This window comes from Talpa occidentalis, unplaced genomic scaffold (genome assembly GCF_014898055.3).
Source record: "Talpa occidentalis isolate TD23 unplaced genomic scaffold, MPIMG_talOcc4v2.1 talOcc4.5, whole genome shotgun sequence".
Lineage (NCBI taxonomy): Eukaryota > Metazoa > Chordata > Mammalia > Eulipotyphla > Talpidae > Talpa > Talpa occidentalis.
In genome coordinates this window covers 98,412,713-98,542,855 of record NW_023604861.1, presented here as the reverse complement: position 1 = coordinate 98,542,855, position 130,143 = coordinate 98,412,713, and the positions used below count along the sequence as shown (strand labels likewise).

General features: G+C 50.1%; 2 protein-coding genes across 5 annotated transcripts; both read right to left on the bottom strand.

The window, feature by feature from the left end:
* Positions 1–13,979: 13,979 nt before the first annotated feature.
* Positions 13,980–88,434, bottom strand: KCNIP3 (potassium voltage-gated channel interacting protein 3). Of its 4 annotated transcripts, none has more exons than XM_037527853.2 (9): positions 88,310–88,434; positions 74,199–74,364; positions 24,301–24,425; positions 23,789–23,858; positions 23,453–23,523; positions 18,719–18,826; positions 17,691–17,795; positions 16,959–17,021; positions 13,980–16,437 (listed from the first exon to the last, which is right to left on the bottom strand). In XM_037527853.2, the coding sequence occupies exons 1-9, from the start codon at positions 88,322–88,324 to the stop codon at positions 16,390–16,392; spliced, it is 771 nt and encodes a 256-aa protein (XP_037383750.1). In that variant the 5' UTR covers positions 88,325–88,434; the 3' UTR covers positions 13,980–16,389. The 4 variants fall into 4 exon arrangements, with proteins under 4 accessions (XP_037383750.1, XP_037383751.1, XP_037383753.1 ...); XM_037527854.2 differs by lacking the exon at positions 88,310–88,434 and adding an exon at positions 76,771–77,124; XM_037527856.2 differs by lacking the exons at positions 74,199–74,364; positions 88,310–88,434 and adding an exon at positions 68,458–68,611.
* A 6,929-nt stretch (positions 88,435–95,363) lies between these two features.
* PROM2 (prominin 2) lies at positions 95,364–110,726 on the bottom strand. Its single transcript, XM_037527852.2, has 24 exons — positions 110,483–110,726; positions 109,812–109,861; positions 109,177–109,379; positions 108,961–109,081; positions 108,617–108,680; positions 108,239–108,328; positions 107,628–107,827; positions 107,185–107,259; positions 106,337–106,400; positions 105,959–106,118; positions 105,469–105,621; positions 104,496–104,619; positions 103,883–103,971; positions 103,678–103,762; positions 101,440–101,586; positions 100,863–100,934; positions 100,078–100,170; positions 99,904–99,957; positions 99,514–99,594; positions 99,223–99,291; positions 98,822–98,911; positions 98,482–98,588; positions 98,060–98,134; positions 95,364–97,923 (listed from the first exon to the last, which is right to left on the bottom strand). Exons 1-23 carry the CDS (start codon positions 110,724–110,726, stop codon positions 98,071–98,073), a joined length of 2,499 nt encoding a protein of 832 aa, XP_037383749.2. The 3' UTR covers positions 95,364–97,923; positions 98,060–98,070.
* Positions 110,727–130,143: the final 19,417 nt, after the last annotated feature.

Sequence of the window (130,143 nt, the reverse complement as noted above, 5' to 3'; positions counted from 1 at the left end):
ACCACACAACTTGGGTACCTGTGGCACCATAGGAAGCTTGAACACTTGATGCTCATTGGAGGTGACATTTTGGTGCCCTATTGCCCTGGGTCCTTCCTACTTATTATCCCTTTCTGGCACCAGTGCCCCAGTCTTCTGAACAGTTGAAAAGTCAGCAATCTGAAGTAACAAACACCTAAAATCCTGGGTAAAAAATGTAAGATTATATCCAGCTCTTTATGGGAGGGAATAAAGTCAATTTATTTAGATAAGACAAGGACCCTCCCCCCTTATTACTACACATAAAAGGTAAAAATGAAGAGACAGAAGATCATACCACAAATGACAGAGCAGAAAAGCCCTAAGAGATCTCAATCCAGCAGAACTGAAGAGGAGTTAAGGGGAGAGTTATAATCATGCTTGTTGAATTAAGAAAAACAATGGCTGATGTATTAGGAACATGATAAAGATTGAGAAAATATGAGACTGCCACCAACTAGAACTAATGCATATAAAAATACTATATCTGAATTAAAAAATACAGTAGAGGACCTCAACAGTAGACAAACACACACCATGGAGAGAAAATAATGAACATGAAAGCACATATATCCCAGACATGGGGCTGAAGAAGTTGGTGGCCTGGAATGCAGACCAGGGGAAAAAATGAAACAGTCCCCCCAAAACTAGAAGGACAGCCTAGTAAACAGAACATGTCAATGATAACTGCTGTTCTCTAGTCAAACAACATAAAAAAAACTGTGGGGCTTTGCCCACAAGCAAAGGCCACATGGGGAGCCCAAATTTTCACCCTTGTCAGTCTATAAAACACCCCTGTCCATGGCCAGAGTGATGAGTGGGGGTGGGTCAGAGAAGGGAAAATGGGGAGCCTGAGGTGGCCTTCCTTCTGGGTAGTACAAAGTCACCCTTCACAGCACAGGCTATGTGAAGAGCATTAACAAGACACCCTAGACCTTCCCAGCCAGGGCAATATCCATGGAGGCCCAGTGGGGAGCTGGAGTGCCCATCCTTCCCAGCAGTCACTAGGAGCCTCTTCTCCCCAGATATCCATCCATAGAAGCTGAGAAAAGAATCTGAACTTCCACTAAATAACAAGGAAGCACGCCCCCTCCCCTGCTGTGTCAGAGGTGGCTTGCTAAAGAGGAGATCTGAATAAGATCGAGAGTCCTATGATATTCACAACATTCATATTTCAAATGAAAATCACTCATCATAACAAAAACTGGGACAATCTCAACTTGAGAAAAGATAGTCAACAGATGCCAACACAAAGATGACAGAAGTGTTAGAGTTGTCTGACAGGGTGTTAAAAATCAACCATCATAGATGATGTAATGACTGCTTATGAGCATGGTTGAAACAAACGAAAAATAAAGTCTCAGAGGAACTAAAGGGACCTCTTAGAACTGAAAAATACAATTGAAATAAAATCCAATGAATAGACTCAACAGCAGAATGGAGGAGACAGAAAAACATGAGGATAGAACAACAGAAATTGGTCAATATGAACAGTGAGAGAATGAAATAAATGAAGAGAGACAAGGGGACTTGTGGGACAATAACAAAAGATTAAACAGTCATGCCATCAGAATCCAGGAGGAACAGAAAAGGGGCAGTACTAATAAAGTTTCAAGAAATAATGATTGAGGGCCTCCCTGGTGGCACAGGTGGTTGAGCACAGCCCTGTGAAGCTGTCCACAGCCTCTGCAGTGCTGGTTTAATCCCGCCAGCTGTGGAGCAACCCACATTGCGTGGCAGACCTCTCCTGTCTCGCCTGCTGCTCCCCTCAGCAGTGTATTTCGTCAGTCTGCCTGTTCTGTTCCACTCTCTGTCTCTGGTGAATCCTCTCACCCTCCTGCACATCTGGCCTGTACCCCGGTTATTGTATAAATAAATAAATCTTTTTAAAAAAAGAATGACTGAAATTTTCCCACATTTGGCAAAAGACAAACCTTCAGACTCAAGAAGCTAAGTGAACTTCAAACAGATTAAACCAAAGAGATACATGCTAAGACACATCATAGTCAAGTACCAAAAAACGAAACAACAAAATTGAAGCCACTCACATCAGAGGATACAGTGGATTTCTTATAAAAAAAAATTGGTTCCAGCAGGCTTCCCAGTCATGCAGGGGTTAATGTCTCAGTGCTATCAAGCTATCACCTATTTCAGCCTAAGTTCAATCCCCGGCCAGGGAGATAACCCACATGGCACAGCAGACCTCTCCTGTCTTGCCCACTGCTCCCCTCAGCAGTGTTTCAGTAGATCTGCCTGTTCTGCTCCCCACTCTGTCTCTGGTGAATCCTCTCACCCCTCCACACTTCTGGCCTAGACCCCAGTTCTTGTATGCATAAATAAATCTTTAAAAATTCTGTATCTAACAAACATAACCTTCATAAATGAAGGGAAATGAAGTCCCTCTCAGATGAAGAAAAACTAAGGGAATTTGTTGCCAGCAAACCTACTCTAAAAGAAAGGCAACAGGAAATTCTCCAGCCAGGGATGGAACTCATGCTGCAGAGGCTGCACATTGCTTTGTATTGCAGTGCTTAACCCCTTGCGCCACCCGGGAGGTCCCTAAAGCAAACACTTAAGACAATCATATAATAAAAAGGGGAGTGTACACTGCTGGTGGGAGTGCAAACTGGTCCAACCACTATGGAAAGCTTTGTGGAGATTCCTCAACCTACTAAAGATAGAGCTTCCATATGATCCAGCAATTTCACTCCTCAGTATTTACCCAAAGGACACAGAAACATTAATTCCAAAGAGCACCTGCACCCCTATGTTTATAGCAGCACAGTTTACAAAGCTAAGCTTTGGAAACAACCCAAATGCCCAAAAATAGATGACTGGATCAAGAAGATGTGGTACATATACACCATGGAATATTACTCAGCATTCAAAAAAGATAAACACATGCAATTTGCAGCAACATGGATGGCGCTGGAAGGGATCATGCTCAGCGAAATAAGCCAGAAAGAAAAAGAAAAATACCGGATGGTCTCACTCATAGCAGGAATCTAGAAAATCTAAATAAGAGACCAGGAAAAAGAATATAACAAAGCAAAAATCAAAATCAACAACTATGAACCAGAGACACACTTGGGGGGAGGGCGGGGAGGGGAGGGATTGGGGTCAAAATCAGGGGGTTGCAATTGTATGGGGAATATAAAAATAATTTAAAAAATAAATAAATTCAGTATTTAAAAAAGCGGAGTGTAAAGGGAGGTAGAGTGAGGTGAGGTTTCTAAGCTATACTTGAATTGGTAAGAGGTCCCCACTAGTAAGTGTGGTGTTAAGTTGTATCTATATAATGGAATAGCTGAAGAAACCACTATAAAAAGCAATGCCAATAGATAATGCAATAAATAAGTCAAAATGAATTCTAAAAATATTCACATAGCCCACAGGAAGGCAGGAAACAAAAATAGAGATTAAAAAAAAGCAGAAAATAAACAGAAAACAAAGAAAGAAAATAGAGTTAAGCCCTAATATAGCAATATTTATATTCACTAGTTAAGTGTAAATAATTATTAAATATAACTGTATTTTGCATTAAGTGTAATAATTAAAGTAAATGTGAATTTAATTTACATTTATTTCAGTATATTTTATTACTAATATGCATGCGTATTGCACATTATGTCTATTAAATAATTAAATATTTAAATATACCAATTAAAAGACAGAGACTGTCAGTGTAGATAAAAAAGAAAACATTGTTTCTATGGTATTTACAAAAAAACTTATGACAAATATCAAAGTGTAGGCTGAAAGTAAAGGGGGAAGATATACCACAAAAGCTTTAACCAAAAGAAAGCAATAGTGGCTATAACAATGTCAAGTAACATAGACTCTAGAGCAAAGCAAGTTACCAAGGACAGAGCAGGCTATTCAACAGGATGAAGTCAGTCCATTAAGAAGATAGAGTGATCCTAGATTTGTGTGTGTGTGCACCAAACAACAGAAGTGCAAAATAGTGAAGCAAAGACTGACAGAACTGGGAGGAGGAACAGACAAATCTACAGTTGCAGCTGAAAACGTCAACATTCCTTTCTTAACTGATTAAACACCTAGACAGAAAATCAGAAAGGATGTTGAAACAGCAAAATCAACGAAGAGGATCTGATCAACATTCACAGAACACTTCATCCAACAGTAGTGATGTGCCCATGGAACATCTGGCAAGATGGAACATATTCTGAGGCATAAAGTGAGCTTCAATAAATGTAAAAGAACTGAAACCATACAGAGTGTGTTCTTTGAGCAAATAGAATCAAACTAGAAAACAGTAACAGAAATACAAATAGGAAAATTTTCAAGCCATCTTTTTTGGAAGCTTCTTCTAAATAATCCCTAAGTCTAAGATGAAGTCTCAAGAGAAACGAAACACACAAAAAACCCTTGAACTTAATGAAAATGAAAAATAACATTGCAAAACATGTTGTGGGACAGTTAAGACAGTGCTCAGAAGGAAATTTATAGAACTAAATTCTTATTTTAGAAAAGAAGAAAAGCCTTTAAAAAAGTCTAAAAAAAGAAGTGCCAAGTTAACCCAAAGCAAATGGAAGGAAATAATAAATTTAAGAACAAGAACAAATATCCATAAAATTGAAATAAAAATATAAAGTCATTGAAATAAAAAGCAGAATATTTGGCAATATCAATGAAATGACAAACTTCTATTAGAATGCAAAGGAAAAGAAGAAAATACGAATTACTAATGTCAGAAATGAACTGGTGGTATCACTACTAAACCTAAAGGCATCAAAAATACTATAAGAGATAGAATGAACAAACCCACACGCACAGATTTGACAACCTCAATAAAATGGATTGATTCCATGAAAGACAGGCTATGATAATCACCCAATATAAAACAGATAATTTGAAGAGCATGAAATCTATTCAGGAAATTGAACTTCTAACTTAAAAACTACTAAAAAGGAAATCCAGTCTCAGAATCACTGAATCCTATCAAATGTTTAAAGAAGAATGAACAACAGTTTTACATAATCTATTTCAAAGAATAGAGGGAAGAACCTGTCTCAATTCATGTTATGAAGCTAGTATTAGCATGATGCTAAAAATAAAACAATGCAAAACAAAAACAAAGACAATACAAAAAAAAAAAAAACCTAGAGCAATATGTCTCATGAACATATGTGCAAAATCCTTAGTAAAATATCAGCAAATACAATCCAGCTATGTATAAAAATAATTCTCCACCATGACCAAATGGGGTTTATTCAATGAATGCAAGGCCAGTCTGATATCCAAATATTAGCCAATGTAATTCACCTGATTAATAGGATAAGGGGAGAAAATCACAATGCCATATCAACTAATGTAGTAAAACATTTGACAAAATTCAGTGCTCATTCATGACAAAACCCAGAAAGCTAAGAATAGACAATTTCATACAGAACATCTATCAAAAAGCCTATAGTTAATGATGGAAAACTTTCCTGCTAAGGCTGAGAACAGGAATGAATATTCCCACCATTCTATGGAATTCCATGCTATTGGAATTTCTAGCTAGTAAAATAGGCAATGAAAGGAAATAAAAAGCATATAGATTGGAAAGGAAGAACTAAAACATCCACATTGGCAGATGACATGATTATCTTTATAGAAAACTCCAAGGAATCTACAAAAACAAAATAAAACTCCCAGGGATAATAAGTAGGTTCACCTGTGTCACAGAATATTAAACATCAAGATATAAAAATCAACAAGATGTCTATATACAATAAAAGAAAATGTGTATCCTGAAATTCAAAATACAATAGCAATTACTAAAATATAAATACTTGGGTGCAAATGCAACAAAACATTTACAGGACTTGCGTTCTGAAAAGTACAAGATACCAATGAAAGAAATCAAGGGCCTCCTGGGCTACAGTGAGGACTAGGTTGTGTCCTGTAATTTTAGCAATGACACCCACTCCGCCACCTTCGATGCTGGGGCTGGCACTGCCCTCAGCGACCACTTTGTCAAGCTCACTTCCTGGTAGGACAATGAATTTGGCTAGAGCAACAGGGTGGTGGACCTCAGGGTGCACATGGCCTCCTAGGAGTAAAAGCCCCCTGGACCACCAGCCCAGTGAGAGCCCAAGAGGAAAGGAGAGGCCCTCAGCTGTTGGGGAGTCCTTCCCTCACTGATACAACACACCGAGAATCTCCTGACCCGTCACAGTTCCATCCCAGACCCCCTGGAGAAGGGGGGCATTAGGGAACCCTGCCCTGCCATGTACCATGAGTAAAGTACATGGTACCTCCCCCCATTTTACACTCTTTGTGCACAAGATCCCAGGCTCCAGTCCTGTTAACCCAGCTCATGATTCTGGGTGCTGTGGTCCCTCACACCCCACAGCCCTGGAGCTGGCTTATTCCTACTCATCATTCAAGTTCTGCCCAAATGCTGCTTCCCTCAGGGAAGCTCCTGAGGCCAACGTGTCCCAGCACTCAGAACCACAGGCCTTACCTTCATGGTCGTGGTGCTCACTGTAAATTTATATTTTTTGGACAATTTACTTTATTCAAAAGTGAAGTTTGCAAAGGTTCCGCCATTTTATTCCCAGACTCTGGCACAGTGCTGGGTGCACAAGGCTTTTTGTTTTTGTTTTTGACGAGTGAATGCATGAATGAGTGAATGGTGAAGCATTGTTTCGCGGTCTCGAATGAATGGGACGTGGGGTGAAGATGCCTCCAAAACAAGCCTCTGGATGCCTGTTCCACATGCGCAGGGAACATGGCCTGGGGGTAAAAGTTCAAGGACAGGGTCTCCTCCCTTCTGGGCCCCATTGGCTCTGCCCAAGATAAAGTTCTCCTTGGGGCTGGGAAAGTTTGTCAACAAAACATGGAACTTGATTTCATAATCCTGTTTGGCTGGCAGTTGGCTGTTAGGGGCTGACCGATGGCCTGCTCCTTGGGGCCTTATTTTTAGTTTCTAGATATTTTACTGTATTTGGTGATTTTTCAAAACTGGGAAAAAACACTGCCTGGCGTCATTTGCTACGCTCCTGGGATTGGGGCACAGCCAGAATTGTTCAGGAAAGGAAAGTGGGTGGAAGCGGGGCTGGCTGTGCTGGGGGTGGTGAATGCTCAGGCCGAGGCTCTCAATGGGGCAGAACAAAGATGTTTCAAGGTGACGCTGATGCCCCTCAAGAGCTGGCCCCATGACACAGAAGGTGGGGTCCAAGGTCCCGTCTCCCCTTCCCTAAAACCTTTGGCGCAGCAGCATTACCAAGCGCTCTCCTCCACGTGCCGGCCAGGGCGCTGGCCCCGGCACACCAGCGGGGGAGCATCAGCTTCGGTGGAGCATCAGCTTCCGCTTGCAGACTCGAGAGTCCCACAGAAGAGACAGCAACGGGCAAGTCAGCCCTGGCCTCCCTTCCCTCGGGGCCCACTGGCGTCTGGAGAGCACCTGTATCTCCGCACACCCGACCTTGACAATGAGGGGTTGCAGTAGCTTAGACTTTTTCAGCTGAAACTGCCGGGCAGCCCAGTTTCATGTGGCTTAAGAGAAGGTTAGTGAGGATCCGATGAGTATCTCATAAGTTTACGACCTGCCGGCTGGGAAGGGCTGGCTTAAGACGCAATTTGATTTTGAGCTCAAGGGCCGAAGTCCCCTTCGACCTGGTTTTTCTATGCTTCGGTCACGCCTTCTTACGCACTGACTTCTTTTCCTGAGGCTCCCCGCAGTGGCAAAATGGCAGCAACAGCTCAGGGCTCCAATTTAGTGGGAGCGAGGGGGTCTTCCCAGCATTACCAGCACAGTTCTTGGGCTTCATTGGCTGTTATGGAGTCAGGGGCCCTCCTCAACCAATAAAGGCAACACACCAATTGAGTTAGGCTGGTTTTGTGTGGAGGAAGCCTGGACTTCCCCAGGAGCCAGTGGAGAAGGGGCCCTGGAGGGTAAATGAAATGGTCAGGCTTTTACGCTGCTAGTCTCTGTGGCTCTCACCTGTGGCCTTGGTTGTGCTAAGGCAGGAGACGCTTGGGAGCGTGGGCCCAGGGTAAGCGTGCCTAATTGAGGATACCTGGAGCATGGCGTGGGCTTGCATAAGTGTGCACACCTGAGCCTGGAGGCCGAGGCTGAAGGGCGGCCCTTACACTTAGAGACAGGAACGGCTATGGCAGAATGGCTACGAGAGGGCCAGTGATTACAGAGAGGCAGGACCAGGAGTCGACCAGACCCCAGAGAGAGCCCAGCAAGAGAAGATTTGCCTGGGGCTGCCAGCCTCCTGCCTCCTCCCTCTCACCTCCCTGCCTTGCTAGCCTTCAGGCTGGCCCCACAGCAATTGGTGGAGTAAAGATCTCCTTTACTTGCCTGCTGAATGGATAGAGAACCTGCCCTGGGTCCCCAGTGAGAAAGAGCCATCCTGAGGCATAGCTCCTGTCTGAATGTGTCCATCATAGAAGGGGGGACAGGTGGGGAAAAAAGGTCCCCAAGTGCTCTAAAAGGACATTATGGATACTTCATATGCTCAGGAAGGCTCCCCAATCCCTTGCTTGGAGCCTGTTTCTTCTTGTTTTATTCACAGCTCTTCAGGAAACCTATGTCCTCCTTCTATCCTTCTAGGTGAGATTGGTCTCATCCAACCTGTGCCCATGGTAACTGCCTGCCCCAGTCACTGCCTTGGACTTTGGTCTTAGGACAGGCAGGCCATTGGGGCCATCAGTTGACACTGCTCACTGTCCCATGATACCCAGGGAGGTCAGGGAGAAGTTCCGAAAGGCCTTTTACTGCCAGAGGAATGGAGGGGTCGTCTCAGGCAGAGGGGTGGGTAGACATAGGTCCTGCATCCACACGAAGGTTTGAATATCTCGAAAGCCAGATGAGGGAGCAGAAGAGAGGGAATCCTGTGCGGGGTTTCAGGTGTGACAGCAAAGACATTAGGGCTGAAACAAGTGAGTTAGAGGGAAGCTGGCAGCTCCTGCTGCAGGAGCAGGCAGGACAGAAAGGTACACAGCAGTTGAAAATTCACAGGGAACCCAGTATTAAGACTGATGGCCCCAGTAGTCTAATAGCTGTCAGGGCAGTTTGTGGGTACCACCGCCACCCGAGAGGGCTGCACTCAGGTGCCTACTTAGAAGGAGCTAGAATCCCTTCCAGGACCATTCAGCTCTGGTCAAGGGCTAACAGACCTCATATCTTCCCCTTCAAGATGTATGCAGTTCCCCCACCAGCAGGCAGAGGGGTGGGTGTGGTGGGTGGAGGCTTCTAGATTCCCTCATCTCAGCCCTACTCAGGCACAGGGCTACTCCTGGCCATGCTGGTTCTGCTGTCCTTGTGCAGACTGGGTCCCGCTGATAGTTCAGCCTCTAATCTCTGAACTCACAGAGTCACTCTGCAGGCAGCTAGTCTGCACACCCCTTCCAACCAGTTAATTCAAACTCTATGTGATTATCCATGGCTGCGGGTACTCCTGCAACGCAGCGGGTCAGGGCATGTGGGAGGAGTGAGAGGGCTAGGAGGGGCCCAGACTGGAGATGGCTTATGGGGGTAATGAAAAGAACAAGGAACCACGTCCAGACAACAGCACCTGGCTGAGGGAGGGCCTCACCTGGGTCTCAAAGCCTCACTGACTCCACAGCAGAGCTCCTGTCTGGATGTGTCCATGAGGGAAGGCAGGGCAGACAGGAGCCTGTTCCCTCGTTTTATCCACAGTTCTGTGAGAAGTCCAAGTCCTCTGACCATCCTTCCTGCCCGGCTTGGTCCCCGCACAGCCTGTACCCCATGGTCACTTCCCTCATGGCCTGAATCGCTGCCTAGGGCTTTTGTCTTTGCTTTCTGGTGTCCCCACAAGTTTCCGAAGGCGGAGACTGTAGCTTATTTGCTATTGTCTCCTCATCACGCAGTCTATGTCTGTGCAAGGTATGCAGTAAATGCAGAATGACGGCTTCTTTGGTGTAGACCTGGAACTTGGAAGAAGTGCGGGAAGACTGCAGCGCTCACCTGGTGGGAGGCGGGGCCCGGAGAGGAGGCGGAGCCCAGCCAGGAGGAGGTGGCAGGACAGGCCCCCCAGGCAGATGTGCTCACATCAGTCACACAGCGCTGTGGCCTCCGGCATGTCTGAGGCAGCAGTGAAGGAGAAGACAACGTGGATGTCCTTGAGGGCTGTAGGCCACCGAGCAGGGACAGGAGACCCCCGAGAGATTGCAAAAGCATCTCAGTCCCAAAGGTGTGTATTGGGACGTGATGTGTTAAAGTTGGTTGCGTGAGAATTACTGGCAGCTATTTGAAATCCTCTGAACACACACCTGCTTCTCACCGGGTCTCCTGAGAGCCCAGCTGTTCCTGTGGCAGACCATTGTCTCCTTTCTGACCTTCCAGACGCTAATGGAAGAGGAGTTCTCGAAGGCTAGACCGGGGAAAGCAAACATTAATTTGATTCGCTTTGCACTGGAATTCAGTCATGTCAGTGTGGGGGCAGTTTTGCATGAGTAGATATGGATGTCTAGGTGATAAAACGGGAGGACACTTTGTCATGGAATCCCCTGTCCCCCTGATACCGGAATTGTCAGGCCTAGTCTCCCAGCCAGGAACGGATCGCAGGCTGCAGGGGCAGCGCTGAGTCCCAGCCACCAGACCACCAGGAGTTGGTGCCTCACAAAGCCGCAGCAGGAACTTAGACTCTTAGGCAAGCAAGCGAGGAGAGGCAGGTTTGTTTAGAAAAAGAAAAAGTTTATTGAGGAGAAAAGGAACAGAAATAAAGCGGGACTCCCAGGCCATGAAACCAGGTTAGGAAGGGGCAAGGAAGCCAAAGTGGAGTCGTGTCTCAGGGAATACAGACCTTCTTTCCCTCATTATTCTAAAGCTCCACCAGTCTCTGTGATTGGTTAGTTCTCGGCTGTCTCACTTAATCTGCTACTGAGCGGGAGATCTTCACATTCCTTATCTAACAGGCTTGTCTTTCCCCATTTGTTGCACCTTCCCCCTTGTTTGATAGATTTATCTTTATGGCCCAGTCTCCCAGATGAGCACCCCTGCATTTTAGGGAGAGAAAGTTAAACATCAGCTATTGAAGAAAAACAGGCTGGCGCCCACTGGTGCTGACCCCTTCTCATCTCCCCCCTGCATAAATATCCTGCACTCTGACAAAGGGGAGGACGGTGATCTACCAGACACGAGTCTGCTGCCCTCCCAATTTGTCCATAAATTAAACCACTCTCCTTTTCCCCAAACTCCACCTCCCTTTATCACCTGAGGGAAACCAAGGCCAGCGTTAACAATGTTGTCCTTGGTCCTGGGATATTTGTTTTTCCCAGTGGAATTAGTTACATTCCTCTTGTTGTCCTTATCTCTGAAGCCTTCCTAAACTCTTCAGAGGTCCCTTCCTGCACTGTCCCTAAAACTGCCTAATTACCCTAACTTGCCCTATGTCTCACCCTGTACCCAGGCTAGTATTCTGTGGGCGCACTTGTGGAATGGTTACTTGATTGCTTCAGTTTTCTAGTGGAAAAACCACGTGGAGAACGAGGAAAGAATATGAAAGTGATTTGGGATCTATAAAAGGCAATAGCTTCCCTGGGACCTGAGGGCAGGAAATCTGCTCGGAGCCGATGTGTGGAGCGGTCGCCCCCTGGCGGCCAGAGGGAAGCACAGCTCTTGGAACCGCAGGCAAACAGCATTTGCGGCAAAACATCACGTGGAGGAAGAAAAGAGGAGCTGTGGAGCTTCTAGATCACACCTGGCAAAGTGCCTGGAAAGACGCACCTAGGAGTACCAGTAAAGTGTCTGGAAAGATGTGCAGTAGAGCACAATATTCTGGGCCTTACGTTTCCCAGTTGGTGCTATTAAGGTAACCAGGGCCTCTCCACAGGTGGTTCTGAATGAATGACACACACTGGGCACACAGATAGGTCTGGGTTCCCTCTCCTGCCAGGGGCAGGTCGGAGCAGCCTCGCAGCAGTCAGTGGTGGCAGGAGGGCTGGATGTGTAGATGACAGGCAGCCTGCTGTGGCCTGGCCAGCACAGACTGCTCCTCTTTAATCAGTGACCCCCAAATGGGCCTTGGGGTTTCCCTGAGAAACGGGGCACCACCCAAGATTTATTTCCAATACTGGAAACTCTTTTCTCTGGTGGCTTGTTGGTCTAAGTCACTCTTCTATAGAAAGGGAAAAAACTCTTAAGTGGAATAGGAAGGATGATCCTATTTATTAAGAGGCCAGTAAATATTCATAATTAGTCATTGTAACAATCCTGTCAAAAGATTGTTTTTCTGCTTATTTCACAGATAAGGAAACAGGTTCAGCCAGGCAAATTAACATCCTTAATATGAAACAAAGTTCCAGAACAGAACTATGTCCTAGATATCACAGACCCTTGGAGGCAGAGCACTGGGAACTTAGGGGCCTGTATAAGGACACAGCATCTCTCTGCTCTCAGGGCAGGGAAGAGGGGGGAGGTGATTTAGATGAGAAGCTTCTCTCAACTCCCACTTCACCCCCCAGGATGGACAGCCCCTACTCCCTTCTACCCCACATTTCTGCGTTCATGGCTCTAAACACATTAAATATAGTCATGTTATAACTGTATCTTTTAGTTTCATTATTGGAAGTCCTGTGAATCTGGTTTTGTAGTGTTCCTGCTAAATCTCACTTATGGTGTGTTATTTGGTCATTTTCTTATTGAAATCTGCTAATTTTCTTATGACTTTACAGTGGGTCACTACCAATTAAATTTCCAAGTATGTTTTCCATGTGATTTGGGGTTTTGAACTCACATAAGGTCCAGCTTATTGTTCTGGTGAATTTTTCCACTGTTTTAGGCCAGGACTTCAGAAGGTCAACTTTGCTTGCAGTTTGCTGGGTGAGGAGAAACTGGAGGGGTGGGTGGGCTTGCTTGTACTCTGTGTAACTCTTTGAGGTCCCAGTTTTCTGGAGGAAGGATTTTCTAACAGACTCCTCTCCAGGGTGGGTTCTGGGCTCTATGACATATACTTTGGGCTTGGAAGGATTTGAAACAAAAGTCAGTCAGTCAGAAACTCACCTGTTCCAGGAAATCCTTTTAGGGCTCTGCTTACCTCTGAAACCTCCAGTCAGTTTCTGGTCCAAGAATGCTTTACCTTTTTGCCACTTCAAAGATGTTTCTAAGAAAATATTTTCTGTGTTTTATTTCAGATTTTTAATTGTTTTAATTGTTAAAATAAGTTTATTAACCTTCTGATTCTTACATCTTTGTTTATAATTTTTCTTACTCCTCCTATCCATGACTGAGTTTTAAAAGCTTACTTTTTTTTTAAATTGAGGTAATGTTGGTTTACATCATCGTTAGTATTTTGGTAGTGGAGGATCCCCCTTTCCATGTGTTGTCATACCCGTCGTGCACCCTCCACCAAAGCACCCATAGTCTACCACCTTATTCCACTGTAATTCCTCCTTGCTTTGTTCTCACTCCTTCCTCTCCCCTCCTTTTCTAGATCCCCAAGTTCTAGAATCAGCTTTCAAGGGTTAGTTTTTAAGTTTGGTTTTATCTGACCCTTTGTTTAGTTTCTCTACATTTTACTTATAAGTGACACCATCCATAATTTGTCTCTCTTCTTCTGACTTACTTCAATTATAATTCTTTCCAGCTCCATCCATGTTGCCTTGAATGGTGTGAGTTTGTCTTTTTGATTGCAGAGTAGTATTCCATTGTGTAAAAATACCACATCTTCATCTTCTTCTCCATTTTTGGTCATTTAGGATGTTTCCATATCTTAACTATGGTAAATAGCACTGTTATGAACATGACAATGTCTTTGTATTCTTTGGATAGATACCTAGGGATGGAATTGCTGGGTCACACAAAAGATCCATTTTTTAATATTTTGAGAAACCTCCATACTGTTTTCCATAGGGGTTGAAACAGTCTACATTCCCACCAGCAGTGCAATAGAGTTCCTTTTTTCTGGTCTCTCCCCTAACATAACCCTCACAAAATTTATACTTTTGAAAACAAAACTAGAAAAGGAAGATGTCTTTAAGTAAATTCTGCTGCTTCCCTGTGACCTGCACCTTTCAACGGAGGGGACATACAGAAATGTCTTCCTGGAACTGGCAAGAAATATGACCTGGAAATGAAATACAAATGGCACCTCAAGGAGTTACCCTGCTCCCCAACTCTGCATACAGCCTACGGGACTAGAGCTTCTTGGAAAGGCTGCCCAATTGTGGGATCTATTCCCCACTCTCCCTTTGGTGACATCGCATTGGAAGCATGAAATCCAGCGTGGAAATTGGCAAATGCTGCAATGAGGGGAATGCTTACTAGTTACCAGGACAGTGCTGGGCAGGAGCCATGACTACAGTAGCAGGGGTGGGAGGGCCTGGACCAAAATTCAGTGGGGACAAAGCACCAAGAATCCCTCTTCTTTGTCAACTTTATTTTATTAAAATATATAGGACTGAATACCAGTAGGTGCTGAGAACAGGAACTACCCTCCCAGGCCAGCCCCAAGGGGGACGCTTCTGCCATGCAGACATGCGGCCAGTCCGTCCCAGGGTGAGAGATGGGGCCTTCCTGGTTGGGTGAACAGTCGTTCTGGCCTGCGGACAAGGCGGGCAGGGACATGGTGGTGAATCTCCCTATTAGGGCCTTGGCCCTTGGCCCCTTAGAAGCAGAGCTACACCAGCTGGGAGGGCTGGCCTGGGAAGTGGGGGAGAAGATCCCTGAGCCAGGGAAAGCTGATGCCCTCCTGAAAGAGGGGAGAGGGACCCCAAGTCAGACTGGAGATGGGGTGTCAGTGCAACTCCAATGGGGAGGACCACCTGTGTGAGTGCAAAATGTGCCCATGACTTAGTCAGGCCAATCTCCACGGCCTCCACAATCCTGCCTTTCCACGAGGGCCCTGCTCACCCTGGGCTGGGCCTGGGCAGAGACAGGTGGCAGCCGATGGAATGTATCATGTGAGAATGTTCCTCAGAAGGGCCTGTGCTGCCTGGGACTGAGTTCCCTCTTGGGGAGGCCTGGGCAGAGGGAGCAGCATTTCTGACTCTCCCAGAGGCCTATGTTGACCCTGGGCCCCTCAGCCCTCACTGTTGGCTCCTGGCTGCAGGCTGACATGGGCCTCTATCCCCAGAGCAGAACCCATCCAAGCCCCGGGGTTTGTGCTTTTGAATGTTGGTGAGCTGGGCTGGACTGGGGCTGGGCTTCAAGCCCCGAATGCTCTGAGGCACAGAACTGACCCCCCCCCCAATTCTTTCTAGGGGCTGACCATACAGGGGCTCCTGAGACCCAGGCCTCAAGCTACCAAGATGGTCTTGTCTCAAAACAGCAGTGTTCCTTGGCTCCCCTCATGAGTTGCATTCTGACCTTGTGCTTTTAGTCTGGAGTTGGGGTGAGCCCATGTCGGGGGGCCCACACTGTTTTGGAAAGGGAGGCTCAGTGAAACTGCTGGGCCAAGGGAAGCAAGGGCAGAGGGAAAGAGGGATGGGAAAGTCCCTTCCCAGGTCTACACCACCTGTCCTCCATGGCAGCCAGTCCCTGAACCAGCCTTGACCTTTCCTTAGGATGGCCTTGGTTGGGGGGAGGAGCAGTCTAACGCTTGAGGGGTATACCCCCACCCACTGCATCCCCGCTGAACCAGAGACTGGGGCAAGCCACAGCTTCTCCCATCCAGTGGAGTGGGTACATAGATAGCATCCCTCCCCCCAAGAAACCCAATCCCTAAACTTGAGAGGCCCCTTTCCTGGGCTGGAGGGGAATGGAGCCCAGAGGCCCCAAACCACTGGCATGGCAGGCGTCCTGGGCCCCAGGAAAACAATTCCAGGAAGCAGCACCTCTTTCCTAGTCCAAACTCCCTTGACCCCCAGCTGCCCCTCCAGCATCATTCTGGGAGTGTAGTCGGCGGGTAGGGAGTGACGGAGTGGGGAGGAGCAAGGTGGCCAGAGAGGCCCCTAGAACCTGGTTCAGATGTGATGGGAAAGGGGTGGCAGAAGGGAGGGGCAGGTGGGCTCTCAAGCGGAGCCTTTGCTTTGGAGACTGGACTCTCCTTGAAGGGGGAGCTTGACACTTTGTTGCTAACACCCCAGCCATGGGCCTGCAGACACCCCACTCTCAGCTCCCCACCCTAGAGGCAGCCTTGCCCTGCTGGCCTGGGAGGGCGACTGGCTGAGGGTACGTGGTTCTTCTCCCCCGGACTCAGCTCCCAGCCACACTCAGTCCCTCCCGGACCTCTGCTCCTCCTCTGCCAGCCCAGAGGAATGGTGTGTGTGTGTGTGTGTGTGCGTGTGTGTGTGTATACACGCGTACATGTGCACACGCGTGTCTGGAGCAAACTGTTCACTTTTTGCAAATATATTAGAAAAAAGTCTCTCATGGAGGCTACTCCCGGCAGGACTGAGGTTTCTTTGGGGGCAGAGGCCGCAATGCCACTTAGAGATGCCCCACATGTCCTAGATGACATTCTCGAACAGCTGCATGGAGCTCATGATGTTCTCATCCTGCATGGAGAGAAGGACCAGAGGCTTGGTCAGGCCCTGGGTGGGCCAGTGGGGCAGTGTCCAATCCAACCCCCCCTTGAGCAGATTCTCAGTGGGGACATGGAACCCTGCAGTGGCAACTCTGTCTCGCGGGTGGATGGGGCACAGCCTTCTCAGCCCACAGTTTGACTATATGCCTGTCTGGGGCCTGCCAACTCACTGACGGATGAACCTCCCAGTGGAGGCTGGGGCAACAAGAGGCAGCTCTGGAAGAGATGGGGTGCTGAGGCTGGTCGAGGCCTGGTGTCTTGTCCCCTGCTCTGTGGAGGAGGGTCAGCACCAGTGCTGAGGAATGACTTGTCTTGAGGGCACAGGTCCTAATCAGCCACCCCTGGCCCCACGTCCCCCTGCGATGCAAGGCATTGCAAAGGCAAGGCTGAGGGATGAGGTCCCATGTGGGCTGTGGGTTGGAGCAGTTGGGGAGGGGCCGGGGACTGCCAGGTGCGGGACACTGGGTGTTTTCGACTCCCAATGTCGCCTACCTTCTGACAGGTCTCCAGGAACTCGTCAATGGTCACCACCCCGTCCTGATTTCGGTCCATTTTCTGTAATCCAAGCAACATCCTCAGTGAGTCTCTCAGCAGGGAATGCCCCTATCCAGGCCTGAGATGATGGCAGTGGGTGGGTGGGTTTCCTTCACCCTGACCTGTCCCCTCTGTCTCCTACTTGGATCAGGCCACATAAAGTACCTCCCCAGCCACCTCTTACCCACAGCTGACCTTTCGGGCCTCTTCCTAGTCTGCCCCTACCCCCAGCGGCTTCCCTGATGACCTCCTGGGCTTACATCTCCAGGACGCACACCCATGCTCAGTGACCCCCTTAACTCCTTGACACACAGCCAGGGCAGATGGAGCAACCTAGGCAGATGGAGCAAGCTGGCCACAAAGCAGTCACCCAACCCCATTTCTCTCACACAGTGTCCCTGTAGGAGACAGAGGAGCTCTTAGAAGGCACCAGAACACTGGCCCGGGGTGTCAGCGGTCTTGGAATCCATGATCCTGCTTGCCTAAGATTAGCTTCGTGGATCAGAGAATAGGGATGCTCTTTTAATTTGGTGCTCGGTACCCTGACAAGCAGCCAGGTGGAGGATGCAAGATTAACCTCCTCATGAAGGGAACTCAGAGGGGGCTGTGGCTTGCCCTGGGTTGCCCTAAGAGCAGAAGCCCCTCCCTCTTCCAGCTGCCCGTCCTCCCCTGTCTGGCCAGAGTGCTCACCTGGAAGAACCTCTCCACATGCTCCAGAGGTGCGTCCTCCCGCAGGATGGGGTAGGTGTGGCGGCCCATCATGTCGTAGATAGACTTCATGATGGCCAGCATCTCCTGGAGGGGCAGAGGGGCTGGCATGAGCTGCAAGGATGTGTGGGGGTGCCAGGGCCTGAGGGGAGGGAGCTGAGTCAATGGAAAGAGGGCAGCCCCACCTCCAGGGTCGTGGTGAGTCAGTGGGAGGGGCCAGCAAGCTAGAGAGTAGACTTGCCCCCTCAGGTAAGCCCTACAAGAGCTTGACCCCAAGAGAAGTTGGAGATAGATTTTAATGTGTGATCTCCAAAGGCTGAAACCATAACAATTACTTCATATATAAAAAAAATGTTTAGGTCAAACAAAACCTGATTGTAGGGCCTCCCCGGTGGCACAGTGGATTGAGTGCAGCACCGGTTCGATTCCCAGCTGACCAGGGAGATTCCCATATGGCGCGGTAGACCTCTCTTATCTCACCCACTGCTCCCCTCAGCAGTGCTTTCGGTCTGTCTGCCTGTTCTGTTCCCTGCTCTGTCTCTGGTGAATCCTCTCACCCTCCCACACATCTGGCCTGTACCCCAGCTCTAGTATAAATAAAAATAAATAAATAAATCTTAAAAAACACACACACACACCTGACTGTGGGTCAGGACCCCACCTTGTGCCCTGTCCTAAAGGACCTTACTACCCCCTCCACTTGTGGGAGCTGAGACCAGCCCCAGTCCTGGGCTTTTCCACTTGTGCCTCCTGAAGCCCTCCTGTTAGATAGGATGACCCCAGGACACTTAAACAAGATGGAGGCGTGTGGTGAGGGCACAAGTCCCATGATTCCCACACCCAGGTGTCTAGGACCGAGTCCCAGAGAGGAGGTTGGCTGCTCCCCCAGGGCCAGGCTGACTGCCACATCCCTGAATGTGAGGAGAGGAGGAGAGGAAGAGAAGTTAGGGGTGTGAAGCAGCAGGATGAGGGCAGACAGGCCACCCCACCTTGCCCCCAGCCAACCCTACCTCTTTGGTGATGTAACCATCCTTGTTAATGTCGTAGAGGTTAAAGGCCCACTTAAGCTTCTCGTGGACTGTTCCCCGCAGGAGGATAGAGAGGCCAACCACAAAGTCCTATGAGGAAGAAGGATAAGGAGTGGCAATTCAATGCCCAGCTTCTATTTCCAGTTTGCAGTGTGGCTTCCACTGAAACTCAGCTCTCCTGATGAGGGGCCTCCATTACAGAGCGGGCAGGTAGTGTCCATTAGGTGGACTTGGTGTGAGCGTGTGTGTGCATGTGTGTGTGCGTGCATGTGTGTGTGTGTGTGTGTGCTCGTGCTGGGGACGGGGATGGCATGGTTACTGGTAGTGATCCTCTCAAATAATGACATTCAAATCTGTGGTGTCTTAGACCTGTTGCAATTAGTAGAGAAGACCTGGGGTGCTCTGTAAGAAGGGGGTGGTGCTCTACATTCAGGTTACCAGGTAGCTGCATGTCAAGGTGTTTGAAAACTTCTATCTAAAAAGCTAAGCTACAAATGCTCAGCTCTGGGTCCATGACATTCGTATGTGTTGCAATCACCGCTGAGGTGTGATGGGTAACTTCTTACTAATGTGGTAAGTTAGTAATGATCACCTGGCCTGCGTGTGGGAACTTCACCTGTTTTGTCATAACCACTGGTGGCAAGCAGGTGTTGCCCCACTTCCCAGAAGGTTGGCAGGACAAGCCCCTCCTGCCTCATGGCCACCGCCACCCCCTACCCTGGAGGAGTCGGGGTGGAGGGCAGCAGACTGCAGTGTCTGTACCAAGGGGCTCAGCCCCTGCTCAAATTTTAGATTTTATGGATCTGAGAGATGTCTAAAAGGAACAGAGAAAAACAATTTGGAAGAAACACAAATCATTCCAGAAAAAAAAAAACAAACAACCCTTAAAGTGTTAGATCAGAGATTAGAAATCCTGCATTCCTAAAATAAGAATAAGATGGTATAAAAAAGGAACAATTGAGAACAAGAAAGCACTGTGGGGAATTAACAATAAGAAAGCAAAATGACAGACCCAGAAGTAGGGTTGGAAGAGCAAGTAGAATCTTCTGGAAAGAAGCAGAAAGGCAAAGAGCCGGAAAATAGAGACAAGAAGACAATGAGAGACCTACTCCAGAGGGACCAACACACGAACAGCAGATGTTTCAGGAAGAATCAAAGGAGATGGAGAAAAGCATGTCAAAGAAGCAATGAAAGAATTTCCAGAATGGAAGGCTGGCGTTCAGGTCTGCTGAGCCTAGCACAATATGAGGGCACAGCCTCAAGTGTTTGTAGCTAGCTGGTAGATATTATGATGACATTTCCAAAAATGGGATGCAAAGAGAGGAATCTACAAGCTTCCTGACAGAAGAACAAAACCAAACAGAACAAACCAAATCGGGTGCCACACAGGGTCAGGAATCATCAGACTTTCCCTTTTGCCAGCAACACTGAAGACAAGAGGTCAGTGGGGCAATTGCCACCATTTGGAAGGAGAACAACTTCCTAGCATAGCTCTGTTCATTTGCAGTATGTCCAGCAAGAGTGAGGGCAGAATAAAGACACCCGCAGGCTCGAATGTTACCTCCCATGTACTCTTTGGTAGGAAGCTACTAGAAGATGTGCGTCTGAAAAGAGAGAGTAAAGCAAGAGAGAGGAAGAGGAGGAATCCTAGAGCCAGGAGAGCCAACCCAGGAGGGAGGGGATGAGGTCCCCAGTGGACAGTCCGTCCTGATGGGCGATGGAGTCAGTGGAAGGGAAACGTCCATTCAATGACTGGGGTGAAGGTCTGTGGTTGAACTGATGATGAAATCACAGATATCTGGCAAATGAAAACTCAAACAACTGTTAGCTGTAGGCAAAATACAAACAAATGCAGGAATGGAAAGCACAGTCAGAGTTTACTGCAAGGCTCGGCAGAGAATCAAATTTGCATGATGGGTAAACTGAGAGTCCCTGCCCATCCGAATCCTATAGGTCTGTCAGAAGCAGAGACATGGGCAAGGTGTGTATGCATAGGAGACCCAGCATCCCCCAGCAGGGAGTCTCTAAAACTGGACATTCAGAAAGGGGCAAAAGAAGCTTGGCATTGGGAGACACAGGAACAAATCATGCCAAGCGGCTGAACGAAAAGAAGGTGGTGACCTCCACAAGTGTGGGGTGGCTAACTGCTGTTTTTCCAAAGCACACCCTGTAAATCTACTGCACTCCTTCAATTCCATGTGTGCATAGTGAAGAAAACGAAAATACACGAAAGGAGAAATGCCTGAGCTTGTGAACTGATAATCACTGAAGTGTGTGCCTGAGTCATGAAAGCGGCGAAGTGTCAAAGCATCCCTGATTCATGTCACTCCCTCTCCCCTGGGGGCCGACTGGCTTGCACAGTGTGGGGCAAAGGGAAACAGTTCTGCTCTGGGCAACAGGAACTGGAAGTCCTGCACATGCTGCCTGCCGGCGTGCGCCAGGGGAGGGCACAGCACCAATGTCCCCCCATCTAGTATAGAAGCTGTCATGCTCAGCCATAGCTGAGGGATGTCCCCTTCCCGTGTCCCCCAGGGGCATGCACTGTAGTTCTGGTGTTACTAGGTGAAAGGTGGGTGGGAATGTCCACTTCAAGGCCACTGTGTTCTCAAGAGCACACAGATGTCCAACCAGCCCGGGTGTGACCCCAGAGAGCAGAGTTCCAGGAGAGCATGGGTAGTTGTTGTAACTGCTTGCTCTTAACTCCTCCTGCATGGACAAAGCCCATCACATCCACAGCCCCTGCTCTTTGGCTACCCCTGAGGCGGGGCCCAGGGAGGGAGGGGGCTCCTCAGTGATACAGCAACACAGGGAAGCCTTGGTTTCCAGGCTGAGACATCCCAGAGTGCACATGGGGAAGCCCAGTAGAGCAGAGCCTGAGCTGAATCAGCAGGGGAGAGTGGAGGGTGTGATGGGAGAGGCAGCCTCACCCTCCTCCAGATAAACCCCTGGCAAGCTGGGCCAACACCACCTGCAACTCGACTGGGCCGTCTGACTTCATCCTGGTTGCTTGAGTCTTGTATCTCAAGAACATACAAAAAGGACTGGGATCATTGTAACCAATCTGACTCTTGTTTTAAGGTACATTGAAAGGTGCAGTCTGAAGAAGTGAGCAGGGCCGAGTGTCCCTTCCTGACTGCAGGGATCCCAACCCAGGATCAGGCCCTGCTGGATGGAAGGCCCTGGGGAGAGATGTACCTGCCCCTTCCTGATAAAGCCTTCCTAGAGAGAGCACAGAATCCAGAAGATCCTCAAAGTAAACAAACACCCTGTACAGAAGCAAAAGAATGAATTCCGCATTCTGAGAGCACCCAGATAACCCCAGAAGAACACAGGTCCTAAGAAGGTGCCTAGCAGAGGGGCTCAGTACCAGCACCCCAACTCAGCCCTGATGCACCTCCACTAGGACTGCCATCTTACTGGGACCACAAGAGCCCTCCCTTATAGGAGAGAGATGACCACAGGCAGTGACCTTCTGGACACTTGCCACAAGCAAGGGTCCTGCTAAGAAATCACCTGATTTCTGATCAAGAAAAACCAGCTGGCAAAGCCCTGGCTGGCTCCATCACACTAGTTCCTCCTCACACCTGATTCCCAGAAGCCTCAGGTGCCGCTTAAAGGACACACAAGAAAATGGTCACAAGGGGGAGGCCAGGGACAAGGAATTTTCCGTGGTCACTCCCTGTACTGACTGAACTTTTGATGTCTGCAGGGATCACTGACAATAAAGGTGAAAACACCGCAGTTCACACGCGCGCTGGCTCTCGGATGTGGGCTGGAGAGGGGGGGCCTGATGGTCGCCAGCAAAGCGGGGTCCCCCGCCCCCCCCGGTCTGTGTGTCAGTGGGCCAGGCTGGGCGGCAGCATAAAAATAAACGGAGCAACATTACGATGAATTATTATTACACCCGGCCGGTCTGGGGGCTCTCTGAGGGGCTGGCTAGTGCTGCCGCTTTCCTGTCAGTGCCCTTGGCCCTGGAAGCCGCACGGGGGTGGTTATCGATCAAGCCCGGCTCTCAGCAAGGTTTTCCTCTACGAAGAGGTTTCAGCTTTTCGCCTGCAGCTATTTTTAGGGGCCTGGGCTCCACAGATGGGGCCTCTATCAAATGATCCCCTGTGGCCAGGCCGGGGTGGAGCCCACAGCACAGCCTGCACAGAGGCCAGGCAAGGAAGAGGCGGGCAGGCATCTGGGGAGGGGAGCAGCTTCTCTTTCCTGACAGGGGCCAACAACCAGGCTGCACTGACAACGTCCAGCTAGGGCACCCCTGGAACCCACTCAGGCTGGGGCACTGCCCCTGTGTTCTGGCAGGGCAGGACATTCTGGGCCTGGGTGCCTGGACCCCGCCAGCAATACAGACCTCTGTGCTAGACCTTGCCTCCTTCTCAAAGATAAATTCACACTGGGTCCCTACCACCTTGGTGGGCTTGAGTAGCTTCCCTGACTTGGTGGGGTTGGAACAGAAGAAAAGGCCGAGAATAGGGCAGCCAGACAGCGAAATTAAATTTCCCTGACTTCACAGTCAGGCCCAGGGCCAGCCAAGCACAGTCCATTCACTCCCCCAGGGACATGCTGGGCCGTTTACAATCAGAATCATGTCTGAGTCTCTGGATAGCACCACGATGACGACGAAGGTGCACCAGGGCAGGAAAACCCCCAAATCCCTCCACCCTACCATGCAAGCTGCAGGGCAGAGGACAGAACAGGTCACCAGGGACCTACCTCAAAGTGGATGGCCCCATTCCCATCAGCGTCGAAGGCATTGAAGAGGAAGTGGGCGTAGGTGGTGGCATCTGGGGATAGCAAGGGTGAGGGTGGTGGTTTTTGGGGTTCTTGGAATCCCCAAGCAGCCCCACCCAGGTATCAGCTGCATTCTGGCTGGACTTTCTCTTTCCAACAGGACAGAGGCAGTAACAGGTCTCCAGAAGGCAAGGAGTGGTTGGGAGGGTAGGGGTGCAGGTGAGGGGACCCTCCCAGTTAAAGGGACACCCACCCTCTGCAGAGCTGCCACAGGAATGAATGGGGGCTTTAGAAGGAGTCAGGGGGCCGTGGACTCACCTCCCTGAGGGAAGAACTGTGAGTAAATGAGTTTGAAGGTGTCTTCATCCACCAGGCCTGTGGGACACTCCTGAAGCAGAAGTCACCCCTCTCAGCACACACTGGTGTGTTCTGCCACCTGGCCCACACCCCGACTCTGTAGGGCTTGGTCTCTTCCCTCCCTCTAGGCCCACCCCATCTCTCTCACTCCTCTGCTGGGCAAAGCCTGGAGGTGGGCAGGGAAGCGGGGATGGGGTAGGTGGGAGAAAAGAGGCCAGTCCCTTTATGGCAAGTTGGAGCCTTCGCACACACTTCCCTGTACCAGCATCAAGACACAGACAGGGACATGGGGGCTTCAGAATACTGATTCTGGGATGTGGCCCTCAGCACCCCCCACCCCAGCTGTCCCACAAAATATGAGCCCCATCAAGGCCCCCTGATGCCATGGAGAAGTTTCCAGGTCTCCCTCTTCCCTGGAGCCCTGGATGGGAGGGGCAGTCAGGGTCCCTCCCAAGAGAACAGGGAGCACTCACGTTCTTGAAGCCCCTGTAGAGGGACTGCAGCTCCTTTTTGGTGAATTTGGTCTGTGCCTGCAGTTGGTCCAGCCCCTCCGGTTGGTGACGTACTGTGGACAGCTCCAGCTCACTGTCGCTGCTGTCTGGAGGGGGACACAGACCCGAGAGGGTGGGACACGTGCCCCGCCAATCCATCTAGCTCCAGTGTGGACACCAGGGCATGAGGGGTTGGAGGGACCATGTGTGGCCACTCAGGCTGCATACCGCACAGCGGTGGAGACAGCACACTTCTGAGCCATGCCTCATGGCCTCCCTGCTCCTCAAACAGAGCAGACCCTCCCCATGCACCTCACCTTGAGCGTGTTGAGGGTGCCCAGCCAGCCACACGGTGGGAGAGGGGTAGAGGCTGGGCTTGTTCTAGAGAAACACTGAACAAGGAAAGGCTGGCAGAAGGGGAAAAGACAGCAAGGCAGGCTAAACGGACCCCGGACCTTTAAGACTGATTTCTGGCCACCTCCTCCATGAAGCCTTTCATGACTTACAGGAAGGGCACTCTTTTGGCCCAGTACTGCTTTGTGCTTCTGCTTGGTGGTATTTGGTGTGGGGTGTTACTCACATTTGGATAGGAGGTCAGACCTCAGGGACCCTAGGGCAGGACCTTTTAAAAACACATCAAAATGTTAACTAACCATGGCTACTTTGGGAGCTGAGAGAGGAAGAGGGATTCCAGGTGACCTGGACTTTTTTTATGATTTTTCCTTTTATGTCCTCCTAATTTCTTTTGGTGGCAAGCATCACTTTTATAATATGGTAAGTCCCATTTAATGTCGTGGATAGGTTCTTGCAAGTTGAGACTTTAGGAATATAGAGAAACCTGGTCCATGAATAACACAGGTTCATTCATTGTCATGGGATTTTTTTTCTCATCAATGTTATAATAAAACAATGTTATTCAAAGGACTTGCTATATAAAATAAAGCCATGGATGAACTGTCACTGAATACCTCCTCCTTGCTGAACAGCATGCTCACATAATTATAGAACTTCCCACTGAAATGGGAAGCACAATGCCTGTTGCACTGTTGCCTCCCTAAACTCCCCGTGCACCTGTGAAAGGTGAGTCCATGGTGATCTGCACAGCCGTTTGCTGGCACCCACTGTAGGGTGAGCTGTGAGGCACCCCTCTGCCCTGCCCACCCTGTGCCCTCAGAGCCTAGCATGGTGTTGGGCTCTGTCAGAGCACTGCTAACCCGAGTCTGCTGAACCCAGGGCTAGGGCTGCTTCGTGCCTGGATCTCTCCCGTAGGCACTGCCCACTCACTGACCTTGAGTGCCCTGAGAACCAGCCAGCAGTCAGGCTCTGTTACCTGGTCCACACACATGCCCAGTCTCCAGCAGCTATTTCACACCTTCCTTTTCTTTAAACTTCCAGCCCCTCCTCCCTCATCCTTACCATCAGGTTGCTTCCCACTTCACTGAGAAAAAAGAACCCACAGAAGAATTTCCCCAAGTTCCGATCACCACACCTGCCATCTACCTGCATCGCCTCCTCTCCTCTTCTGGGAATGAGCCATCTGGTCCCTGGTGAGGCAGATCCATCCATTTAGGCAGGGCCCCTCTCCCCTACTCATGCGTGTGGCTGCGGCAATTCTCCTCTTCCCTCAACTTTCTTCCCTCCTTCCTGGACGAGTCCCATATGGACAATACTGGCAATCCTTAGTCAGGTTAAGTATATGCAAACCTTGCATGCCAACAATTCCGCTCCAGGTAAACATTACAAATAGAATCTCACCCAGCTAAGGGGAACTGTACACAGATGTGGCAAATGGAGTTAAGGGGGGAATTGGAGGCATCCTAGGGACCCATCACAAGCAGGATGGGTGGGCACAATATGTGGGATGCACATCAAAGAGAATTGTGCAGTGGATTACAGGTACCCACAGCAGCGTGGATCGATGTTAAAAATAAGATGCTCGATTAAGAGGCACACATTTTAGACTAAACAAAAAAGCAAGACTCAAATAAATGCTACTTATAGAAAGGATACCTTTAATATAAAGACACAGACAGATTTGGACAAAGGGTAAAGAGACCTAGTGTGGCGATATTAATAATAAAAAATATAGACTTCAAGACAAAGAAAACTATTAGGGATAAGGATCATTTTAGTGATATAAAGGATTAGTGATTTAGTGATGTTAGGATTAATTCATCAAGCAAACAGAATAATCTGTTAAACAACATGGTAACAGCTTTAAAATAATTGAAGCAGAAAAAAAACTCAAAACTAAGGAAAAAGGAGAGAAATCATAGTAACAGTTGAAGATTTAAACATCATCTTCCAATAAATGATAGAAATAAAGATATGAAAAAGATTGAAAAACACTATCAATTTATTTGACCTAATTAATAGTTGTAGAACATTATACCCAACAACTATATAATATATATTCCTTTCAAGAGTAAAGCCTGTGGTTACCAAGATATACCAGATACTGGAACATAAAACTGACTAGAACATGACTCTGACCCTAATGAAATTAAATTAAAATCCAAAGCAATATGAAATTCAAGAAAATACCAAATATGTGGAAATAAAGCAACACACTTCTACTTAAGCTATAACTCAGAAGAAAAACTACTGGAGAGTTTTGAAATGTTTTGTATGAAATGAAAATGAAAACACAGCATATCAAAATTTTCTGAGTGCAGGTTAAGCTCTGTTTAGAGGGAAATTTACAGTTTTAAATTCTTTTGTTAAAAAAGAGGTAGACAGGCAATAGTATGAATTTCTAGATCTAAGCTTTTCACAATCTAGTAAAAGGGGAAATTAAACTCAAAGTTATTAGAAGAAAAATAATAAAAATAAGAGTAGAAATCAATGAGGGCCTCCCCGGTGGCGCAGCGGTTGAGCGCTGGGTAGCAAAGCTGCCTGCAGCCTCTGCGGCACCGGTTCGATCCCCGGCTGCTCCCCGGCCACCAGAGGAGGGTCCCGCATGGCGCGCAGACCTCTCCTGCCGCCCGCTGCTCCCCTCAGCAGTGTACTTCGGTCCTTCTGCCTGCTCTGCTCCCTGCTCTGGCTCTGGTGAATTCTCTCACCCTCCCGCACTTCTGACTGTACCCAGTACTTGTATGTATAAATAAGTAAATAAATAAATCTTAAAAAAAAGAGTAGAAATCAATGAAAAAGTTAAAGCTAACAGAGAAAAACCAACAAAGTCATTAAAAAACTCAATAGACAAGTCATAGGCCAGAAAAATCTTTCTGGAGTATGTGTATCTAAAAAAAGATTCCTTTTTAGATATAAAAAGAACTCCTACAAATCAACCAGAATAAAAACTCAGTTTTTTAAATAGGAAAAAACTAAAACAAGGTCCATACACACAGGAGAAGATGCTTGGAGGCATTAATCATCAAAGAAATGCAAGTATTCTGATGCGAAATACCCAGTGATCTATCATTTCAAAAATACTGATAACACCAAATGTTGGTGAAGTTGTGACACCCCTGGGACTTGATGTGACATAACTTCAAGTGACCTGAAAACTGAAAGAAATACATGAGGCAAATGTTTTCAGGTTTTGGACTACAGCACAGCGCCACAACATTTGAGAGAAGAAAAACACTTGAAGGGATGTATACATTCACCCTGGTTGCTGCCTGCAAACATTTTCTGGACAGTGGCACATAGAAGCGGAGCAGGAGCCAGGGAGCGGCAGTCTGGCTGGATCGCTGAGGTAGACGTCGGGGCCTGGGGCTCCTGGGACAGGTGGGTTTTCATAATACAGCCCCGGGAGAAAAGAGTTGCACAGAGAATAGCCCCAGAAATCTGTGTGTGGTTTCCCCTTGCAGCCTTGACCAGGGACTGGGTTACACTCAAAATGAGACTGTGAGGCTCAGCCAAGAGCAGCTGTTATGGAGTAGAAGACAGAGACAGAGACCAAGAAGGACATACTCAACTTCATGAAGTGACAGGAAAAAATGGGAGTTCTGGCCCCGCAGAATGGAGATATTTCCCGAAGCACCTCAGACATTCAGCTGAAACCCCAGCAAGGTCATGGGAATAGGGGCCAGGCCCCAGGGCGAGGACAGTCCTCTAGAACAAAGGACAAAGTCAAAGCAAAACTATTCTAGCAAAGTTGTGGGGTTTTTTTTAAGATTTATTTATTTATTTATACAAGCACTGGGTATAGTCAGGAGTGCAGGAGGGTGAGAGAATTCACCAGAGCCAGAGCAGGCAGCAGAAGAGGCAGACTGATGAAGTACACTGCTGAGGGGAGCAGCGGGCGGCAGGTCCCACTGCGCACCATGTGGGACCCTCGCCGGTAGCCGGGGATCGAACTGGCACTGCAGAGGCTGGGGGCAGCTTCTCAACCCAGCGCTCAACCGCTGCGCCACCGGGGAGGCCCTGTTCTAAGAAAGTTTAAAATGAAATTTCAAGATCAAGGGGACCTGTAAATGCCAATAAATTAACTGTATTCCAAACTAAAATTCAACAGGAATTATAAGAATATTATCCAGATTCCCTACAATATGCCATCCACCACATCCAACATAAAATAAAAAGTCAGAAGACATGAGAAGCAGGAAAATGTGACCCATAAACAAGAGATAAAGGAGTTGACAAATTATGATGTTTTTATTACTAGAATTATTATAAAAGAATTTTAAAACTACTGTTATCAACATGTTGAAAACATCAAAGGGAAGAAAAGAGTAAACGGATGGACATCTTAGCAGAGAAATAAAAACTATAAAAGAGAACCGGATGGAACTTCTAAGCCTGAAAAAAACACACAATATCTAAAATTTAAATTTCACCTGATGAACTTACAAGAAGTTTGGACAATACAAAAGAATAGATCAGTGAACTCAAGGACATGTCAATAGGAACTATTCAAACTGAAAACAAAGAGGAAAACATTAATAAAGCCATGTGTAGAGTCTTACTGACAATATTAAGCAAACTAATTGTATTTAATTAAAATACCAGAAGTAGAAGAAAAAGAAACTGGGACACAAAATATATCTGAAGAACTAATGCCCAAGATTTCCCAAATTTGTTGAGAAATATCAGTACACAAATCAATAAACTCAGCAAACCTCAGGAAGGATAAATTAAAATAACAAAACAAAACATACAGACAGAAGAAGAGCAATAGGACAGTTGGCTTCTCATGAGAAGAGAAGGAGACCAAAAAATAATGAGTAGAACACTACTTTAAATTGTTGAAGGAAAATATCTGTTAACCTAGAATTCTAGAATCCAGTGCTAATATCTTTCAAAAAGAAGGATCAAATAAAGTCATTTTCAAATAAATGGATGCTAGAGAACTTGTCACCAGGAAAGCCCCACTAGAAGAAATGTTGTGGGAAATACTTCAGGATGAAGGAAATGATATCAAATAGAAACCAGGATCTGCGAGAAAATAACAAGATGCTAGCAGAAGAAGTAATCTGAACTAAATGCATATGAAAATGTAACATCAAAAGTAATGAATGCAGCTAGTTCTTAGAGGGATACTTAAAGTACTAAGTGCCTATTTTAGAAGCGACAAAATTTTTAAAATAAATATAAGATTCTACCTCAAGGAACTAGAAATCATAAAGTAAGGCTATGGCTAGCTGAAGAAAGGAAAAAGAAAAAGATAAAAGCAGAAATCAATGAAACCAAAAAAACCAATAGAGAACATTAATGAAATGGAGAGATAGTTCCTTGGAAACATCAATAAAATTGATAAAACTCCAGTAGATATGTAAAAAAAAGTGAAAGTGAAGACAAATTATCTATATCAAGAATGAAACGGTAAACTCTGCAGACCTTAAATGGATAAGAAGGAAGTATCATGAAGTTGCACACAAATTCAATAACTTTGTTAAAGGGGACCAATTACTCAAAAATCACAAACTAACCAAGTTCACTGATGAAAAGTATAAACTGAACAGGCCTAACCTTATTTCTCATGAACACAGATACAAAGAAATTCTCAACAAAACATTGGTAAATACAATGTATTAATGCTTAAAAAGAATAACATACCATGCCAGGTGGGCTTTTTTAAGAATGCTAGGTGATTCACTATTTAAAAACAAATCAACATAATCTGCCATATTAATAGCCTAATGAAGACAAAAATACATGATCATATCAACTTATGTAGAAAAAGTGATTGACAAAGTTCAACATCCATTATAATAAAAAACTCAGTAAATTAGGAATTCAAGGGAATTCTTCAACTTGGTAAAAACATTTACCAAAAGAAAAAAACACAAAAAACAAAACCATATAGTTAATTAGTTAACAGCACACTTAATGGTGAGAGATGGAATGTCCTCCTCTGAGACTGAAAACAACTACCTGCTCTTTCCTCTTCTATTCAACATCATAGTAAAAGCCCTAGTGAGTGTAATAAGAGGGAGAAAAGTAAAAATACAGGAATAAGGCAAGAAAAGCATATAGATTAGATTAGAAAGAAAAAAAACCAACTATCCATAGTCTCAGATGACATGATTACCTATGCAGATAATCTCAAGGGATATACAAAAGCCCTCTTCACAGGATACAAGGTCAACACACAAAAATCAAAATCTATAGATCAGCAATTGGAAACCAAAATTTAAGGAACAATACTATTTAGGCTCATGTGTCCTACAAATGAAGTACTTGGGTATAAATCTAATCAAAGTATAAGTAGGTATTAATTGAATAAAATAATTAAATCTAGTAATCTATATGCTAAAAATGACAAAATCTTGACAAAAAGAGATCACAGATTAAGTAAGTGAAGAAGACATACCATGTTCATGCGTTGTAAGATTCACCACAAAAATGTCAATTATCTCCAAAATGAACTACAGATTTAACATATTTCCAATAAAAATCCCAGAAGGATTTTTAGTAGACACAGACACACTGATTCTAAGAATATTGAAAAGGAAATAGAATAGCTGAAACAATTTTGAAAAAAATCAAAGTGGGAGAAATCAGTTTCTTTGATTTTCAAAACATTCTATAACTACTCTAATCAAGATTGTGTGATGTTGGAGGAGAGACAGACACATAGATCAACGGGAATAAAACAGAGAACACAGAAGTACAGCCACACAAATATGATTGCCTGATTTTTGACAAATGTGCAAGAGCAAATCAATGGGAAAAAGAATAATATTTTTTTTCAACAAATGGCGCTGGATAATTGGATCTAAAAATTAACTTTGTCTTAAAGCTCACATCTTGTACAAATATTAACTCAAAACGGAGCACAGAATTACATTTAAGACATAAAACTTGTTGGAAAAAAACTCAGGAGAAAATCTTAGTGACCTGAGTTGAGGCAGAGTTCTTAGAGATGACATCAATAGCCTAATCCATCAAAGAAAAAAATTGATATATTATACATTTAATTGAAAATTAAAATTTTTGCTCTATAAGAATACTGTTAAATAAAAAGGCAAACTACAGATTGGGAGAAAATATTCGCAAATTACATGTCCAACAAAGGATATCCACAATATTGAAAGAATTCTCAAAACTCAGTGGTAAGAAAACAACCCAGATTTATAAATGGACAAAACATGATCCAATACTTTACCACAGAAGATATACAGATGAATACACAAAAAGATGTTTAACAATATTTAAATGGCGAAATACAAATTGAAGCCACAACAAATACTACTACACAACTATTAGAGTAACTTAAATAACAAGAATGAGGGGCTGGGGAGGACCCAGAGTAACTGGAACCATCAGATGTTACTGGTGAGAGTCAAAATAGTACTGCAGCTCTGGAAATCAGCTTGGCAGTTTCTTATAAACATGCACTTGTCATGTGACCCAGAAATCTCACTCCTAGTTATTTATCCAAATGATATTATATCCACACAATAACTTTAACTTTAATGTTTGGAGCAATTTTATTTACAATCACCAAACCCAGAAATAACTCAAATGTCCTTCAGCCAGTAAATGGATAAACAGACTGTGGTCCATCCGCACAGTGGAACTACATTCCCCACATCAAGCTACAGCCTTTTTCTCTCTTTTAACCCACTTTCCTCCCCTCCTATCCCACTCTGCGTTGAAATGACTCCAGTGAAACAATGCCCCAGCGCTCCCTACCAACTGCTTTCAAAACACTCACGGCTCTCTGGACGCTGACCTAGTTTGCTGGACGTGGCCAAACGCACCAAAGAAGTTGGGGACCATCAGCAAATAGGGGAACGTTATGGTGCCCCCCTCAGGAAAATGAAGAAAATTGAAATGAGCCAACCCGCCAAGTACATTTGCTCCTGCTGTGGCAAAACCAAGATAAGGAGCGAGCTGTGGGGACCTGACACCGTGGTTCTTGCATGAAAACGGTAGCTGGCGGTGCCTGGACCCACATCACCACTTCTGCCCACAACATCTGCCCTCAAAGGCTAGAGGCCTGAAGGCCAGTGGAAGCGCCTCCATTTGAAACACTGCCAGCCAATAATAAGTGGGTTATGTAACAGAATTACTTTGATTTGTTAATTTTGTTAATGTCCTGACATGCATAGCATTAATTTTGCTTCTCAAAGACTTGGGAATTAAAATCCTTTCATTGGGCCTCCCTGGTGTTAAGCACCGCGCTATGAAGCAATCCAGAGCCTCTGCAGAAACAAGTTCGATTCCTGGCCGGCCAGGGAGCAACCCACATGGCACGGCAGACCTCTCCTGCCTCACCCACTGCTCCCCTCAGCAGTGTATTTCAGTCAGTCTGCCTGTTCTGTTCTCCGCTCTGGCTCTGGTGAATCCTCTCACCCCCTGCATCTCTGGCCTGTTCCCCAGCTCTTGTGTGAATAATTAAATCTTTAAAAAAAATCCTTTCATTTTTACTGGAAACAACAACAACAACAAATACAGAACTAAAGAATCAATGGTTAAGCTCCATATTGCTAATATAGTGATTCACTCAGTAATCTTGATGATTAAATCATATAGGTGTAATATGGGAATGAAAATTACAGTGTTAACATGGGTAAACATTAAGGACATGATGCTAAGTGAAACAAGCTAGACAGAAAGACAAATGCTGTATGATTTCACTTATGGAATCTAAAAAATGCCCCGCTTGTAGGGGGGTAGTGGAGGAGGGGCAAATGGGAAGATATTGGTCAAAGGACACTCCCAGTTATAAGATGAACATGTTCTGGGGAGCTATTGTAGGGCATGGTCACTAGAGTTAACAAGACTGTATTATATACTTGAAAGTTGTTAAGGACTAGATCTTAAATGTTCTCACCACGACAAAAAAATAGTAATTCGATGTGGTGATGGATGTGTTAACTAATCTCTATTGTGGTAATCATTTCACAGCATTTATATGCATCAATTCATCACCTTCTATGCTTTAAATTTACACAATGTCATATGTCAATTATATCTCAATAAAGCTGGAGAAACAAACAAATAAGAAAAATTATATCCTCCCTTCACTTTTGAATATATATGCAAACCCTTTGACCAAATGTTGTTAAACTAACCCAGCTTTATTTTTTTTAAACATTTTTTTAAAAAGATTTATTTATTTATTTATTTATACAAGCACTGGGTACGGTCAGAAGCGCCGGAGGGTGAGAGAATTCACCAGAGCCAGTGCAGGGAGCAGAACAGGCAGACTGACGAAGTACATTGCTGAGGGGAGCAGCGGGCATGGCAGGAGAGGTCTGTGCGCCATGTGGGACCCTCGCCAGGGGCCGGGGATCAAACCGGCGCTGCAGAGGATGCAGGCAGCTTTGCAGCCCAGTGTTCAACAGCTGCGCCACTGGGGAGGCCCTAACCCAGCTTATTTTAAAAAAGAAAAAAACACACCACAGTCAAGAAGTTTTTTTTTATCTGTAAGAATTTAAGGAGGGAAAATTATATGAGAATTTAATGCTGAAAAGGTGTTTGATAAATGTCTACATGTATTTATAAGTAACTAAACAAAAACTCTTAGCAAAGTGGGAATCAAAGGGAATTTCCTTAACTAGATGCAGCTTAAATTTGCAAATCCTATATTTATTTACAGAAAATATTAGATCTAATGGTAAAGGCTAAGACATATTCTCTTTAAGATTTTGGGCAAGCCAGGTTGGCCACAATTACCACTAATTGATGTTCTGCCAATGCTCTAAGGAAATTTCAAAAAAGAAATAAATGGCATAAGAGCTGGAAAGTAAGGGATAAAACTAACATTATCTATAGATGATGTGATCCCGACAGACCAAGAGAATCAATACATATGAGAGTTTAGAAAGGTTGCCAGATACAAGATTAATATAAGAAAATCAATAGTAATTTTCTGCAGCAGTAATAACCACCTAGAAAATATAATTAAAAGACAACATTCATAATAGCCATAAAATCTAAAAAGTGTCTAAGTATTAACTAAAATTCAAAAGGCTTCTTTATAGATGGATATTCTGAATACATTTTAGCATTTTAAACAGATCCACATAATATGAAGATGTCACTTCTTCCCAAAGTAATCTATAAATTCCACACAATTGCAATCAAAAATCTAGTTGGAGATTTTTGAGGACCTTGATAAACTTACTCTGAAATACATAAAAAGGAATGCAAAAGTTCATAAAAATTGAGAAAGGAAGAGCAAAGAGTTAGCTTCCTTTAATAGATACTTATACATATTGCATAGTATACTTATACATATTGCACAGTCACTATAATAAAAGGTGTGTGATAAGCACACGAATAGACAAACACACCAACAAAGAGACCAGAAAGCTCAAAGAGAGATGAAGAGAATTTCACAGAAAGTTTGAGGAGAGGTCAGATTTGGGGAGAAGTTTAGTAGATGGTGTTAGGAAAACTGGCTTACCACATAAACTAAATCTGGATCCTTTTCTTATGCCATGTACAAAAGTGGGCTCTGGATAAACTAAGGACCCAAATCCCAAAGGTAAGTTATAAGATAAATAAAATGTAAAAATCTCTTGCTAACCTAAGGATGGGAAAATATTTCTTAAAACTTCAAAAGTTCACACCATAAAGAAAAAAAAATATGATGAGTTTGATTACATCAAAATTAAGGCTTTCTGTTCAACAAATGGCTAGCTGGCCAGTCAGAGACGCTTGAGAGATGGGAGAAGACAATGTGAAATGTTTACAAATGTAAAAAGAAGAATGTCTAGAACAGATAATCAGAAAAGGAAACCAGAAAGATGAATAAAATTACAATAAAGATGGCTCAGCATCATTAATATTGGGAGAATGCAAATCATGATGGGCACCCAACATTTTTAGATCGGCAGGAAATAATAACGAAATACGGAGCCTGACAACCCTGAGTGCTGCAGAGGATGCAGGTCAATCGTCCTTTTCCAACATGCTGTGGAAACTGGCACAACTACGGGGCGAACTCTGCATTTTCATACTAATGGCGTCTATTCATGCAAAATTACATTTGCATGTCCTCGAGTGCAGTATTCCTTCTTTAGGCAAACACACCAGAGAAGCTCATATGCTCAACAGACACACACAAGAGTTGTCATTGGGTGTTGGGATTGTTTTGTGTTGAAATAAAAGTCACCAGGGCACTCTTTGCAATAACAATAATTTGAATCAACCAAATGTCCACTGACAACCAAGCAGATAAAAAGGATTGCGGGGCACTCCCTGGATGAAATCTTCTAGATCAGTAAAAATATGAACGACTGTAATAGCACAGAGCTATTAGGATGGAAGGATGAGGCTTAGGAACATCTAGAACCATCCTAGAACCAGTCCTAGGAGACCAATGTGATCCAAAATCAAACAATATATTTGCAGGGATATAAAAAAGCTAAAATTATAAATAAAAAAATCAAGGACTGGCAAGCACAGCCTGACGGTGGTAACCTCAATGGGGTGGGATAGGAGAGGAGCTCACAGAGAGGCAGCCTGGTGATGTTCTGGCTCTTGGGGTAAGGATGGGTTCCCTGGCGTTCATTATATTACTCTTTGTTAATCACATATGCAAATAATTGTTTGCATTTATTAGAGGCTAATTAAAATGTTTAAAAGTAATTGGAGTCCATAGGCATGGGGCATGGGGTGGGGTTGGGAGGGGGAGAGAGAGAGAGAGACCGAGAGAGACACTTCTGGACCTCATGTAACATCAGGCACTTGGAAAATAAGAAAAGGACAGTATCCTGAGAGTAACGGTTAAAGGATATACAAAAGCAATTTATAGATGAGGAAACTGAAAAAGCTAAGAAGTACACAGAGGTCTTCAAAGCATTGGTATGAAAAATGTGTACGAGCAATGAGGAAACTGAAAGTCACATTCATTAAACCTGCAAAATCTGAAGCCTCCTTACAAAGTCAAGCCTCAGTGGGGGACGTGGACTGACTGCTTGCTGAGCTCCAGACTCACCTGCCTGTGATTAGCACTTGGATGTCTCGGAGGTTCTCAGATGGAACATGTCCAAACTAAGCTCCTGATTTTCAATCTTCCCCCCAAAACCTGCTCCACGCAGTTTCTCCAGCTCAGTTGGTGGCCATATCGCTCTGCTGGGTGCTTAATCCCTGGGTATCATCCTTCCTCCTCACCCTCAACCCACAGGCAAATCCTAACAGCTCTCTTTTCTACACATTTGACTTCTGACTCCTTCCCCCACCTCCACTGACCTACTCCCACCCAGGCTTGTCTCCTGGCCTGCCTCCCTCGTCTGTCCTGGGTCTCACAGGTCTGTATTTCAAACAGTGCTGGGTAGGATTGCTGAAAATGTGTCCTCCTGTACTCCATGCCCAACTTCCCCAAGTCTCTGTGTATGAAAATCCTTACAAGGTCAATAAATGAGGCCCCTGTCCCCCTAGATCTGGCCTCATCCCCTAGGTCTCTTCCTTCTTGCCCTTCAGCCATGCTGACACCCTCGTGCCCCTCAAACCTGGCAGGCACGCTCCCTTCATAGGGCCCCCACTTGCTATTTTCTCTGACACGGATGTTCCTCAGAACCCACATTTCCTTCAGAACTCTGTTCAAATACTATCTCCTCAAAACCCCTCCACCATCATTATCCCTCATCTCTGTTTTATTTTTTTTTCATTTGGCGGACTCCCTGGCACATGCATATTTCTCTATTTAATGGTGTATGGACTGAATCCTGTTTCCTCTTCTCCCCACAAGTTCACATGGTTAAGCCCTAACCCTTAATGTGACTGTACTGGAGGCAGGGTCTTTAGAAGGTAATAAAGGTTAAATGAGGTGATGACTGTGGGACCCTGGCCCAATAGGACTGATAAGGATATCAGAGAGACCTTCCTCTTGTTCTCTCCCTGCTCTCTCCACACACAAGCAATAAGGAGAGACTATGCCAGGACACAGCAAGAAGGTGGCTGCTGAGCCTCCCTGGTGGCTCAGGGATTAAAGACACAGCACTATCAAGCAATCACCAGCCACCGCAGCACAAGTTCGATCTCCAGCGGGCCAGGGAGCTAATCCACATGGTGCAGCAAACCTCTACTGTCTCGCCCGCTGCTCCCCTCAGCAGTGTATTTCAGTCAGTCTGCCTGTTCTGCTCCCTACTCTGTCTCTGGTGAATCCTCTCACCCCCTGCACCTCTGGCCTCAGTTTCGAAGACCCCAGTTCTTGTATGCATAAATACATCTTAAAAAAAAAAAAAAGAAGATGGCTGCTGTCTGCAAGCCAAGAAGAGAAGCCTCACCAGAAATCAAGCCTACTGGCACCTTGATCTCAGATTTCCAGCCTCTGAAATTGTGAGAAAATACATTTCTGTGGTTTAAGCAGGCCAGGCTCTGATACTTTGTTATGGCAGCCCAGGAGAACAATACAACTCAGCCTCTCCCTCTATCACTGGGGCTTCAGCAGGGACGCTAGTTGGCTCACTGCTGCACCCAATCCTGGAACAGTGCCCACAAATGCGGGGGGGGGGGTGCTCTTGTAACACAAGCTTGGTCCTACATGTGGTACCTTGTTGAATGAGTATGTGGATTACTGGGTTTTAATTTGAAGGTGTGCAGGCAAGGCCTACCTCCTGCAGGTTGATCCAGGCCCCAAGGCTCCCAGTTGCTTACTCCTATTAGGCCTGCAGGGTGTGGCAGGAATCAGCGAGAGGTGATATTCCAAGGCTCAGATCCAATGGCAGCAGGTAGGGTAGAAGTGCACCCTGGGCAGAAAGTCCAAAGTGATCCAAGGGGATACATGGGCATGGGAGCCACCAAAGGGCCCAAGGCAGGGGAAAGGCTCATCTGACCACCATTCCAAAATGGTCACTGTGGCTGTCAAATGAAAGGATGAAGACAACAGCGAAGAGGGACTGGCAGGAGATGTCAGAAGGAAGAAGCACTGTTCCAAGCCACTGAATGGACCGGGTTAAACAGCCAAAGTCTGGGATGATCCCATGTTTCTGACCTGGGTAAGTTCTGGTGTCATCCACCAAGACAGGAGGGGTGAAATCACTCAGAATGGGAAGATAAGTCAGGGAGATTGCTGGTGGCTTTTCGACATCACTCTAGCACACTGTCTAGAGGAAGCCTTACGTGGCCTCCTATTTCCTACCCATCAGGGCCCAGGCGCTGTAAATTCAGATGAAGGAGAAGACTGTAAGTTACAAATTACTTAGGTGCACTAGGGATACAAATGGTTTCTGTCTGTGGAATATAGTCCTTGAAGCTACTGGCTATGATTGACCAGTTTTCATTATAACATAATATAGTTGACCCTTGAATAATGTGGGGATTCAGGGTCTATATAACTTTTGACTTCCCCAAAACATAACTAATAGTCTGTTGTTGACCAGAAACCTTGCCAATGGTAAAAACAGCCAATTAACACATATTTTGCATGCTATAAGCATTATCGACTGTTCTAACAATAAAGTAAGCTGGAGAAAAGAAAATCGTAAGGAAGAGAAAACACATCCACAGTTCTGTACTGAAAAAAAAAAATGGACCCACATAGTTCAAACACACGCTATTCAAGGGTCAACTGTAGTCTTATCCAGTGTCAGTTTCTAAGACAGTTTGGCATCCTACTTGTTTCTTTACTAAACTAAACAAGTGAGTTTCTAATGTTGACAGCTGTGTCTGAACAGGAAGAAGACAGGCAGAGGAAATCTCTCCTTTCCTTGACTTGGGAAATGTCCTGCCCACTCTGTGGAGTCTTCTCCACCTCCTTTCTGAGGAGCTAGGTGCCCCTTCCCTGAGGAACCTGTTCTCTGGTCTAACCCCAGACCTGTCTGGGACTCGCTGAGGTACAGGGACGGGCCCCTTCATCTTGATTCTTATAGAGTCGAGCCCAGTGCTGGGGCACCCGATGCTCTCGGGGGTCACCAAGGCCTCTCCTGGCTCTTCCACAGGAGAACTCCAAGGACTTGTCCCTTTTTGGTTTATTTCATGGGAGCTGCGGCCAGATCCTTGAGGAGCTGCCAGAGGCATCACATCCACCTTCTGCAATTACAGGCGTCCTGACAATTAATGAATCCAAATAGCCACTTTGCACAGCTTTGCTTGCCACACTGAGGAGATTCATTGGACAAAACAGTGATGTCAAGCGCTTCCTCCATTCTCCCTCCTATCTCTTCCTGGGCTCAGCCCTCCTCTCCCCTCTCCAGGAGCTGGTCCTAGACCATTCCCTTCCTATCAAGTCTCAAGTATTAATAACCAGGGGATCAGCAATAAAGATGTAACCTCTCCATCAAACAAGTATTTTGTCAAAGGAAAGCATGAGGCTTTCAAATTATTGTTTTAAAATTTTACAACAGCTTGATAGATTACAGACTGGGCTTCTTCCCATCATCTAAAAGTTTCCAAGTAGATTCCTGCCCGACACTCCAGGCAGCCCGCTCTGTGCAGGACCCACCTGCATGTGCTCAGGGAACGGGGCTCCAAATCTTTAATTCACTGAGCTGAGATGTACCAGGTACTGGGTGAAAGCAATGTTAACCCCCCATGTTGCCCCACCACCTCTGCAAGGCTCACCTATACTCCGCAAAACCTTTCTCTTGAGACCCCTTCCCCTGCCGGTCATTAGCCTTCTTTGCTCCCCTTCTCAGCAAAACTCCGAAGTGCTGTCCACACTCACTGCTCCAATGCCCCTTGAACCCAGCTGCTGGTCAAGGTCCCTTGCAGGCTGTGGCTCACTCACACATCCTGTAGTGAAATATGTATCCAGCTCAGTGCCATGCACATAGCAGATCCAAGAGGCAGACTAGCCCCCCATTGGGGTACCAGTGAGGTGGAGGCATTGAACTTGGGTGTGATTGAATTTGATAGTCAAAAAGCATCCACATGGTTGCCAAGGGGAGTGTTCATGGGTTTCCTTACCCCAATATTGTGTCTCAACACACAGCACACTCTAATGTCCTGACCAGGGGCCCCCAATCCTTGTAGTGATGGGGGCCTCTTAGGGCCTCAATGTGGTCCCCACACTAGTGATCTAATGGCACACTTCTTAGTGAGATTGTATCTAGTGGAAGGCAGCTGTGACTCTGCATATTCCAAATGAGGCCTAAGGGGACCAGGAGGGAAGTCAGCCCTACACCACCCAAGGACTGTCCTCTGAGGGATGGCGCTTAGCTCCTGAGAAGCACAGTTGGGCCTGAATTGCCCGCTAGTGCCTCTGGCTTCAAATTTAAGTTTGAGAAAGAGGATGATGAATCTCCAGCACATGATGAAAGAGGGTTCCCCACCCTGCCCAGTCATGGTGAGGGGTACTTTTTGTCCTATCCCAATGCATGAGCCACATGAGGCCTCCTTGGGCTGCCCCAAGGCCTTCACAAGGCTCCCTGTGGGGAGCAGGATCTTTTCTTGGGCCTGCTTTGCCTCAAGCCATTACTCATCTTTACTCCCCTTTGCAGCAAAAGTCCAAAGTGCTGTTGCACTTGCTGGCTCCAACCCCTCTTTACCTCAGCCCTCCCTGTGCCCCTGCTGGTCAGGTGACTTCTAGACCTTGGTATCCCTCTGAGGAGCCCCAGGGCCCTGTGGTAAGGGGAGGCCTAGGGGGCAGGACTCCCTTTCCAATCTGAGCAGTTCCTGTTCTCTGTCAGGAGGTACTGGGCTTTGAAGAGACTTCACTTGAGATTCCATGATTAGGCCACTCTGACACTACTGTCTAGATATGCAACAGCCGAGGCACTGAGAAACCCCCAGGCTAATGCAACATCAGGCTTTGAGCTCCAGCCCACCTCCCTGTCTTGCAGAAGCCACCCTTATAGAGCCTGCCTCTCTGCTTCCTTCCCCAGGGCCTAGCCCAGGAGTCAGTCAGACCCCCAGGCCCTGGCTTTACAGAATGCCACCACCATAAAGTGCCTGTCGAGTGCGCCCACCTCTCCTACTAACTTCGTCTATATGCATAGTGATGAGTGACCCCAGGGGTGGGATCTGGACTAGGTCACTATGGGCAGAAATGATGAGGGTCACTCTGTGCTGGGAGCTGCGACATGAGCTTTGCACACACTCCACACTAGGCTCAAAATGGCACCAAGGGAGACTCTTCCTGCTTTGGATTTGGCGGACCCAGACAGTTGCTATCACTTTGGGTTCTTGACCCCTGCTGGGATCACCATGGTCATGTCCATGGCCCCCTTGGCTCTGCGGAGTTAGAGACACATCTAGGAAAGGTATGCCGGAGCTTGGAAAGGTCCAGACTCTCTTACCCCCTGGCTTGGCAACCTCAGGCAAGTCACTTATTCTCTAGGAGCCTCAGTGTCCTTATCCATAAAATGGGCTGGCTACTGAGGACAAGATGATTATATGTACCTAGTGCCTCGCACAGAGAGAGCGCTCACCGGATGCTGACTACTGTCACTGCCATCACTACCCCACGACTGTCCAGGGGCTGCAGGAGTCCTGAAGGATCTGCAGTTTACAAAGAGCGGTGGACCCTACCTGGGGGAAGGGCATCAAGGAAGTTCACTACCAGGCTGCCAGCAAAGGCAGCAGCAGGTGCTGGGGGAAGGGGAGCAAGAGGAAGGCCAGGAAGAATAATGGTGGCCCCTTACGTATGCTATACACCAGGCATCAGCTTCAGACCTGCTGCTCTCCTTGGTCACCTTTGCAAAGCCAGTCACGGGGGGGGGGGGGGGGGGGAGGAGGTGGGGGAGCGGGAGGGTATTTGTGGGGGGGTGCTGCACAGAAGGCAGCAGCTGAGGACTGGGAGCCCCTCCTGGAAGGGAAGGGTAGGGATGACCAAGTTGAAAAGCAGCTCTGCTAGGCCTACACAGTGCTCCTAGAACAAGGTTTCTCGGCATCACTGCTGACATTTGGGCCTGATCATTCCTTGTTGTGAGGGGCTGACTGCATTTTAGGGGGGTTAGCAGCACCCCACTGCCCCACTAGATGCCAGTAGTACCCTCACTCCAACTGTGACAATCAAAAATGTTTCCATACGTTCCTAAATTTCCACAGAGGAGCAGAACTGTCCTTAGTTGTGTGCTACTAGTCGAGAACTTGGGAATTCTGAATTGAGATGAGAGCCAAAGGCAAGTCTGGCCACAGATGTGCACCAAGAGGTGTGGTGCCAGGGCAGCAAGCAAGCACCAAGGCTTACAGTCCAGGGGTACTTTTTAACCAGTGTACCCCACCCTTGTGAGTCCCTTAGATCTGAGTTCTGCTTTTAACTTTCCAAAACTCTTCAGTTCACAGCCCCTGTGAAGAGAATAGGAGGAAATATTCTATTTCTATCCTCATTCCACAAAGAAATAAAGACTGGTGGAGGTGAAATGCACCTAAGTCTCCCAGTAAGCTAGTGGCCTAACTAGGCTAGAACTCCCCTCGAAGAACTTCTCCCCTGTCTCCCCCAGAGACAGAGACTGACAAGAGGCCCCAGGAAGAGGAGGAAGGCCTTTCAGCTTCTGCATCTTTTAGAAAGCTGCATCCCTAGAACCTGGATCCATTAGTTCCTAACAATCCCCAGGGGTGTCATAACTCTGGTGTCTCACAGATGAGAACAACGGAGACTCAGAAAGGACAAGAGACATTCTTAACTGCACACGCGCATGCTTGGAAGGGAGCAAGACACCAGCTCCCGCCGCTCAGTGCCAGCTCACATCAGGCCGGGGCTGATGGGCCGGGCTCCTCACAGCCCACCTGACAGTCCCTTGGACAGTGCCTGGCAGGACCTACAGTACCAGGCACTTTATGGGTTCCCAGTTCATCAACACAGAACATCAAGAACTTAAAACTTCCTCTCTCTGACAGGCAAGGGAGGGCTGTCTGAGTGAGGATGTTTTCAACACTGAATCCATTCTGTTATTATGAGTAATCACTCAATTGCTAATTACTGGAGTAGTCTGCATATTTATGGCATGCCAAGCATGGTGCTGGAGGCCATGAAGGCCACAGTTACAAGTCTGCCACAGCCCTTTGGGCTAATTATCTTTAGCCCCACTTCACAGAGAGTGAAACTGAGGCTCAGAAAAGTTAAGGGAGTTGAAGTCAGTACGTGTGGGTGACAGGATCCCAGCTCAAAGCTGGCTGACACAGAGGTTCTGTGCCCCTCACACTGTGCCAAGATCCGGAACTCCCAAGGGCCCAAATGGGCAGATATACTAGATAAGAGAAACTCATTAGAGCCTAAAGTGGGTGTTTGTTTTTTTTTTTAAAGCAAGCTGAATAGAGCAGCTATAGTTTTGTGCATTCTATACACATTGTAAAAATAAAGTCTCCTTAGAAATCACATCCGACTGCCTCAGACCTGTGAGCCAGTCAGGTTCAGTTAGGTAGATTCAAGGATTAAGTTGAGTGGGGTTGGCTGGTGCTCCTGGCCCCTTGGTGCTCGTAAGAGGGCTCAGGAAACAGGAAAGAGCAATGCAGGGGCCATGGCTTCCCTGGGCACCCCCTACCCCCACCAAAGGCTGGGGACAGGGACAGGCTAGGCCCCTGCAGGAGGCCTGGGTCCTCCGGGGCACAGCAGTGCAGGGTGCTCATCCCCACCTCTTCCCAAGGGCCTGTTTCCCAGCAAGTTGCAGATTCCCCCTGCAGGTCAGCATCCAGTCAAGTGCAAGTCCAGCTTGGACAATTTTCCTCCCCAGTGAAAATCTAAAGGTCAAGGTGGCACGTCTCAGAACCATCTTAACCAAGTCCATTCTCTCTGGGCCCCAGGAACTCACCTAGAAAAGGTATTATGATGCCCCAAGGCTCCTGAGGGGCACATGGCCATGAACTTGAGGCAAAGAGCCTGGGCTCTGAAGGCAGGGTGTGGGGAGGTCCCTGTGTATCTTCCTGCCCTCAGCAACCCTTTGCAGGGGGTTGGTGCTGCCGGGCAGTTCAGGGCAGTTCAGAGACAAGAGCAGGCTCGGGCTCTCTCTCCCTCCCTTCCCTGGGCCTTTGGCTTTCAGTCTCAGGAGCTAGAGCCTGGCAAGGTCAGCAGAGTGCTGCAGAGAGGGTACCCATCCTCCTCCGAGGGCATGGCAGCAGAGCACAGGTGATACAACAGGATAGGCTGGCCCCTTCCCCTGTCTGAAAGTGCAGGACCTCAATGCCCTCTTTTTTTTTTTTTTTTTTTTGTGGGACCCTCGCCGGCAGCCGGGGAACGAACCGGCGCTGCAGAGACTGCGGGCAGCCTCTCAGCCCAGCGTTCAACCTCTGAGCCACCAGGGGAGGCCCCTCAATGCCCTCTTAGGAACAGGAAGAAGAGTAAGTTACAGCCCCGGGTGTGTGTGTGTGTGTGTGGGTGTGTGTGTGTCAAGGTCCCCTTCAGAATGGGTGTGTCCTGAGGGGCTCCTCCCCCTAACCTGCACAGAGGTCATGGAGATAGATCAGGGGCTGGGAAGCAGCTCCAAGGGCACCTGTCAAGTGTCCTAGGTCCACGGCTGCGCCTGACTTGAGTAGGTCTGTAGGTCTGTACCCTCAGTCAATTTTTTTTTTTTTTTTTTTGAGACAGATGTGGGCTTGAACCTTGCATCAGAAGAGGGAACTGGAGATAGGGTCGGGGGAGAAATAGGCGGTTCCATCTCAGGGCCAAGATCTCTCGTTATTCGCCAGGAGCCCTGAAATGAGGGTCCCTCCTGTCATCTTCACCCAGTGCCACCTCCCTCCACCGGGCAACCCGAGTCCGCTGTGCTTACAGGGGGCGGCCGGGGCCGCCGGGGACGTCCCCTCGAGGTGCCATCGGGCATCTTGCTCACATTCACTCCAAAAGCCGCGGCTGAGTCCTCTCGGGGACTTCTCGGAGCCTGCGCCCCTCACAGCCCCCAGTCCCAGCCCCTGCCCTCTGCAAGCGGGAGGGGACGGCGGGTGCGGCAGCCTGAGCCTCAGGGCGCACAGTGCCCGAGGGTCGCTCCCCGCCAGGCAGCTCTCCCAGCGCAGAGCATCGCTCCCTCCCCACAGACCCCTGGCCCCTGGCGGAAGGCAGCGGAAAGGTGGGTACCCCCGCATTACCTTCCATGGACATGGGCTCCAGGATGCCGAACTGCTTGAGGACGGCGATGAACAGCAGCACCACCACGGCCATGGCGCACAGTTCCATGCCCTGGATGCCCATGGCGGCCCGGGCTGCCTGGGGCCGGGGCGTGCCCCTGGCCGGCGCGTTGCCTCCGGAGGCGCCGGGGCTGCTGCCGCCCGCCCGGGATCTTGGGGAGGCCGCGGCTCACATGCCCCCGGCAGGCGGGGCTGTGGTGTCGGCGGGCGCCCGGCTCCGCGGAAGGCAGCGGCGGGAGCTGGGGCAGCCCGGGCGGCTGGACGCGACGCGGCGGCCGAGCCCCAGCGCAACTTTCCGAGTCAGCCGGCAAACTTCGAGGCGCGGCGGCAGCGGCGTGGGGCGCAGCTCGCGCGGCGGGCGCGAACCAGAGGCGCCTCCATACCCGGCGCCGGCGTCTGGCCGCTTTCGCCCCCTCTCCAGCCCCGCGGGCGCTGGGGCGCGGGGGCGCGGCGGCCGCTGGGGTCCTGGGCTCCCCCGGCCGCCCCAGCCTCCATCGCGGCTCCCCGCGCGCTCATTGGCCTAGGCGGGGCGACCACCCCGGGAGGCGTCCCTCGCGCCCCCCCGCCCCGCGCGCGCCCGGGAAGGGGCGGAGGGAGGCGGCCCCGCCCCGCACGGTGCAGCCCCGGGACGGGTCCTGGCGCTCAGCCCGCGCGTCTCGGCCAGCCCCGGGGAGGCCACGCTGTTGGCGGCGCTGCCCGGCCCCGCGGCCCGGGTGCCGGCCGAGGGGTTGGGAGGGGCCGCAGCGGCGCTCGGTGGAGAAGGGGGCTCCCCTCCCCTGGCCGGCGGGCAAACGCTGGGCTTGGCCGTCGCTGCTCTCCGTGTATCGGGCCCGCGGAGAGGTGGCGCGGGAAGCCCCGGGAAGCCCTGTCGCCCGGGGGTGTTTCCCACAACCCGTAGCCCTCAGCGGGCGCGGGAACCCGGCGCTGGTCTGGTCCCGCTTGAAAACTGAGAAGTTGGTATCCAAGCTCTCCGCTTGGGAGCCTGCGTGCGCTCGAGGTTTGGGAGGGAGTGTAGGCTTTGGCCTTGGTGTCTACCGAACTGGGAACCTGAGTTCAAGTCTCGACTGCTCCGCGCGACCTTGGTCGAGTCACGGCCTTGCAGATTCCTCTTCCACGAAGAGGGGCTGGTGCCCGCCTTTCCGGCTGCGGGGAAAAGCCCAGCTGATGCCAAGAGCTGCGGGCGTGCAGCGCACGCGAATGCTAATTAGTTTGTGATTGGCGTTCTTCCCCCTAGGGCACCGGGTAGGAAAGGAGAGCCGCTGCGAGGAAGGAGAAAGGAAGGAGAGAGTAGGGAGAGTGGCAGGGAGGAGCCCGGCATCCCGGAGCCCCCAAATCCCGGGACTTGGGCCGGAGCTGTGACTCTCTGCTGCCCTCGAGCGGGCACTGCGCGCCGCGTCGTCCTTACCAGCCCTGGGCTCGGAGGGCGGGAAGCGCGAACTGCTGAGAACACCCAATTCTCGCGTCTTCCGGAGCCCCAGCGCTCCAAGGCCTGGGAGCTTGCACCTAGAGCCTGAAAACAGCATCTTCCATTTATGGGGTCTGCTCTCTACTCGTTCATATTCTCTCTCTCTCTCTTTAAAGATTCATTTATTTATGCATGCAAGAACTGGGGTACAGGCCAGAGGCATGGAGGGTGAGAGGATTCACCAGAGACAGAGTGGGGAACAGAACAGGCAGATTGACCGAAGTACACTGCTGAGGGGAGCAGCAGGCGAGTTAGGAGAGGTCTGCTGTGCCATGTGGGGAGCTCCCTGGCTGGGGATTGAACTCGTGCTGTAGTGGCTGTGGACAGCTTCATAGGTTGCGTCTCAACTCCTTGTGCCACCAGGGAGGCCCTCGTTCATTCTCTTAATAAATATTGCTCGTGTACTGCATCCCAAGCTCAGGTGTCCAGGCGGCATGAGAAACCCAGCATGCAAGGCTCAAGGCCCTTCTGGAGTTCACCTCCATGAGCCAAGCCTTTGGTTTACTTGTAATCCTTAAGGGCTCCCACTTAACAGGTGAGAGAAATGAGACCTAGAGACCTGCTGGATTCCATAGCAGATGCTGTCCCTGGACATCACATTGTTTTGGATGAAAACTGAAAGGGAGAGAAGCAGTGCGTTTCTTTCATCTGGGCAGTTCATCCTCACAATTTAACACACTTGGTTAAAAGTCTGAGTTATTGGAGATATTTTTAAAAAAAAACTGTAAATACACAGCTCTCAATTCCATTTAAGTGGGCATGTGGTGAGTTTCTGCTGACCAAAAGCAACAGTTCTAGCAGAAATGCCATTGATTGACCAGAGAGCAGGACTCTGTTGGAGCACAGGAGTTGCCAAAAAGTCTAGGACGGTTAAAGGGCCCCATGTAATCTAATTTACACACTGAAATGCTGAGCTGAATCTAGCCTGTGTCCAAGCTAATTACCCCACCAATCCCCAAGGAATGGCCTGGCTTAAAGAGCAGTAGTACAAACCTCCCTAAACCTCAGTTTCCTCAACCCTAAAATAGAGATGTTAATGCAGCCTCACTAGGGGCTTGTAAAGGATTGAATAAGACAAGACTGACACATGCCAGGGGCCCTGATGTGTTCTCGGAGGAGGGTGTGCCCAGATAAGCAGGGTGGCAGATGTGAGATAGGTAGGAAGGATAGAGTACCCAGCAAACAAAGGAGGCCATCTTAGGTGTCCTCCTGAGACTGGCCCCACCCCTGCTCTCCTGCCTCAGTTTCTCCTGGTGCTGCTGAGCATCTTCCCCATGAAAGCTTCAAAGACTACCATAAACACTGAGCTATAAATGAGACATTGATCCCCTGGCTATATGGCGTAAAATATTAACGATGCCTAAGTGGATACCAGGACTGGGAGCAGAATGTCCGCTCGTCATTAGCAGCCTGGGCCATGGGCCTAATGGATGGGAAGCTGACTCCTTTGCTCACTCCCTAGCTTGGGGCCTGCCAACTCTGGGGCCAACCCAGGTCCACTCAGGTTGGGGCTGATGATCCCCTCATATTCCCCTTTTCCCCAAGATCTGAAGAGGGAAGCCATCAGACAAGCTCCCAACCCTATGCCTGTGAAGCCCTAGGCCAGGCCTTTCCCAGCTGCCTCTGCCCTCCCTAAATGCCTCAGGTGGTAGGGAGTATGGGGTATTGACAACACTTACTGCCAGCTCCCTGTCTTCAGAGAAAGGGCAGGCTGAGAGGAGGTGCTCATATAGAGAAATCTCTACAGGTCATGATGCTGAGGGCTGCCACAGAGGTGGGAAAGATAAGAAAACAATGTGGTGGGAGCAGCCTGGGGGACCCTGAGCCCTCACTGGAAGACCTCAGGTTGCTGGGGAGACCTAGAGAGGCCCTGCTGTCTTGGTCTAGTTTTAAGGTTTTTAGTGACCCAGCTGCTTTGGAGCCTTTTGGCGTAGACTTGAAACCTAGACTTACACCCTGTAACTCAGAGGTCATGGTCCTCCTTTTGCCTGGAATATTGATAGTGCTATTCCTGTTCTGCCTGCAGGAACCCAATCCAGATTATGCCAGTCCTGCACAGCTGCCCTTCTCTTCTGAACCCCCCGGGGCCTCTACTGTCTGGGTCAAAGAGCTCTGCACTGTGTCTCAGCTGTCTGCCCAGATACCTTACATGCCATCCTGTGCCCCTCATCGCTCATGACACCTTCTCCAGCTCCTGTGGGCTGGGACCCTGTCTGCTTGACCAATATTCATTGCATGCCCCAGTCCATTCTCTTGACCACTCAGCTCCCAAAGATTTCAAAAAGTCTTTTGACTCTTAAGGGAGTGATTGGGCCGGGCACAGGTTGTTCAAAGGGCCATTCCATGCAAAACAGCTTGCAAGTTGTTCCTGCCCAATTCTCCAGGAGGGTAAACCTCTTTTGGTCTAGTGCATGTAATGGACAAATCAGACATTATTCGATTTATTTATCCTTCTCATATTGCATAGGAATGAGACAAGAATTCCTAAAAGTAGAATTCTACACTCCAAGGAAATGCCCCTAGGACTCCTCTCCAGGGAGAACTCAAGGCTTCTCAAATGTAGCCGGTCTGAAGCTGAACTCTCACCCTTCCCCCAAACTGCCCCCCCCCCTTCGGCTCCCTGTCTCAGCTGCTTAGGCCAAAACCCTGGCTTTTAGCCTGGAATCCACCTGTCCCACACCTGCCTGGTCTCTCACCAAGCCCTGGCATTGTGTCTCTTTCTCATCCATCTCTGCTCCACTGATCCCCAGCTTGGTCATGCCAAAGTCATCTCTCCCGGACTCTTGGCATTGATCCCCAATGCCTCTCCACACCTCCACTCTGTCCTCCTGTCTCTTCTCCATTCAACAACCAGAGTGGTCATTTCAGGATGAATGTCAGATCCTGTCTTTCCCTTGTTTTAAACTTCCACGGGCTCTCTGCTCAACTCTGCCTGTGACTGCCTGCTTGACACTCCTCTTTCTGACTTGGTTACAGCACCCTAAGTTCCTTTGTAGTGCTCCCTGCCCCTGCCAGCCTCAAGCCACTGCTTTTAGAGGTTTGGGATATAACTGGTGTATCAGCATCAATTCCTCTTTCTCCACCCCTCATTACCTCTCCATGCCACAGTGATTGGCTCAGGCATGGGCACCAGATGGAGCCAAGACAATGAGCAATCTCCGTAAGACTTGCCCTGGGACAAGCGAGACAGGCACACTGTGGTGGCTACGTGGCCATCTGCCACCATGGGGAACAGTGAGCTTGAGAATTCAGTCACCCCCTTCCCCCAGGAAATCAGACTAAAAGGTAGAAAGAAGCCAACTTCAGTCCACTTAGATTCTGTTATCCACCTAGATTCAGCTATGCCTGATGACAACCTCTAAATCTTTCAGTTACATGAGCCAATATAGTCCCCTATTATTACTTAAGCCAGTGTGCATTGGGTTAAGTCCCTACATCCAACCCTAACTAATGGCAGATTTGGCCAGGACATACTTATTTTTAGGCCTTGTTATCTTGTAAAATGGGGTCACTTGGTGACATCTATTTTGCCTATCACACTGTGAGTATGAGAATCTGACAAGCTGGTGGATGTGAATCATTCCAACATATGTACATGGAAACTTGTTCCTGGATGAAGTTAGGACAAGAAAGTCCAATTCTCTTTATTTATGGTACTACCCAAGTTCTCCAATCAGATTCTGGGGCCACACAGAACCCACCCACACAATCTCTGCTCCAATCCAACTCCAGATGAAATGTGGGAGGTTTGTGGGTACAGATAGCAGAAAATCTTCATTCCTTTAGCTTAAACCACAAGGAAATGTACCATGTCACAACAGAAAGTCCAGCAGGGGGATGGCTCCAGGACTCAGATATAGTGGTATCATTAAGAACCTGGGTTCTTGTATCCACCTATACTACCAGCACCAGAACATTTACCTGACCCATAGCCTGCTTTCCTCATGATCACAAGATGGATGCCAAGTTCCAGACATTGCATACCGACACGCCAATGTCCTGAGAATTATAATAAGAAAGGGCTCTTTCTTCCTATTTCTTTTAGTGAGGAAGGCTTTCCTGTTAAGCTTCTCATAAGCAGGGGTAGAACAAGAAAGTCAAGAAATAAGGCAGCTATCAGAATTACATTCAGAAAAGAACTTTGGTAGTGGTTACTGAATACAGGACTGATTGGAAACAAACAGACCAGAAACCAACAATGTCTTTGAGGGACTAGTATTGTGATAGAAACCAGAAGTATCCTCACCATGCAAGTCCATGCATTTCCTGAATCATATAGTGAGAGTTATTTTAGTGAGTTCAGATCATGAGTAATATAATGCAGTATGTAAACCTATTAAATTCCCGAATTTAAGATAAAAGCACAAGAGTTCATGAAAGAATAATATCTAAAAAAAATTATCTGAATCAGTTCAGTTTCTGAATTTGGAGCGGGGGAGTTCTGACAGCAATGATACCTTAATTTGCAATTTCCGCCTAGCAGGAGTTAATTGCTATGGACCACTGTCTACTGGGCATTTCCCATTCTTATCTCCCTGGGGGAGGAAGGGATGTGTTATATACATGGAAGGATGCACACAGATGATCGATGGTAAAGAGATGGAGACCACCAGTTGTCCCCCAGCGTCCATTCTGCCCTTCTGTGGTCATAGAGTTGTTTCTGAATATATACAGCTTAGGGTCACCTTTCTAAATCCCCCATGTTCTGGGAATGTGAACAGCATTAATGTATGTATTTCTGGGTAGAGCCCTTGCTACATTGGGCTTTGCTTCTCCCCTTTTCCTCAGCTGCATCTCAGACATGCCTGTGCCCAGGCTCGACTGTGTAACAGTGACATACCTCTAGAAGTTGCAAATCCACAAGGTAGAAGGCAACTTGGTTCTGCTTCTCAGGGAATAAATCTGAGCCACCCAACCAACACTCATTTCAAAATGGTCATGGGAGAGAGAAATAAACTTCTTTGTCCTTAAGTCACTGGGTGTGGGGACTGTTGTTATAGCACCTGATCTACCCTAATGAATACAGTGAGGGCTCAGGGTCCTTCTGGAACAAGAGAGGCTGGACTGCAAATGAGGGAAATTCATAAAAAAAAAAAAAAAAGAACAAAGCTTGACAGATTCAACACATCCCAAATGCAGGCTGGGAGGAAGAACTGCAACTTTAAAAAGCTCTGTTGATACATTGGTTTTTCTCATAACTTACATTTACAACAAGAATATATATATATAATATATATATATGTTTTTCAATGCTAGAATAGTGCCAAGGTTAATAATGCAGGCTTTACTGTCAGATGACCTAGGTTCAAATCCTGCCTTTTCTACTTATAAGTCATGTGACCTTGGGCAAATAACTTAGTCTCAATATGACTCCAGTTCTACAGCTATAAATGGGAATGATAATATCTACGTTATAGACTGAATGTAAGTATTAAATGAATTAGTGCAAGCAAAGCACTTAGAATAGTGCCCTTCACCCATTTGAGGTACTCAATAAAGGCAGCAACTTCGTTGTAATTACAGAGAGAGGACTCATTGTACCTAGGGACCACATGGGTGGGTTTGACTATGTCTGTTTTTAACTATACCTCTCTCAACTACTCTGAGTGCAGAAAAGGAAGGTTATAATCATGGTGGAATATGTGGTATAAGACTTATCATTGAAAAGAACGATATAATCTGGGCCAAAAAATTTAAGCAAATACATGCGGGCATTGGGCAGCAGTTAATAAAGGCCAGTGAGGGACCTCCCTGGTGGCGCAGGTGCTTGAGTGCAGCGCTGTGAAGCTGTTGGCAGCCTCCACAGTGCCGATGCGATCTCTGCCAGCCGCAGAGATGCCCACAGGGCGCAGCAGACCTCTCCTGTCTTGCCCGCTGCTCCCCTCAGCAGTGTATTTTGGTTGGTCTGCCTGTTCTGTTCCCCGCTCTGTCTCTGGTGAATCCTCTCACCCTCCCTCACATCTGACCTGTACCCTGGTTCTTGTATAAATAAATAAATCTTTTTTTTTTTAAAAAGGCCAGTGATCCTTGTTTAGGAGAACTGAATGACACCAAATGATCTACATATTAATTTCATCTTTAAATTAATGTTTTTAAATATAGAAAAAGAAGTGTGCAAAATGAATGAAAAGATGAGATGTTGTTCTTGTTAGGTTTTGAGCAAGGAAGCAGAACCACTATGGGTGATATAGAATAAGGGCTTTTTATGAAAATGGAATCTTCCACATTGTGGGAATGGGGGAGGAAGTCTATGAAAGACTGTTACTTCTATATGTCCCTGAAGGTCAACAGGACCAGAAAATAAGAAGAAAGACTGGACAAAAACTGAGAGAAAATGAGAACAAATTAAAACTCATATCTGTTTCTCACTACCTCCAACTCGGTCAACATAGGTGACAAACAAAAGCAGCTGATACCATCTGTACATGTGCTTGGCCCAGTAGTCAATGAAAAATTATAAGAAATTACAAGAAGGAGCCTCCCTGGTGGCAGAAGGAAGATGTGGAACAAAGTAAAAAGGGCTAACAAATGCATAACTGGAGTGCCAGAAGAAGAGGAGAGATAGAGAGACAGAATTAGAACTTGAAAGTCAATGAAAGATATCAGACCACAGTTTCAATAAGCCCAACTAAATCCAGGCAGAACAAAGACAAAGACCACCACAACTAGGCACCTAGTCAAACAGTTGAAAACCAAGATAAACAGAAAACCTGAAAGACATTCACAGGAAAAAAAAGATATTCCAGGAAATAATGATTAAAGACCTTGTGACAAAAACAATAGAAGGCAGAATACAATGAATAACATTTTTTAAAGTGCTCAAAAAGAAATAACTAGCCAAACTATAATGCCCAGCAAAAACCTCTCAAAACATGAAGAGTAAATCAAAATACTCTGAGTTAAACAAAAACTGAGGGAATTTTCCATTGGTAGACACATCCCACAAGAAATGCAAAAGAGATGAAGTTTCTCATGTCAGAACCAGCTTTTGGGGCCTCCCTGGTGGTGCAAGGGGCTAAGGACAGCTGCGGTGGCTATCCGCAGCCACCGCAGCACCAGTTCTATCCCCGGCCAGGGAGCAACCCTCATGGCGCAGCAGACCTCTCCTGTCTCACCCGCTGTCCCCCTCAGCAGTGTATTTCAGTGTCTCTGGTGAATCCTCTCACCCCCTGCACCTCTGACCTGTACCCCAATTTTGTATGCATAAATAAATGAATCTTAAAAAAAAAAAAACCAGCTTTTGGGAATAAGCCCTTGTCCACCACCAGAATCATGGGATCTCTCAGCCTCTTGGGCCAGAATCAGGGCCAGGAAAGGGAGTTCATGCTCCCTAAGAAGTTCTGGTTCCCATGGTTCTCATGCTCAGGAAAGACTTGGAAGGCATGAGAGGACTGCACTGCTTGGCCATGTGGACATATGTCTAAGTGTTACTGTGGTAGCGGACACGTTGTGCCTACTTATGGGAAAATTCTCTTTTGACTTCTGATCGCCCAGTGATCTGTTTGATTCCCCCTTGGCCAAGAGGACAGATCTCTCTTCATGGCCCCATCACCACACAAGACATATCCAGATCCCTATCTGCTGTACCAGGGGCTTATAAGAATGTAGAAATATTAAACAGGTGATGAAAAGAGGGATGTTTGAGGGTCCCTTGTCCTTGGATTCCCTCATCCTACTCCTTGGTTCCTTTTCATGGAAAATTCCCATTCCCTCTTTCACTTGGAGGACTGAGTGTCTCCTCTCCTAGGTATATATATTTTAACCCTTTCCCAGCTCCAGTCAGAGAAGTCAAGCAGCTCCAGGCTGACAGGACTAGACAAGCCCAGCTGTCACTCTTCAGAAACTTCACTTCAGACCCTTTGGTTTTAGACAATGTCCACCATGTTGGTTTGTGAGTTTCTTTGGATAAATTTATGTTTCTTGGCTGAACTTGGCGTTCCTAGCTCTCTGTGTTGAGTCAGGATATCCAAGGCTGTGTGACCTAAGCTGTTGATATGTTGCTTCTCGCCTCTCTGGGCTTCAGGCCTCAGTTTCCTCATCTGAAAAGTGGGGAACACATTCTGAACCCCTGACCCACCCCCTTCTGTTGCTGTCATGAGAATCAGTACACCCATCCTGTACACTGAGGGACATGTACATCTTCACAAAAGCTGTGTTACTTCAGTTCCCAATGAATCTAGGCTGAGGCCCTGAACACAAAAGGTACACAGGGAGCACCCATGGTCAAACTCAGAGTGTGCTTGTTCCCCTGGTGTTCACCCCAGTCACAGGGGTCAGCCATCCTCATGTTTTATGACCCTGATGCTAAGTGCTCTGAGGTCACATCCTTGCAGCTGATCTGGGAATACATCTGGATCTAAGCATTTATTTGTTTGAACTCAAGCCCAGGGCCTAAGGGTGTCTTGGGGAATTTCCATTTGGAATGCCTGGGGCGGGTATCTCAACTTCTGCAGTGGCCTCTGGCAGCTCAGGGAGGTATGCTTATTACAGATGCTCTTTGTCAACTGATGCAGAAGAATGTCTTGGCAGTGCAAACCTTGGGATCTGAGATGGAAAATAGTAGGGGAGAAGCCAGAGACTTGCACTGGGAGTTGGAGGTCCAGACTGGGACCCACTTTTACCTCCCTTAAGCTGGGAGGCCTCAGTCAGTCCATTCTTCTTTCTGAGTTCAGTAAAGCAAGGGAATTGGGCACTATCAGAATAGTAGCAGCTTCACTGACTGTGTGCTGACTATGGGCCAGGCCTGGTCCTAGGCATTCACCTGCATGACATCATTTAGTCCTCACAACCCCCACACTAATGTCTGCCTTCACAACTGCTGCACGTTCCACTCTCCAGAAGCAAAGGGGTTCAACTCTAGCATGTGCTCTAGAGAGGTTTCTTGGAAACACCCAAGCATTGTCCCATCTCAGAGGGCTAGATTGGCCAAGGGCAGGTACTGTGAGGTCATCATCAATGAGGTGTAGAAGTCCAGGGGGTCTATTCGCTAGACCCACAGGAGGAAAAGTGGATGTTGAAACTTCCCTCACTCTGGGGAGACATAATACTTCAGAGTTAAAAGAGTCCTAAGCTCGTTTTCCCACTTCATTCAAAACACATTTTACTGAGTCTTCTCTGTGCTTGGCAGATACAGGCTTAAAAGTGGCAGGCATGGCCACTGCCCTCCTCGAGCCTGCATTCTAGAGAAGGAGGCAGACAATGGAACAGTTATAACGGCATGGCAAAGAATATATGGGAGAAATACATCCCATCCCAAACTCAAGGCCCAGAGTGGGTTTCCCAGCAGGAGCATGTGTGTTTCTAAGCTTTGAAGGCCAAGTAGTGAGGAGGACTTGGGACGGAGGCAGGAGGCGACATAGCTCCAGGGCAGATGAGTGTGACAAGACATGAGCAGGGGTAGGGGTCTGAAGGTGAGCCAGGATAGTGGGCCATAGTGAGCAAAGTAGGGAGGCTGGCCAGGCAGGGCCCCGGAGGCCAAGCTAGGAGACCAGACAGGGCTTTCTCTAAGGGTGAGGGAACGTGCAGCAGCCCGACCAGATGACGGGCGGGAAGGGCTGCAGGGATTTCCTCCTTTGGGAACTCCCAGTTCCCAAAGGAGACAGAAGAGGCCTCACCAGAGACTGTGAAGCTACAGGATAGCTTCGTGGAGACCAGAGCCTGGGACTCTCAGCTCCTTGGCCAGGGCCTCCCTCGGCCCTCACCTTGCCTGAACTGGCAGCAGCTTGAGGGGTAGGAGGAGCTCACGTCGCCTCCCACCCCCAACACATATGCACACAGACCACCTAAGGGCCTAGGGCCCAGGTCCAGGACTGGCCAAGGCACTGTCCCGGGCTTCCCTGAACTGAGCCTCCCATCTCTTCCCATTGTGCACACATTTACTACAAGCACAGATCCTGGAGCCCAGATTTCTAAATCATGTACGAAAAGCTGTCTGAATAGTTGCCCATCACACGGAGGAGTTAGTGAGAACTCGTGAGGCTGGACGTTCCACATTCCACAGTCTTACAAGCCAGTTCTGCATCTTCTCATCTTCTTGGCCCCTAAAACCTGGAATGGGATGGAATTATGATTCCTGTTTAACAGATGAGACAGTTGGGGCCCAGAGGGGGCAAAAAGTCTCCAAACATCACAAAAAGAAAAAAGTGGCAGGGAAGGGTTGAGAACCCTGGTCTGACTGATCCCAAAGCCATCAGTGCTCTACAAGGCTGCCTCCAAAGTGTAACATGTGTGTGAATTCCCTTAGCCTCACCTGACCAGGACTTCTTAAGTGTATTTGACCTCAGGATCCTCTTCACATAATATATCACTCCCCCAGCGCACACGTGGAGAAGCACTAACCTAAGGTATAAGTTTCTAGGCAGCATGTCTGAGAGTCACCCCAGCTCTGGACTCAGTAGACTGGGAAGCAAGATGCCCCCAGTAGCTGTGGGACCCTGGAAAAGCCCCTTCTCCCTGGCTTTTCTCCTGTAAGAGTGTGGCTGTCTCACTGCAGAGATGGGAAGGTTAAATGATAACACACTTATAGTTTTTCTATTAATGTGTGTTTCCTGCATCCTATTATCTTAATACCTGCTTTCTGGAACTCCTTTCAGATGAAAGTTGAAACTGCAGAACTCTCCTTCCTGAGTCTTAATTCTTTTTGATATTTTCATCTCTTTATCTTTTAGTATCTATAACTTGATAGAAATTCGAGGCTACAGAGTCAAATTCATTAATTTGCCTTTTAGAGGAATTATTCTACTCTTCAATCCATCTGTGAAATTGTCTGCATTTAAGCAATCAAAGTTTCTCTTCCAAGATTGTTGACTCTTTTGTATCCATATAATGTCCTCTTGGATCACTGAGAATATTAATTATACATATTCTATTCTGTACTTAGGATCTCTGAGAATATTAGCCATACTGATTTTAGTCTATGCTTTTTCTTTTGCCTTAGTAATTCTTTTGTTATTCCTTCTTTATTTCACTGTGCTTAATGCTTCTCTTTGATAATGCTTGTTTTCCTCAAATATTGGGGGGCTCTCAGGCAGCATCCACATCTTCTTGTAAAGTACAGGGGGATCTGGGTAAGGCAGGATGGGGTGGGTGGTGGGTGGGATGTACCCATGATAACCTCTGGGACCAGGATCCCTGTGCTTCTTGGGCACTGCCAGTCACCCGGGGCATACTCTGCCTCTTGGATCTAGGTGCCTCTATTTAGCTCTGGTCTGGTGTGGGCAGCTCCACGCAAAGACAGTGGTGGGCAGTCTCTCATCCAGATGTTCCTACCTCCATACCTCCTCTGCTCTCAGTGCTACCCACCAACTCTGGCTCCTCCTTTGGAGTGATCCCATCCACCCCTGCCTTCAGGAGGAATTCCTCATAATTTCTGGTTCACTGAAGGAACCCCATCTATTCTGTCCTTCCTGGGAGCTGGCAGCAGATACACACTGTGCTGTCTTCATCTTCTTTACCTAACACAATTGAAGACCCAGCAGGAGGTCCTTCTCCCTCAGGAGGTGTGCAAGAAAGACTCAGGAAGGTAACACTTGCTGAGCCCATGGGTGCTGGGCCCTGGGCAGAGATGCCCATCTCAATCCTGCTCCCCTGCCATGAGCAGTGTTTTATCTCTAGGTGGGGAGCTACTACAAACAAGGGGGTTTGTAGAGGCCTGCACCAGAATGCAATGGGAAAGGAGGGTGGAGCCATGAACTGATGGTGTCTGGTAGCCACGAACTAGCCATGAACTTTTGGAGCCATAAACTCCAAAATCACTCTAGTGGCTGTTAAATGATCCTAACCCATATATAATGGGTTATTATTATTCAGGGTTTCCCTGAATTCACGGCCCAAACATGAGATGCTTAGTGGAGAAAGGAGAGAGTCAAACCTCCATCAGGAATCCAAATGAGCCCCTGTACATATATATTTTAAAACAGTAGACATAGAGTTGAGTCAGATCACTAACAGGTTCTCCCATCGGGTGCTGTGTCTGGCCCTGGCATCTGTGATCACTTGTTGTCTCATGTCCACCATAGGCCCGGTTCCAGGCCCTCTACATGGGGTTTAGGAGAATCTTTTCCTTGTGTTCTGAGTCACCCCAGACTCCCTGTCCATGCTTCTTCTCTTGGTCTGATGACCAAGATGTGGATTAGCTCCCTTAATTGCACTTGGTCAGACAAAGGGATTCATCAACGCTTACACCAAACTATAGGAAGAAAAGGGGAGTCAGGGATGACCAGAAGCGTGGGCTCAAATCATGTCCACTTCACATTCTGACTCTGCACACCAGACTCACTTTCCCCAAATGCTTTTTCCATGTGGTTTAATACTTGGCTACTAGATACCATCAGGGCTGCGTGTGAATTTCTCTGCTCCAGATGTCCACTTACTGTCAAAAAATCTAGGAAGGGATCTCTAGTCAGACCAGGTGCTCACCTCTGAATCAATAAGCATGTGAACATCTGGGAGTCCCGCATCCCAACTAATGGTTAGAACAGATTGAAGGTCGCTTTCTGGAAAGTAAGTGCTTTTCCTGAATAGAATAAACAATAGAACCCTTCTGCAGACATCAAGGGCCAAGTTCAAGGGATGGGTACAGAAGCCAAGACCTGAACTGTCAGTGTGTGTCCTGGCACAGCACAGGACTTATTCTGTCCAGTCTTTTGGCTTTAAATCCTGGCCACATGCCAGTGCTCCCAATTTTCCCTCTCCACTAGTAGCAACTGCCCTCATGTCCCAGCTGGCAGCTATCTCTTCAATATCTGCACTAGGCGTCTTTAGACAGCTCAAACTTAACCTGCTACAGCTGGGCTACCACCACCACCATGCATGGCCTGCCCCATATTTTCCCACAACAGTAAATAACAGATAGGATCTCCAGACAGAAGAAAACATTGATCTTTCTGCTATCATCTCTTTCTCCTATAGAGTATGACAAATACTTTCAACTTCTCCAAAATACCTCTGAAGCTGCCTGCTCACTCCACCCTACCCAAGACTGTGCTACCTGGTGATAGCAAGAGCCTCTGAGCTTATTCTCCATCCAGCAGCAGGAGGAGGGTCAACTCAGCGCAGAGGCACTGCTCAGCTCAAAGCCAGGGTGTAGGGTAAATGGAAAATTATCAAGATTTTCCGCCCTCCTGCCATTAACATTAAGGATAGATCCCCGTGGTCCTGCAAGAATGCCTGATGGCAGACACCTGGAGTAGAGTGTGGGCATGTGTAGGTGGGCGCACCCACACCTGGGCTGAGACAGGGCTTATTAGGGTGACGTCACGGGGATGCCAGTAGAATGAGAATGGAAACAGCAACAGCAGTAGTGGCAGCAAAGAATGAGAGCAGAACCAGCAGAGCAGTAAAGGAGAAGCAGAGGCCATGAGAGAACACTAGAGAGCCCAGAAAGAGTAAAGACTCGCTGGGGGCTAGGAGGCCTGCCAGCCTCCTGGCCCCCCAACCCCCCTGTTGCCCCACTACAAATGGTGTAAAAAGCTCAATAAAAGCCTGAAAAGCCACCGAAGTCTCCAGGACCTTCTTTATCCATCTGCCCTGATCATAAAGAACCTATCCTGTGCTTTGCTGGCACTACACAGGGTCTGCAGCATCTTCTCCACCTGCTCCCACCCCACGACCTTCTTGATTTTCCTGCCCACATACTGCTCCCCAGCCACCCAGCTCACCCCATCTCTGGGCTTTGGCCCTTGCCCCGCATCTGCCTGCCTGGAAAGCTTCCCATTTGTCTCTACTCTCACCTCAGGCCTCTATTCGAATGTCATGCTCCTTCCAAGCCCTTCCATGGGGCCTCCAATCCCTTCCCCATCCTATATAATTTCTGTAACCCTGCTCCTTCCAAATACATACTTTAGTTATCAATTTCATTTTATAGCCTGTAAACTCTAGATGAATTTTGATCTGTCTAGTTCCCTGCTGTGTCTCTATGACCCAGGCCAATGCCTGGAGGCAGGCCCCACAATCTGTCGAGTGAATGCACAACTGGGCGCTCTCTCTGCTCGCTACTGACTGGAGGCAGGAGAATCCCAGTAGTTTATGGGGGACAAGTGCTAGTCCAGCGACCTCACAGGGATGGGAGCCCTGGCCTGGTGGTCCCCCAGCTGCAACGGCTGCTTGCCCAAGATGGGCCACCAAACACTGGTTCCCCTCTTATCTTGGCCATGGTGTCTGCCAGGCCTGGTGACCATGAGGATGCCATTGGTCAGATGCTTGGGGGCTCAGGTGACTCTTCCCTACATCCCTGTTTCATCCTGGCTGGCCTTGAGGAAAAAGGACCCGCAGTTTAGAGCAGCCCTGCCACATGGGCAGAGCTGGGACACAGCACAGCCCCGGGATTCCCTCCAGTACAGGGATGGCCCCCAGAGGGCGCCAGAGAGCACCAACAGCCCAAGCCCAACACTGGAACCTGGTGCTGGAACAGCCTTCACAGTTGCTTTGGTCCCACCCCCAAACCCAGCCCCTGACCATGGCAGGAGCAGTTTCTGGCCTGAGGCCAGACCAGGGACACTTTCAGGTTGACTTCTCTGACACCTCAAGGTATCCTCTTACCTCAGCCCTCCCTTCCCCATCCAGTGCTGCAGGAATTCCTGGGGGGCAGCCGGGTCTTTCCTGCTGTTTCCCTGCCCCCTGCACCCCAACAACTCAATTACTCCAGGCTTTTTCTTCACCACAGTGGCAGCAGGTCCATTGGCACTGCCAGGCCTGAGCCCCCTTGGGGAAGTCATAAGAGGCCAGGGTCTGCAGCAGAAAAAGGGTGAGCACCCTCACAGGGAGGAAGAGAAGAGGACCAGAGTGGGGACAAAGCCCCTGAGTTGGCATTTTTGGATTTGTGTTTGGAGACAATTAGGAGCTGAATTATTAAAGAAGAGCGAGAGAAGAGGCTGTTTTTAAGAAAGCATGAGTAAGCAGGCCTCTCACAGCCCTGTGCAGGATCGAAGGCGATCAATTGCCATAATGGCTGTAAATATTTACTCAACTTAATTGTGAATGTGTGCGCCAGTCACATACTTAACACAGGGATTTATGCCTACCAGACCCCCATCGGGCTAATCTGAGGGGTGCGTCTTCAGTCCCTTCTCGGCACACACACACTCCCTGGAAGCCTATGTGACAGCAGTGGAGAGGGGCCCACGGCACAGGGTCCCTTAGGGAAATGAACTAGATCCAGCTCGATCATCCTAGCTGGGCATCTCGGGCAGGCTGCTTACCCTCTTTGGGCCTCAGGGCTCATCTGTAGAGTGGGCTATAGAATGGTACCCACTTCAGCACATCTGGGTTTCCCTGTGCAAGGCCCAGGGTGGTGGACTCAGCAAATAGAAATCCTGGTGGCCCTGCCAGGACTCAGCAGGTGGAGGCCCATCTGGGAGCAGAGGCCTGGGGCTCTGGTCTTAGCCCAGACCCCTGCTTTGTTAAAATACGGGATCAACTTAAGTCTCAGAAATGCAATATTCTCAAGAGGAGCCCTGAAGTATGAGATGCCTAGTGTGGAGCCATTCTGAGGCTAGGCCTTATGCCAGGAGCCAAAACTCACTGTATACTTACTGTTTGCTGGACACTCTTGGGCTAAGCGCTGTGTCCTTGCAGCAGCCCAAAGAGCAAAATTCTTTTATCATTACTCCCCATTTCATTACTGTCCCATCCTTGAGGGGACAAGGATAAACTTCACCCAGCCCTTGCCTCTGCTCCTATCCCTTTCAGAGGGTACAGGGCACTTGGAACCCCCGGACAGGTGGGAGGTCCTCAAATATCCCCAAACCCACTGCCACCCCAAGGTACCTGGGGCCCTAGTGACTGGTGCAAACACTCCATGGGAGGAAAGCAGTGGCTGGGGTTCAGCCTGTTCTAGGTTTAACTTAGGGCATAGAAGCCAGGATGTGTCCTGGAAAAGAGGTGGCAGGCCAGGAATGCCAGATCCCTGTGTCCCTAGGCCCTAAACGTATGAAGACACAGAGGGGTGGGAGGCGGCTTCTTGCCAGAAAACGCAGTACTGGTGATTAAAGCTTAAAATGGTCCATGGTGGCAGACATGTTGGGTCCTGCTGCCCCCTGGTGGGAAGATGAGGGAATGCCTGTCAAGAAAGACCTTTGGCGGCTGCAAGGCTGGAGGGAGGTGGCAAGGGACTGGTAGTCAGGATAATGGGTATCAGGATTGCCCAGCCTGTGTCTGTCTGGGAGCCCTGATAGCTTCACAACCAGCATTCTGAGCAGCCCCAAGCATGGCACAAAGACATGTCCTCCCATCTCAGAGCATCTGGAAACGATTCCTATTTTCTTTCCCTACCACTTCACATAACTCCCAACCCCCTTCCACCCTAGAATGCAGGGATTTGGATCCCGCAGCAGCAGGGACACCCCCCATTCACACACACACCAGTTTTGGGTGGGTTCTGGCACAGGAAAGTGGCAGTGGGGCCAAGGGACCCCAGTGTCTGGTTAGGTGGCTCCCAAACACCTTTCGGGGGCCTCCCCTGTCCACCTTTCCAGTCAATGCCCATTGAGCTCTTCCTGCTCACCCTAATTTCATCCCCATCTACCCTTTCTGATTTGCCCATTTGGAGGCAGGTAATGGGCAGAGACCACAGCAGGGGTTGGGGGCCTCAGCAGCCCACTATATCTGTCTGTCTGGAGAACCCCCATCCTATCCACTGAACCCACCCCTGATAAAGCTAAGGAGGAGCATCAAACTGCTCATGGTGGCTTTTCATGAACTTCACCTCATTAGCAAGGCCTTGGGGAGAGGTTTGGGAGCCACTCTGAGCCTTGGAAGGGCACAGGGTCTCTTGGGACTTGGAAAGAACAGCAAGTGAGAGGAAGGAGTGGGCAGTGGCCCTGAAAGCAGGCCCAGTCCAGGGGTCCAAGAGCCACAAATGCATCCCCAAATTCCAGATCACTGTACTGGGTAAAGGAAAGGGGAGAAATTGCCACCTCTAGCTCTAATCTCACAGATAAGAAACTGAGGTCCAGGAAGAGGGAAACCCCAGCTCAGAGTCACACAGCAAGTCCTTGTTATTCCCAGCCCTGCCACTGAAGTTACAAGAGAGTAGGACTGCCACGTTACAGACTGGCATAATCCTCAAAACCACCCTCTATTATACCCATCCAGTGAATAAGGAATGAATGGGTCTCCGAGTGACCAGGTGTATTGGCCAAAGTCACACAGCAGTACAGAGCAAGCCAATATAGGAGCCACCACAGTAACAAAATAAAAAGGAGAAAGACCATCCCGCAGGGATAGAGATTTTCGTGTGCATCTAAGAGCATCCTTCCTAATGCCTCATTATTCTTGTGACCATTTCAGATGTGGAAACGGAGGCTCACAGAGGTTAGAAGCCATGTTCTTCATGCCGCTTTCTCCAAGTATTTAAACAAGGAGGCCATTGCACTGAGGTGGCTCTCGCACCTCGGTGGCTGGCACAAGCGAACCCAAACCTAAGTCAGAGTCAGCACACTCGAATCCGAGAAAACGAAACTTCAGAACAAGGGATCACAAATAGCCAGCGAGGCTTGCCCAAATAAGGCAGCTTGCTTAAGCTGTGACAGTGAAATAATTTCTTTGCCTTGCTTGCACTTGCTCTCAATAAAACCCCTCCCCTAGCTCCTGTCGCGGGAGGGTTCCTAACCATCTTTGGTTTGGGGCTGCCTGCTTAAGCGTTGGTCAGTCAAATAATTCCCTCTCTTTGTTCCTGCAGTTTCTCTAGAAAAACCTTGCCCTCGGCTCCTAACCCCTTTCAGCTCGCCCCTGCTTGAGTTGAATTAATGTTTGCTCAAAGAAACTCTTGAAATGTTTAATGTGCCTCGGTTTACCTTTAAGCAGCTCTAAGTGACAAAGACGATGTTCTACTTAAAATTGTGGGAGGTCCAAAGAGCCCCACGTGACCTCTCAGGCCCTGCTGGGGCAATCTGACTCTCCAGGGGAGCAGAACCAAGCAGCACCATTGATTGGGGCCCAGACGTTTTACAGCCTGTAAAACTGATGAGATGCGATGATTTCCTTTTCTGCTGGCAGAGAAGATAACCCCGTGGGTGGTGGTTTCACTGCCCTGGATCTTTCTTAGTTTGGTATCTAGTTAAGCAGTGACATCTTGATGCTCCTTTGATTTCCACCCTCTTTAAAAATCCCCGTTTCTTTCTCTTTTGAATCAGCTTTGTCATTCTGCTGCTGTTCTCATTAAGAACTTCAAAAGAACCTTGACACACACTCACTGTCTATTTGTGGGAGAGTGATATTTTTAACACGTCGAGAACGAAGCTTTGACAATTCCAGCTGGCGGTGTCCAACTTGGTCGCTAACCGCGGGTCTCTGCTGCCCTAGCCCGAGAGCGGGGCCCGCTTCCCTGCCTCTGCCCCTGCCTTCCTGGCCGCCTGCCTTGACCCTGGACCTCCCAGCCTGGGCACCTACTGTAGGGTGGGATCAGCGGCCCAGGTGACAGCCCTCTCCCCTGTCTTGATGGGGATCTTGTTTCCGGGTGTTAAATGGGACTTGCCCTGTTCAGCTGGGACAAAGGTGCAGAGTGGCCATGAGCCACGATGCAGGTCACAGCAAGGGGTGGGCAGCCGACTGGCACTCACCCCTCCTCATCCCGCCACAGGTCAGAGCGGGGCTGGTGGGAGAGAAGGAGGAAGGGAATGTCTTAGGAAAGGATGGTCAGTGAACTGGGGTGTCTACTCCCTTTGCCCAGAGAGCTTAAGTCCTCTGTCCAATTGTGGGGGCTCCTGGGAAGCCTGTGGGATCTGGATGTGTCCCTGGAGTTTGGGGGAAGCAGGGTCAGTGGATCTGACCCACACCTGTGGAGACTGGGACTGTGGCTGTGGCTACACTGTCCAGAAGCAGCAGCAGGGGGCACAGGACACCCATCCAGCGACAGTCAAGGAGACAGTCATTTTCTGCAGAGCTCCCTTCGACCCTGTGGAAGAGAGCTGGGGGAATTCACCTCCAGATTTTCCCCCAAAAAGATTTGGAGAGGGAGAGGCTCACAACTGGGAGAAGAGGCTCGGGGCACCAGGGGCAAAGACAGGAGGGGGCACTGGCCTGGCCCTGGCAAAGTGGAGACACCAGGCCCTGCCCACGTGCTGGCTTCCTCCTCCTCAGGCCTGAGACTAGTCAGGGAGAGCAGGGCCCCAAAATGAACAAATCGGGAGCTCTGATAGGATCAGGAAAGATTCCCAACATGCCTAACACCCGAAAGAAGTACCCAGGATCCCCTCAAATTTCATCCAAAGCAGGGGAAAGCGATTCCACAGCTCAGACAAAAGGGACAGAGGTGACCGGGAAACTTGTATCCTCCATCTCGTTCCATACATTGAGTTGGGTTTTCACAGCTGCCCACATCTTTCTCAGTTGCGCGCAGCCTCAAGTTCACACACAATCTGCTGTGGGCCTCCTGGCTCCCCGCCCCCAGGGCTCTCCTTTCCATCCCCCACCACACGGCACCCCGTAACCAGCACCCTCCAGAGCTAGCAGGAGACAGGCAGACCAGCAAGCCCAAGGCGAGTGGAGGGACCGGAGGCCCGAGAGGCAGATTCAGGACCCCATCCTGGTTCTGCACTGCTGCTCTGCATGCGCCAGGGGAGAGGCTTTGTCTCTTCGGAAGGGAGAATAGCTCCTAAGGGAAGGAGCTCCAGACAGGTTGAGCCAGAGACATGCGGAGGGAGTGGCATGCCCTGAGCCTGCAAGCGGACTGAGCAGGAGCAAATGTACCAAAAGGTGCAGGAAGCCACGGGCAATGCTCTGTTCACTGAAGCACCAATAAGAAAGGGCTCGCGCTGCTGCTATGGAGCAGGCTGGTAGGTACATCTCCCCCATGAGGAAGTGAGGCTCAGTGTGGCCCAGGGCGGTGCTCGCAGTCACTGAGGAGAAGGAGCAGCTCGCAGTGTCACAGTCAGCGTCTTGGCGACCCCCGCACCTCCCTCTGCCCCTGGGCACAGGTATCTCTCCTCACAGAGAAGCAGCCCAGGGCCCACCATCTCCAAAGTTCTACCCCACACCCAAGAAATGACTGCTTAGGGAAGGGGAGTCTCAGCAATGAGGGGGCAGGGCTGCAGGCATCTGGAGCAGAGAGGGATTTCCCTTTGTTTTGCAAAGACCTGCAGCAGAGTTGGCACGGTCCCCCTCCAGGCCTCTAAGGTGCACCCCTGCTTTAGACTCACGCCGCCATCTGGTCCTTGCCAGCCTCGTTTATATCCGAATCCTGCCTTCTTATTCCTGGAGACCTATGATCACTTTTGTGTATTTTAAATCATAATTATCTGACTGATTTTGAGGTGACTGATTATATGCTCAATTTAATGTTTTCATTCTTCTTTTAAAACGTTACTTGCTAATTTAACTAGTAGTTCATGTACCAGGCTCTGTGCTAGTCACTTGGGGCAGAGCAGAGAACAGGATGGGGGCAAGAGAGGGGTCTGTTGGGGGGGGGACTGGGGGGGGAATGGTGGAGGCGGGGGGACAGTTACAGCCCAGCCCCTTGCTCCTGGGCATCTCTGAGCAGCTTTTAGCTTTGGCTGAGAAGCTGACACGCCGCATGCTTCCTCGGACTCGTCTTTATGTTTTAGGGATTGAATTGGCTATCTCTTTAGGAAATCATGTGATTTCTACTTCCCTTCAAGGAAGGGCCTCACACCCCAAGCTGCAGGGGTCTCTCCCTCAGGGCTGAAGCTCCTAACACCAACCCTTCCTCAGGTATCCTGCCAAGGAGACTTCAGGCCCCCACACACAGGCCCCTCTCCCTGCACCTGCCTCGTGGCCCCCATGGCCTCGCCTTGGCCTCGCTCAATCTTTGAGCACCTGCTCCAGGTGCAGGGGACAGAAGAGGCAGTGGAGCTGGGACCTGGGCTCCTGTGGAGCTGGAGAGTGGGCTCCAGGGAGACCCCTGTGTCCCTGCCAGAAAGTTGGTTGGATGGTTTTGATAGATTTTGAGTAGTTTCTTTACTCAGGCCTTACCACACATGTGCTCATTTTAAAATCCTCAAGGCAAGCATCACATCTGTCTTTGATAGCAGAGGCTAAGGGTCCCGGGGGAGGAAGGGGGGTAGGGAAAGGGGCCAGGGCAATGGGGTGAACGTGCCTCAGGTGGGTGGGCTGCCCTGAGAGCCCATCTGGGCTGGGCCTGGGTCTGTCTATCCTGGAGAGGAAACCTCCCACCTCCTCTCCCTCCCCAAGCCCTTGAGTGGGGGTCCCCTGGCTGGGCACTCACTGCCCACAGCGCAGAGCTCCGAGACTGGCATCCTTTCCAGTCCTGCTCTCAGGCCACTGCCCCATTCAAGGCAAACACAGTCCTGAGCCCCCACACCTGTCTTTTCCTGCACCCTCGTGCCCCATCCTACCGCAGTCAGCCTCACCTCGAGCCAGGTTACCGGAGATGAAGCGGAAGAAGAAGCTGATGATGTCACCCAAGTGCTTCTTGCAGCCATGCTGGCACTCCTGCAGCCTCAGCGCAGGCCCCCGAGCCGGCCCAGGGCCCTCGCCGCGCCCTGCCATTCCTGGGCCAGGCCCGATCCCCGGGCCCCGGGCTCCACCCTGGCACTGGCCAAGCAGCGAACAGAGCAGGCCACCTTCAGCCTGCTCTGTCCTTCCACTGCCTGCCTCCCCCCAACCTTACTTCAAAGACTCTCTTCTAGAACTCTCTCCCTTCTGTTCTGTCTTTCCCAGGGCCTCTCTTATTGACTTCTGGCCTGTCCCTTCCCTCCTCTGTTCTCTGTCCTTGCCTCCTGCTCTCCCCTGCCTTCTCAAGGACTGCCTGCCTCTTGGCCTCAGCTCAGAGTCCCCAGGGCTGGCCAGCGCCCGCTAGCCCTGCAGCTGGGCCTGCCTCCTCCGGCTGCCCCTGCTCCAGTCCCAGGTGGACCCCCTCTCCTTGCACCTGGCTCTGGCTTCTGAGGACCCCGGAGCTCACACTACCGGAGGCAGCAGTGCTCCTGCAGCTTCCTGGGCTGGGAGAGGGGTAGGGTTGGGGGAGGGTATAGCGCCTGTGCTCCCAGCACCAATGGAGGAGGTGCCACTGGTGTGATTTTCGGCTGAAGGTGTGATCTCACCGCAAAGGGGCCTCACCCAAGTTCCAGGGCTTCTCTGCAGCCAGAAAGGGAGCAGCCCTTCTCCTACAGCCCCCTGCCTGGGAGGTTCAGGGGCCAGGGCACAGCCGGTGGGGGGGTGGGGGGTGGGGGGTGGGGGGGTGGGGGTAGAGTCCTGGCCTTTGACTGTCTCTTGGCCTCTGACCTCTGCTCACTGACCTCATCCCTCAGATCTCCTGGCACCTCTATAGAGTGGAGAATGAGGAGGTAGGAAGCAGTCCCTCTGATGACGAGGCTAAAGGTAAACCATGGGTATGACTGGAGCAGGAACTGCTGACCACCCCTTTGCCCCCTGCAATTATTGAGCACTTAGTGTGTGCCAGGCAGTTTCCTAGGGTCCATCTGGGTCACAGCACATTCAATCATTAAACAAACCTGCTGGGTCTGGGTGGCACAGAAGGCCACTTCGGTATTCACTCTCCCCTGCCTTTTCATCCACAGAATCCTGATTTTGTTGGAGATAGATAGAAATGTGCTACTATCCTTTCAATCACTTTCCTTGCAATCAGGGTGGCTCAGTTCTGGCCAGGGAAACAGGCATCAGTCCTGCAGAGATTTCTGTGAAAGTATTGCTTCTGTGAAAGTATTGCTTTCCTCATATAGACACTACCTCTTCCTCCTTCCACCCTGATTCTCTCCCTCTTTCCTGGAACGAAGCCACTATGGCTGGAGCCAATGCAATCACCTTGCAACTGTGAGGGAAAGGACAGAGAACCGTAGACCTTGACTCTGACATCCACAAGCTGCCAAATTCATGCCAGCCACGACCTAGCCCAGATTTCTCATCTCAGAGACAAACACACCTCTGTGTAAATGAAGCCACTATCATTTGAGGTTTCTGTTATACATGAGTGCAGCCAAGTCAAAACATTTCAGGGGTCAGGAAGGAAGGAAGTGGGGCCTAGGAGGTGTGAGAATGCTGTTCTCTTGTGGATGTCTTCCAAAGGGCCTGGAAGGGCGAGGAGATATTCAGTGACCCAGTGGACAAGACAGCCTGTCTGGGCATGTCCACCAGGATATATTCCAGGCCACTAAGTACTGCCCCTGAACAATGTGCCACAGAGGACTGACAGTGCATGTGGGTTCAATGAAAGACCTTCCCTGCACTGGTGGATGTGAGTGATTTTGTGTTAGTGCAGGAGCCCAGGCCTTATTGGAACAGGCTCTTGGGAACCAGCCATCTTGAAAGAAGTGTTAGTACCTGCAGCCACCCTGTGTGAAGGAGCCAAGCAAGCATGTGGAGCAGGCCATGTTCTGAGGCACCAGACATGAGTGGGGCCTTCTGGAACCTTCCAGTCAGGCCCAGCTGGCCTCACCAGCTAAACAAAACCAAGTGAATAATCACAGCTGATACTATGTGGAATAGAACCAACCAGGGGACATCTGCCCACATGCCTGACTCACAGAGTTGAGAGAAAATAAAATGGTTTTTGTCTAAAATCACTCCATTTGCAGGTATTTTGTTAGGAATAAAATGGTAACTAAAATGTCCTTCCCTTAGCTTGGAGGGTTGGACTCACAACATGTTCTCTCCAGAAAAATCCTCTTGACAAAAAATTTCTCCTCAGACTCCAACCACTCAAATTTCTATACTTTAATCACCAGATTTCAGATCAATCCTTGAATTTTTGCATCTGACCTGGCATCTCATTTTGAAACATGTCAATCATATCTTCATGCTTCAGACACATTACACTTCTGTTAGCATGTATTTATATGTCCTTATCTATTATAGGCAAGTTAATTCACATTTTTGTCCCCATGATTTTGCATTGCCTTTTTTTTTTTTTTGGCCAGGGTGCTGGTGGTGGGGGTGACTTTATTTTACGTGGAATTGACAAAGGAATCAACAGACCCTCAGGAGAAATGAGTGTCTCCCAGAGATGGACATGGTGACTGATAAGAATTTGGGTTTCCATTTCAGAGGAGAGGATGGGAGTGTGTACGTTTGCGGGGGTCATGGCTGTAGGGTGTCGCAGAGAGGCGTGTGGTGTTGCCCCAGGATTCCCACTAGACCCAGCCAGGATGTGGGCACATCCAGGTCACAGTTTCCCACACCTTCAGGGTTTCTGTGAACTTCCAACAGCCTTGAACAAATGCCTCTCTGCTTCCACCAGCCAGTATGGACTATCTGCTGCCGTGCCCAGGTTATTTTGTGCTTGTTATTATTATCCCAGTTTTACAATTGAAGAAACCCTGCCCCACAGCCCCTGTGGACACTGGACTCAGGAAGTAGGTCTGTGGTGGTAGGTTGACCGTACCCATGGAGAGGTGCCCTGTGGGGGGGCCACACAGAGTAGGCCAAAGTCCTACTGGCCACTGGATCACTGGATACGGGCCCTTCCAGTGCTGGGGAGGCACCTGCTTCTCCTGTGTGGTGTGGGCCCCACCCCATGCCCAGTGCTCCCCACCTCCTGGGAGGACACCCATGTTAGAGGCCACTGCTGCTGACCAGCTCAAGACTCTACCTTCATAGCCAGGAGTGACCAAGGCCTGACTGCAGCTGGTCCAGGCCTGGCCCTTGGGACTCCTATCCCCCATCCTGCCTGTAACTTTCTGAGGTGCCTCCTTGCCCGAGTCTGGGGGATACTGCTTTTTACTGGGCCTGGGCCCTGGCTTCTCCTCCGGTTGCCCCAGATTCCTCTCTCTGGCCAGCCTCTGCTGAATGGAAAAATCCTGACAACAAGGGTGTAGTGTCTCTGACACCCGCCTTCCTTCCATGCACACTGCTGCCCAGGACACCGTGCCCGGATTCCGCGCTGAGCAATGTGAATGGCACCTATTGTTCTCGGCACCCAGAGCTCGTGGAGGACTGAAGGAGCAGAGGCGCCACGTCTGGGCATGGTTAGCATTTCACACACACAAAGACTTCAGTGTGACCACACCAGCAGCGTCGTCCTTAAGGGACACGTGCGGGTATGCTTGACGGAGGAGTCAGGCCTGGGAGTTATGCCCATGAGGAGGAAGGGCGCTCGAGGGTCACATGTCCTCAGTCTGTGAGTGTAGCTACAGCCTCTGCAGACCCTGGAGGCCCCCAGAGAGGGCAGACACTCAGCAGGGTGGACACCCTGCCCAGAGCACTTGGAAGAAGCTCCCAATGGGAACACTTGCTTGAAACCTGACATCCCTGTGATTTGCTGGGTCAAGTGACCTGTGAGTCGCTCTATCACGTGATCTCCCTGAGCTTCACTCGACTCTTTAGAAAAATGGAATGATCTGGGAAAAACTTAAAGAACCTTGTTTTTCCACCCCACATATTCCTTCGGGACCCAGTGAGCATGTCCATGCAGGGAATGCCAGACTTGGGCCCTGCTCCTCCCCCCACGCCCACCTCGGCATGGCTGTGACAGTCTTCAGGAAACACATGCTAGCAGCTTGATAGGAGCTGGGTGAGCTGGTTCCTGCCTCCAGGAACCCACCCTGAGATAAAGGTGGGTCAGGAGGGTCTCATTGGGACCTTGAACACACCACGCCCCTCGCTTTCCTCCAAGTCTACTCACACTCAGCTGTGCCAAAGGTCTCAGCAAGATGGTGGCACACTACACTCCAAACCCAACCTGCAGCACCACCATTTGTCAGCTATTTCTCCAAAAAGTTGGAAACTGGAGATGGGGCCCAACAGGAGAGAGGCCAAGGGCTGGGGTGGTCCTGGTTCCCATCTCAGTTTCTACCCTGGTGGGAGACTGGATTGCTCGCCCTGCTGCAGAAGGGGCAGCACCTGAAGGCTCAGCTTCCCAGGTGAGCGCTTTGCACACCCTTTTAGCGATTTCATAACATTTCTGCTACCTGCAAAAGCTACCCCCCGCAAAAGTTGAGAGCATATGAACCCCACACATATATTCACATGCATGAGTGCTCCTGTGGGAGGGCAATTCAGGGAAGGGGAGGGTGGAGAACAAATGTCACCCAGGGTTACGGAGCAAGCACTGATATGTAGGGGCCATGGCAGGAGCAGAAGGGAGGGCTGGGCTGTGCAGGGGGCGCCTGGAGTGGTGTTGTGGGTGAGAAGGGAAACTGGCCCGTGGCAGCCACTGCCCCACATACACACACAAGACCCCCCGCTGGTGGTGGCTGCCAGTCACTGTGCCTGCTGCCTGTCCAGTCCCTCAGGGGTGTCCCCGCCATGCCCCACCCCACCAAGCCTCAGAGCCCGGGGCTGTGCTTATGCCCATTCTCCAGTCAGAGGACTAAGGCTCCCGGAAGCCACACAAAGAACATCTGAGACAATGAACAAGACGCAGTTATCAGGGCCCAGGTCTGCACCTTTTCCTGAGGTCAAAGAGGCAGACTCACCTATACACCTTGTGTGAAAACACAAAAGTGGGTATGTGAACCCCAGCAGGTGTGGCATATGTACCTGCACATGGCATGTGCACCTGTGTGTGATGGGTGTGCACCTGTGTGTGATGGGTGTGTGGTGGCTGCGCAGGTGTGTGCAGTCAGTGTGCACAGGTGTGAGCATATGGTGTGAAAGGACAAGAGCTGTGATCACCTGCTGTGTCACACTTGGCAAACACCAAATATCACAGTCAGCATATTCAGAGTGGCCATGTCTGTCAGTTCCCACAAGAACACCCAGCGAATCACCTGAGGGAATGATCCAGCAACTGTGGGGGGCAGGACCAGGGTGGGCCTGGGGCCAGGCCTCCTCACCAGGCCCTGATACATTATGGCCCATCTTCCAATGTGCCCTGAGGTGGGCACAGCCCCCCTTCTCACTGAGGACCTGGAAAGAACTGAGTGAGCAGCCCAAGGTTGTCAAGCAGGTGGGATTGGGCAGAGCCAGCCCCGCATGTCAGACCCCTCCCAGCTGGGAAAACCCCAGTATGTCACCACTCCATCTCCAGCCTGTGTGGGTCCTGTCTTGAGCTCAGTGCCTAGCAGGCACCAAGCACTCCACAAATGGGGAAGAGTGTGAGTCAACGGGAAACACAGCTACCAATGCAGGCAGAGGCCTCAGGACAGAGGTTAGAACCAGCCCCCACTCCAGCCCTTGCTGCCCTCTCCAGGCCTACCTGATCCCTGGGGGGCAGCACTAGACAGGATCCACTTGACCAGGCAGCACCGCATCAGGGCTTGGCGGGTGAGCCGTGGCCTCTGCCACTTGACGCCCTCCTTCTTGCTGAGTGGGGTGCGCCCAGGGTCCCCCAGGAGGCTGCCATCTGACACCTTCATCACCTCCTGCAGCAAAAACAGGCAGAGCATCCTTGAGTCTTGATTTACAAGGGACATTCAAAGTGTCCCCAGGCTGCCCCTACCTCCCAATCAATGGCATCCGCACCCCCATCCAGGGGCTCTTCTTCCAGGGATGCATTCCAGGTAACTCCAGTGCCAGCTGGAGAATTCCCTGGACTCTGTTGCCCCATTATGTGTACCCCCTGCCCATATCTCACCAGAATGTTCCCTCCAAGAAGCCTTGGTCACTTCATGGCCAGGTCACTTCATAGGCAGCCACAGTGTTTCAGGTGGGGCGTGAGCTGGGAGTGGTGTTCAAGGCTCTGTGCACCTCGTGCAGCCCACATACCCTCCCCTCCAGTCAGACCAACCTGCTCTGTGAACACAGCTCCTTTCCACAGTTCTGTGCTTTTTGCCCAGGCCCCCCTGCTTGGCCCAGTGAGCCCTACTCATACTTTAAGATCCAGACAGCAAGCCACCTCTCCCAGGAAGTCTCCCCAGCTTTCTAAGGCTGAGGGAGTTAGGCCTGCCCCAGTGTCCATAGTTCCTCATCAGCACAGGTTATGGGGTGATAACTTGTTGAAGGAGCCCCTGGCTGGAGGCAGGGCCTCTGGGTTTCCAGAGGCACATGAGGGGGTCCCTGGAAGGAAGGAGGTGGGGGTCCAGACTCACTCAGAGCATGCACAGGCCTAGTTGTCATAGCTAGACAGTTCCTTGGCGATCACAGTCCAAACCCTTCCCCTGACTGAAGCCCAGAGTGGGATCAAGACAACGGGCTCACACAGCAAAGTCAGACTTCCTCACTTCTCTTCACTACCTGGATCTTTCTTTACCTGACTGAACGAAAAACTGGAAGGCCTCCCCAGAATGGGGCACATGGAGCCCATTAAGAGAAACTGGAACGTGAGTGCCAGTCAGTGTGGATCAGGAAAGGCACGCCTGGGGTCACAGCAGAGTCCACAGAGCAGTGAGATTTGTTTTCCTAGGACAATATTTTGAGAACCCCCATCCTGGCTCCAAAGCTACCGTGTGTCCTCAGCACCCACACTGGTGGCAGGGAGGCCCGGGGAGGCTCATGTGTGTCAAGCTGCACAGCCTCAGTGTCCCTCTGGGCCACTTCCAGGTCTAGTTTGCTACCTTTGTGTCATCCCCTCCTTAGGGGAGCCCCACATATCTTCCCTTCCAGGGACTATCCATGCTGCAGTTCCTGAGTTCTAGTCGTGGGGAGAAGCAACACCCCCATGTGGGTGCCACTTTGAGTTGCCCTGGCACCTGGCTAACCACTGGGGTGGCTGATTGATGGTGTCTTTCCAGCGTTGTGGGAGTCGCGTGTACTACATTTGCACAGTGCTGGTTATTCCAAGTAAATAACAGACAGATGTGCCATCGGGCAAGTACTGCAGATGCAGAAACCCAAAGCAGCCTCTGCATTGGTCAGGTTTGAGGAGTAGTGACTGACCAGGCTGCTTTACACTGGAATCGAATCAGTATCAGGGAGCCCAGGCCCCACAACCCAGGGGGAAGGACAGAAAGCCAGATTTGGAAAATGCCAGCATGAAGAGCAGGTAGCTGGACAGCCAGACCTCAGACAGTCACCCCAGAGAAGAGGCCAGGGAGGGCCTTCAGCTACTGCTGAGTGACCAGACCCTGCTGCTGGTGCTGCCATCCCAGGGGCACAGTCTGTGACCCTTGCTTTCCCTCTGTTGTGCGCCTGCTGCACTTGGAACCTGGAGGCTGCAGCTGGAGCCATCTCAGTTGAATCACTGGTTCAAGATGAGGAGTGCAGGACTCCCACTGTCCCAGCCATGGCCACAGGCTCAATCCCCAGCCACGTGGGGAGTCGAGGAAATTAGCATCTGGCCTTTTAGACTCTCTACAAACCTGGGGAAGAAGAAAAACCCTCCCTAAATGTGGTGATTGTGGAATGCCCAGGCAAGGGGTAACTGGTCTGTGCACCGTGCAGGCTCCAGCTACATGGGAGGGCCCCCCGGTGCTGAGTTGGCTCACAGCCCCATAAGGCTGGCTCACATTGGCACAGCTGGCCTCCTGCTTAATTTTTGGTGAATTGACCACCTAGGCAGGGAGATATCCAAACCCCTTATCCTGTCTTTTGAAGCCATCACCAGGCAGGTTCCAGCAGCCAGCTCCCTCTCTCAAAGTCACCACCCCAAACCATCTCCCTAACACACCCTCAGCAACAGCCCCCACATTTCTCTCTGCTCCTAGGACCACCTGGGAAGCGATGGGGTCAGCTATGCCACTCACCATTCCCATGGAGCAGAAAGCATCTCTCTGCCGGAGATGCTGAGGAAGGACCCTACACACATACACTCACATGCATACACACATAGTACACATGTATACACATGCACATACACACACAGGTCCTGCTTACCCAGCTTCATTACTAACCATTTTATTCAGGGGAGAAATGGCCTTGCTGAATAGTCTATTTCTGTCCAAAATGGGATGGGGCAGTCCAGCAGCTGGTGCTTCATTGTTTCGAGTGCTTTGATGAAGGTTCTGTTTGTGGGGTTGGTGGAGAAGGTCAGAAGGGGAAACTGAGTGGGGCCCCAGAGTTTCTGGCAGGATTTCTTGGGGACTTCCTGCCTATCAGAGCATTATTGGCACTGACTAGCAGGTTGCCCACATGGAGCCCATGGCTAGTCACGGGATTCTGTCTTGCAGCCCAAGCTGGACTGATGTGACAAGACCCAGCACTGACCCCGGTGCCTCCTGGGAAGGCTGAGAGGGCCCACGGGCAGGCTGAAATCTCCTTTCACACATGTCTATTCTGGGCAGCATGTCATCTCGTTGCCATGACAACTCTATGAGGTAACCCCACCCCCATTTTAAAGAGGAGCCCCACTAGGGACAGCCTGTGACTGTCTCCTGTGAAGTGGGTGGGGGTCCTGACAGTGAGGAAAGGAGGAACCCACAAATACTGAGCCCAGGCATGGCCATGCAGATGTCAGGAGGGGCTGAGCCCATGGACTAGGTCCATCAGACACAAGGAGGGGGGCGGAGTGACCGATGGTCCTCCTCATGAATATTTGACACTTGTCTGTCTGGAAGAGGGTCTGAGTGGATTGTCAGGGAAAGTTAAATGGCTGCTTCAGGCACCCCCTCTTGAGTTGGGAGGCACTGGGCACCCAAAGGAGGGAGGCCTCAGGAGTGAACATCACTCCTCTCACCCCTGGTGACTTTGTGCTGCAGGTGGGAGAGTCCAGGAGAGTTGGGTGGTTAGGAGACTCCCACAGAAATGAAATCCCTTCCGCCATGATTCTACCCGCTGTGATTTTCTGCAGCATTTCAAATATTCCCCGGGACCTGGTGCAGCCTGCTGAGCCCACTCAGACAGCCTGCCCGATCTCACCTCACTGTGCTCTTTATTCGGCCCAGAGTATCCCCTTCGCTTTCCTGCTACCTCCACCTCACACTCCCCTCCTCTACCTGCACACTTCTCTCTCTGAACATTCAAGATAAACTCTTTTTCAGCCAGGCCTTATTCAGGTCAAGTCCCCTAACTAGCCAGGTGGCCCTCCCCAGGCATGTTCCATCTCAGCACCTCTCAGCATGTATTGCTTATCCTTATCCTGTTTGTTTTCTGGTGCATTTTCCATGTCCTCCACCCCCCAGAATGTCAGCTCTGAGGTTGATCCTGGCCTTTTGCGTAAACTACTCTCTCCCATGGCAGAGCCTGGCATCCACACTCATTCACGAAACTCAACAGCAAAAGAACAAAGCATCCAATTGGAAACTGGGCAAAAGACATGCACAGACATTTCACCAAAGAGGACATACAGATGGCAGATAAGCACACAAAAAGATGTTCAACTTCATTAGTCATCATGGAAATGCAAATTGTATCACAACTAGATATCACTTCTACCTATCCGAATGGATACATTTTTTTAAAAAGTGGCAGCACCAAATGCTGGCAATAATGCAGTGAACCTACATCACTCATACGTTGTGAATGGGAGTGTAAAATGCTTTAGCCACTCTGAAAACAGTTTGACAGCTTCTTTAAAAACTAGGCAGGGCGTCCCCAGTGGCGCAGTGGTTGAGCGCTGGGTTGCGAAGCTGCCCGCAGCCTCTGCAGCGCCGGTTCGATCCCTGGCTGTTCCCTGGCCACCGGAGGAGGGTCCCACATGGCGTGCAGACCTCTCCTGCCGCCCGCTGCTCCCCTCAGCAGTGTACTTCGGTCCTTCTGCCTGCTCTGCTTCCCGCTCTGGCTCTGGTGAATTCTCTCACCCTCCTGTGCCTCTGACTGTACCCCAGTGCACGTATAAATAAATAAAAATAAATCTTTAAAAAAAATAAATAAAAACTAGGCATATGACTACCACGTAACCAGCTCTCCCCCACTCTTGAGCATTTCTCCCAGTTAGCAAAAACCAGTACAAGAGTGTTCACAGCAGGGATGAGGGGAGATGCAGGGGTGGAGGATGAGTTCCTTACATGATTGCACATATTAAAAAAGGATAGTACCTGTAGCTATCTGTGAAATAAATGCCAGCTTCTAAAAAATTCTCCCAGTAACTTTATTTGTAGTACCCCCAAACTAGAAGTGCCCCAGATACCCAGTTCTTAGTGGATGGTTCAACAAACTGCTATATCCATGTGATGGGTTATTAGGCAGCCATCAGAAGGAAGGAGCCATTGCTGTGCATGTAAGAGGGACGAAGCTGCAGAGAACTAGGCTGAATGCAAAAGGTCAACCCAAAAGGTCACGTAGTAGTTAATTCTACTTCTGTAACATCTTACACGGATAACATTTTAGAAATGGGACAGATCAGTAGGCCAGAGGGTAAGGATGGAGCGAGGGGATGTGGCTACAAAAGGGCAACTCCAGGGATCTTTGTGGTGATGGAGCTATTCTGTCTCTTGACTGTCCTCATGGATGCTCAAACCTACACATAATAAAACTGCACCACATTAAACACACACATGCTCACACACACACACACACACACACACACACATATACAAGGGCACATAAGGCTGGGGAAATCCGAACAAGGCTATTGGGGTATATCACTGTCAATATACCAGTTATGATTTGTACAGTCACATGTCATTTAAAGATGGGATGCCGAGCCTCCCTGGTGGCGCAAGGGGTTAAGCACAGTGCTGTGAAGTTTTCCGCAGCCTCTGCAGCACGAGTTTGATCCCTAGCTGGCCGGGGAGCTTCCCACATGGCGCAGCAGACCTCTCCTGTCTCGCCCGCTGCTCCCCTCAGCAGTGTATTTCGGTCAGTCTGCCTGTTCTGTTCCCCACTCTTTCTCTGGTGGAACCTCTCACCCCCCACACCTCTGGCCTATACCCCAGCTCTTGTATACATAAATAAGTCTAAAAAAAAAATAAAGATGGGATACTTTCTGAGAAATGCACTGTTGATAATTTCCTTTTTGTGGGATGTGCATAGAGTCATTACACAGAGCTTGCTGGTAGAGCCCACAACATGTTAGCCTGGATGGTATGGCCTGTTGGGCCTGTTGTTGGACACGGGTCCCTAGGTGACTGAAGCATCATTCAGTGATGCATAATCGTGTTATTGATTTACAAGATACTACTGTTGGGGAATTTGAGTAAAGGATATGTATGGCCTCTCTGTTTTATTTCTTACAATTGCATGTGAATCTCCAAATATCTCGATAAAGTTTCAATCAAAAAAATACTCCCATACACACAAGAGTATTGAAGAAGTATAAACACACACAAAGCCCTCAGTTAATATTCACAAATGACCAGGTAAAAGACCCCTGGGGCCCTCCATAATTCACCTAAAGCCTCTTCCCTCCCACTCCTGCTTAAAGCCAGCGTTATTTAATGGAGGAAGGAGCTGGAAGTCCTCACAGACCTCCTGGGATAGCCAGGACAGAGTGGCAGAGAACACTGAAGTCGGAGCACCTGCGCCCTGGGCTCATATCAAGTCCCCAGTGCACAGATGACGTGTGAGCCTCCTCAGAAGTGACCCAAGGTGGGCACTGGGGACTGGCAGCCTCTGGGTTCACAAGGTCCCCTGGGCTGAGCGCAGGTGGTCAGGGTCATGCCTTACCACTCACCCCAGAGTGGTGTGGGAAGGCAAGGGCCAGGGGCAGGGCAGCTTCCTTCCCAGATCCCCAACCTGTGGAGACTGGGGAAGGGACAGAAAGGGCATTGAGGACGTGGGGATAAAAGGAGGCTCCTACTCTGCTGGCGGGAACGTAAGCTGGTCCAGCCACTGTGGAAAGCTGTGTGGAGGATCTGAAAAACACTAAAAATGGATCTACTACATGATCCAGTGATTCCATTCCTAGGAATCTACCCCAAGGACACAAAAACACTAACTTGAAAGAAAACCTGCACACCAATATTTATTGCAGCACTATTTACAACAGCCAAAATATGGAAACAACCTAAATACCCCAAGATATGAATTTGGTGAATGGATCAAAATTTTGTGGTATCTATGCACAATGGAATACTACTCAGTGATCAAAAAAGACAGACTCGTGGCATTTATGGCAACATAGATGGAGCTGGAAGGGATTATGCTAAGTGAAATAAGTCAGAAGGAAAAAGATAAATATCAGGTGGTTTTACTTTTATGTGTAATATAGAGAAACAAAAAAAAATGTCAAAAAAAAGAGAAAACTTGCAATTTGGCCATAGATCTGAGGCACACAGCAGAGGAGGGGGAGGGGACAGTCAGCGGAGAGATGAGCACAGGACTGAGGTGATGGATCACGGGTGCTATGGTGGCAGCGGGAGAACTACAGGCATGACACCTGAGGGGAGAAACCAATTACTGTACAAAAATGAACAACAATGTGAGAAAATAAATTTAGAGGGGAAAAAAAAAAAAGAAAGGATACCACGTTGGCAACACACCTGCTCCCTGCCGGGCACTGAGTAGATGTTTGGAGAGCTTGTCTTACTCAATGCTTCCGCCAGCATTTTGAGGTTCCTTAGATGCTCCTCCAAATCACCAACCAAAGCTCAAATCCTAGAAGTGGTCCCTTCTCACACCTGTTATTACCAAGCTCGCCCAGTTCCCTGTGGTGCGTGTTCTCTCTCGCTCCACCGAGTCAAACCAACTTGTTCTACTTCAGGACTGTTCTAATGGGCTTTGGCTGAAGGTCACTGGCTCAGGGAGTCAGGCCGTGCCCTAGGAGATGCTCCTACATCTTACAGATGACTTAGTGTCTGGCTCCCAATAACCAGATAACCCGAAAACAGGGTGTGGCGTCTGTGGTCAGCAAGCTGTTATTTTATTTCATGATATGATGTAGCAACCTGCACTTAGTGACTGCTACCAGCTTTCTGTTTACAATCATGTTTTAAAGATTCCCTTTTAGACTGATTTATTAAAATGATAAATGTGAGTTAATTCAAAGAAAATATAAGCAATAATAGCACAACTTGCAGCAGAAAGGGCAGAGCTGGTGAAGGCAGAGTACAGCTAGGAAACTTGGAGGCTGAGGAGCCACTCAACTCTGCTGGGCTGGCCCTCCCGGGCCTGAGTGGCCCACAGGGGCCACCTGCCACATGTGGCTAGTCCAAACTGAGGTGAGCCTACTGTCCATGTGCCTACTGGCCAGCACACACGTAGTTGCAAATCCTTACTTATGAATGCAAAAAAAATGCATTCTTTTTTAATATTGATTACACCTTGGAATGATAATATTTCCAATATATTATTAAATACCTTCTTATTCATTTTGTTTTACTTTCTTTAATGTGTCTTTCCAAACATTTACAGGGGCATCAGATTTGCATCCCATTTCTACTGGCTAGCTCTCATTGGTTTGGGGAATCTCCTCCCTGCCAGGGCACACTCAGCCCCCAGCAACTGTCTCCCACCTGAGTCCCAGCTAGGGTGAGTCAGAATTGTTCCAGAGAGGTGAGAGTGTGGGAGGTTGGGGGACAATGAGTCAGGAGGCCAATTAGGGGGACTGTCCAATCCCAGGAGGAAGGGAAATGAGCCAGACCCAGGCAGAGGGATGGGAGGTGGAGATGTGGGAGGGGGTGAGGTGACTCCTTGGTAAATGTGACACCTGTCACCATGGGGATGTAGGAAGCAGAAGGACCCCTTATGCCTTCCAGTTTTCATGCAATATGGTCCAGACTGTCCTCGCAGAACACTAGCATCTGAGAGTTTCCACCACAGTAGAGAGAGGCCAGATCAGGACCTGGACCCAGACATCCCACCTCATGACTCCCCACCCCACTTGGGCTCCTGGAAAGGTCAATTGCCCACAGGAAAGCTCCTTCCTGCCCCACAAAGCAGGCTCAGCTTCATCCCGGGGGAGATGGAGTCACTGAGGCCAGACCCTTCCGTAGCTGGTCCAATCTTATCGGTTCTCATCACTTGGACTCCAGAGAACCCCCAACAAGAACAGCCCAGAGAATACTCAGCAGAGGTAACCTGTGGGCATGTGTCAGCCTGTCAGGCCTGGGAGTATATGACTAGAGGTCTGGAGGGTCCTGGTAGACCTGAGCTCCAACATCTAGCTCCTTTCCCGGAGGCCACATTGTATGTAAAAGGCTAGGCTAACTTCTCCCAAATGGTTGCAGACACTTATGGCTGAGAAACAGCATCACTGACTTTTTAAAAGCCACCAGGACCCACTGCATGATAGTTCTGAAGACACACTCAGCTTGGGAGGGGGGATTTCAGGTGGGACATGTTATTAACAGCAGCCCGGTATAGTGGGAAGAGGTCCACGGTCAGGCAGACTTGCATCTCCGGCCCTCACCTCCTGGTGGGTGACCCTGAACAAAGTACTTGATCATTCTGACCCTCAGTTTCCTCCTCTGTAGAATGGGAATGACCACATGCACTCACAGAACTATGGGGAGAGTAACTAGTTGACATCCACAAAGCCCTCAGAGGGGCAATTCTTCCTCACTCTTCTGATGCTGAGGGAGGGCCTGGCTGCCCGGTGCCAGGGGCAAGGCCAAGCTCATGTTCCAGTGACATCCAGCAGGGAAGTCCACCTTACTCTGCTAGGCCAGCAGCACTTCAGAGCCACCTGGGTGCTTCTTCCACATTTGCCTGCCCCAGGGGCTGCATTATTTGATGCCAGGGGCCTGTGCCATGCTTGCTCTTCTATAGATGAAGTGCAGCTGGGTTTAGAGTGCTATCCCACTGGGTAGGAGAATCTGGGCTTTGTCTGTGGGAGGAAGGGGTCTCCAGGTTCTCTATCTCTGCTCTGAGGTCAATGCCTTTGCCAGCTAGACATCCAGTCTGCTCAGATGTGGGGGTGCCCCCCCACTCCCACCCACAGGGACTGCTGTGGCGCAGGCTGGATCACTGAGCAGCCACTCGTCCGCGCCTGCTCTATTTCCATCACTCGGGACAGATGGCAGGAAGTGGCAGTGGGCGTCACATCATGCAGCCCAGGGGATCTGGGATGGGGAATCTTTGGGCAGCCTTGACTCCCCACCCACTCTTGGGTACCAACAGATGTGGGCCAGGTAGCTTGTGAGGTGAGCTGGGATTGTCACAGTCCCTACAGGCACTAGTGTGCACACACGCATACACACAGATGGGGTGGAGGGGGCACTCCTCTCAGAGCCCAGGGCAGTGGAGGGGAGATGGGGTTGTCCCTGCCCTGCCTCCAATGACTGCCACCTTGGCCAGGACACAAATTCCATCCTGCCTCCCACCCCCATTTGCCATCCAGGCAATGAGGCATCTTATTAACCCAGGGTGGACTCAGCTGCTCCTTGACATCATTCTCCTATGGGCGGGGGAGGGGGGTGTCCTCCCAGGATCTATTCAGCAGTCAGAAAATAATAACATTAACACTCCCCCTGCTGCTTACAGAGCCCCCACTACATGTCAGGGCCATGCTACGTGGGTTGGCATAGGATCTCAGTTGTTTAGGAGGTGGGTTTATTTCCACCCAGGAGAATGAGGAGACAGCGGTACAGAGAAGCTAAATAATTTGTCTGAGGACGTACAACTAACGCATGAAGGGGCTGGGACAGAGCTCAGATCTGCCTATTGCAGAGCTAACACCGACAAGGCAGGCCCACCCTACTTCCCAAGCCACCTTCCTCTCCTGGCTGGGCCCTTCAATACCAAGTGTGGACATGGGGTGCTGTGATAAGCCAGAGGCTATATGTGTGTGCCTGGGGGCAGGGCTGGGGAGCTATGCCAATGCACCTCTACCCCCAGCCTCCACTGGTTAGCTCAGGGACCCAACTGCAGGTGGGGGCCTGGCGGAGGCAAGCGAATCTCAGAGACAGAGGCCCAGAGGGACTGGATCCTGCCCAAGCCACAGAGTCCGTGGGGTAAAGTTGGGGTTAGAACTGGGCTCTGTGCGGCCATGGCAGGTCCTTTTAAAGAAAGGGTCAAGAGGGACTGGACATAGGAGCATGACACCAGCAGCAGCAGAACTTGGATTTGGCTCTTGCCTGGCCTGGACTTGGGCAGTGGGCAGAGTGAGAGATGCTTTGCCGAGCTGAGCGTGGTAGAGGCACCAGCCAGCCAGATGGAGGGGAAGGGCCAGTAGAGACCTGAGGTAGCAGATCAGAGGGGGGAGGAGGGATAGGCCCCCCTCTTGGCTGCCCCGTTCTATTCAGCTAAGCTCCCCCCTCCAACTCTGGCACCTGCAGACCCCCTTGGTTCTCTCCCTGTCACGTGGCTGTTGCATGGCATTCTAGGACGTGGGCTGATCACAGCTGACAGATGCACCTGTTCAAGGGAAACATCAGTCAGCTGGGGATGGGGAGCTTGGAGGAGGGAGGGGAGCCGTGCAATGACTCACTGCACACTGTACCCTCTTTCCTGCTCTGTCTCCTTCCTGCCCCAGGCCTGGGACTGGCAAAGGGAGATTTGCCAAGTTCTCTCCCCTCTTCTTTCTTTGCCTGGGAAACCGAGTTTTCCCTTTTCTCTCACAGAGGCCACATTCAGGGCTCCGCAGCTGCTCCTGAGTGTACCGTTGAAGCCTCGGGGTAGGCTGAGGTGGGAGAGCAGATGGGCCCCCAGCCTGCCTGAGTCTGCAAAGCAGCTCCCATTCTTGCAGGAGAGTTTTTTTAAGAAAAAGGGATCCTGAATTCAAAACTAGGGGGCCCTTGCCAGTTTTTCCAGCTCTGGATCTGCAACCGAGAAAGGCGCTGGGGCTGGCTCAAGGTCACAGGACAACCCAGAGGATGTGGCCAGGGGTGGGGTCTGGCTTGTGTGTAGTCCCTGAGGAGCTCAGAGGGTACCCTGGGTCACAAGCCTATGCGGCCAGCCCCCGACTGGCATGGGGCACCTTCTCAGCTGCTGATTTCCAGGTGTGCGCTTCTCCCCCGCAGGCTTCTCCCTGCACCCCACCCCCATCGCATGGCTAAGCCCTAGGAAACTAAGCTGCCCACTAAGACAGAGGGTTCAAATCCCAGCGATAACACTTTGTACTTTGCCACCAAGGGCAGGTCTCAGTTTCCTCTCTGCAAGGTGGGTGTAATACCAAGAGCGGATCTGTGCGCTGTGTAGGGGTCCAAGGAGATAATGCGGGCGCAGGGCCTGTTGGGAAGCCATGGAGCGTGGCCCCCTCAGGGTTCTTGGCCCTTAGTCCTGACCTTCTCCTGGACTCACCTGGAGTGTCACTTCACTCTATCTCAGTCCAGGCTTTGAGTGCTGTCTTTGGAAAGGGGGGGAAACAAATGAGCCCCCCCTCCTGCAAGCACACTGCAAGAAGGCTGGGAGCCAGGCAGGTTAGAGGTTCAGGTGCACATGCTGGGCCACAAAGATCATTCTCCAGGTCCCTGGGACGACAGCCCATGCCTTGCAGCTGAGCCTGTGGTCCTGTTTGCCCCTTTCTCCTAAGAGGTCCCGACGGCAGTCTTGGTGCTGTACTGCCCACTTGCCCCCCTCCCTGAGCTCTGTGTCCATAGAGGGGAAGTGGCAGCGCTGGCCCTCCTGGGAGGCTGTGAGGGTCCAGGGATGACTAGGAAGACATGGAGAAGGCTGAGGGGCTGGTGACTCGTGCCAGGCCAGTGGAGGGGGGAAGGGCGGGCAGCCATTGGTCACGACAGACAGGCAAGTGAGGGTAGAGAAGTAGGGCTAACTCTAGCTGTGCTCTGCATTGCAGTTTCTGCCGCCACTGGGGAGGAAGGTTATTTTTCAAAATCATTCCCCCTGCTGACCTTGGGGACGACTGAGTCAGGGACGACTCAGGACCAGTGTACCTGGTCTATGCCTGCCTGGCCTGGCAACAGGAAGTAGGGGACCCCCTCTAGTCTCTGAGCAAATCAACCACAGGAAGGCCACTGGCAGGCATAGGCACAGCAAGATCCACTGACCCAGGAGTCAGTTGTGGGGAGGTGGAGGGCTGTGTGGGGTCACAAAGGCCAAGGGAAGGGGGCAGGTGCATTTGCAGCACGCAAGCCACCCCCTTGACCCATCTGGCGGGGCAGGGTGGCCAAGCTACCAGATGAGAGGCAGGCAGAGCCGGCAGAGCAAAGGCAAGAGAAGAAGGGCTGTCCCCAGCCCGGACAGAGCAGCTGTGGGCACATGTGCACGTAGCCTGCACTCCCACCTCCCTGTGTGCACGGGTGGGGCGGCACTGGGCATCGCTGTGTGCTGCATCTCATATCAACATCTGGGGTGCACTCCACCTGTGCCGCCCTGGTGTGTGTGTGCAGCGAGCACACAGCAGGACGAGCGTGTGCCAAGGCACTCAGCTTCTCTCCTCTGCCCCGCCTGTCTGCAGGCTGCTGCGGAGACGTGAGGTGGCAGGAGAGAAAGCACTTTGTCCACCTGTCCTGTCGCCATGCTGGAAGGGTGGTGTCATCACTTCTGCCCCTCCTCCTGGCACCCCTGGTGGATGGATCCCATAGGGCGGAGGATATCCAGACTCTGGCAGTGTGGCAGGAAGTCGGCACCACGTCACTCTGGGCTGCCAGCGCTCAGGGTGTAAGGGAGGCAGGAGTGCACCTCTAGGGGACAGGGCGTGGGGGAGCCTGCCAAGCACCAGCCCTGCATCCATACTTGTCCGCTTTCAAGGCCCTGGTTTTATTTGGGTCTTTCGGCCTTGCCTTTTCCCTCCTCCCTGCCACCTGCTTGAACTGGCTGGAGCTCCAGCAGCCATGTTGGACCTTCCAGTAACCTCAGGAGTGGAGGCCAGTGAGACAGATGGAGGCTCGGCCCCTGCCGGCCACGGGACCTCCATGCCAGCCCTCATTGCCTCCCTCTGGACTTCTACATGAGAGAAGAAACGCATCCAACCTTGTTCAAACCACTGTTGTTTGAGGGTTGGAGCAGCCAGATTTAATCCTGCTGCTTCCTCCTTCAAAGCAAGACTGTCCCGAACATGTGAGAGCTTGCGAGTCATCAGGACAGATACCCCAAGTGTTAACTGTATTCTGGGGACCTGCTTATTTTCCTTTCTCTGTTTTTTTTTTTTTTCATTTAATTATTCTTCATCCCTCCCAACGCCCTGTCACTATTTTCTGGATTCTTCCCCAGGCATTCTCCTTGCGTTCTCTCTCTGCTGCCTCCCAACAGCCCCACAGAATGGGAACCATGAGGATGTGTCCTTGTCAGGGGTCTCAGAGCCCTTCTGGAAGCAGCACTCATTGATTGCTCCAATGACTAAAAGATTCATGCCCTGGCCAGCCTTCAAGTGGAAGACACCCCTCCAGTATTCCACCATCCCCAGCTCTGAGAGCTGTGGGGTTCCGGCACCTGCCACAGGGACCTAACTAAGCAGCCCAGTCACATGGCTGACCCAAGTTCTCCTCTGCCCACTGTCTGTTCCACAAACACCTAAAACCGCTGCACCCAAAGGGCCCCAGGAGCCTCCCAGCCAGGACACACCAACACTTACTTTTCCAACGCAGGAAATCTGCGATCCTACGGGGCAGAGCCCGGGGCGAGGGAGGTGGCCCAAGAAGACCGCTGGCCCGGGGAGACCCCCAGAAGCCCTGCTCCCCACCCCGGGGAGCCCCCAGGTCTCCCAGCACCTACCTTGGCCCGCTGCATCCCGGCCACAGAAGGAAACTGTTGCCGACCGCCCCTCCTCGCAGCCAGGGGGAACAGGAGTGCCGGCGGCCCGGGCTGGCAGCTGCCTCATGTTTGCTTGAACCCAGACGTAATTGTTACCGGAGGCTCCTTGCCCGCCCCCTGCCCACCCCTCCCTCCTGCCTGCTTCTACCCGCTCCACCCCTTCTGCGCGGTCTCTCTCTCTCTCTCTCTCCCCCTCTCCCTCTCCCTCTCTCTCTCTCTCTCTCTCTCTCTCTTTCCCTCTCTCTCCCCCTCCCTCTCCCCTCCCCCCTTCCCTGTCACCCCCTCTCCCCTGTGTGTCCTCATCTCCCCCAGGGCTCCCTGCCCCACCATTCTGTGTAAACGGCTCCCAAGCCCTCCCAGGCTGTTCGGGTCCCTCGGTCCGGCTCTCCCGTCTCCGCCGCCCCTGCTGTCACCAGCGTCTCTCTCTGTGCCTCCCCCAATGTCTGCTCTCCCTCCAACACACACTCTCTCCTCCTCCACCTTGGTCAGGGGTGGGGTGTGGTGGACTGGGGGTACAGAAAGCCCAGGCTGGGGGGAGGCGTGCCTTGGCAAAGGTTCCTGGCCCCAGTGTGGGGAGGGGCAGCAGTCGAGTCCAGAGACCCTTCCAGAGGCATTTTTCAAGATGGCCCAGACTCTCCCCTCACTGCTGTCCCTACCCCTGTGCTGCTTGTCTCCTCCTCACGGCCCCAGGTGGAGCAAGTGGAAGCCCACCTCTGCCCATTGCAGTTCCACTGGACTATGGAGAGGGGTCCAGCTCAGCCTGGAGCTAGGGTCTCCCTGGTGCCCCTCCAGTGGCCCACAGATGTCCTGGGGGCGACTCTGGGGAGCTGGCTCTGCAATGGCCTCACCAGAGGAGGCTCAGCAGCTAGAGATGGCGACAGCTCCAGGGCCACGAGGCGTGGGTCACACACAGGGGTCCTTTCACCTGTCCCCGTGCCCTCCACTAGCTCCTGTTACCCCACATGGGGCCTGTGTGGCGGGAGCCCTCCTCAAACCTGAGCTCCATGTATTCCCAGGTAGCCTGTCTGAGGAGGGGGGTGGGGTGCTATCATCTGTCCCAGTTTGGGTGAGGTTGGGGTCACACTCAGGGTGGTCGAGGGACCACACCAGATCCCCTGGGGGTGGAGGAAAGGGGTGAGGGTCTCTGGGGATCCTTGGTAAGGGGGTCTTCCTACCCCTCAGGAGAGCAGACTCCTGGGCATTTGCTCAGTCCCCAGGGAAACTGCCCAGGAGCCAGGTGCCCAAAACCTCTGCCAAGTTTCCCTTTTCTGCACCCCAAGGAGCCAGCCTATGCCTGTGGTTCCCATGGAAACAAAGCCCTGAGACACCCCCTCCTCTGCTGCGTGCAGGAGTACTTGCAACAGTTTCTCTTTCTCTCTCAGCCAGCCAATTGGCTCCAACTTTTACATCCTCAGAGGAAGAAAATAGTCTGGAGCTGCTGACCCCTGAGAAAAGGACTGTTTTCAGAGTGGAGGCAGCAGCCCGGTGAACTTCCGGGACAGGCCGGACCTCACACTGGAGTTGCCCCCCGTGCCTGGGGAAGAGCCCCTCCTGCAGCTCTTGGTCGGCTGTACCTGGGAGCCCGGAGCCTTGCACCCGGACTTTGGGTCCAAGTGAGCCCCACAGCAGGGGCTCTCTGAGCATCTTGAGTCTTCACAGTGGCCGTGGGAAGGAAGCATCTTATCTCATCCTGCCATCCTGCCGAGGATGAAAGTGAGGCCCAGCAAAGTCAAAGGATTTACCACGGTCATGGACAGGAAAGCGACGCGCCAGCACAGAATGCCTGTTCCTTTCGCCCTGCAAGTGAGCATGTGGATAAGATCCTACCCGACATCCCATGTTCTGACAATCAGCTTGGAAACTTTCCAATCATGCTGTCTGGGCCTGACTTTTGGCATGGGCTGAGGCGGTACCAAGACACCCCCTACCCCCAGACCACACTGCCCTCTGGGAAGTGACCACCCACCTCTTGGTATGCTCACTGCACTCCCACTACTTAGAGATGCTTTCTTCCGAGTTAGCGACCGTAGAGCTGTGACCAAACAGGGCAACTGTCCTCTCCTGCTTGGTTCCCCTGGTCCTGGGTCCTTAGATACGTCCCAATGCATCTGTCACCCCTCATCAAACACAGATTTGCAGGATCCCTTTTTCCTCACCTTGACCCTTTCCTTCCCCCACCCCAGGGGCTTTTCTAGAGCTCACAGACTTCCTGGTGGGCCCCAGAACTACATGGAGAGGTCCCAATGGTAGTGTGGGCCTATGGGCATCGATAAACTTTCCCCAAGTGAGTCTGAGTTTTTTTTTAAGATTTATTTTATTTATTTATGAATACAAGAGCTGGGGTGCAGGTGGAGGGGTGAGAAGATTCACCAGAGACAGAGTGGGGAGAAGAACAGGTGGATTGACTGAAATACACTACCGAAGGGAGCAGCAGGCGAGACAGGAGAGATCTGCTGCACCATGTGGGTCACCTCCCTGGCCGGTACCCAACTCGTGCTGCAGTGGCTGCCGATAGCTTCATAGTGCTGAGACTTAACCCCTTGCACCACCAAGGAGGCCTGAGCCTGGGAGTTTCTGAAGATTCTTTGGCAATGTATCAGACCCAAAAAAAGCTTGAGGGAGGCTGCAGGAGGACCTCATCTACTTGGCCACAAACACGTCAGTCTGAAGGGTTTCAGCTGTGGCTCTGCATGTGGAGGGCATGGGTGCGGGTAGGCTGAAGACGGGGGAGCTGGGAAGGGGGGAGGGAAGAAATAATTGCAAGCCTGGACAAAAGTTCGTATTCTAGTGGGGCAGCATAGTGGGGCACAGCAGGTTTTCTATGATCCGGGCAGATGGGTAAAGGAGGAGTCCTGGAGCCTTCAGTGGCTTTTTCAGGCTTTTAATGACCCTTCTACACCATCTGTGGTGAGGCAACCAGTTGCAGGGCAGCCAGGGAGGCCTGGGGGCCAGGAGGCTGCCAGGGCTCCTGACCCCCAGTCAATCTTTACTCTTTCCAGGCTCTCCGGGGTTCTCTCCTGGTCTCACCGCTGGTCTGTACTGCACTCTGCTGCTCCATCCTCTACCACCTCCGGTCCTCTGCTGCCACCCTTGTATGCCCAGTCTATCAGCTCAGATGTGCCCACTGACACACACTCATACCACACTCCCAGTGCCGCCATCAGGCAGGCTTGTAAGACCACAGGGGCTAATCATTGATGCTAATGGTGGGAGGGCAGGAAAAACCTGATGACTTCCATTTACCCTACAGGCAACCAGGCGCAGGGCAGGCAGGCTGCGGGGTCTGGAGGCCGGGAGGCTGGCAATTCTTTGATCTTTCTCAGGGCTCACCTCTGGTGTTCTCATGTAGTCGCCTCTTCTGCAATCACAATGCTCATCCTCCTATAGCCGTCCTCCATCTCTGAGTGACACCGCCCTTAATCCCCAGCCTCCAGGCCCAGGTGTGCCCACTTATGCATGCCCAAACCATACTCCAGGTGTCTCCACTCAGGCACGCATGCCCCGTGCTCATGCTCCCAAGCACCACCTGCATCAGCACAGTCAAGGCTGCAGGCAATAGCCACAGAGGCTAGAGGAACAAAAAGCCCGATCAATTCACCTTCCCTACACTTATGTTACAACATTTGAGCATGTTGCATTTGAGGAGGCATGTTGAGCCGTCTTAGCAGGCAAGGGGTCTTTATTCTGACCCCAGGAGCTCACATCACCCCATCCACAAATCTTGGGGCCTTCTGGACATTCCTCAGTTGTTGCTCACAATCCTCACAACTCCAGACCCAAGTTCAAAATCCCCCCCTCAGGCAGGGTCCATGGAATTTCTAAGATGCTTCTTTTTCTGGGCCCTTTTGGGGATCCCTGGATTTGTGGGTCCCTGGCCAAGGGGGAGGAGGCATGCTCAACACAGTTATACATTTTAAGGTTTGAGGCTTTGACCCACCAGGAACCCTTGTCTTTGAGGAAGGCCCTTCTGGGTAGAGATGGGTCTCACCAGGCATGTGTACCCCCTCCTCACAGTAGTTCAAGAAATATCTGTTGTCCAAAAACAGCTGTCCCCTGGATTCCACAGCATGCCATGAGCCAGCACGGCTGTGGAACAGGAAAGCAGACTAAAGCAGCCTTATTTGTGACTTCCACTGGACCTCGAAGTCTCTTCTGCCTGCCCTCCCATGACTGGATGGGAACCTGGTGGGCCTGGGGTGCTGCTTGGTAGGGAGATAAGTGGGTTCTCCATCACCACTTCACATCACACAACAGTGTCCGCTAGGGCAGGGGTTGGGGGGCCCTGACATGGCCAGCTCTCCTGCTGTGCAGCCCAGGTGCTCTGCCCAACTCATGGGGGTCAGCCTGGAGCCAGAGTTGTCCTGGAACTGTGGCTGCATCTCTCCCTCCTGTGGGTGCCTCAAGGCCCTTTAGTGGGTACCTCCCACACAGCCCTCAGGATGACTGATAGTCCCTGACACCCTGCAGCAGCTCCAGGGTGCTGGCCTTTTCCTGGACTGAAGTCTGTTCACACTCCAGCAGCCTCCAGAGATGGGGTCTGAGTCCATGTTGACTCCCATCTTCCCAGAAGCCCTCCTCTTTGCTCTGCCAGTCAGGCAACCCCCTGCCTTGTCCCTCCAGACTTACAAGTGGGGGAGAGACATCAATCCTCTGGATTTCTCAAACTGCATTGTATGCGATGAAGCTCTCTGCCAGCACTCCTTAAAGTCCCCTTCCTTCTGGCTTGAAGTGAAGACATGCCACCCTTCTCCTCGCTTGGGCTCACGTACCTGCCCCCAAAACCCCTTCTCTACCTTCTAATCCCTGGATCCCCTCAGTGTGTGTGCAGGCACTTCAATTCGGCATCACTCATGGGCAGAGATCAGGGGTCACACCCAGCCTTCCCTGGAGCTACAGTACACCGTGTCAGATGGAGGTAGGCTCGCTGTCCCCAGGCGGCGCATCCAGGAAGTGCAAGGAAGGCCAGGACCGTGGGGAAGGTGCTTCATTCCAACAGCACACTGTGTACAGACCAAGCTGCCTCAGTCCGGGCACTCAGGCCTGTAGAGACAGTGTGCGCTAGGAGTTAAGGGTAGGGAGGCCTTGGATGTGGTTGGGTGCAGAAGAGGGCCACCATCCACAGCCACTGAGCAGGGCCTCAGGCCAACCCTGGAGGATTCAGATATCACCTGACATGCCACCATCATCAGTTGATCCCTTTGGGCAGGTAGTGCCCTTTCTACTCAGTCCACATCCAGTCTCAGTAACTTATTGATAATTTCCTCCACTGTAAATAGGTAAATAACAACGCCTACCTTAATTAATTCATCTAAAGTGCTTAACACAGGCCTTCCTGGTGGCGCAAGGGGTGAAGTCTCAGTGCTATCACCCGCCACCGCAGTATGAGTTCGATCCCTGAGTTCAATCCCCGGCCAGGGAGCTGACACAGATGGTGCAGCAGACCTCTCCTGTCTCGCCTCGCTTCTCCCCTCAGCAGTATATTTCAGTAGATCTGCTTGTTCTGCTCCCCACTCTGTCTCTGGTGAATCCTCTTACCCCCACACCTCTGGTGTACACCCAAGATCTTCTATGCATAAATAATAAATAAATCTTTAAAAAAAATCAAGTGGTTAGCACAGTTCCTGATGTATACTAACAGTTCAATATATGCTAGCTCTCTGTGCCCTGAGGACCCCCAGCCACATGACACTTCCTTGCACACATGGAGCCACATGGAACCTGTGAGCACTGCCTGGGCCAGCCACCTGGGACCTCAGATGCCCAGGCCGTCACTCATGGCTCATGGGGCTTTTGCTCTGGGATGGCTGGGCTGGAGTACCTGGCAGAACTCCCAGGGCCTCCAATCTGTCATCCCTCCTGCCACAGGGACAGCAAGGACAGTTGAATCAAATCTCCTTGGAGACAGGGCCTCTCTCCCATGCAATCACAGGGCTAGGATACTGGCAGGACACGAAGGAGGGAGCCTCCAGGGCCACCAGGACCACAGGACCTGAATCCAAAGCCTGCCTGGCCTTCCACTGGAGACATTTAAGTCATGTAGCTCCATTTACTCAACTATGAAACAGGGACGGCTCCCAACCCTGCAGAGAATGACCACGAAGGGGCTTTGTTTTACACATAGGATTAGCATTTGGGAATCCTGGCATTTTATTTATTTATTTATTTATTTATTTATTTATTTATTTATTTATTTATTTATTTATTTATATAAGCACTGGGTACAGTCAGAAGCATGGGAGGGTGAGAGAATTCACCAGAGCCAGAGCAGGGAACAGAACAGGCAGACTGACGAAATACACTGCTGAGGGGAGCAGCGGGCGGCAGGAGAGGTCTTTCTGCCATGGGGACCCTCGCTGGGATCGAAACAGCACTGCAGAGGCTGCGGGCAGCTTCGTAGCCCAGCGCTCAACCGCTGCACCACCAGGGGAGGCCCAATCCTGGCATTTTAAAACCAGAAAAATTTGTAATACATTTTTCTCTGTGACTATTTCTTTCACTTGCCAAGTGCCATGCCCTCTCCAGAGAATGAGCCTACATTGATGCTCTTCAAACTGAGCTCCTTTGAAAAGTCACTGTTCAGTTCGCCAGGCCAAGGTTTCTGGATACAAAATTCAAAGAGTAGCAACCTTTTCCCAAATCATAGGGGGAAATAAAAATTAAGTTTTTACTACTACTACTTCTGATCACAGCAAACTAGGTCACTTGGATTAAATTCCTGAGGTTAATTAAAAGCTGCTCAAAATAAGTATACATATATACATATATATATATATTTTAATGATTTAAAGGGACTGGAAGTGGCATTTTCTTTTTTTTTTTTTTTCCTTTATTTATTTATACAAGCACTGGGTACAGTCAGAAGCGCGGGAGGGTGAGAGAATTCACCAGAGCCAGAGCGGGGAGCAGAGCAGGCAGAAGGACCGAAGTACACTGCTGAGGGGAACAGTGGGCGGCAGGAGAGGTCTGCGCGCCATGTGGGACCCTCGCCTGGTGGCCAGGGATCGAACCGGTGCTGCAGAGGTAGCGGGCAGCTTCGCAACCCAGCGCTCAACCGCTGCGCCACCGGGGAGGCCCAAAATAAGTATATTTTAAAAGTCAGATGTGGGGCTTGGGAGAGAAAACAAGGCAGTGAATTATCACAGGCCCAAGATCTGGGGAAAGAAGAAAACACAGAGACATATGCCTGGTTTTGGGGGTTACTTTCTCTCAAGTGGGAGGAAGGCAGTGCAGGTCCACTGGTCCCAGAAGACACTGTAAAGATGTCAAGCAGAGTTGTAACAGCCTTGGGGACTAAGAAGTTGGAAACTGAACCCATCAAGAGGAAGAGGCAGCTGGCAAATATTTCATGCTTTGGGGTGGGACCCCCAGGGGGGCTTTACTCCTGGAATACAAATGAGCTGGAAGTAGATCAGCCCTTCAAAGGCTACAAGTCATCATATTCCCTGAAAGTAGATTTAAGTTTTCCTGGTTTGCTACAGCCCAAGGCAACTGCCAGATGTGAACATCATGGAGGAAGAAAACGCCTTCCTACTTCCAATTATTTCTACAGGCGACTAGATACAATGTGTGATACTCAATCAAAAATCACCAAGCAGTGAGGAGACAGACAAAACTAACAAAAACCAAGAAGAATGACAGACATGAGAAACAGACTCACAGAGGCTCCATGTTCAGGAGTTATTGAACTTAAAAATAACTCAGCTTGTTATGTTCAAATACACAAAACAGGCAAGTGAAAAAAAAAATTTTAAATCATTTCTGGTTGTCTTTTTTTATTCCATCAATTTCATTCTTAAAATGCAAGGTGTAACAGTTCCTGTGCACAAGGCAACCGATGAGGAACCAGCACAATAACCTCTGGGGAAAGCCAAAAAGAGGTGATTTTACTTCACTCAAGAATGCCGCCTAAGAGAGTGCTCCAATTGTGACAATACATTGTGAATGCATCATCCTAACGTCGAGGAGCAAATATGTTGCTGGTATGTAAGATGCAGTTAAAACCAGACCCCACCCCCACCCCGAAACTTGGCAGACAACCTAAAAGGGCTTTGCACCATTAAGCAAGGACCTATTTCCCTCGTCCCTGTACCTGCCCCGGCCAGCTCTGCCCCAGACCTGGAGCGGCCATGGTAGAAACAGGCAGTATTGGGGCATTTGTTTGGGGCTAGTTCCCTGCCAGGCAGTTTCCACACACGGTCATGTTTGCCGTAACCCTCCAGGGAGGTTATGTCTTCTCTCCATCTTATACATGGAGAAGCTGAGGCCCAGGGGCCCATGTAGCATGTTCAAGGTGCCCCAGCTAACAAGGGTTACAGCCGAGATGTGAACCCAGGCCCGCCTGCCCCCAGGGCGTGCCCCACGCCCCAGGTGCTGATTGTGGGGGATTCCCGCACACCTGCGGTCAGAGGAGGCCTTGGATTCTCCTCTCCACATACACACATTAAATACCAACTGGATACAGGCATCCCAGCCTGGGAGATGTGGTGTCAAGGACCCAAGACCAAGGCTTAGGAGCATGAGAACAAACACTTCAATGGATCTGAGTTCTGGCCATCTCTTCTCTCCCCTCCTCCTCGTCCCTGTTTTTGGAACTCAGGGTCCAGGACACAGAAGACACAGGGATGAATTAGGGGTGACCCTAGGCTACATGAAGCAGACAGAAGGGATAGGGCCAGAGTGCAAAAGCCTGCTGAGGACACCAGATCCCTCATGAGTAAGCTGGGTGAGGTTGTTGAAGATACTATCTCCTGGGGGTTGGTGGGGAAGCCCCAGCTCTAGCCCAGGGCCCTTCCTAGGGACCCAGTGCTCAGAGAGGAGCTGGGGCACAGCAGCATTATTTCTAACCCAGATGCAGGCCAGACGCTTAGGCTTCAGACAGGTCACGGCCTGTGCAGGGTCCAAGTCCAAGGGCAGTGGTGGGCTCCGGGCCACAAGGCAGAGTCTGAAGGCAGCTCAGATCTGGGCTGTAGTCTCTGGACTGCTTGGTGACTTTACCTGATAAGTTCAGTCAGGCAGGAGGGGCCCTAGCGGACCAGCAAGGTAGTGGGATGAGGTAAAAAGGGGACAAAGGAGGAAAGGGATTCCCTGGAGGAGGAGCAAAGGTCTGGGGAGGGGGCAAGTGGGGGCACCAGATGTGAATAAGGGAGAGGGGGGCTTGGGGAGGAGGGCTGGAGGCAGGAGCAGGGAAGGGAAGGGAGATGGTGACAGAGTGGGGTTAGGCAGTCTCTGTCCACCCAAGGGGCTGGGGAAGGGGTCCCGAAAGGTGGAGAACAGGCTCCTCCTGGTGCTGCTACACTGCAGCTAGGATGAGGGACAGACACGTGGAGGTACCTGTGGGCTCTGGGGCTCAACAGAAGTTGAGTGTGTTTTTAAGGATGAATGAAGGATGTTCTGAGCAGAAGGGGATAGAAAAGGAACAGGGAAAATGGAGTCAGGTGATGATATGGGGGACAACTGGAGCCTGGACGCTGGCCTGGGCTCTGGCAGCAAGAGCAACGGAAGTCCTCTTGTCCAATCCAGGTCAATGGGAAGATGGCAGATAGCCCTGGGCGGCAGCTGGCCACCAGCAAACACCCCTGTCATGGATTAAGAATGGAGCTGGTGAGGCGAAGACAGGGAGAGCAGGGCGCAGGCCCGTCAGCCCTGCTGCAAGGAACCAACACCCAGACCCTGCCATGCCCCTCCCCTACCTGCCCCCGCCCCAGCACTTACCCACTGGCCCCTTAGAGCTTTAGGGAGGTGACCCGGGGGATGTGGAAGAGCTGAGTCTCCTCTGAGCTGGTGGAGCTGTGGTCTCGCGGAAAGAGAGCAAGTGAACACCCAGGCTCAGAACCCCCCACCCAGCACAGAGACAGACCCAGAGTCCTGATTTTCCTGCCAGGAAGCCGCCCAGGGTAGGAAGAGTCCCCAAATGCTATGCCTGGTGGATGTGTGGCAAGGATATGGGGCTGACACACAGCCCCTGGAGTTGTGACCGTGGAGCTCCTCAGAATGTGTGGCTCTTCATGGTTAGGCATGCACCTCCCCTGCCGGGGGGTAGGCAGGGTGTCTCATGATGGATGTGTCCGGGGACCGGGCCCAGAGACCCCTTTCTGGACCCTTGCTGCTTCCCAAGGTCCTAGCAGCCCTCTCACCTGAGGCGTTTCCGGATGGGACGGAAGTATTTGGTGGTCTTAACAGCAAAGATGATGCTGGGGATCAGGAAAAAGGTGCACCATGCCAGGCAGAACCAGAAGGCATTCTGGAACAGGTGACAGTGTGGGGTCAGCTTTCTGTAGCCAGGTATCAATGTCTGGACCCCCAGCTCCCCAAAGACTCAGTGAAGGGCCTGGGGGAACACTCTCAGAGCTGAGGCGAAGGACTGGGGTACAAGCCTGGGAGCAGGAGGCTAGCCTCACCTTATGACCTGCTCACACTGCGCCTCCCATGGAGGTCTCAATACCTGTGCACCCTGAGAAGCTTGGGGACACTCACCCAGGGGTCAGCCATCATGTCACACAGGATCACACGGCCATTGTCCAGAGCCCCGGAGAGGGGCTGGCAGGTGGCGATGCGCTGAGTCACCTGTGAAGTGACCATGAGGCAGGTACGTGTGGAGACACCCAGACCTCCATATTCAGACTGACGGGGCACAGTCATACACAGACACCTGGATGCAGACGCACAGAGCGAGAACACACCGCACTACACACACGCATGCACGCACAGATACACTCAAGGGTCCAAGGTGGGGGTGGACGCCAGGTTTGGGAGTTTAGGGCAACACCAGGGGCTTGGGGGGCAGAGAGGAGGAGCAAGGTGAATGGCTGGTACCACTGTGAGTTGGGTGACTGGTTGTTGCTCTGAGGCCAGGAGGGGTCTGAGTCCCCACTCACCTCCTCTCTCACCCAGGTCACATACTGGGAGAAGTAGCCCATCTCCCGAGACAGGAAACACTCGCTTTCCTGCAGGAAAGAACAGCGCTGGGCTGAGAGGAGTCCTGGGAAGCAGCACCCCCACCTCCCAATGCCTGGCACCATTAGAACGGCCAAGCTGGCTTTCCTGGGTAGCCATGGTGAGGTGACAGAGCTGGGGGAGAAGCCTGGGAGGGAGCTCTGTGTGCCTTAGTCCCTCCACCTACCTATGGATCTAAGGAAGCCCACTTCCCCTGTCCCACCCCCACTCACATTCCTCAGGACACGGTTGGCCCAGGAAGGCAGCTCTCCTTTCAGGTAAGCAACAGTGTCCAGGACACGTGAGGTGTTCACCTGGGGGAGAGGGGATCAAGTCAGTGCCCTTCTCAGTCAAGGAACTCTCACACACTCACTCATCCATCCATCCATTCATTCAACTTACAATACACAGCATCCTCAGCTTAGATCCTAAGGACATAGAGCCAAGGATGGTGGTCCTCAAGTACCCACCCACCCACTCACCTCCAACCTCTTCCCACTCTCACTCTCGACCTCCAATGGGACCTGGCAGTGCAGATGTGATTCAAAGCCAGCTGGGCCCACACTGCCTCCTCCCTCTGCTTCCCCCCTGCTCCACTCCATCCTCCCCATCCCAGCAGCCACCTGGAGATGTGGGGCAGAGGTTGCCAGGGTCCTGACACTGAGGTTGAGCTTAGCCTGCAGAGAAGAGATGAAGGCTGGTTAGGTGAGGATTTGGGGCGGGAGGGAAAGTTCGAAGTGCTGCCCTCCTCTTTTAGGCCCCACTCTGCCCCCTAGTCCCTGGGTCTCCAAACTTACCACAAGGTTCTGCTGGGTGAGGACCTTCTCCTGATAGAGGCTTCTGAGCCTTCGGGCCTCCTCCTGCAGCTGCTGCTGTAGCACAGAATTGTCCTGAGGGAAGAAAGAGATGAGAATGGCACCCTGCCCGGGACAGGACGGCCTTTGCCAACACATCTTCACCGAGCTGTTCAGCCAGACATGTGGAAGGATGGTGGAACACGCAGGCTGAGAGGCAGAAAACCAAGGCACCTTAAGCTCCTGGTTCTGATAAGTGTTTGTGGAGACTTAGCCCACCTTCTAGGCCCACCCCTAGTTTGCTTGGTGCCTCTAAGTCAGCCACAAAACCTCTCTGAGCTGCAATGGTATCTACTGAAATGGAGGTGTGCTCTTTGCTTTACCATCATAAGGGGTTTGTATGAGGTCAATGCAATGTCTAAAAGTGAACTTTTTAAACTCTAAAGATTTATACAGGCAAAATGCCATTTTTTCCCAGTAGTTTTTAGCTTCTAGAGGAAACTGTCATAGCCTCTGATCCATCACAATGTCTTCATAGGATCTGCCCAGCAGATTTTGCAGTGTATATTTAGAGGCCCAAAGATATTGCAAATGACCTGTCCAAGGTCACACAACTAATTGGTGACAAAGCTTTAGTCAAAACTGACACTGCAACACCCTTAAACACCCTTAAACTGCCCTGTCTTGACCCTCACCCTCTCCCCAATTGAAGTACTGCCACCCCCTCCCGCCTCCCAGGCCTTTCTCTGACGCCTGCCTGCCCCATGGGGCCACTGATCCCTTCTCACTTGGGTCTGGGCCAGTCTTTGCAGCTCCTGGGCCAGCTTCTTCATATCAGTGTTCACCACAGGCTTCTGGATCTGCAGGCCAACAGGAGATGTCAAGAGGAATGAAGCCCAGCAACCCCAGCTCCTGGATCCCTGTCTTTTCAAAGCTACCTCACATTACTTAGACGCAAAAACCTCTCTGAGCTGCAATGGCATCTACTGAAATGGAGGTGTGCTCTTTGCTTTGCCATCAAAAGGGGTTGGTGTGAGGTCAATGCAATGCAAAGTCTAATGTGACACATCAGTCACAGTGGGCTTGACCTGAAATTGTGAAACACATCAGACAATGTCCAGACACCCTGTGGTGTAACTCAACAAAGAAGTGGCATGTTCCCACCAGCGCTCTGCACAGCAGAGGGTTCGGGACCACAAACAGTGACATAAGCTATAGGGTGGGGGCACTCCCAACAGGAAGAGGCCCCAGGGACATGTAGACGAGTGTAGGGAAGGTGGAAGGCTAGGAAAGGCGAGACACACCCCCAGCTCCTCTGTGGGCCCCTGTTCCTCTCTGAGCTGGCCTGAGGTGCCCACTGCTGACCTGAGCAAAGAAGCCAGGGTAGTGGATATTCTCGATGCCACTGCTTTTCAGGGCCTCCAGGTCCCGGCGGGCAGCTGGGCTCAGCAGGTCCAGACTCTGCACATTCACTTTAAGGCTCTGCACTTTCTGCCGCAATTTGGCAGCGTACTGCGAGGAAGAGGAAAGGTAGGGGCATTCCCAGAGCGACTCTCCCAGACAAGATGTTGCCAAACCCTCAGGGGGTCCTGTTCTAGAATCCCAGGGCCCTCACTCTGGACACGTACAGTCCCAGACTAGCTCCTGGCTGGCCTCTGCTCCCACGCCATCCACCCCACCTAACCCACCAGGACCTAGTTCTCCAGTACCTCCCTGGTGACTGGAGAGTGGCACAGACCTTCCCATGCCACCTAATTAAAAATAACTTCTCCGACCTTTTTATCACATCAGCTGTGTTGAGGCCTTCATAGCACCTGTCCTCTGAAATAAGCTTGACGGGAGCACACCTTGTCTGCCCATTCTGTGCCAAACCTCTCTGGAGCAGAGGCTCACACGTGGTGGGCACAAGTGGTGGATGAGTGAAAATGAACAAATGGAGGGCTGCACAGCTGAATGAATAGACACACCCGCATTTCCAAACAGACCGCGGTTTTAAAAAGGACTCTCGGCATTTTCCTAACTTTACTAGCAGAGCTTTAAAGGACATGAAATTCAGCGTCAATGTTTAACAGATGTTTAAGAGAAACTTGGGCCAGACAAGAGCATTCACTTTCCTGAGGTTTTGCAGCCTTCCCTGTCCTGTGACACTGCCTTCTGCTGGAAGAGGCTGGGCCTCCTCTCTAAGGGAGATCTTGAAGCAGCATTTCAGGCATCAGTAGCAGATATGTTCTGGACAGGTTTGAAAGTGGGCGGAGGCCTTCTGGGCTGGTGCCCTGGAAAGCACACCTTATCTTATTTATGTCGGCATCATCAGCTCGTTATCATCTCCTTTGAGGACAAGTTCTTTGGAAGTCACATTTGGTATGTTGCTAAAGACATGGGGGACTGTCTGGTCCCTCTGAACCTGAAGTGCTAGCTGTCCAGACTTCCCTGCAAGCAGGCCCTTCCCCTCCAGGAACCAGGATTGAGACCACCTCATCACAACTCTGTCCCCCCCCCCCCCCCCCCCGTCACACACAAAGAACCATGGCTTCCAGCCAGACAGCACAGGGTCCATCTTGCCCAGGCCCCTACTTCAGCCCTCCCTGGCCAGCCTATACCCTTGGGGCTGTCTGTGGCCTAGCATTGGGCCTGCTCCAGGCCCCTCTCATTGGGTTGGAGACAACACTGGAGGAAGAGCAAGCTAAGGCATTCTACAAACTGTTTCAGGTAATGCAGTTGAAGGCTTGGAGCTAGGATTTAAATCTAGGCCATTTGGCTACACTACCCATAGGCTTCCAGCTTTCAAAGGATTTGGAAGATTTCTGGAAAGGATGTAGAATCAGGAGTTAGCACGTTTGGGCGACTAAAGCAGATGGAAGAAATGTGAGTTTTCCTGGAATGTGCTTGGGAAGGGTTTCCTGGAGTCAAGGCAGCTCTCTTCCCACCTCACTTAGGAGAAGAGCGAGGCACGCAGGGAATGCTTTTTAGCTTCTCTACCCCCTCAGAAGAACCACATTCTCAAGGTATATCAACTCTTGTAAAATAGCTCATCCTTTTCTTTGTGCCAGGACTATCTCCAGCCAGCAAGGATAAATTTCTCCAGTTCTTCACACAAAGTTCCAGAAAGTATGTTAGGAGACAGGCACAGACAGGGTGGAACTGCCACCATCTTCTTACTGGCAGTGTGAGCAAGGGGCCTTAGTGAGCCCTTAGTACCCAACTCATCACCATCATTTTCATTGTCACGACTCACTCCCCAAACACCCCACTACAAATCATAGCACCCCAACCAATGCCAGTCCTTGGCCAGGACACACACCCCTAGTTCCCTCACTCACTGTCACCATACTTTCCTGCTACAATCACAACTATCAGGTTTTTCCTGAGTACAGGCTCAGTGTGGGCCATGCTCACATCTACCCACTCACATACCCTGGAACCTTCCCTGATCTCTAGCCCTAGGCCAGTCCCTGAGCCTTGCACCTGGGGCCTCTGCCCTCGGGTCACTTGATCACTCTTGCAGACTTCTCAGGTTCAAGGAGCTAGACCCCCCACAGAGGCAAGATCAAAGAATGGGAGACTTGCAGGAGGGGTCTCCACAGCCTTCTGGAAGGTTCTCACCTGGTTGATATCCAGGTGCTTCTCCAGGTCATAGGTGTCATTGAGCTGTAGGACCTTCCAGAGTGCGGCCCCTTCCCTGCACTGCCTGAGGAGGAACAATGGGCAGTAAAAAAAGGGATGGCAGGTAGGGGCTGACGTCACCCTAATGGGACATCCATCTTGGCCCCTCCTCATACCCAGCCCCCAGCCCAGGCTTCCCACTCACTGATAGGCCACTAAGATGCTGATGTTCTTCAAACCAAGAAGTTGGGTCAAGTTCATGGATGGAGGCAAGTTCCCTGGGGTATCTGCAAACTGGAGATGGGCAGGGAGAAATGGGTCTGGAGCAGGATGGAGGCAAAGTCATCCCATGTCCCATAGTCCCATGGCACCCCTCATAGTAGAGACCACCCTCCTGTGACTCTAACCCAAACCAGCCTCTCCTGGACCCTAGCTACTGGTAGCACCTCTCCCCATGAATCTCTAGGAGGGGTGGTCAGCCTGGTCTTCAGCAGAGAGACTGAGCCAGCATCTTGGCTTCCCTGCTAGAAGTGCTAGGGAACCAGTGTTCCCAGATTATAGACCCAGCGTTAGGAAAGTAGAGGGGCTTAGGTCTAGGTGAAACCCCTCAGGGGGTCTGTGCTGGAGCCCAGGCAGCATATCAGGGACCCACAGGCTCTCTCTCTAACTCTTTATTTATTAGCAGTTTTCTGTTTTTTTCCTCGGCCATCTCCACTGTTCCTGTCCCTCTCTCCCTCTTGCCCCACTTCCTTCCAATCCTCTTGCTCTGCCACATCTCCCTCTTCCTCCCTCTGGACCCTGGAGTGGGGCAGGCACACCTTGTAGAGCTCCCCGCTCTCCCAGCTCCGGCACACCAGAGTCTGCACGTTGCCGCCCACCAGGAAGGTGGCAAAGACCAGGAGGATGAGGGGTACAGCGAAGAGGAAACTGATGGCCACGCCCCTGAGGAAGGCAGAGGGCAGGGCTGAGACTCGGCAGAGGTGGCTGAGTGCCTCGGACCAGACTCTGTCCCCATCCACATGCTGGGACTGTCATTTTCAGAGACTCAGTCCCAGAGCACAGCCCTTTGGGGAGAGAAGCTCAGGGGCACAGCCTCCTGGGTACAAGGGAAAAGTGAGAAGTGCTGAGTGTCCCCACCTCATCCCCAACTCACCCTCATCCTATCACCAATGACTGGCCCTGCAGCCTAGAGAGGGCAGCTGTTCTGCTCATAGAATCAGGAGGGGCCCAGCTCCAGAGTTGAGTCCTCAACAGAGCCCCGTGGCATGGTCACCCAGCGAGGGCAGTAACCGAGAGGGTCTGAGCAAGACCAGTGCCTGGCCTAGAGGGTTTCTCACACTAGGGCTTGAAGCTTGGAGAGTGAAACATGGACTGATGTCTGGTTTAGTTCACTCTTTTGCCAGGCACCCTACATAACTAAATATGGCCATCCTGGCCGTAGAGACCACTTAGCACAGGGATGGCAAAGGTTCTGCTTCTGCTGCCAACTCTTGTTGGTGGTGCTGCCTGGATGCTGGATTAAGAAGGATTCTGAGGCCTGATTGGGAAAGTGATCATTAAATCACTATAGTTGCCACTGATGGGGAACCTCTTCTTTATTTGCCATCCATGCTTGAGTTCAACCCTTTTAAACAGAGGAGAACACGGAAACCTAGATGGGTTGCCAATTTGCTCAGGCTATCTGGCAAACTGGTGCCAGAGAGAGAACTAGACCTGTAGCCACATTAGGAGCAAGAGGAATGTGGCCAGCCCAATGGGGAGAGAACCTTCCCTTCCCCCAGTCCTTCTTACACCATGAGGAAGCGGGCTCCAGCCTCTCCTTTGGCTTCTGAGTGGCTGGGGTCCTCTCTGGCAGACAGCCCCCAGATGCCCAGGTTGAGGCCTACCAGGTTACAGAACACCACAAGAAGGACCACGGAGCACAGCACACAACCCATAATCCACCTGCAACAGAGAAGGTGCAGTGTCACCAAGAAGGGAGCAACTGAGCAACCAGATGGGCTGGCACAGCACCTAGGGACTGGGTAGGGCCATGAAGCCAAAGCTGGGGCTTTAGAAGTGTTGTTGTGTGCATTTCCTAAGAACCCACTTTTCTTATCCCACTTTTCCCCAGGCTTAGATCCCAAAAGTACGTGGCCAAGGGGGGACACAGAGGCCCAGGGGTCATGGTATAAATGGAAGTAGAGACTTAGTAGAACTAGGGCATGACGGGGACTGAACATTGGGCCCTGGACAGCTGAGAGGTTGCACTGTCCACCCCACCTGTGAGGTTCCCAGGCACCTGTATTTCTCATATCTCTGCAACTCCTTCAGGTAGGGGCGGCTGCTCTGTTCCGCCTCCTCCAGTGCTTGGCTCCAGCGGGAGGCCCCCTCCCAGCCTGGAAACCCTTCGGCCAGTGTCCTCAGTCCTTCAGGCTGCTGTTTCACCACCTTCTTCAGCTCTGCCCAAAACAGCAGGGACTTAATAGATGGGAAAGGCACCCAGGGAGGAGATAGATGGGCAGGAAGAACATTTGGGATGCTCAGAGAGGAACACTGGCCGTCGAGGTCTGGCCAAGGAGCACGGCTTCCTCTCCCCTCCCACCGCCCCATTTCTCTCTCAACAAGCCTCTCTGGTAGAGAGGGGTGGCAATCGGCCTGGCCCTGTGCAGGGCCTCACCTTTGACCACATCAGCTGTCTGCAAGGCGGCCAGGAGCGGAAGGGCATTGAAGGTGCTGTTCTCCTGTCAGAAACAAATGCAGTTATGCCTCCTGCTCTCCACCTGGGGCCCCAGCTTCAGGCACCCTGTAGTCATCAGGCCCAGAGGGAGGGCATCCCTGCAGTGCTGCCAGCTCAGGAAATCAGAAGTAGACTTCCTTCTGTTCTCTTGGCCTATGGCTTCCTCTCCCCTCCCTCAGCCCAGCCTGACCCAACTCCCTAAAAACACTGTCCCTCAAAGGCACCTCCTTTCTCTCCCCTACCCCCACCTTGCCTAGCCTATTGGAGCAGACTGCCAGCAATCCTCTCATCTCGTTCACCCATGCTGCACATGACTACCAGGTCTATTTCCCTAAAGTCCTGTTCCAACCTACTCTTCCAGCCTCAGCTTCTACTTCCTTCCTCCTGGAACCTTCCACTCGAGTTACCTAGCACAACTGACTCACCATTTCCCTAACTCTGGCATTTTCCAGGCCCTGGGTCACGGGTGCTGACTCACACTGCACCCTCCCCCACGGCCCGTCTCCACCCACAAGAGCCTGCCTGTCCTTGGAGACCAGTTTGTGTGCTTGCTCCCTTGCCAGCACCTCTGGCTTCACCTCCCAGAGGGTCCTAGCTCTTTGCTTCACGCAGGTCTGCCTTCCCCACCAGTCCATGTGTACTCAGGACACAGCCCAGGATGCCTTGTGGCAGGGGAAGCCCTGGTTTGACCCAAGTCTTAGATTCTACTGGGTCCTACCCCAAAAGGGAGGAAACTGAGTGCCCAGATAAGTGCAGGAGAAATCAGATAGGCCAGGGCAGGCACATACCTCCTCGACCATGTCAGAGAAATTGGTTTTCGGGACACCCTGCAGACGATGCAGGACATCATCCACAGGGGGCACCTGGAAGGGGGGAGAGGCAAAGAAAATGTTCATGGAGAGGCCTGAGAGGGGCCCCCGGGGGAGGGTGGGGAGAGAGGCCTCTGATCCCTCCGTGTCCTCATGTGTAAAATGAGGGACCAGCACAGCCCTGGGTGGCAGTGAGAACTTAAGGGGCTAAGGTGCTTGAACCACACAGCATAGTGCATGCCCAAAACTCTTGCCTAGCCAGGATGGGCCTCTTAACCCAGGATGTATGAGGAGAGGGGCAGAGCAGACCATGGACAGGGATCAGGGCTGTGCCTCAGAAAACAAGAGAACACAGGCTGCCAGGGATTCCTGGGACGGCAGGCAGAGGCCCTCGGCTCCAAGAACCTGTCCTTCACCCGCACCTGGCTGAAGTCAGCTCCCAGCTCCAGGGTGTGGGCCTGGCTCAGAGCCTCTGCACAGCCCTGGCAGCCAGTATCCTGCAGCAGGATGAGGAGGTGCTCCCGGCGCTCCCGGACAGCTGGCTCCAAGTCCCGCTGCCCCTGCCACAGCTCCACCAAGGTGGCGTTCAGGGCTCGGAGGTGGTCTGCAGAGATCTGCAGGGCTGAGAGACCCACATCCTGACTGAGCGGTTTCCATTGTTACTGGCATCCTCAGAGGCTTTGCAGGAGGCAGAATACCTCCCCCTCCCCCACATCCTGACTGAGCGATTTCCATTGTTACTGGCATCCTCAGAGGCTTTGCAGGAGGCAGAACACCTTCCCCTCCCCCAGTCAAAGGGATCTGCAGGTTATTAACCTTGGTAGTTATAATGGAAACTGCTCCAGGGCATGTTAAACCAGAACTTGGGCAGGGAGGCCACAGGAAGCAGGGATTCTGGGATAAAGCCCTGGGAAAGTCATGGGTGGGGCTTGCTGAGGTGGCACAAGAAATCATAACTGGATAAGGGCGGGGTCTGCCCCCAGGAGGACACATGCCGCACCCCACACCCACCCAGAATACTAGTCCCACTCACCCTGGCCCGAGCTGAGCACTGAGGCAAGAGCATGGTAGACAGTGCTCCCAAGCTGGGCGTGGATCGCGTGTCCGATGCTCAGGCCAGCACCTGGAGAGCACAGGGCAGTCTGCAGAGCTGCCCCCAGGAACCTGGGGCTCTCCTGCCACTGCTCATTCAGCCTTCCAGGACCCAGCACTTGGCTCCGTTGGGTGGACATCAGTTTCTTGGTCTTGCTGTAGAGGGGCTGCTATGCTGCCCAGGTGGGCCTGTTCCCCCCTGCTTCTGTGTAGGTGTTCTCAGGTGGACCCCAGGGGAAGGGAAGAGAGAGACTCCCCAGGCAGTCTGAGCAGGGGACCACTGGGGCTGGCCAGCTTGTCAGTTAGCTGTATCCCTTACCATCTAGTTCCTCCAAGACTTGCCTCTGTGGAAGGGAGAACTGCTGTGCCACGGCCTGTAGCTCCTAGACAAACACAGAGCTGTGATGCTGCCCTTCCTTGTTACTGATAGCCCTGCTTCCATCCCTATCCTGGCCCCTCCACTTCCCACAGAGAGCTGGGTGTGCATCCTAAGGACACCTTGGAGCATTTGTGTATTACAGTGACTCTCCAGCAGGGGGCAATTGGGAGCACGTCAGAAGGGGCATCTTTAATTTGCAGGCTAAGGGCTAATTTACAGGTCCCACTCCGCTCCATTCTGCTTGGGTCTCCCGGGGTCACATGGGGGTGATGGATTCTGCTCACCTGAGGGACATCAGAGACCAAGCCCCGCAGGCTGAGTAGAGTCTCAGGCACAGCCTCGGCACTGGGGCCCATCTGCTTGTGCATGCGCTGGTTGGTGACAAAGGCACAGACCATGCCAATCCTGAGGGGGTGGGGGAAGAGGAAAGGGCTTGCAGGATGTCCCTGAGCACCTGGCACCTCAGTCTACCCCTCCCACCTGACCTGGGCGCCTCTCACAGCAGCACGAGGGTGGTCAGCAGCAGGAAAGTCATGAGGGTGCCTCGCTCACAGGCCATGGCCTTGTGCTCTGTCTTCACTCGGCCCCCACAGCGCCGGCGCCGGCGGCAGCAACAGAAACAGAGCCCAGCGGTAGGCACCATCAGGAGGTAGAGGCCAGCGATGACAGCACACACCACGTAGCCTGCCTCATACCGCACCACCTGCACCGGGCAGGGCAGCAAGGCATGGGAGGCTGTCCTGACCCCCATACCCAACCCTCTGCCCCAGACCCTGGGGGGGAGATCGCCCCAGTCCTGGACAGAAGGGGGTGGGGAAATGCAAGTGGGCCAGCATTTTCCAGCATCTCACAAAACCAGCGGGTGCAGTGGGAGTCCTTAGGCTATTTGCCTCTTACAGAGGAGGAAACTGAAGTCCAGGGAGGTTCAGGCTCACTGCAATACCCCCTCCCCCAATCCCTTCCCCCGTCCATGAATGGCAAAGCTGTGGTTTCCACACAGGTCTGCCAACTGCAGCCTCATGGAGGAGGGAAAAGGAGGCCTGAGACCCTACCCTAGAGGCCACCCATGCTGTTCTACTTCTGCCCTTCATTCTCACCCCTGAACTCCCTCCCCTGGACGCTCCCCAGGGCTCACCTCATCCACCTTCACAGAGGATGGCTCGTTCAGCAGGGACTTCACCAGCTCTGTGGAAAGAGTCAGCGGGTGGGGCAGTGTGGAGGCAGTGGCTGCCTGCCCCTGTGTCCACCCCACTGCAGGCAAGGTTGGGCTCTGGGGAGGGGCTCCCCCTACCATACAGCACCCTTGGGGGAAAGCAGTGTCCAGATGCTGCTACAGGAGAGAGTGACTGAGGTGAGGACTGGTCCACCTGGGCCCAGCAGGTAAGCCTTGCAAGCTGTGGTTTGGTTAAAAGCAGGGACAGGCCTTGACCAGAAGTCCTTCCCCTCCAGGGGAAGGAAGAGGTCCTGCATGCCCTCCTGGCCCTTCCAACCCCAAGCAGCCCTGAAGGGGAGTAAATCTTAGCCAGGTCTTTGGGACCTTCTAATGTAATTTCCTCTACTTTAAGAGGAGAAACTAAGGCTCAGAAAGCAAAGTGTCTCCCCAAGGTCACACAAGAAGATCCTGGAGCCTAAACCAGGTGATGTCCCCGGGGCTTCTGGGAAGGGAGTCGAGGTTGGGGAATCCTGGGGACCCTGCCTCTGCAGTGCCTGTTGATAGAGCAGGCAGCCCCACAGTGGAGACGAGATAAGGGTGCTGGTTGGGGACCCTAAGCCTCTGGATGCAGGTCCTAGGAGGGGGCAACTCACCGGAGGGGAAGGGGTTGAGCTGCACCACGGAGAGGAAGCGGCGCACAGTGCTGTAGAGGGGGTCCAGGGGCCCTGGCTCCCGAACTCGAGGGGCCAGCCACCGGGCCTTAGCAGCAGGGGTGAATGCCAGGCGCTCGGCCGGGCCCAGGGACCCGCAATCCGCAGCTCCCGACCCGGACAGACTCAGGGCCAGCCCCAGGCCCAGGCCCAGCAGGGGCGCCAGGACGCCCGGCTTGCTCGCCATGGGGTCGGCGGGTGGGCTGCGGGGCAAGCAGGAGCCGGGCTCAGGCGGCCGAGAGTGCAGGCGGAGCACAGGGCAGGCCGTGCATCCTTCAGCAGCCTCCTTCCCGCGGCTCTCAAAACCGGACCGACAGGTTTGGGTTCCCGAGCTACCTGTGCTCCCGCCGCCGCGAGCGCTGGAAGGGTAGGGGAGGAGGCCTGGGGTAGGGGGGCAGGGCTTGGATCGGGCCCCGCCCTCAGAGGCCTGGGGTAGGTGGCTGGGCACCATCACCCCTCTCCAGATCCTCCTTAGACCCTCCTGAAAAGGCCGCCTCAGAGATGGGGAGGGGAGGCACTTCAGTAGCTCTGGATTATTTAGGATGGCCCAGTTTCAAATACTACATTCCATGCCCAGGGCCAGCAGCCCAATTTGAGGGCTGGGAAAACACAGATAGCAAGTGAAGCTCTGCCCAAAGGGTGGCAAGACCAGCCACACAAGCCCAGGAACCAGGCCCTCTCCCAGCTGCCTCTGGACCTGCTGTCTGTCCTCATGCCTGTGCCCACTGCCAGGTCAGCCTGGGGCAGAGCAGCGGCCAGGCTCTGCTAGAGTGGCTCTCAGAGGGAGCCTTTGGGATGCAGGGACCCTGCCTTTGGAGTCCTCTGGGAGGGTGAATCCCAGCAAAGATGTGCCCTTTGGCCCATTAGTGCCCTAGCCAGTCATCAGCTGAAAGAACTAATGAAGGATGTGCCCAGAGATGTGTCTACACACGTCTTTGTTTTGCAAATGGCTGTATGTCCAATACCCAGAGGGTGCCCGTGCCTGGCAGGTCCACGGGAAACTAAATGCATGGAGGATATTAATGCATCAGCATTACCCACAATACCAGAAGCAGTTTCAAAGGCCACCACAAGGAGTGGGTAAAATGAGTGTCTCACAGGACATACTCTACTCTGGTAGTCAATAAGGAAAATGATGTGGAAAAGACTCTTTGGACCTGAAAGGTACTCACAGTGCATTAACAAGTGCAAATGGCTGATTAACAAGCAGTACACCGAGTAATTAAGGCCCGGAATAGTGATCCTCTCCGGGGGAGTCGTGGGCGATTTTTAATTCTCTTTTGCTCATTTGTTCTTCCTAGTGTCTGCTCAACAAACACATGTCACTTGTTTTCAAAGAACAGAAGTTTGTGAGTGTCCATGGCAGCCCCCTCCCCCAAGATTGAGAGCTCCAGAGGGAGGGCCTGATCTCTTGCCCTGACCCCCAAGTTCAAGCCTGGTTTGCAAGGTGGGAGAGCGGCCCAGGGGTTTATGGCTGCTCATGAGGATTCAGCAGTAAACAAGGGACTTAAGTTTGAGTCGAGGCTGGGCCTGGAATTGAGTCATTGCTCTTCCCATGGTTGCCCCCAGTTTTCACACAGCCAGGGGACAAGCGCACACAGTCACAGAAGGAATGGTCCAGTTAATAACGGGGTGCAGGCAGGAAACGGACTTTATTAAAGGGTGACTCATAGATGAGGATCAGGGTTGCAGCAAGGAATGGACCGGGGTGCTGTGGCACCTTGGGTCCAGAGGCAGCACTGGCCCTGGTGACTCTGGAGAGAGGCCTTGGATCACTGTGCCCCGTGATCATGCCAAAAAGCTTAAAGCAGACTGTGTCTACCTCGCCCCATCCCACACCCTTCCTATCTGACTCAGCTGAGCCTGGCACCTGCAGGGTCACTTGTGCTGGGGTACCTTGGCCCCCTGAAGACCTCTATCAGGAAGGGCTGATCTCCCCAGGGTCCACCTGCTCCTCCTCTTTCTCTTCCTCCTCTGTGAGCTGTTAGAAAGAATTACTGCCCTGGTGACCACTTGCTAATTTCCCCCCACCCCACCCTCAAGCAAGGTAGAAATAACCCTTTTCCAGCCTGATATAATCCACCTGTGGAGCGATTAGAACCTTCCATTTAGTGTTTTTTCCTTGTTTCTTTTCTTTCTTTTTTCTTCTTTTTTGTTCTTTTCTTTTCTTTCTTTCTTTCTTTTTTTTTTTTTTTGTATTTCTGACTTGGATGCACTGGTGACAGGGAATTAAAGTCTTTACTGCTCAGGGAGGACTAGAAATGCTTGGGGCCTTGGGAAATGAGCAACCCGGGGCCCCGGATCTTTTCTCCTCCACCCCATTTCTCTCTTCTCAACTACCTTCACTAAGGCAATCAGTTGCTACTGTTAGTGTTTTTATAAGGGTCTATAATAAAATCACTGTACTTTGAAGGTGAGGTTCCCCCCAAGAAAAGACAATACATATCAAACCTCTTCCTTAGCCTGGGGTGGGAAAGTTGATAAAGATACTGAATCTGCCTATTTGATAGTGTTGAGGCACAGAAGAAGGGACTTTCCAGACCAGTGGCCCCAGCGGGATCCTGATGGAGCAATCTTATCAGATCAGCCCAACAGCCCAGCCTCTGGGAATGCAGATGGGGCCTGTGGCCAACACTGGCTCTGAGCTGGGGAGATGAAACTGCTGCTGTAATTGAAGTCCTTGGAGGCACAGGCCAAGTGGTCTATGGGCACTGGGCTGGCGGGGCAGGAAGGATGCTCTTGCAGCTGCCGCTAAGGGCGTGGGGCCAGCAAGCAGCAGGACCGTGGGCTTCTGGAGTGAGGAAGCTGGTTCAAGGCTGGTGCTGTCCTGCCTCTCCTGGAGTTTATTAACACCTTTCTGCACATCCTGTCTCCTGGGGCCTCTCTCTCTCCTGGAAATTGTTTGGTTGACCTGGGCTAAGCTGTCCCTGATTACCTTGGGAACACTTGCCTGGGCCACTTTCCCACCCCTGACCCACACACTCCCAGAAGTCTGATGGTCCCCAAATCCCACAGCCCTGAGGTGGAGAGAGGGTATGGAGGTGGAGGCCTAGGCGAAGGGAGGGATGCTGCCCTTCACAGAGCAGCTGGGCCCCAGGATGCCAGGTTCCTGGCTGCCTGTGTGCCACCCTGCAGGGACAGGAAGAAGCCCAGCAGTTCTCAAGAAAACAGCAGGGGAGAGCGCTGGTTCTTCTTGCTGGCCTCAGGTGTCCCTGCTGTGTCCTGGAAATGGGTCATAAACCAACCTGAGGGGACAAAGATCCACTTATCAGATCCCAGAGATTAGAGCGAGGCTGGTGTCCTAGTCAGCAGTCTTTTGATGGCAAAAGTCAAAAACTCACTCAGGTACAGAAGGATTTGTACGTTTTTGTAGAATTATGGGGCATTTGAGGAGCCCAAGCATAGGAAATGGAGTACTCAGAGGCCAGAATGGGAAAGCCAAATGCCCAGGTCTCAGTGCCCAGTGCCCAGAGCTCAGTCCCAGATGGTTTCTCTGGGTCTCTCCCCACTGCACACTAGCAAGGATTCTCAGCAGGCCAGCTTCTCTGCATCCAAGGGGATAGAAGGCCATCTGGCCACCCTGGGTCTACCCACTCTCTCAGGCCACATTCTGAACCTAGTGGGAAGAAGCTGACAGAGCCAGCTCGGCAGCATCCCCAGGCCAGCCAGCCCACAGCCGCAGCCTTCCCTGCTACAGTCATGGCTGCCGAGGCCACCATGGAGGCTGGTGAGTATGTGGGGCCTCTGAGCAGGAAACAACATCTGAAAGAGGCTGTCACAGATGTGGGAGCAGATAGCCTGTTCAAAATGCCATCAAATGTCCAAACCACCCAATGGGTATCATTCTGAGCAGCTTTTGGGTGAGAATGCCACAAAAGGGGAAGGCGTGTCTTGGTGGGGATGTTTTGGACCATTTCCTCTCCCAGAAACCAGCACCATCCACTCCTTGTCCCTCATTTCTGCATCCAGCACCAGCCTCAAGAGAAAATTAATTTCCTAATTTGCTTCCCCAAGCCCTTCCCCAGGGGAGTCCATGGGGCTCCCCTGGCAATTCCCTGCAGTGCTCTGAGGGTTCTCTGTTACAGTCCTCTCTGTCCTGTCCTGCACACACGATGCTCCTCCTAATCCCCTCTTCCTCTTCCTCCCACTTGCTATGCTTCTTTTAAGACTTGGCTCAGGGGTCATCTTCTCTAGGAGGTCTCCTGACTCCTCCCTTTGGCAGAATTTGGGATCCCTTCAGGTTGCTTCCCTATAACCTGCTCATTAGTCTGCCTCCCCCCCACACAGGTTGGACAGCTGGCTGACCCTTTGACCTATATATTTTGAACTGCCCATCCACTTCATGTGGATTTTTTTTTCTACCCTCAGTTTCTGTGTGTCAGTTGGTTAAATCCATGGAATTGGAACCTGAAGATACCGAGGGCTGACTCTAAGGGACTTGCGCTTTGGAGGATTTGGGGGTTTGCAGAGATCCTGAAACCAATCCCCCACCGATACCAAGAGATCACTATGTTTACTTTTGGGGGGAGTCAAAGTTATACACAGGATTTTCAACTATGTAGGGGTGTGGGATGTGGGCAGATGTCTCTGACCCCCATGTTGTTCAAGGGTCAACTGTATTTATTCACCAACACATCATCCTCAGCCCTGAGCACAGAACCTGGCATGCCCAATATGCTCCATAAATGCTTGCCTTGACTTGAGGACAGTGGATTTCAAAGTGTTTAAAAATAAACTATGTTCTCCCAGCCAGAGTCTTAAAAATGAATACAGAATATTGCATTCTGCATTGCAATGCATCATCTTGAACATTATTCCAGAATAGATGGGAGAGCCCCCAAACTAAAATTCTGTGTGTGCAGAGCGGTGTGAACCCAGTGAGGAAGGAACAAGGTAGGCTGAGGTGGGGGAAGAAGGAGGCTCTTTGATGAGCAGCACATCCCTGGGAGCATCTTCATGGCCTTGCCAAGCAGTAAGGCCAGGCACAGCCCAGAGAGGCCCTGGGAAGCGCATGGGGTTTCAGCAGAGAATTTGCATGCCTCTGTGACAGCTGCTGCAGGCACATCCGTGGACAGGCCACCTGGCACAGCCTAGAAGGCAGCCAGTAAGTCGGGGACTCAGGCAGGCAGCTCTGTCAGGGGTGGTCAGGGTCAGGAGGGCAGACAGAAATGGCTGTGTCTGGCTTTCTGTGGCAGGGCGAGCTTCTAGAAGAAGCAGCCCAGTACTGAGCCGATTTTCCAAAAAGACTTGCTGGAAGAAAGCTTCCAGTTGCTTAAGACTTTAGTCTTGGCTGCCCAGGCTCCCTGTGCAGGTTCTACATCCCCTGCTTGGCCAGATGAGTCCCCTGGCCAGAGGGTCAATGTCATCAGACTTGCTGGTGTCCATGTCAGTTGGGAGGACAACGCCTCTGACCTGAGTCAGACCTTCTCCAGAAACCTGGTATTCTCTTCCTCATTACCCATAGACTTGTCATTGGCCTTCTCTCCAAGGTCAGGGCCTAGGCCACCTCTGACATTGACATCGGCTCCCCCTCACCTTCTGGCACTTGTAGCCACGGTCCCTTGGGAAGAAGACAGAAGGCAGTCTGATTTGCTGAGCCTCAAGGCAATTTGACCTCGCACTGCCAGGAGTACCACGGGAACAGGCTCTGTTGTAACATCTCTCCAGTCCGGCTCTTCTGATCACTTAAGTGAGATGGAAGGTTGTTGATGGGCCCTCTTTGGAGGTGCCATGCCTTTTCTTCCTCTTGGCGGCTCATGAGAACACCATGGATCTGATTCTCGGGAGCTCTGTCTGATGCCTGAGTCTCCAGGTGCCCCGGAGCTCAAACAAAGTCTTAAATAGATGGACCTTCGGTTGCAGATCCAAGTGGCCCCACCCTTTGTCCCCTTGAGGTAGCTCTGAGGACATGAAGGCTCCTCATCAGCAGAGGCCTGACAGATGATCCCCTACCCCTGTTATAACCAAGAACCTGAGCTGGGTGAAGCACAGAGGGTTGACAATGACACCTAACATCTAAAGGGACATTTTACATGGCCTGTCACCTGCTCAGCACCTACTATGCAAACCCCAGTGGAAGGTGCATGGTCCTTATGATAGAATGAGGACTCTGAAGAATCTTGATCCACTGGAATGGGGGGTTCGAGCCATAGCAGGAGACGGAGCCAGGAGAAATGTAACGGGCAATTCACAAACAGATTCCTAGATTCATAACTGTTTGTGGAAACAAAAAGACTGTAATGGAGTAGTTGACCACAGTTAACAAGAGTCAATAAAGAGACCAGACACCTAAGATGCCTCTGTAATGCTAGACGGCCCGAGAGGTCAAATGTTCCCCCACCGCCACCCCACAGAGGCCCAGTGCCATTGTCTCATGCTGCTCAGCCCTGCTCTGGAGCCCAATTCTCTACAGAGACAGGCGGGAGCAGATAAGGCAGAGCAGAGCACTAAGACATGAGAGGCCACCTGTGCCCAGGACAGGAGCCATCGATGGTTGGGAGGAGGGCCAGGAGGTAGGGGAAGACCCTCTTGGCTTCTGGTTTGCACATTGGAAGCAGTCAAGAGAACAGGCCTGAAGCTGGTTGCCCTGTCCCCTCCCACCATGTCTCTCCTGCATTCTCTGCTCCTCTACACCCCAGGCCCCCATGTCTCGTTCACAGCCTCTGAAGGGTGGGAACAGGCATAGACCTGCCCTCCCAGGGGTCTACTCCTAGTGGTGTTTCCCCTTTTTATGCAGCTGGTGCCATCCCCAGGCTGGTAATTAAAGCATGAGTATTCCCCTTGACCATGGGAGAGGACATAGGAGCCACTCTGATACTTGAGGTCAATAGGCACCCCTTCACCCTACCGCTGGCCCCTCAGAAGCATGCCCACAGTGGCACACCCCAGAATGCTGTGCCTAGGAAGAAACTGGGCAGTTGCTTTTCTGGCCTCTTTGAAAGGGAAGGACTTTCCTCTCAGGGAGGTTTATGATGAAAATCTCACTCCCATCTCATGAGACCAGGTCAACTTCAAGGTGAGGGTCTCACTGTTGACAGTGTCACGTGCACTTGTGAACAAAGTTTTGTGGAAACGGGTATCATGAGACATAAAATGTGGACCTGCTCCCCCAGGGGCAATAGTGTGAGGGCAGGAATCATGCATCAGGGAGCAGTATGAAGCTGGGAGGGCCTCTGAATCACAGCCCCACACGAGGACAGTGGTAAAACCATCCATCTTCCTGATAAGATCTTCAGTTTGGAGAGCTGTTTTTTGAGGGGTATAAAGGAGCTGTCTTTGGATCAGTAATTTTGCTGCTCAGTCAACAAGAAAGAAGAGGGCAAGAGCAGAGAGGATGGCTTTCACACAGCTGAGGGGATTCCAGGGGATTCCACCAGGCTGCCAGTACCTGGACCTCACCTCACTAAATGTGACCTCCAGCAGTGGGTTCAGGCATATGCTGGTTTTGTGGGCTCCCAGGGGTTCTGATGGCTCGGGTGAGCTGAGAGCCATTGCCCTGGGAAACCCTCAGTCCCCTGCTCAGAGCAGGCTTTATCCAGGAGGGCAGGGCTGCCCCAGCTCACATGCTTCTGAAGTTTCCTGCAGGAACATCTGGAGGAGGCATCAGGAGTCCATTCCTGACTGTCGCTATCTTGAACCTCACTTCCCCACCCACCATAGGCAGGCAGGTGCCACTATGACCTCAAGCACCAGATCAGTACAGATCCCAGGGGGCTTTAGGGTGGGATGGGGAGAGGACAGTGTCACTCAGCTGTTCACAGGGTCTGGGGAATCAGCCTGGTAGCAGGGAGGAGTCTGGGTTGCAGACTAGCCCCAGAAACACCTCTTTGGAAGCTTTTAATTAGTTGCAGGCCAGTTGGGATTGGAAAGTAACATCTGCCCCCAAAATGTTTGGAGATGTAGAGAACTCCCTGCCAAGGTCCAGCAGCCTGTGGGGTGCCCTGGGAGATTTTGGGGGGGGGGTGAGTGAGTCCACACAGAGCTTCTAAAGATGGGCTAATGTGCTGACAGGAAAATAGACAAGGTGCCCAAAGTATGGCAGGTCCTCACCTCACTCTAGCTGGCCTGTTTAAAGGCAGAGAATGGTGGGGAAAGGACTTTGAAGTTAAAGTGACAAGTGACATCGGGGTAGTGACCTCCAAGTGCAGTGAGCAATGGAACAATGTTTCCCAAATGCAGCAGACAGTGGGAAGTGCCTCACAAATGCAAAATCAAGTAGAACAGAATGCAAAGTGGAGGCTTCCAATTACAGAGGAGAGCAGAGCGGTGCATTGGAAATGCAGGAGACATTAGTGACCTCCAAATGCAGGGTGAAGAGCTCTAGTGCCTCTAAGTATGGAGGGCAGCAGGCAGTGCCCGACCCAGGTGAGTGGAGCATGGCAGCTGTGCCCTCAAAATGCACCCGACAGCAGGACGGGCACGCTCACAGAGCATGAGAACACCAGTAACATCAAGCACAAAGTGTTGTGGGAGCATTGTCTCCAAGCACATGTGTGCGGATCAGCACCTTCCGAATTCCCAGAGGGATACTGTCTCCAAATGCAGAGGACAGTGGAGCTATGCCATCCAAAATCATTGCAGTGCCTTCAAAAGATAGTATAGGGTACCATTTCAATGCAGATGATGGGCGAGCATCAACTTCCAAATGGAGAGGTTAGAGGAGCAGGGGTCTGAAACTGTAAAGACCAGGGTAGCAGTGATTCCACAGGAGAAGACAGGGGAATCAGGCCTCTAAATGAAGAGGGTGGTGGAGCTGTGCCTTCCAAATGCAGGGGACACAGAGCAACACGTGCTAAGCCACAGATTAAGCAAACAGCTTAGAAATGCAGAGGACTTTGGAGCAGGACTTCCTAATACACAGGAGAGTGGGTTAGTGACTTCCAAATGCACAAGAGGGAGGAGCAGTGTGCTTCAAAACAGGATAGCGTGGATCAAGTACCTTCCAAAGGTAGGGCTGCATAAGCTTCCCCCTGAATTCTACTGTATACTGAACGATCATTTAAGTGGCCTAAGGATGACAACTTTACACCCAAAGGACCTAAAAATTCAGAACATAAGGACCTAAAAATGTTAATATATTCTGCATACTCTTTGTGGAAGTTACTGGAGGATGTTCTCCCTTAAAATAAGGGGACACCGCTAAGAATGAGAAAGATACAGGGATAGGGAAACAGAGGAGTCACTCCTGGGGGGGCACCGAGGTGCCTCAGAGCGACAGGTGTTCAGCAGAGCTGGGATGACCCAGGTCACACGAGAGTGGGAGAAAAGTAGCGTGTGTGTGTACGTGTGTGTGCATGTGTGCGTGCATGCGTGCGTGCATGCGTAGAGGAGGGGACACTTCTTTCCTCTATTGCAGGTGTCTGATGGAGGATTTGGAAGTAATTAAGCCTGTGTGTCCAGCAAAGTATCAAGCAAGGAAGCTGTAGAGCGTGACTGAGGAAGGGGGTGCCATCATCGCTCGTACACAGGTTAGACCTGGACCCAGACTTAACCTTGCATAGGGCTATTTTGGTGTGATGAGAAACAACAAAGGGATGTGGCATGAAAGAGTTCAATTTTAATGTCTCATAATAGCAACTTGATAAGCAATGTCCACCGTTTGTAAATCTAGATAGAGCAGCATAAGCACATTTTGAATAAGTGTGGAGGTCACTGCAGAACAGAGAAGCAAGAGAGAGAGGTGCACCGGGGCAGAGCAGCAGAGTGGGGTTGGGCTGATTCTGAGTAGGACCCCTTGTACCCTGTTTTAGTTTTTAAACATGTGCCTGTGTTATTTGACAAAAGTTTAGTATGTTAAATAAAGGTCATCTGCTCTTCGATTCCTTTTCTATCATTGTGGAAACACCCAGCCTGATCCAGCCCCATCTCCTGGAGCCCGAGGCTGACTGCATTTCTAGCCTCCCTTGCATTTGGGTTACTGTTGCCATGCGGGTGGACAGGCCGTAAGCAGAGGTAAAGAGTGTTTCTTTCTGGCGATAACACAGCAAATCAGGTGAGGCCCCATCACCCCCTTCCCTGGGCTCCAACATTGCACATCCAGATGACTATGTTACGGAATTCATCAACCTGAACCCCGGGACATTCACAGAGCTGCCAAACCCAGCAATCCCCATCTCACCCCCATACATACACCCAACCTGGCCAGCATCAGACATGGATTAGAGTAAAAAGTAAGTCTTTTTTTTTTTTTTTTTTTTTTTAAGATTCATTCATCTAGGGCCTGCCTGGTGGCACAAGGAGTTAAGACGCAACCTATGAAGCTCTCTGCAGCCACTGCAGCACGAGTTCGATCCCTGGCCAAGGAGCTACCCACATGGCGCAGCAGACCTCTCCTGACTCGCCCACTGCTCCTCTCAGCAGTGTACTTTAGTCAATCTGCCTGTTCTGATTCCCACTCTGTCTCTGGTGAATCCTCTCACCCCCCCCCACCCCGTATCTCTGACCTGTACCCCAGTTCTTGTTTGCATAAATAAATAAATCTTTAAAAAAAATTCATTCATCTATGTATATAAGATCTGGGGTACAGGCCAGAAGTGCGAGGGGTGAGAGGATTCACCAGAGACAGAGGGGAACAGAACAGGCAGATTGACTGAAACACACTGCTGAGGGGAGCAGCGAGTGAGTCAGGAGAAGTCTGCTGCGCCATGTGGGCTGGCTGGAGATCAAACTTGTGCTGCAGTAGCTGCGGTAAGCCTCATAGGTTGCGTCCCAAACCCCTGCGCCACCAGGGAGGCCCAAAATAAGTCTTTTTGAATCAAGAGCTGAGATCAGGAGTTAATCTGCTACTGAAGCGGAAGCCAGACGGCCCTGATTAACTCCAGGTGTGGAACAGGCTGTCTGTAGGCATCTTCTCATGTGGTCAAACGCTTATCTCCAGCTCTTATCTCCAGTGACAGCTGCCACACCCTCTGTCCCCAGACAACGTCACACTGAAGTTGTCTCTGCCCCCAGCATGCCAGTTCTTCATGCTTCTAAATATCTCCTTGTGTGGGATGGTGTCCTGACTCTTGTGCCCACCTGGTCCCCAGCTCAGTCTCCAACTGTGTCACTCACTCTCCCAGACTGGGCCCTGGAGTCCAAGTCCAAGTACCTGTCTCCACCCCCACACCTCTGCTCAGTGTAATTATGTTTTTGTTTAACTCTCTAGCTGATAGTGAGTCTCTGAGAAACGAGTCTACATCACTGGGAGAGCTTGGAGCAGGCTTGACAGGATGGGGCACATAACAGGTTTTCTGGGTGAAGGCCTCGCTTGGGACAGAACCACCTGGAGGGCGCATTTCCAGGTAAGAGGTCTCACCTCCACACAGCCAGAAGGAGCCTTGAAGCCTCTCAGTTTGGGGGGCCCAAGAGATGCCCTCAGCTCCTTCCCAGGACACTTTACAGACACATTCCTTCTGACATCCCTCACCACAAGTCACAATCTGCGGCCCCCATTCTGAGGGCTCTGGTTGTTTGGCAAGAAGTTTACAGCCCTGACTCCATGGGAGACCAAGAATAGTAGCCTGCTGGCTGCAGGAGCAGAAAGACCCAGGTGTCAGGAGGAGGTACCTGTTCTGCTGAGGAAATGTGTGTATTGAAAAGGCAGAGAAATAGTTAAAACGTGTGTGTGTGTGTGTGTGTGTGTGTGTGTGTGTGTGTGTGTGTGTGTTTAAAGCTGAAACAAAAAATTGCTGAATCTGGGGTTCTGGACAAAGGTAAGCTTCCCAAAATCCTCTATGTGGGTAGAAGTCACTCCTACCCTCCCTCATGACCCAGGAAAGCGCATCTTTAAAAACAATCAGTCCAGCAAAGAACATGACATCCCACATAATGAGGCAAACCAGACGTAGAAAACTAAAAATAATTTTAGGTGCATTTTGCCAAGATTTCAAAAGGCCATTCAGTCCACAAACCTTCACTGAGCAGCCATCACACATCTGCCACCAGGACAAGGGCACGGATGAGTGGAGGGATATTTCTGCACCTCTATGCTCTTGAAAATAAAACAGGAGCAGCCTAAATTCACAGAACCCATTGAAGGGATCGGGGCATGAGGTGTGCTAAGTAATGACAAGAAAATAGAATCATTTTCTTGTTGTGTTTTACCCTAGACAAGGCTCTAGGGAGACCATCCTCTTTATTCTCCTGTGAAGCAGATAGATGGGCGCGAAGTTCTAGATCAAATGTGAGCAAGCCCACGGAGTGCACTAAGAACTTAAACAATGAGCTGGTGAAACCACACCAGAGTTTTAAGGGATAAAATGGTAGCCTAAACATTGTTGTTTTTCTCAGCCCCTGGTTGGGGTGAGCCCAGGTCCCCTTCCTTGATTGTGGTCCTGGAACCCAACTGTCACTGTTTGTTTATTTATTCATTATTTTAAAGACCTTATTTATTTTTGCACAGAAGAACTGGGGTGTAGGCCACAGGTGTTGGGAAGGGGGAGTTTGAGAGGATTCACCAGAGACAGAGTGGGATGCAGAACAGGCAGATCTACTGAAATACACTGCTGAGGGGAGCAGCAGGTGAGACAGGAGAGGTTTGCTGCACCATGTGGGTCAGCTCCCTGGTCAGGGATGGAACTCTGTAATGGTGATAGCCCTGAGACTTAACCCCTAGGCCACCAGGGAGGCCCACCCTATTGTTTATTTAATAAGCCAAATACAATGTGATTGATTAATAGTCCCTACTTCCTAAAGCAGAAAAGTTAATAATGTATATACAGCACTTAAAACTGTTGCTGACATGTGGCAAATGCTCAACAAATATTACTAATTATCAGTGAAGATTGAGCTGTTTAATAAATGAAACATTGTAGGGGCATGGCTTTATGAAAAAGGAGCCATGGAAGGTAAACCGTTTAGACTTTTCTGAACCTCTCCAGAGGGGACCATGCCACTAGCCAGCCATTCTGGGAGATTACATTGGGCATTTGGGAAACTCATCTTCTGCCCAGCTTTCAACAGGGCCCTAAGTACATTCTCTTAAAAAACTGCAATGGGTGACATCTTTGCATATAACAATACCCTAGATATAATTTTTGAAAAAAGATAAAAGTCATTTTCAACTAAGGCTGGTGAATTAAATAGGTAATCAAGATGAGTAATAATGTCTGCTCAAAGTGAGTTATGATGACAGAAGGAAACCAGTTCTCATAGGTGGCTTCCGGAGCACAGGTATCACCTGTCATTTGACGCCTCCCCAGCCCAGCTGACTGGTAAAACACTGCCACCTGGTGAGGTTTGAGGGAACTACAGGGCCGTTCTTAAAAGACCAATAAACCCTGAAAAAAGCAAAACCAAAGTTGAACTCCTGCTCAGCAGCATCCTGGCATTGAGCAACACTGCAGAAATCACCTATTTCCCCTGCCAAAGTGTGCCCTGAAGTTACATTAAAGTGATCTATTCAGCATACTCTTAAGGTTTTGGCCAGGCAGTTAATATTTCTTTGCTTCCTTTCTTTTTAAACTTGCAGGCATAAATCATACACACACACTCACATATATTTGTATACCTTAGGACATTTTTATAGATACCACTTGCGTAAGTCTTAACTGTAGAGTTTTGCCCAACAGTGTAACAGTGATTTGTGTAAGTCACACCCAGTCAAGGTTAGGAACATTCTCATCACCTTTAGAAAGTCCCCTTGCGCCCCCACCCAGGCAGTGCTATTCTAGAAGCAGTGACTCTTCTACTTCCTGTCACTAGAGATAAGTTTTGTCTTTTCTAAAGTTTCAGCTAAGTGGAGTCATATAACACATACAGTAGTGTTCTTTCATTCAACATGTTTTTTAAATCCCATCCATGTATCAGTTCCTACTTTTTATTGTCGAGACCATTGTGTAAATATACCATACTTAGCTATTCTACTCTACTGCTGATGGACACTTGATCTGTTTCCAGCTTTGGCTACTAAGAATAACACTACTAGAAATTTTATTGTATAAGTGCTTTTGTGAACACGTGTTCTCATATCTCTTGGGTAAATATTCTGGAGTCAAATTTCTGGGTGAATGGTAGGTATGTTTACAAGAAATTGCCAAATCATTTTTTCTAAAGTGGTAGTAGCCTTTTCCCTTCCCTCCAGCAGTGTTTGAGTTCCTTTTTATTTGCAATGTTAGAAGGAGTCCAATTCTACATGAGCAGTGGTAAGGAGAATAAGCATTCATATGAACTATTATGTCAGCATTAGATGAAGCAGGTGTCCTATATAATACTTTTAAATGGAATGCTGGATTAAAATATAATAAATCTGTTCATGAAAACATAACAGCTACTCATAAATGTCAACCCCCCCAAAAAAAAACCATTCTTCACTAAAAAAAACCCCAAGGATTGTTCTAGAATGCCTGATTCCAGATTTGGTGCAAGGAAAGAACAAAGTGAGCCTGGAACCCCCTATGATGTCAGAAAACCAGGATGACCTTAAAGAAAAGGACTCAGGAGCCAGAATAAAGACCTCCTGCTTTCCATATTTCACCATAAGAAAATGATGGGAGATAATATTCTCAATACAGGTATCTAATAAAGGACTCATATTAAGACTATATAGGGTCCTCCCTGGTGGCACAACAGGTTAGACACCGCACTATGAAGCAATCCGCAGCCTCTGCAGCATGAGTTCGATCCCCGGCCAGCCAGGGAACAACACACATGGCGCAGCAGACCTCTCCTGCCTCGCCCGCTGCTCCCCTTGGCAGTGCATTTCAGTCAGTCTGCCTGTTCTGTTCCCCACTCTGTCTCTGGTGTATCCTCTCACCCCCCACATCTCTGGCCTATACCCCAGCTCTTGTATGCATAAATAAATAAATCTTTATTTAAAAAAAGACTATATAAAGAACTTCCACAAATGAATAAAAAGACAGAATTTTTAAGCAGATAAAAGATTTTGAATAGTCATTTTTTAAAGAGGTTGATACCCTAATGTCCAATTAGCATTTGAAAATATAATTAATACCATGTTAGCAGAAAAATGAAAATTAAAACCACCACGAGAGACCACTACACATAAACCAGATGGCTAAAATTTTAAATTGCAAAGAGTTGACAAACAGGAACTCTCAGGTTTTGCTGATAGAGATGTTGTAAACTGAAAAATCATTTGGAAAACGATTTCACATTATCCTATAAAGCCAAACATATGCCTACACTAGATGCAGGAATTCTACTCCTAGCTATATACGCCCAAGAAAAAAGCATATGCCTACTAGGATTGTTCCTAGCAGTTATATCCAATATAGCGCCAACTGGAAATAATGCAAATACCTATCAACAGTAGAATGATAAGCAAACTGCAGTATATTCTTACAATGGGATACTGTATTACCAGTGAAAAAGAATACATTACTGTCATGTGCAAGATGAATCACAAAATGGATAGAGGAAGCCAGGTAAAAAAGTACACATGCTAGATTATTTTTTTAAATGATGAGTTAGAACAGGTAAGACTAGTCCAGGTTGACAGAAACCAAAACAGTGATTACTAAGGGGTGGGGGGTGTGGAGGAAGGCAGGAAGGTGAGAGTCTGGGAAGCTGAGATGGGGTGGGGTTGTCTGACTGGGAATGGGATTGGAAGAGTCTTCAGGAACAATGGAAATGTTCTATATCTTGACCTAAAGATATAGAAGATATGGATAACAGTTGGTTAGTTGGGTTTACACATCTGTAAAAATTCATCAAGCTGTATATTGAAGATTTTAAAAAGAAATCCATGAACCCATAGAGATATGGAGGAAAAAGAACTGAATGGGAGATAGACATGGAAAGCTGTTCTTTTTATAAGACTGCCAGCTACAAAATGTGGATAGAATAACAGAATTAGAAAAACACTATTTTGTGAGCATTAATATAATAACTGATTCAGGAAAGAATCGTCATTGGAGCCCAAAAACACTAGGTGAAACATTGTTGGGACACAAGATTTTCATGCATCACTTATTAAGTCTTGAAGGAGAGAATTATGAGAGAATTTGAACAACATGGGAACAAAGAAATCACACTTCACATCAGGAATAACAGGACTAATTGGCATCGTAAGTCTCTTGATGTGACTTGAGAATTCATTACACAATATCTATGTAGATTTCTTGCCAAAAATGCTTACTGTGGATCTAATCATGAGGAAAAAATCAGAAAGCACAGATTGCAGGACACGCTACAAAAACAATTGGCTTGGACTCCTCAAAACAATGTCATGTAAAACAAAAAGAGCTTGAAAGGCCATTCTAGACAAAATAATGCAATATGTTGTCATTGATTGGAAATGGGACAAAGGCGTTATAAATGACATTTTGGGATAGCTGTGGATAAATTAAAACTGATTGAACCCCTTAGTGAAAAGGAGTAGAAAATAAATGTAGCCACTAAAGATGGGAGTCCACAGGGACACCTGCCTAAATTCCCCCCATACTTGGAGATGGAGTTGAGGATGGGTGATTTTTCCTAGGAAATCATCACCAAAGACCTGTCTCCAGGAGGATTTGGCATTTGAGGTAATAGTCCCTGTGTGGCCCAGGAAATCTCATTCATTCAAAAATGAATTTATTGAATTCTTCTCTGAAGAAACACCTCACAATACATCTTTCAGAATAAATAATATAAGAAATAATATAATAAGACCTGTAAATCTAAACACACAATGAATGATTATGAAACCATGAAAAACTAAGCCAGATTAAAGTAGAAAAATACCTTTAAAGTGCTGAGAAAGGGGCCTTCCTGGTGGAGCAGGGGTTAAATTCTCAGCGCTATCAAGCTATTGCCAGCCACTGTGGCCATGAGTTCGATCCCAGGTCAGGGAGCTGACCCACCCACATGGCGCAGCAGAGCTCTCCTGCCTTGCCCGCTGCTCCCCTCAGCAGTGTATTTCAGTAGATCTGCCTGTTCTGTGTCCCACTCTGTCTCTAGTGCATCCTCTCACCCCCCACATCTCTGGCCTACTCCTCAATTCTTGTATGCATAAATAAATAAAAGTAAATCTTTAAAAAAATAAAGTGCTGAGAGAAAAATAACAGTGAGCACAGAACTCTACATCTGGAACTCTTGAATATATTTCAAGACTGAGGCAAAAATAGAGACATAAATGAACAAAGACTGATTCTCACATTTTATCATCGGTAGATCTTCACCGGAGTAACTATGAAAGATGTCCCTCAGGAAGAAAGAAAAGGATTCCAGAAAGTTCTTCTGGAAACGAAGAAGGTGATAAATGTGGGGAAATCTAAACAAACACAGCTATAGGCAACAACAGCAAGAGCAATAAAATAAAACTAATATTTAAGATGGGAGGGTGAGTATGGCATATCCATTGGAACACTGACCAAATTCTTCACCCCTCCCTGACCCACACCCTGCATGATGTGATTTTATGGTCCCTTTAAAGCATGGTGAAAGTAATTTCCCCACCTCTTGAGTCTAGGCTGGTTTAGTGACTTGCTTTGGTGATTAAAATGTAATGAAAGTTACGGTGTGCTCATTGCCGGCTGAGGCTTCAAATGGCCTTGCATGCTTGGCTGTTTGGACCCCTGCTACCAGGAGAGTATGTCTGAGCTAATCTGCTGGACGAATAGGAGGCAGGCAAGCAGAGGTGTCCCATCCCAGGTTATCCTTGGCTAGTCATCACCTCACTGCAGACACATGGCTGAGCCCAGCTGAGGTCAGAGGAGCAACACCATCCAGCTGACACACTAACTTAGAATGGTTCACTATGCAGCAATAACTGACTCATACAGGAGTAATTGAAGTTGAAACATTCTAAGGTCCTCAATTTCTTTAAAGGAATAAATGAATCGATTAGCTTTTACAGTTTCAGTTAAACATTAATTTGTCAAAATGTTAACAAGACCACTAAAAAGAAGATCTTAAATCCATAATCTAAATTTACACTCCAAAGAAGTAGAAAGATAACTAAGCCCAATGTTAGCAGAAGGAGAGAAATAATAAAGATTAGAGCAGAAGTAAACGAAATGATAGTAAACAGTAGAACAGAATCAACAAAACTGAGAATTGCATGTTTTAAAACAGAGATGGGGGAACTGTATTACAGCCATGTACACACACAATCATACAATTCAGATGGTGGTTAAAGGGGCATTATGCTTATCAGATTCATTGGACTTCTAAATGGGTCATTTTTATTGTACGTAAAGTATACCTCACTAAAGTTAATTTTACAAAAGTCCCAAGAGTCAGTTCTTTTAAAAGACTATTAAAATTGCTGAACCTCTGAAAATCCAATCAAGAGAAAAAGAGAGGACACAAAAAAGAAATTCCAGGAATGAAAAGAAGATATAACCACTGATAAAACAGGATTTTAAAGAAAATAAAAATATTTCAAACAACTTAATGGCAAAATACAAATTTTTAGGAAAACTTAAGTTTAAAATTTTCAAAATAGAAATAGAAAATCTGAGTGGCCCCTAAAGTCAATCAAAACACACACAACACCCACAAAAACACCAAATTTACCAGGTGAACACAACTAAATTCTCAGAAAACATGCTCTTCCAGAGGTGGGAAAAATCACTAAATTGGGTAAGTCCCAGAAGTGCAAGTATTCTTTAACATTAGAAAATCTATCAATGCATTTTACAACATTAATAGATTTTTTAAAAGCATACGCTCATCTCAAATATGCACCTTTTCCTACTGTTCAAGAAAATATAATAAAAAAGATAAAAGACATTTTATTATATTTATCATTATTTTTTATTAGGTTACACCATTATAAAACATACATGATGGACAGGTCATGTAAAGGACTATATCAGACATACCAAATCATTATACAGAAACTAAGAGCTTACAAATAACTTAGCATCCATTATCTTCCTAATTATAGCCACTCTCATGGTATTATTTTTTCAAAAATATATAAATGAGGGAACACTTAAAAGGATGAAGCAATTGCCTCAAATTCTAATTGTTTTCATTCTTTTTAAAAAAAGATTTATTTTTTATTTATTTATGCATTCAAGAACTGGGATGTAGGACAGAGGAGGGTGGGGGGAGAGGATTCACCAGAGACAGAGTGGACGGATCTGCTGAGATGCACTGCTGAGGGGAGCAGCAGGTGAGACACGGGAGGTCTGCTGTGCCATATTTGGGTTAACTCCCTGGCCTGGATCGAATTCAGGCCTTTGTGGCTATAGCACTGAGACTTAATGCCTACGTCACCAAGGAGGCCCTGTTTTCATTATGTTGTTGTTTTTTCCTGATGTCATATGTAACATATAAAAATAAAGTGAACATATATTCACATAGATAATACATAATGGAAGAAATTGTGAATCCAGTTCTCCGGTGGGTCTCTCATGCTTGTGGAACAAAGCTACAAATACAAAAATTTTAACGTTGTAGTTTACATTCTTAGTCATATCTTTTTGTTCTTCTCAAATTTGTAACCTACAGTTAAATACTAGTGTTCCCCTGATTTAAAAACTACACTTCTTTCAAAGTTAGATGGAGATTGTAGCCTGGTGGTTTCTCCAAGCAACTCAGCAGCTTATCTTTGGGGAGCAAGTGAATATTCCTCTTGGGACTTAATCCTAACTGGTTACAAACAACCAACATAAACCACGTGCCTTTATGTGTTATCATAATGATGTGCCATTTCAGTGTCAAATTGAAAG

Coding starts and splice junctions, on each gene's coding strand:
- KCNIP3 (XM_037527853.2), bottom strand. Junction 23,524..23,788: donor ACAGTTCTTCCCTCAGGGAG/GTGAGTCCACGG, acceptor TGCTATCCCCAG/ATGCCACCACCTACGCCCAC. Junction 17,022..17,690: donor ATGTGGAGAGGTTCTTCCAG/GTGAGCACTCTG, acceptor CTTGGATTACAG/AAAATGGACCGAAATCAGGA.
- PROM2 (XM_037527852.2), bottom strand. CDS start 110,726: ATGGCGAGCAAGCCGGGCGTCCTGGCGCCCCTGCTGGGCCTGGGCCTG. Junction 106,119..106,336: donor GACAGCTGATGTGGTCAAAG/GTGAGGCCCTGC, acceptor TGTTTTGGGCAG/AGCTGAAGAAGGTGGTGAAA. Junction 100,935..101,439: donor ACCCTGGCTTCTTTGCTCAG/GTCAGCAGTGGG, acceptor GTTGGCCTGCAG/ATCCAGAAGCCTGTGGTGAA.